The sequence below is a fragment of the Colossoma macropomum genome, unplaced genomic scaffold (assembly GCF_904425465.1).
Source record: "Colossoma macropomum unplaced genomic scaffold, Colossoma_macropomum, whole genome shotgun sequence".
NCBI lineage: Eukaryota > Metazoa > Chordata > Actinopteri > Characiformes > Serrasalmidae > Colossoma > Colossoma macropomum.
The window spans coordinates 1,512,798-1,656,976 of NW_023494796.1; the positions used below are offsets into that span (position 1 = coordinate 1,512,798).

The following is a 144,179-nucleotide window of genomic DNA, read 5'->3' on the forward strand; positions in this document are numbered from 1 at the left end:
ACAGTTGTCATCCTGGAATGTGGGAATGACAACACTGTGTTCAGCTCTGACATGAAGCACAAAGTTAGTTTAAGACTGGGCCAAAATGGAAAGGAACTCAAGGCAATTTGATGCTTAACCAAGACTTGGAGAAGAAACCTAGATCCAAGTTTGAGAGTCCATTTTTTCCATTTTGATTGGGGGAAAATGAATCAAGAACGTGTCAAAAATGTTCGGACGTTTTTTTCTTTCTGTTAAAAAGCACATTCACTTTTCATCACTTTGCTTTCAGCACAATTTCTCTGCTTGTTTCCATGAGCTACGAATCAACAATTGAACAAGATGTAAGAACAAGCATTTCAAGGTGTGGGGGGGGGCTAGCTAGGAGGGCTAACTGTATTTGTTGACATGTTGTTTATAGGCCTCAGAAGCTGCGCTGGCCCAGTTTCCAGAGTTCCCATAGGCCGAGTGTGACATCGTCTCTGCTACAGGTGGGCTGCCAGTCTGTCCTGCAAATGAACCTGCTGCAGAAATTCAGCCTGCTGACGCTCACGGCACTGCTGGAGAAACATACACCCACCAACAAACACGGCTTCAGCTGGTGAGTCTGACACAAACACACCCACCTACAAACACAACTTAAGTTGATAAGTTCCAGCACTGGTCAGTGATAGATCCAGGGCATCTTCTCAAACTGTCGCCGATGCAACATCACCAGACAGCTCAACACGCTTGGAGTAGAACACTAACTGCCAATACTGTTACATCAGCTAACAGATGCCTGCAATGGCTTGCATCACACTAAGTGATGGGGGGGAGACCATCCTGCCCACCAAGTGATAGCAAGGTCAGTTATGATCTTTCACAATCCTGGCCATGGATGGCATCGCCAGGGATTGAACTGGACACTGCAAGGTTGATCCAAAATTAGCCCGTCAAAAGCTCTGTGGTCAGAAACGGACCATTGTTGAAGGGCATGTGTAAGACTCCAGTCCTTGCAGGCCCCAGCACTGCAGACTTCAGTGTTCTGCCTCATTGAACACACCTGATTCTCATCAGCTAATTAGCAAGGCTTTCATGAATGTAATTCAGAGCATTAGATGAGGGAACTGGATGTTCAATCCTGGTCCTGGAGATCTACTATCTTATAGAGTTCAGATCCAAGGGTTGAAGCTAAACTCTGCAGGGGGGTCTCTAGAACCAGGATTGGGCACCACTGGGCTACAGGTTGGCTAACACAAACTGTGCATGAACAAATCGGTGTATCTCCACACAGTAGATGGAGTTCAATTCCAACCCCGGGCAACCATGCCGCACCAATAAGAGTCCTTGGACAAGACTCCTAACCCTATATTCGCCTATTTCTGAAACATAATTTAAACTGTAAGTCGCTTTAGATAAGAGTGTGGGCCAAATGCCATGAACTTAAATGCAAACAGATGGTCTACATTCTTTACAGAGACTCTACAGAGTTACAAGGGAGGGGTTTCTAACAAAGCAGCCAAGAAATGTATACTAACCCCAACAAGAGACCACAAAAATGAACAGTATGCTTGGATTCACATTGTGAAAGGCAATCAGCTTAGTATTTTGAAAGCTTTCTTGTGTTTTCATGAAAGAACTGTACATCCTTGTGGTGGCAAAGCTCATACTGATCCACACATTAATGAGTTGAGTTACGAAACCATTACACACCACACTGGGCAGCGGGCTAATGCCTGTTTAGCAAACACCAGCAACAAGTCTAACAGTCTGAGAGACAAACAGCCGGAGTGCGGAAGTTCAAGGCTGTGTGTGTGCGAGTTTGGATCCATTGTCTAATCTCTTTCTGTTTATCCTCTTTCTGAGGGAGGTGGAAACAGATTTCAGCTGCCCTCAGCCTCGAGAAGTTTCCTTTACACGCAGACATAGATACGCACAAGTTTGTTTTTATTAGACGTCAGAACATATGCATGCCTGGTATGTGTTACAGATTAGTGGTGTCAAAGTTAATGTGTTAATAATGTGATAATGTGATAACGTTTGAACCATCCACAGTTTCAGGCTGAAGCCCAGCCGCAGTGCGCAGTTCTGCCACTGTAGCCCTCTTGCTCAAATACAGCATTTTCCATTGATGCCTCTCTTGATAAAAATGATTTATCTTGTGTGACTTGTGGGAAAACTAATAGATAAATCAACAAATGAGCAATCAACAAACAAAACCGACAAAAAAAGTATTATATGCAATAATAATATGTCCCACATGTATTATACGTATGTAAATAACTATGTGCTGGTTTCTCAGATATGGATTTAACCTGGTGTGGGACTAAATTCTGGTGTCAATGGAGAATTACCATTGGGAATTCTTTTCAGTGTAGTCTTAGGCTCAATCTGGGAATCTGGCCCTATATGTGATATGTATTATATATATATATGTATATGTAATTAACTTATGTGCCAGTTTCCAAGACATGGATTAAGCCTATTCTTGGACTAAATTTTTTGTGTAGTAGTGAATTACCATTGGAAATTCGTTTTAGTCTAGCCTCAAGCTTAGTCTGGGTCTGGGAAACTGGCCTTAAATGTAATAATAATATATTCTATATGTGTTATATATACATAAGCATCTACATGTAGTATCAATATGTGCTTTCCGTCAAAATGTCAGGAGCATTTTGCTGGCTCTGTAGGTTAGAACTGTTTTTCTTGGACTGTCCTTCAGTGAGAACATTTTTGTCCTTAAAATGTATTAAAAACCACATACCAGCCTCCTGTAAGCACTCGCACATTCCATTATGAGTCTACATATTTGGCTGCAGCTGTGTTTTTTCATAGCCTTAAATAAGAAAAATGAGCTAAGCACATTGGATATGATTGAGTTATTCAGTAGATTTTGGGCTTCATGTGCTGAAAGCAGTAAATCTCTTCGTATTCATGTTCTTATGACGTCACTCGTTTATTAGTGGACTGTAGTTGAGATCCAGTGCAGAAAACTCAGTGGCCCCACTTGCATAACAGTTAAAGAACGTCACTGGCCTGTGTGCGTGACAGAAAGTCTGTAGGGTCAAATGTAACTCAGAGTCAGTCTCGGTTTTTAACCGATTCTGTATATATAGTGTGTTTTAATATCCATTTCATTCAAAATACTGGTCAGTTTCTGGACATCAGACTACTGGCAGATGGATGTTTTTGGTGTTTGTTTGTCACTTGGGTTACTACAGCAATGGCCTAGCAACGACTTCTGGTATGACACAGAAATGGCCTAGCAACACGTTAGCAGCCACCTGGGATACCATAGCAATGGCCTAGCAACACGTTAACAACCACCTGGGATATAGTAGCAGTGGCCGAGCAACATCTTAGCAACCAGCTGGGACACCATAGCAGCAGCCTAGCAACCACCTGGGATAGCATAGCAGTGGCCCAGCAACATCTTAGCAACCACCTGAGATACCATAGCAATGGCCTAGCAACATCTTAGCAACCATCTGGGATACCATAGCAGCAGCCTAGCAACTACATGGGATAGTATAGCAGTGGCCTAGCAACATCTTAGCAACCACCTGAGATACCATAGCAATGGCCTAGCAACATCTTAGCAACCATCTGGGATACCTTAGCAATGGCCTAGCAACATCTTAGCAACCACCTGAGATACCATAGCAATGGCCTAGCAACATCTTAGCATCCACCTGAGATACCATAGCTGTGGCCTAACAACATCTTAGCAACCACCTGGGATACTTTAGCAATGGCCTAGCAACACCTTAGCAACCACCTGACATACTATAGCAATGATCTAGCAACATCTTAGCATCCACCTGAGATACCATAGCAATTGCCTGGCAACATCTTAGCAACCATCTGAGATACCATAGCAGTGGCCCAGCAACATCTTAGCAACCATCTGAGATACCATAGCAGTGGCCCAGCAACATCTTAGCAACCACCTGATATACCGTAGCAGTGGCCCAACATCTTAGCAACCATTTGCGATACCATAGTAGTGGCCTAGCAACATCTTAGCAACCACCAAGGATACCATAGCAGCAGCCTAGCAACATCTTAGCAACCACCTGGGATATTAGCAACACCGTAGCAACTGGCCTTTGTCAAGCCAACTTAAAGTTCATTCACGTTTTTTTTTTCCCTTCTAGTTTCATGTTTGTGTTTAAGGAATGTCAGGTTATGAACTAAAAAGCTCATTTCAAGTGAATGTAGTGCACTTTTAAAACTCATTTAAGGTACCCAGCTGGACTTTAAGACCATTGTTGACCTTTTACATTGTTTGCGTCTTGCTAAACAAAAATGTACCTTTACAGTACCTTTTTTTCTGACGTTGTAGAATGAGTGTATTATATATGGTCTAGTTTTTAACCAGGGTCCGTTTGCGTGCTTGTGTTTTTTCAGGGCCGTGCCGAAGTTTATGAAGCGGACGAAGGTGCGGGACTTCAAGGACCGGAGTGTATTTGGCGTCCCACTGCAGGTGAACGTTCAGAGGAGTGGTCAGCCCCTCCCACAGGGCATCCAGCAGGCCATGCGCTACCTCCGCAACCACTGCCTGGACCAGGTGCGTGGACATTGTTCACTTTCAAAATGACAGTTTGTGTGAGCGGGACGGGTCATACTGTGGAAAGAACAGTTTATAAATTGCGTAATGCTCATATTTTTAGCTTTTTTGTTTAGTATACAATGCAGGGTTATATAAGTCCACACGCGGAGTTCTCACTGAGTGGTTTAAGTCTCTCTTTCCTGTGTTTGGATTTTCTAAATCCCACAGACCGATCCATCAGCTGGCTGTCAGCACTGAGAGAAGGAAAGAACACTGGTTCATTTTTAGCACTTGAACTCTTTAGTGCGGCTTATAAATTTGAATATTACTCATTATTATTATTATTATTATTATTATATGCAACTTCCAAAATAGGTTCAATTTTCAATAAACATAAAATCAACCAGGAGGAAGGTTTGACTGGAAGTCTTTCAACTTTACATGCAAAAAAGTTGCTTTACTTGAGAAGAGAAAATGCGTTCTTAACTTTTAATGTCCAGTTGTATGCAAAAGGTGCCTCTGGTCAAATGATAGAAGTTAACAGCAGTGGTTCCCAAAACTGGTCCTGGAGGACCCCCTTCCCTGCACATTCTTGGATTTTCCTGCCAAAACACACCCACTTTAATTCAGGAAGGGCCCGTTAAATTAGCGGATTCGTTGGTCAGGTGTGTTGGGAGCACAGTAAACACTAAAATGTGCAGGGCAGGGGGTCCTCCAGGTCCAGACCACTGATCTATAGAAAACACACTCCACATTTTAATGCACAATGATTTTTTTATTTTATTTTATTTTATTTTAACATATTAGAAAAAAAAAATAAAACATAAAATGTTGCTTGTGCGAAGGTTATGGCACTTTTTTTTTGTATTTTTTTTTCTGTATATATAACTCAACAAATAATTCAAAATTGCGCACAAAATTTTGCATAAAAATGCCATATTTTAAGAAAATTTTACTGGGGTGTTCAAACGTTTGTATACAACTGTACGCACATTTTTCACACACTGAGAAATAAGAGTAAAAATCCGAACAAAATATGAACTACATAACTTAAAAATGCTTATAAAGTTCTATACATTGTAAATAAAGATAAAAGTCACAGTGTCAAAAAAAATATGTCTATTTTTTACTGTCAGAGCTTTTCAATTCTAAGATGTTGCCAGCAGCATAAAACATCTTAAATATTTAATATTTAAGTTAAATGCTTAATAGATATATTTAAAGCTATAAACAAATGTTATTTATTTAATTATCATATGTTAATGTAACAAACATTTTGGAGCATCTCTATTGGTCCATTCACTGTGAAATTTTAACACTATGTAAAGAGCAAAGCTGTTGTTTTCCCTGCAACAACTAGATAACAATCAACAATCAATAATAATAATGAATGAAATACTGGAAAATATTGAATAGCAATCATTATGCCTTCTTAATTGCTGCTAATTGCTCATTAAAAAGTTATTTAGTGGATTTTGTGCTCTTGGTAATGCATTTCAGCCAGTCAGGTGTGGTGTTGGTAAGTGGGATCTAAATAGCTCTATTTAGCAGAATGCCAGTGTTTCTATTGAGAGCACTTCCGTCTGTGATGTTACATAGTTTAACTGATTAATTACCATCGTTCCTCTGTAATTTTCCCTCTATCTCCCCGTACAGGTGGGACTTTTCAGGAAATCGGGAGTTAAATCACGGATCCAGGCACTGCGGCAGATGAACGAGTCATGCGGGACAGATGGGTGTGGGGTCAGTTACGAAGGCCAGTCGGCCTATGACGTAGCAGACATGCTAAAGCAGTACTTCAGAGACCTGCCGGAGCCTCTGTTCACCAGCAAGCTCACTGATACATTCCTGCAGATTTATCAATGTAAGAAAATACACACACGCTCATATATATATATATATATATATATATATTATATATATATATCATTTATTTAATTTCCAGTCAAAATGGTTATTAAATATGAGATATTTATTTTTCGGGAGACATTTATGAGGAGTTTAAAGATAAAATAACCCATGTACACAGAAGTTTAAGCTAAAAAAAAATGATACAAAAAAGAGGAAGAGAAAATGGGAATTCCTAACAACCACCTGGAAGACCTGGTAGACACCAAAACTGTCCCCATCAGATAAACAGCACTTAAAGCTTTCATCTCTGAGAGAGAGGAGAAAATCAAGCTGCTTCAGATCTGAAAACATCCACAGGTGTTTCTGTCCATCCTTCCACATTTACATTTATGGCATTTGGCAATCGCTTTTATCCAGAGCGACTTAAAGTTTCATCATTTTACAGGCGAAGGTAGTGTTAGGAGTCTAGCCCAAGGTCTCTTAGTGGTATAGTGTAGGGTGCTTACCCAGGCAGGGGACTGTACCCCAGTCTACAGCGTAGAAAGCAGGGGTGTTACCTACTACTGCATACCAACCACTGAGGAGATAAAAAAGGGGAATGTCTGTTTTGACTGGAAATGAATCAAAGTGCTTTGAATTTTACTGGTATCACACTGCTAAAGTCACCATTCTGTTATTGGAGTAGGGATTCGCGCTACTCTACTCACTTCTGGCTATTTTGTTTGGCACCTAAAACACTAGATGTTTCATAAATGGCACTGACATTCACACACCCACATACTTAAGGTTGTAGACATCAGTAAATGTCCTTGGTATGAACAGTTGTGCAAGAGCGCGAAAGCAAAACAAGCAGACGTATGAGAGGAAATAGCTGTTGGATGACACGTTGGCAGCTACGAATTACTGTCCTACTCACCAATAACCTAGTGTGTGAGCTCACCACACATACATACGCACACACAAACAGTCACTCATACGAGCCAGGGTGTCTCCACTGCGCAGCGACAGCTGTACATCAGCCGCTTAGTCACTAGTGGTTAGATGTTTGTGCATTTCTTCCATATTCACCAGCCATTTCAAGTGGCATGTGGTACATAGAGAAATACATGAGCGAACACAGGTTCCTATTGAAGTTTGATGTTTTGTACTCAGCGGTTAGATCATTCTGTGAGTTTCAAAGGTCACGTCATTCAGAAATGACCAAACCTCCGAGGCTGACAACATGGAAAACAGCTTTTTAACAACAAGCCTTTTCTGTCCAGCTCAAAGACTGTTTCCAAGTGGAGTTCTACTAAAGCCGGCCAACTCCATGTTCATTCCAATATACCAAAGAACATGGCAAAGTCTAAAGGGCGCACACGAGCCTTCAGTGAATACAGCTAAACAGCGAAGAATGCTAATGTGCTAAATATTTGTCTGATCATTCACTCAGGAACTTTCTCTCATTTCGGGAAAGTTGAAGGATATGTTACTTAAAATAATGTATTAAAATGTACTAGTCTCTTTCTGTTCTTCTTCAGTAAATAGGCTTTTGCAAGCAGCATGCTAGCTTCTTAGCTACTTAGTGCTAATTGGTTGGCAAGCTGATTTAGCTCATTGGCTTGGTAAAGCAGTTTACGCTTACTGACATCATCAACATTAGCGCTGTTCTCAGAAGAAAACCTCGTATCTCCAAAATGGTAACTTTACAGGAGAGGGAAAAAACACACTTTACTCTTAATGGAAGTCAATGGAACCAGACTTCTTTTCCAAGTCATTTCGCACCATTTCTTTTAGTCCTTTCTTCATGAAATTTGCGTCCAATGTAAAGGGCAGCAGGCATTTCAAAATTATGTCAAAAACTGAAAAATGACAAAAACGGAGATGCGAGGTTTTCATCTGACAACAGCGATAAACAAGGCAGTATATCAAAAACACGACTGGAGGACGTGTGAGGGAGCCCTTGGAGACTGGAGCTAAAATGCTAATATGCTAAATACGTTTCTAGCCGTTCATTCAGGAGCTTCCTTTCATTTTTAGAAAGCAAATGAATGTACATTAAGGACAATGAAAATTCACTGGTGTCTACATTTTTCGACAGCAAAAAGCTTGGGGCAGTACCATGCTAGCGTTATTGCTACTTTGTGCTAATTAGCATGCTAATTCAGCTCATTTGCTTTGTAAAGCAGGTTACGCTCATTGACATCAATATAAATAATTCAGTTTGCCGAAAACACGACCGCAAAAAGCAAAAAGATACACAGGAGAGCCCTGAGAAATGGCTGTGAATGGAGCTAAACAGCTGTATGCTAACATACAGAGCCTGTATATATTTCTCCTCGTTCACTGGAGTGAAAGGATGTAATTACGTAAAACTTACTCAAAATTTTCTGATATCTTTCCACTTTTCTGCAGCGAATAGGTTTTGGGCAGTTATACTCCATTAGCTAGGCTAGATTTGAGCCATTAGCATTACTGTTGCTACAATAGTGAGCTCTGAATGAATGAAAGGTAGTGAACCTAGTCAGTTAAATAGGCTAATATGCTAAATATGTTTTTAGTCATTGACTCAGGAACTTTTATTATGAGAAAGCAGACAGATGTATTGCATAAAAGTAAACAAAAACTCACTAATATCTACTTTTCTACAGAGAATAGGTTTTGAGTACTAGCACACTAGCAGCTGGCTAGCACTGAGCAGCTAGCATTATTGTTTCTGGGAGCTAATTGGTGCCAAGCAGCTCATGGACTGGACAATATATCATCACCAATATCATCAATATAAACAAAGCACTGTTACAAAGGCCTGTAAGTGATGCTTAAAAATACAACAGGATTTCATGCTATTCCATTGCTGTGAAGCTCCATAGAGCTCCATTCATTTTGGACTCTCTTGAGAGCACTAAGTATTCTCAGCCCATGACAAATCAATACTCCCTAACTAGAACTTCTGTGGTGGTACTAAAGTCGAGATTTATGGGGAAAACAACCCTCTGAAAACATTCTTTCTCAGAATCAGGCGTGTGTATGTATAGCCGACCTCAACGACTGGGGAGGTCTCCGCATTCCTCTTACACAAGGGGGCTTTATGTGTTTGTGTGCACTTGTGGTGCTGTGTCTTTCATTCCCGTAGCCCAACATAACAGACGTCGTATTATTCTTACATAACTGACATTTAGCATTCGCTAGCGTTCTCTTCATAGTTCTTGAGGGCTCCCTTAGGCACGACACCCAGAATGCCATGGGGGACAAGGACCCTTCCAAAATAAGCCTGGACACTGGAGTCTATTCACAAAAACTGACCCCTAAACTGGCCCCAAACATGCTGATATGACTCCTGGCTCAATGAAGTGGGTATGGAAAGAGTGGCACAGTTTTGTAGTGCTAACAATCGGTATAGTTAAAGTGATAGTTTGGTGCAAAATTCCCCACCAGTGTTATCAATTAGCTAGGAGGCTAAATTGTGCTTCTTTAGTTTTGCACTGGAGCTATAAGGCTAATATTGCTAACAAATAATGGATGCTTGTACCTGTATGATCCATGTTTATGGATAGCAGTGCATCGGAAACCGCATAAATGAGTCTATTAGAGAGAACATCTCAATACTGGTGCACTGAACATCTCAACACTGGTGCAGTTAGCATCATGCTAAGTGGTGGCATATAAGCTTCCATTACTCATTTGCTACAATGCAAAACTAAAGAAGCAAACTTCAGACACCAAACTTGTCTTGGGTGATCAACTACATTTGAGGTAGAGGGGTAAATTTCATTTTTTACTAGACTCTTATTGCTGCCCAAACCTAGCATTGTGGGGTCAGACGTGGTCTTAAAACGAGAATGCGTGTTTGGGGACAACTTGTTAAACTTTTGGTGCTGGATTTACAGCAGAATCCACTGCTAACAAGAGTTTGTCCTCTCTAAAACCTTCCTTCAAATACTTCTGGTCCATTGTCTTTTATCGTCTCAAATACAATTGAAACACTATTATTAGCTAATAACATCGATACCACAAAAGCACTAAAGTACTTACTAATTCAGGAGAACAGAGATTTCTTAGCTTATTCCCCAACAGAACGTGGCCAAAGATCAGTTTTCCAAGCCTGGCCAGCTACTTACAACAATGTTTACAACACAAAAATCGATGGTTTTTACTGCATGTGACGTGTTTGGGCTAAATGTGGGTAGGAATGTAGACTTATTAGACTAATTGGAACTTTTAATGCCAACTTACATTACATCCATGAGCCAACGATGACATCCCCTGCTGTGAGCTAAAGTGTGAGACTGGTTTAGGAATTGCGGTCCCACTTTACGTTAAGTGTCTCTAATAACTGTGTAGTTACACATGAATAACATATGCAACAACAATGTAACTACTGATGATTTAGTCAGTGTTACAGATGGATTACAGAACTACAGCCTATGCAATTACACATGTGCATCAACTTATTTTGCCTCATGTAATTAAACAAGTGTATGTTATACACAGGATATTTCCTGTAGCGTAGTGTTAAAGTTACACTTTAAAATAAGTGGACAGTTACTGTGTAGTTGCCATGTAGGTACTGTGTAATAATGGAGTTGTAATATAGCCATTGCGTTGAGGGTAATGTAACACATTTAATTAATGTTACAAAAGTTATGTTTTAAGATAAGGGGACACTTTCTGTTAAAGTATGATTACAAATGTAATCACATTTATGTTATTACCCGTGTGTAATTACAAGAGAGAGAATAAGCTGTTACAACTATCAAGATACACTTGTGTAATTACACGAGGCAAAACTGAAATTGATACACGTGTAATTACATAGGCTGTAGTTCTGCAATCCCTCTGTAACAGTGACTAAATCATCAGTAGTTTCAATGTTGTTGCATATGTTATTCACAAGTAACTACACAGTTATTAAAGACACTTAATATAAAGTGGGACTGGAATTGCACATTTTGTTTGTTTCCACCATAATAAGTCTACGTTCCCACCAACACTAAGCCCAAATTTGTGATGTTCTGATTACGGGATCACGTCTGATGCCACAATACTAGCCAAAGCTATTAAAGGATTTAATGCTCAGTACAAATAGTGATTATAGTGTAATATATAACGTCATTTTTTCACTTTCTGCCTCTCAGACATGCCTGAAGATCAGCGTCTGCAGGCAGTTCGTGCTGCGGTGTTGTTATTACCTGACGAAAACCGTGAGACGCTGCAGACTCTGCTGTGCTTCCTCAGTGACGTCACGGCGAACGTGAGAGAGAACCAGATGACCTGTAGGAACCTGGCGGTGTGCCTTGCTCCCTCACTCTTTCACCTCAACACGGTCAAGAGAGACGATTCCTCCCCCAGGTGTGTGCTGATGAATGCATGTGTTCATGGTTTTATGAATCTGCACCTAAACTTGCCTCAGATCAGAACTTTTTTCCTCTTTAACCATTACGAATCCAGAGTTATTGTTGTTTTGCTATGCTATTGCATAGTTATGTCATGAATTATGGTTACATTTGGTTTGCATGCTGTATTGACAAGTCTTTGCTTGCAATGACTGTGACTTCTAAATGTTTAAAACCGTGTCATTGTATAGACATTTGAGGTAAAGTCGTATATGTCTGTGTTTCAGAGTAATGAGCAGGAAGAATGCGCTGGGTAAGCCTGACCAAAGAGACCTGAACGAAAACTTAGCAGCAACAGGCGGCCTGGAACACATGATTCAGGAGTGCAGGACGCTGTTCCAGGTACATAAAAACCACAGACATACACATGCGCAATAAACACTAACACTATACCTGTGTCGTACCGGTGACAGTTAACCGAGGCACAGCTGTTGAGTTGCACTGGTTGAACACACAGTAGCACCGATATTATACCTGTACAAAAAGCTCCTTGTGTAATTACGTACAGTTTAGAACGTCCTCGGATCACAGCGTCAGGTTTCAGACAGAAAAAACTTACTTTGGGTCTCAGGATTGTGCATAAGACAAAATGGCCTTGGACAAAAAAGCATCTGGTGAAACTGCCTCAGACACAAATGCATCAGGTAAAATAGCCTCGGACAAAAAGATATCAGGTAGAATGGCTATAGTCAAAAAGGCATCAGGTCAAACAGACTTGGACAAAAAGGCATCAGGAGAAACTGCCTCAAAAAGACATCAGGCCAAATTACTTCCACAGCTTCTTACAAGGAAGCATCAGGCGAGATGGCCTCAGACAAAAAAGCATCAGGCACACGGCCTCAGACTAAAGGGCATCAGGTGAAACTGCCTAAGACAAAAAGGCATCAGGCAGAACTGTCTCAAACAAAAAGGCATCAGGCAAAATTACCTCAGACTGAAAGGCATCAGGTGAAACTGCCTCTACAAAGGCATCAGGTGAAACTGCCTCTGACAAAGCCATCAGGTGAAACCACTTCAGACAAAAAGGCATCAGGCAAACAGCCTCAGACTAGAAGGCATCAGGTGAAAGTGCTTCTACAAAGGCATCAGGTAAAACTGCCTCTGACAAAGCCATCAGGTGAAACTGCCTCTGTTAAAGGCATCAGGTGAAACTGCCTCAAACAAAATGGCATCAGGCAAAACTGCCTCACACAAAAAGGCATCAGGCAAAACAAAAAACCTGACAAAAGCATCAGGTGAAACTGTCTCAGACAAAAAAGCCAACAGGCATTACTGCCTCTGAAAAAGGCATCAGGTAAAAGTGCCTCAGACACACAGGCATCAGACAAAGCTGCCTCTGATGAAGGCATCAGGTGAAACTTCCTCCAACCAAGGCATTAGGTGAAACTGCCTCTGACAAAGGCATCAGGTGAAACTGCCTCAGACAAACAGGAGGAAAATATGTAAATGCTTTAATAAAAAGGTTGTAAACAAAAAACAACTAATTTATTGAAGGACAGAATAGCAAAACCAAGTATTGGACAAACAATACCGGTCTTCCTCAAGGAGAGGTTTGGATATGGTTCAGTGAAAACAGTGCCGTATTAAATCACTACTTATTGTATTTATCCTAATATTATTGTTTTTATGAGCAAATAAACATTTACTGTCCAGAGGAGAAGCTTTTTAAGTGTAAATTCTCAGGACTTTTGCGTTGTACTGTACATACCCACCCTTTCCACAAAGCACAGCGAACCTTTTTGCTATCCACATATGAATGTTATTATGTAGAGACACAGTCACTGTGGGCCAAAGCAAACCAACAAAGGCATTTCCAAAATGTTCTTAGGGGCTTCAGATGTTTAAAACCAAGTTTGGAAAGCTGTCCATCTGATCTTTTATTCTTATGTAATGGACACACATTCATACACACCCACACACAGAAAACCAATTGGTTCCCCCTGCTTTAACCTTTAGTCCTCAGTGGCGTAAACCCACCGTAGCCAGGCAGGAATATTTTATCCACGGTTACGTAAGGTCGCAACCTTGTCTGAGGATACAGCAGAGACCTTGGAAGCCTGTTCTCGCGCACACACACACACTCACACACACACACACACACACACACACACACACACACACTCACAGTTACTTCAACATACCTCTCCTGCCTTTAGAATGTAAGTGCTTCATTGGATAAGTGCAAAATAATGAAAGTCAGCAGAAGTCAAACAACATCTTAAATCAAATTTGGGAGCCGACTCAAATCAAGGCTGACAACGCACCATTATGTTTTAATACAAAGACACACACATGCATTTGTTTTTATCCACTGTCAGGACGTGGGGTCTATTATATCTGTATTATATATCTGTAAGTACATGTAAGCAATAACGATATGCCTCCTATGTGCCGTTCACAAGTTAGATTAGCTCTGTTTTTCGATTTCCCTACAATTAGCACATTTTTATCCAGGAAATACATGAAAACAAACACATAAACACACTGATTATACTCATTATATGCCTCCTTTTCCTCTGTAGACTCTAATGGACTCCATCATTGGGTTAAGCCGAGCCACTCCAGTCCCACGCTGAGAAAATAATTTCATATTTTCCGGCGATTTCCGTGGCGAAGGGCTAATTATAGTCGGCCAGCAGCTCCAAAATAAGTTACTGCATGGTAGCATCTTTAATCTGACCCCTGTACCGGTCATTAGGGGACGTAGGAGGGCTGATGTTTTTGCCGAGCGGAGATAACAGATTTATCTGTGCTAATGCATGAGAAGGAGAATGGTGGGGAAACAAGAGTGAACAGGAAAGGGCTCTAAAGAATGACAGGACACACACACATGCACACACACACAAACACACCAGCGCACGCAACGAGGAAATGAACAGGATACACACACACACAATCACACACTCGCACTTCCACACAAACAGGATGAGCTCCAGCTGCTCCTTACTGAATCTCCACCACTCAACTGAGTTTAGAACTGTTTAGCACTTAATTCTATAGCTGTAACAGGCTCCGCCCACAAAGAAGTTTGCAGTAATTCCTTTTAACCAGAGACATTATAAAGGAGGAGACTGGTCACTGGTTAAAATATGAAAGGGACGCTTGTAATGCAAAACGTGTTTGCAGAGAAAGTCCTGCCCTTCAAGAAAAGAACCAGCTTGCTGGTGCAACGATCTGTGCGGAGAACTGTTGACAATATTGTGGTGTGTGCAGCGAAAATCGCAAGGAGATCTGCACAAAAAAATCACATTTTTGTGCGTAATTAAGACAAACGCTACAAAATATTAATGACGTTTTTGTCAGATTTTACTGGTGATTTCAAATAAATATTTTAAATGGTAATTTGACCTTCAGTTTTGAGTATTTTGGTCTCTCCCCATCCAAAAAAGAAGAGTCTGGTCTTGTATGGCTCTGAATAACTGCCCAGTGGTGCTGCAAAGATGGCCACCAAGTGAGCAGACATTCGTGAAAAGACTATGTTTCAACCTAATGAGAAACTGTAGAACAGACTGAGTTTATATCACAATACCTACATTTAGAGTCAGTTATTCATTCAGCGTAATGAGAAACTGTAGAACAGACTCGGTGTATATCACAATACCTACATTTAGAGTCAGTTATTCATTCAACCTAATGAGAAACTGTAGAACAGACTCGGTTTATATCACAATACCTACATTTAGAGTCAGTTATTCATTCAGCCTAATGAGGAACTGTAGAACAGACTCAGTTTATATCACAATACCTACATTTACAACTAGTCACAGACAATTTTAGTTGTAATTATTATTAATAATAATATCTTTATCTCTCTTTCGCTCCCAGGTACCGGAGGAGATGTCCTGTTGCAGGAACTCATACGTGGACCAGGCTCTGAGTCCAGTGCGGATGGACGAGCTGCTGGACGGCTACAGAAGCTTCATTAAGGAGAGCATGGAGGCGCTGCTGAAAGAAGCCAAGGACAGGTTCCGAGGATACGACAGCTGCGGCACTCCTGAACACGCTGAACTGGCCTGCAGAAAGGTACACCAATAAGTTGGTTCCTTATTTGTGGTTCTTTCTTAACCCTTAGAAGTCAACGATAACAAAAGCAGGTGATGCCACAGACATCCGTAACCAGGGGTCCAAGAGAATATAACTGCCCTCACTCTTTCCGGGTGGGTAGGATGGTCCTCCCTCTCCCCTATCATTCAGCATGAGGCTAGCCAAGGTGGGCGTCTGTTAGCTGAGGCAACAAGATTAGCAGTTAGTGTTCTCCTCCAAGCGTGTTGAGCTGTCCAGTGACATTGCGTTAGCAGCAGTTTGAAAAGCGTCCTGCATCTCGGAGGAAGCTCTTGCTAGCCCTTACCCTCCCAGCATAGTGGCACCATGCAATATGACTAGTACTAAGTAAACTTAATATAACCTATTAAAAGAAATGCAAGTGCATACATATTAGGCTGTACTGAATCTGTTGATGGTGTTGTTCCTCACAGGTAAACGATGGCCGGACTCTGCGGCAGTGGAAGGTGTGCGTGGAGGTGGCGGCGCCGCCGGAGGACGTCTTGCAGCGGATCCTCCGCGAGCAGGGCCGCTGGGATGAGGACCTGTTAGAGAGCAGGGTGGTGGAGACCCTCGACAGTTCCTCTGAGGTTTACCAATATGTCCGAAATAACATGGCTCCACACCCACCCACAGACTACGTGGTGCTCAGGTGAGACGAACCGACAGTAAGGTGGTCTTATTAGCCATCGTATGCAGGATGTGACAACATGGTCTTTGAGGAAGACTTTAAACGCATGACACTCTTTAGATGTCTAGTTCCTATCACCAACACTGTGAACAATGTTGGATTGAGTCTCTTCTTAAGATTTTTACAGATTACAGATTTAAGATTTTTTGTATAGTCATGACAGTTGTTTAATACAGTCATTACAGCTATAGAGCCATCTAGTGGTGGCTGGTGATAATGCAACATAGATTTAATGTAATATGTAATATACATGTGCATACACTGGGGTCATGACAGTTGTCTGGTACAATTATTACAGCTACACTGCCATCTAGTGGTGGCTAAAGGTAACATACAGTCATGTGCAAAAGTATGGGTGTCCCTTGTCAGGTGAGAATAAGACAACACATTCTCTACAAAGAAGAGACGTCTGCAAATTTTAGTACACAACTACTGTTTATCTGCTGAACATGCTTTACTGGGAACAAAATAAAACGTGTAAAATTTATGGCCCCTTTTTTTTATGTTTTACTCTACAAATAAAAAGAAAAAGGTACAGCAAAATTTGCAAAAAATACCAACAGAGTGTTCGCTGTTGAGGATGTGTTAACTTATTTTCAATTAGAAAATCAAACATGTGATTTGACTGGAGGTGTTCCAACTTTTGGTCTTTAGCCATTCTTGTTTAATGTTTTATATTAAATCACAGTGCTGGCTAAAATAGGTATTTTTGATTATTCATTTTTTAATTCCAGAAATATTTGCCGTTGAAGTCACTTAGCCAAAATTTGCCATGGCCTTCTTCACAGCCTTTGTTGATATCAGTTTTTTACATTGAGTGGGTTTTAACCCTTTCCACACTCCTTATGTACCACACCTGAGTTGATGAATCTGAATGGGGGGAATCGGGTGGTTCTGGTTAGAGCTACAACATGCTTTTGTTGTAGTCAACAATACCTGTGAGTTCTTAGGGTTAACGGTGTGTGTGTTGTAGGTCGTGGGTGACGGACCTTTCTAAAGGTGCGTGTGCACTGGTGGGTGTGTCAGTGGATCACGAGGCTGCAGCGGTGCTGGGTGTGCGTGCCAACCTGCTAACATCACGCTACTACATTGAACCCTGTGGGACCAATAAGAGCCGCCTCACATACATCTCCAGAGCGGACTGCAGGTAATACCCAATAAAAAACATAATAAAATAAATACACATTCATTCCAAACTTGATGGCTGCAACACGTTCAAAAAACTCCGTAACCATACGGGGTCTTTATTGTCATAGCTCACAATTAACTTGTTTTCAAGAGTAGACTGGTTTGGATTGCACGCAGGTCACTCGCTGATTATGCAGCCATGCTGTTGCAATGTAGGCACGATGTGGCTTGGTGCTGCCATGTTAAAATAAGTATGAAAGCCTCTGAAAAAGACGGCATATAAAAGGCAGCACATGTTGCTCCAAAATTTGTTCAGTGTTAATGGTGCCTTCACAGATGTGCAGGTTACTCACTAACACAACTCCCATACCATGACAGACAATGGCTTTTGAACTATATACTGGTAACAATCTGGATAGACCTTTTCTTCTTCGGCCCAGAGAACACAACGTCCATTATTTCCATTAATGACCTGAATGGTTGACTCACCACTATACACATTCTCAGATAAGCTTGAGCCCAGAGAAGTCGGCGGCGTTTCTAGATGTTGTTGACAATGGCCGTCTTGTCTTGCAGTTGTGGACACAAACAATGTTTATTGAGAGCGGTTTGTCAAAGTTTGTCAAAGTATCCCTGAGCCCATCACAGAAGCAGGCCAATTTTAATGCAGTGCTGCCTTTATTTGCATTTTATATGCTGTCCCAATGTTTTGCAGTTGAGATTTGAATGCACACAAAATAATACTTATTTCTTCCTCTTTCTCCTTCCTCCAGGGGGCGCTGCCCAGAGTGGTACAACAAGCTGTATGGCCATCTGTGCGTCTCTGAACTGGTGCGAATACGAGACTCTTTCACATGCCCACTGGACAAATGAACACACGCACACTTGGAACGTCATGTTTTTCCTTTTGGAGGACTCTAATGTGGGGAGGGAGAGGAAGATGATGAAGATAAAGCAGACAGTGACTGCACGCTGATTCAGCAAAAGCTAGAAAAGGACACGCCTGCTAATATGACATCATAATCAATGTTGTCATGGACCAGTGACCTTACTTACAATGGTGTCACAGAGAGGGACTTGAACTTGGGGGTGCTACTGCTTCTGAGAAGCAAGAAGATATGAGTGTGTGTTTGTGTGTGTGTTTGTGTGTGTGTGTGTGTGTGTGAGAGAGAGGGAATAAGAAAAAGAGAGAGAGAGAGATACGGTGGGGTCCAGAAGTCTAAAATCACTAGTCAAAATACTCCTATTTTGCAATCTTCTCAAAGTTAATAAGGTTTTCATTTCAAATTATATTACCATCAAAATATATATCATTAGAATATCAATAGAATACTATCAGGAATTTCGGAATTTCTTGGTATTTTCTTTGTACTGCTTTTGTTTTAATGTTAGCTTGTACTCTAGCTGGCATTCCCGCTGCATGGCATTACTTCTGTGCCAAAGACTGCGCTTGAGAGTCTGCGCTTGAAAGGCCTTAACATTATCAAATTCACGAAGTTGCTTAAATTTGTATAATGATCTAATATATAATCTGATTTTGGCACAAATAGTGCCAAACCTTGAATACCCTTTCTTAATTAACAAAGTCCCCGGCTCGTGGCCTAGTCAAATTCCACTTCTGCGGTGAAAAGTGTCCCGACTTGGGGCCTAGTCAAATTCTAGTACCCCGATGAAAGGTGTCCTGGCTCACAGCGTAGTCTATCTCATTTAAATGCATCTTGGCTCGTGGCCTGGTTAATTTACACTATTGCAGTGAAAAGTGTCCCAACTCACAGCCTAGTCAAATTCTAGTGTCCTGGCTCAAGGCCCAGTCAGACTCGCTTACCGCAATAAAATATGTCCCGGTTTGTGGCCCAGTCAAACTCCTCTATGACGGCGAACAGTGTCCTGGTTCATAGCCGACAGAAAGCAACTGGGCTTGTGGCCAGGTTAAACTCCGCTACAGAGGGCGAAAACTGTTCTGGCTAATGGCCCAGTCAAATTTCGCTACCGCAGTAAAAAGTGTTCTGGCTAGTGGGCTAGTTTCCCCGGCAAGTTGGAAAAATTTAAAATGAAAGAAAAATTACAGACAGTCAACGATACAAAAACAAGCAAACTCAGGGAGAAAAAAAAAAAACTTTTAATTCAAATTGTTATCCTGGTAATAAAATTTGTAATGAAAAACTTTGTATTAAATTATAAAAGAATGCAAAGGATAGCATTTTTACTGGTCTCAGACTTTTTGGACCCCACTGTATATATATATATATACACAAGTTGTCTGGATATTGTGGACAAATGTGATGTATTCCATGCACTGGCACCCTACTGCAAAATAGTATGTACGCTTATACCAATGTGTTTGTGTGAGAGAGAAAGAGTGAGACTGTTGAGTTTGAATGTGTGTATTGTCATTAGCCAGTCATGTCTGTGTCTGCATGGTTATTTACAGCTCTTTCACCATATCTGCTCACGAACGGATGGAAGGATGGATGAATAGGTGTATGGAGGTTTCTAGATAAATGCACAGAAGAAAGAAACAGGTGTAAGAAATGGAAGGCGGTGGCTGGAACACCTTGAGTGAGGAATACGAGCGGGAAAAGAAGGAAGATTAGTGTTTGTAGGCCACGAGCAAAAAGTAGGCTACAGCAGTTGCCTAGAACGGAGACCAACGTAGTTATGGACCAAAACGTGCCCAAAAGGACACAAACGCAGAGCTTTCAGATGGTTCTGACCACATCTCTTTAACAATAAACTACGTGGAGGGGAGGAGTAAATGACCGAGGAACTAAGAGGGAACAGGTTAAAGTCTGAGAGAAAACAGAAAGGGCCCTTTTTTGCTGTCCTAATGTAACCGACGGGAGAGGATGTTCGAGTTCAAAGGAATATTTAGCTGAAAATTTAACAAAGTTTTCACTCTTACCCCAAAAGTAGTCGATCAGCTGAAGTATGTTAGGTGTTATAACTTTGCATAACGCTAATGTAGCTAACAAGTAAATCATAAAGCTAAAAATAGTAGCAGCAGTCATCTTGACATCTGAGTTTTGATCGAGATTGAGATTTTCTGGTTTAATGATGAGAAAACCCACCTTCAGATCATGTATCTTGAAGGTGGGATGGACCTTTGGGAAAGCTAACTGGGCTAATTCAGAAGAATAGCTAATAGTGCTGTTAAGGAGCCAAATGTCAAGTCTGCATTATTTGCCTCTACATCAGTGCACTCCTTTATTGCCATTGGGGGGATGCCGAGTCATCGTGTAACCTTCTAGTACAGTGCATGCTGGGCATTGTATTGAAAGAAAATTGGTGGACGATAAAAGGACAAGCCTGTCAAACTCAGGAGGCTAAGAAATCCAGTGTTGCACTGAGTAACACAACAAATAACTGCTAATTGATAGTGTATTTGCTTCCATCACTTGTTAGCTACCTTAGCATTATATCTGCAGTGCAAAACCAAAGACTTCAGACACAAATTCTGGGGTAAGAGAAGATTTTTTGCTCATGTATTCCTTCATGGGATGGAAACTGATTTGTTTTTCCCTGTTTGACAGTGTTAACCAGAAATGAAGTAAAACTCTAAAATGATAACTTTTAAAAAAAAACGCTTTCCTTCATGCTCATACACTGACCTCAGAGTAAGAGCGCTGACGTCGTTCAAAGCTGGTCCCGAATCAGCGCTCCTGCTTTCGAACGCTTTCCAAACGCAGCATACTTCGCAGTAAAAAACGTCCAGCTAACATAGTCCTGTGCCGTAAATGCGTGTGTGTACATTAAGATAACGCATGACAATGAAAGTTAATTTAAAGCTTTGTGTATTTAAAGCACAGATATATTGTTCCTTTTTTATCTATCTTATTTTATTGTAAATGTTACCCCTTTTAAGTTACAGAAATGAGAAGAATGTTTTATCTTTTTTATTATTAATATTATTTCTGTACAGATTAATCACAAAGTGCACTATTAAATGTATTAAAAATAAATAAATACATGAATGAATTCATGTTTTTTTTTATTATTATTTATTTTTATTCTGTTTCAGTGAGGCTTAAATTCTGTGGTGAGTACATTCATGTCCTCCCACGAATCTCTAGTCTTTTGCAGTGCTTCCCAAACTGGTCGTTAGGGTCCACCAGATGATTGAAGTACACTGAACTCGTTGTCATACACCTGGAACCATTTTGAGATGACTTGTGCTTTGTGACAAGACATATCACATGGTCAGCAACAATACACTGGTAGTCTGTCACGTTTTGCTGATGACTGTCCAGGTCTAGTGGATTTATCAGACCAGGTGACATTCTCCAAATCTTCTTCCGCCCAGTTTGGGTAAGCTTCTGCTCACTGTAGCCCCAGGAATGGAACCCAGTGTGGTCTTCTGCTGTTGTAGCCCATCCACCTCAAAGTTTGACATGTTCAGACATGATCACTACTGTTGTAAAGAGTGGATATTTGAGCTACTGTAGTCTTCTCATCAGCTTGAATAAGTCCTTTTCCACCGACTTCTCTCATAAACAAGGCACTTCAGCCCACAGAACTGTCACTCCGTAAACTCCGGAGACTGTTGAGCATGAAAATCCCAGATCATCAGTATATGAAATACCCAAACCACCCAGTCTGGCCCCAAAAACCATGTCTTGGTTGAAGCCATTTTTCCCCCATTCTGATGCTTGATGAGAACATGAACTGAAGCTCTGGACCCATGTCTGCATGACCTTATGCACTGTGCTGCTGCCATATGTTTGGCTGATTGGACCACTGCTCTCGTTAATTCGTACACTTCTACTAAAACAGTGGTTCTCAAACTGGTCCTCAGGCTCCCCCAGACAGTCCACATTTTTGCTCTTTCCTTGGAGAGTTGGATTTAGTGTTAAAGAGCTGGGTTGGAGCAAAAATGTGGACCATCAAGGAGGCCTTGAGGATGGGTTTGAGAATTGCCACCCTAGAAATAGAAGGAAAAGAAACTCTTATTTGAAAAAGATTTTTTTTACTTTTTATTTTTTTCTACATAATACATTACTTTGTTTGAGGTGTTCCCAGAGGTAAGACGTTCTCTAAATAAGATGTCAATCTGATTAACTGCTTATGAGCATAACTAAGTCATATCTAAAACCAGGGTCAGCCTTTCTGAAAATTCAGTTTGTGAGAAAAAAACCCTTGGACTTTTCTCACTTTTATGAAAATATCAGCTCTATTAGATAAACAACCACTATCTCATAGATGGCTTAACTATTTTGTGTCAGACTCTTCTCACCCCAGGTCACATTATTTTTATAGATGCTTTTCTTATTTATCTCAAGAAGCTTGGTGCTTCTTTTCCACTGCAAAATGTATCAGAACCTTTGGCACCAGAAAACTGGACATGTGCTTTTTCAATTTCCCTTTGAACAGTCCGGCATCTTAAAGGATACAGCACGCTGCCGTTGGGGGCAGGAAAAATATTAATAAACCATTTATCTCCCCTTTGAAGCCTTGATGAGTGAAAGTTGAAACCAGCTAGAGGTCGGGAATGACATCATAATCCATTGTCCACTCTATATCCACCAGGCACATGTTCATGTGCTCTGGCTCAGTTGGCAAAACCCATTGAGAACACTGGCTGAATCTCAAATAGCTCCCTATTCCCTACATGGTGCACTGTGTAAGTCATGAAATGATGACTTCTACACCCTACATAGTGCACTAAATATTAGACAGGCAGTTGTTTAACTTAGCTGAAAATAAATGGCTATTCACTAGACACACAATGTACCATTTGGGTGTAGAATCCTTTGTATCCTATGTAGTGCACTACATAGGGAGCAGGGAGCCATTTGAGATTCAGACACTGGCTCTCATTTATCAAAGCTGGGAGCAGACTGGAGCGCTGATTCATCAGAATAAGGGAGGACAATGCACCCTAATTTATGCAAGAGTGAGCAAATCAAAGGAAAGCGTTCAGCAGATTCATGAGCGATGTTTGCATCATCATGATTAAATTATGCAGAAAATTTGAAAAAATTGGTGGAAATCCCCTTTCAGATGGTTCTGGTTGATAGTTGGCTAGAGGAAGTAAAAAATATTGCTTTGTGAGAGAGGTGGTGGATCAAAACAACAAGACTTTGTGCACATTAACAAACTTTTAGGAGCAACTTTTACGATTAGGTTAAACTCAAACAGCTGAGATGAACAAACTGGAGGAAAAACATCACCAGAAAACTTAAAAAGACACCCAAACAGTCCTAGATGAGAAAGAACACTGCAGACAGGATAAATATGAACAAACTGTTTATCTTACCTTTGAAGCATTGATTTGTAAAGGATTATACCAGCTGGAGCTCTAGAGCACAGTGTGCAGGGGGTAATATTGATAATTCAGTATTGATTCGTGCATCTTAGTCATCTGTTCTGTCAGGTCCCGCTTCACTGCAATAAAATTAAAGCAAAGCTTTTTTTTGTTTGTTTTGTTTTGTTTTTTGCATCTCAGCTTTACCTAAAAGCAGTTTTTACCAGTCCATTTTCAGTAAAAGAGCACTGGACACACCAAACGCTGACATGTGTGGGAATGACACCATAATCAACGGGCTACACAATCCAAAGAAAACACTGGCTACGTATCTTATTAATGGCCCTCAAAATGTAGGACATCAAAGGAACCGACAAAATGAAAGCATTCCGCACAAGCAAAAAAAAATCTACATGGTATTTTTAAGTCAACAAAATAGTCTGAATTCATTTTTCATTTTTTTCAACTTCTCTTTATCCCTTAAAATTACACAGGCTGTTTTTGTTACAGTGCCTTTAAGACTGAGATATGTAAATGAAGTAGGATCAATAATGATAATCAATAAAACACTTCAATTAAAAATCTTTATTCTTTATTCGTTACTCATTGCAAAGCAAATTAACCATGCGTGATACTATGGCAACTACCTAGCAACCACCTGGAATACCATTGTAACCACCTAGCAACACACTAACAATCAACCTGGAATACCATAGCCACCACTTAGCAACCAACGGAGAGAGCAAGCACTTGGATACCATAGCAACCATTTAGCAACCACTGAGGATATCATGGCAACCATCTAGCAACAAACGAACAACTATTAGAGATATCATAGCAACCAGCCAACACCCTAGTGACCACATGAGATATCATAGCAACCACTTAGCAACACTCTAGCAACCACATGAGATACCAAAGCAACCACTTAACAACACAATATGAGCCACCTGGAATACCATGGTAACTGAACAGCAACATCCTAGCAACCACCTGGGATGCTAATGCAACCACCTGAACAACCACCTAGGATTCCACATAATGGCACCCTAGAAACCACATGGAATACCATAGCAAACTGATTATCAAAACCCTACCAATCACCTGTGATAATATGGCAATACCCTTGCAGCCATTTGGGATACCATAGCAACCACTTAGCAACATTACAGTAACCATGTTGGATACCATTGTGAACACCTAGCAAGATCCAGACAATTACCTGGGACACCACAGCAGCCACATAGTAACACCCTAGCAACCACATGGAATTCCAAAGCAACTGATTAGCAACACCCTAGCAACCAGCTGGGATACAATAGCAACCACTAAGCAACACTTTAGGAACTATTTGGTATACCATAGCAACCACCTAGCAACATCCCAGGAACCACCTGGAGTACCTTAGTAACCTCATAGTAACACCTTAGGGGTCATTTGGAATACCATAGCGACTTAGTAGCAACACCCAAGCAACCACCCGGGATACCATGACAACCACCTAGCAACACCCTAGCAACCACTTGCAACACCACAGCAACCTTCTGGGAAGGTAATTATGCTGCACAGTAAATCTGCATTTCCTTTCAAAAATTCAGTCTTCTAGTTACAAATGTTATTTTTTATTTATTGAAAGTAAATGAATTGAAAGTCCATATTTTGCCCATTTCCCCATCAGGCCAATTACAAGCCCATTTCCAAAAAAGTTGGGACGCTGTGCAAAATGTAAATAAAAACAAAACGCAATGATGTGCAAATCATTTAAACCCTATATTCCATTGAAAGTAGTACAAAGACAACAAATCGTGTTGAAACTACTGAAACTAAACTGAATTTTGTACTGTAAACTTGCCGTTAAGCTACACTTCTTTAGAAAAACTCTCTTGCTTCCTGTCTGTGAGTGGAAGTTGCTCTTTTCTGTTGATCTATAAGCAGCTCTAATGTAGCAGGACGCTGGTCACCTAGTGCCTTGGTGATTAAGGCTACTTCCTAAAGTCCTGTAAAAAGGTCAGCTGCTAATCTGCTCTTAGATCAGTGGGAAAGCGCTGCTGCTTCTTCACAAGCACACGTGGACAAATCTGTCCACTAGAGGGAGCTCTGTTACTGTAGATGATTTGGGAGTTCATTGAGAAGCAGCAGCTGTTTCAGTGCATAATCAAAGTGTTTGAATATAAATTGGATATTTCACAGCTGTTCCCCTGCTGTTAAAGAGAGTTCCACTGATTGATCCCACAAAATTTCTCCATGATTCAGTGGTTAAGATATATCATCCAGAGCGATTTGATGTGAAATAATTACTTGTAGAGAAACGTATCAACGCAGATTTTCTGTACAGTGGTGGTGATGAGAACCAAGGGGCACCATGTCTACAACACAAATATAGGCATTTTATTTACTATCCAGAACCACCAGTGAATCTACTGAGTCTTCTGAGTTTATACGGAATACTGATGATGGTAAAATGGTGGGAAATCTGAACTAACAAGTTTTCTTTGGGGACTATTTTGCCTCTCAACACCCTGCATGTATCCCTCCACCATGAATGGGTGTTAAAAATATGGTGAACGGTAGAACAGAACATTTCACATTAAACCAATATTAATATTAAATATGCAGAAATGTTTTAAAAAGTTGGTATCCCATTTAACATATTGGGAAAAAAGTAAACATAAACAGCAGCCACACAGTAACACCCTAGCAATCACACGGAATACCAACTGATTAGCAAAACCCTAGCAACCAGCTGGGATACCACAGCAACCACCAAGCAACACTCTAGCAACTATTTGGAATACCATAGCAACAACCTATCAAAACACTGGCAACCACCTAACAACACCCCAGGAGCCACCTGGAGTACCATAGTAACCTCATAGTAACACCTTAGCAGCCATTTGGAATACTATAGCAACTGATTAGCAACACCCAAGCAACCAGCTGGGATACCATAGCAACTTATTAGCAACACCCAAGCAACCACCCGAGATACCATAACAACCACCTAGCAACACTCTAGCAAACACCTGAGATGCCATTGCAAACATCTAGCAACACCCTAGCAACCACTTTCTATGCTTTCTATGTAGTTACTAGCTAACACACTAAGCGCTCTTGACAAATAACACAAATAAGCCTTTTAAAAAAATGTCTTTTAAATTAAGTGACCCTTATTAATCCCACATCAAGGAAATTTCACCTCCCCATTTAACCCATCCGTGCAGTGAAACACCACATACACACTAGTGAACACACACACCAGGGGGCAGTGAGCAGCCCTATCCACAGCTCCTGGGGAGCAGTTGGGGGTTCGGTGTTCAAGGGCACTTCAGTCACGCATTGTTGACTGAGAGAACCAAACCGGCAACCTTCCGGTCACAAGGGTGGCTCCCTAACCTCCGGCCCATGACTGCCCCCTTACTGTTATTAAGTAACATTTTGAGTTAAAACAGGTGTTAATCAAGTAAATGACATATAGCAACTAAAGGTGTGATACTGTAATAATGATCAAACGTGTTGTTTTAAAGCTACACTCTGTCTCACCACCGGAGGGGGCACTGGAGAGACAGCAGTGATTTTACACTGTTCTGTGCATCATTTTCTCATTCTTATACACAAATACAAGCAGACCAATGACAAGAACCAAAATCAGGCTGATTTTATTAAAAAATAAAGATGTGGTAAAAGTTTCTTCAAAACAGATACACAGAAAACAAAAAAATACAGAAAATATGGAAACAATTCTGCATGTCAGCTCGAGACTGTGCTCATAATAACGGAAACAATACACAAAAGTTGAACTAAAACATTCCGTATAATTAAGTGATTACATTTATAAAGAGACAAAGAAACGAAAAAGGTTATATCACACTATCGTCAAACATTCACACTGTAGAAATCTGTTCTCATTCTGAGTGACTGTTTTAAAGACATGTTACACAAATTCTGAGATTTCAAAGCTCCAAAAGGTGCAATGTTCTTCACTCCTTAACTCTGTCACTACGAACCTAATTCCTGTTCTGCTCCTCCTCTTCCTTCTGCTCCAGGTCTGTGAGCAGCTCCTCTCCAGCTCCTCTCTCTACATTCTGCTGCTCCTCAGCTCTGGACTGCAGGGAGACCAGCTTTATGTTCTCATACTGAACTGCAGCTGCTGCTGCCCCCTGCTGACCTGTAGACACCAGCGTACCACAATAATGACTTTTAATCTGTAATTTATAATCTCTGAACTGGGGTGCTACATCATTGCACAGGTTAGTGAAACAAATCTGTATGATTCAGCATAAATAGACCTTCTGAAATATTAATCAGTGTTGACTAGGGAAGGTAGTCATTCACCTGATGTGTTTCTAATGAAGAAATGACCCCACTTCTTGAAGATCAGGAAGATAGACAAGCAGGTCATCAGCATCAGAAATGGCACCAGCAGCATTCTGGTGATGAATGCAGGCAAAGGAGATTCTAAAACATGGATAAATGTTGGTCAAATAAGGTCAAAACTATGATATGTTTATTAATTTTTGGCAATATGTGGTCTACAAAGCTGAATAGTGTACACAACACTATTTCCAAAAAAGTTGGAACGCTGTAAAGAATGTAAATAAAAATACAATGCAATAATATGCAACTGATGATAACAAGCTGAGTGGTCTTTAGCCCGGAGGACACAGTGTCCATGATTTCCAAAAAGAATTTCAAATGTTGATTCGTCAGACCACAGGACACTTTTCCACTTCCCCTCAGTCCTTTTTAAATGAGCTCAGGCCCAGAGAAGGTGGCAGCATTTCTGGATCCTGTTTATATATGGTTTCTTCTTTGCATTTTAGAGTTTTAACTTGTGGATGCAGTGATGAACTGTGTTCACAGACAGTGGTTTTCAGAAGTGTTCCTGAGCCCATGCAGTGATTTCCACTACAGAACCATGTCTGTTTTTAATGCAGTGCCGCCTGAGGGCCCAAAGATCACGGCCAGCAAATACTGGGTTTTGGCCTTGTCTATTGCATACAGAGATTTCTCCAGATTCTCTGAATCTTTTAATGTTATTATGTACCACAGATGATGAGAGCAAAAGTTCTTTGCTATTTTACGTTGACAAACATAATTCTTGAATTTTTTGCACTATTTGATCGTGCAGTCTTTCACAGAGTGGTGAACCCCTCCTCATCTTTACTTCTGAAAGATGCTTTTTTATACCCAATCATGTTACTGACCTGTTGCCAATCAACCACCAGGTGTTTTTTTAGCATCACACATATTTACTAGCCTTTTGTTGCCCCCGGCCCAACTTTTTTTGGAATGCGTTGTCGGCATCAAGTTAAAAATGGGCAAATATTTTTCAATAAACAATAAAATTTCTCAGTTTCAACATTTGATATGTTGTCTTATGTTGTCGAAATATAGGGTTTAAATGATCCGCACGATATTGCATTGTCTTGTTATTTACCTTTTGCACAACGTCCCAACTTTTTTGGAAATGGAGTTGTAAGAATTCAGTTATCTACAAACTGCTTTTAAGTCTGCAACAGGAAAAACATCCTTGGGCACTAAAAACCATGAAACTTAACATAAACCCACAATTTTAAAAAGCAAGTTACCTGTGATGATGAGGGACAGAGGCTCGCTCTCAGAGGAGAAATTATAGATGAAAGGACCAGGAGACCACTCATCGTAACCCTCAACTTTAAACTTTTCATTCTGAAAGATCACTTGGTTCTCATAGACACAGCTGTACTTCCCCTGGTGGGAATCATCTGCAGCAGGAAAGAGGAAGGAGGCTGAGTGATTGACAGCTGTCTGGGTTTGGCTTCTATTGTTCCAGGGCAGTTTGAGGTGGAAGGAGCCTCCTGGGTACTGTGGCTGAGTGGAGCAGGTGATGGTGAAGCTGTAGCCCTGGAACACCTCTGGACCCTGGTGACCCCTGGACACTCTTGTGGGAAATGAGAAAGAGATACTGGGCTGCACCAGGAGACCTGTAAATATGAAAATGCAGGAAAAAAAAGAGATTTTTGAGATTCCAATCACACTCTTGCCGAGAGGTCTGGAGCAATATCTCGTTTGCATGCACTGAATTACCTGAACAGATCACTCCAGCAGAGAACCCAACTGAGGAACCACTGTGTATTGAACATTTTCTCAGCTCAAACTCAAACCCTTCACAATCAACCACAGAATTCAATTCAGTCCCATTTCTCTTAGACTCTCTCCGTGTAGCTGCAACAGCAGAGCCACAGTCCAGCTGCCTGCACACCACAGCAGCCTCTCTCATGGACCATCTATCTGCTCCCACCTTCTTCCATTCCCTGCTATAAAGCATCACTGTCCCAGCACAGTGACTGCTTTCATCCACCAGACTCACATAGTGAGGCCCTGTGGAGAAAAGAAAGAAAGACTTCAGTCCCATATTTCCCCCAGCTCAGTTGTGGACAGAGTTCAGTGAAATCTGTAACAAATATGTTGTGTAACTCCTACCTGAACAGGTGAGTCCCACAGCTTTGTCATGTGTGCAGGTGTGCTCCTCACTGTCTGACATGCCACAGGTGAGGAGACGGTTCTCTGTGCCATTACATTGAAACTTTTTGGCTCCAAATGGGAGTTTACCTTCTCCAAAGAGCGCCCCCTGTAGAGTTAGTGGAGTCCCACAGTCCAGCTCTCTACAGACTACCTCTGCATCCAGCCAGTCAAAGTCAGCCTCACATACTGTGGTCCAGGACTGATGGGACTTCACCTCCACTCTCCCAGAGCAGAGTCCAGCTCCACCCACAAGCCTCACAGAGTCTGAGGGCACATATATAAATATATCTGGACTAAAACAGGACACAATGTATTGCGTTGTAAAATATCATGTTGGACTTTATAGATTAAATCCAGGCCAGTCTATACAGAATTAAATTAAGACGAATGGTCTGCAGTGCTGTGGCCCATGATGAATAGAGTTGGGCATGTTTTAAAGGAACTATATCAATAACAGTATGAGAAAGCAGATACTAAAATGTGAAGAAAAAGCGGTAACACTTTCTATGAATGTCACCTTTGTAAGCATCTATAAACACATTCATAACATGTTATAATGCATTCATAAGACATTAGGGCACATATTATATGCATAATAATCATAATGCATAATAAACATAGCTATAAATATTTATAAAAATGCATTACACGTTATAGCCATGCTTATTATGCATTATGAATTGTTAACATAATGCATTATAAGTACTGATCATAACAAATTATAAGAGGTCATAAGTCGTATTTGTCCGCTCTAAGTAAAGTGAAGCGTACTGTACTAAAGCCTCCTCCAGTGTTAAGAGTGAGGCTTCAAGTTGAAGTATTTACTGAAGGATTTACTGAAACACTAAAACATTCACAGTAAAGCACATTACAGGCTTCAAATGTCAGAGTTTAAACTAGTGCTGCCATCAGTGTTTTACCCAATGTGGGAAAGGTAATGTACACCACCGTTAGCTTGGTATTTGTCTTTACTTTATGCTCTCCAAGCTGGGACTGACTTCTTTGGCACTGACATTATAACACGTTATTAACACTATTTATAATGCATTATATTAACAATTCATAATGTATAATAAACATGGCTATAAAATGTAATTCAGTGTAATTCTTTTCATAAATATTTATAACCATGTTTATAATGCCTTATGAATACATTATAACATGTTATAAATGTGTTTATAGATGCTTACAAAGGTGACATTCATAGAAAGTGTTACCGAAAAAGCTTTAAAATGAAAGGTATTTTTAATCTGTTTACAAATAGTACCTGCTGTCCATCTTCTTGGGTCAAAAGTCCTCTTACTTACATTATGTGTCTATTAGATTGTACATTTGCTGTATCGCCAGATACGGTAACACTTTCTATGAATGTCACCTTTGTAAGCATCTTTAAACACATTTATAACATGGTATAATGCATTCATACACTTTATAGCCATGTTTATTATACATTATGAATTGTTAATATAATGCATTATAAGTAGTGTTGATAACATGTTATACTGTCAGTGTAAAAGAAGTCAGTCTAAGCGTGGAGAGCATAAAGACAAATACCAAGCTAACGGTGGTGTACATAAACATAAACATAAACCTGGCTATAATGTGTAATGCATTTTAATAAATATTTATAGCCATGTTTATAATGCCTTATGAATGCATTATAACATGTTATGATTGTGTTTATAGATGCTTACAAAGGTAACATTCATAGAAAGTTTTACCCCAGATACTTTAGTAATCTCTAATTTGCTAAATTACCTGAACATGCAACTGTTGCATAGACGTTGCTTTGAAAATCATTCCAAATTAAGCACTCCCTCGCTGCATGCTCAGATAATTGGCACTGAATTTCAACACTCCATTCAGTCTCATCTCTCTCAGATTCTCTCCCTGTAGCTGTAACAACAGAGCCACAGTCCAGCTGTCTGCACACCACAGTAGCCTGTCTCATGTCCCAGTAAACTTTTTTCACTCTTCTCCACTCTCCACCGTGAAATATCTCCACTGTTCCAGCACAGCGACTGCCCCCATCCACCAGTCTCACATCATTAGGTTCTGTATAGAGAGGAAAGAAAGACAGATCCTGCATTAAGTATGATTCACAGAGAAAATACAAACCAAATCAAACTTATATAAGAGCCTTTTTCATTGTAACAAGTGACTAGACTAGGCCTTGTATTTTCCCATCATTCTGTTTTAAGTTTCTTGTTAGCTGTTTGTTAGCCTAGCTTAGCTATTCCTTCCTCACTAATACAAATGCTAATGCCAATACTAATACTAATGCTATCTCAAAGAACTGTGAATCAACACACTGAAAAAAAGAATGCTGACTTTAGTTCATTCAAATGTGTACATTAGTTCCAAATTAATTAAATGTTTTACATCCACACAATTCTTGCCACAAATGAGTAAACTGGGATGAAAAATTGAGTTGATGTAATATATGTTATTCAATTGAAACCAAAGAACACAGTTGAATACAATTGATACAATTGAAGAGTTTAAGGGCGAGACAAGAGTGTGGCCACAAGATAAGAACAAAAATGCAAAGCATTGCACTAAGAGCCTGTGAAAAAGTGAAGGACATAACAGACTGGAACCAAGTGAGGTAACAAGCCACAGTTGTTAATGTTCAGGAGAGGGGGAGTGCTAGATGTGCTCTGGCAGGGATAGATCTGTGACAGGAAGTGGTGGGTCTAGGGGTTCAGTAGGATACTTGGTGAATGTAGGATGCAGGGTGCAGAGGATGAAAGGGGGGTGAGATTTGGAATTGAGGGGAAGTTGAAGTCAATTTGTCAACCCGTTGACACACTTTAAGATCTTGGAAGGTCCAACGAATCATGGACTGAATTTCTTGCAATGTAGGGGTTGATGTCACATGTGGACAGCCATACTCTCTCTCCTGGCCTGTATTCAGGGTGACTCCCTGCATTAGTCATTGACCTTTGCTTTCTGTGTCCCACCTCAGTAGACCAAATATCATCTGGAGAGCAGTGCAATGACCTGGAAGTTGGATGAGACAGTGGGCTTTAGAAAACTGGTCTATCATTTCCAGTAAAGGTGGGAAGACTTGTGTGTTTCTATTGATGTATGTGTTCACCACTGCAATGTCCAAGAGTTATATTCTACCTTGCTGCATATAAGAATTGTTTTTATGCATTCTGGTCAAACAGAATCACACAAAAGATCACAACACAGCAAAGGTACCAAAGGGAGTTCAGAAAAGGGTCCAGGTAACCAAAAAAATCCAACAGTCATGAAGAAAACAAGGCTTGGTACACAGATGAACTGACAATGCTTCACAGAGATCCAGCATCAGTGAAGGTCCTTATAAAGGGAGGCTAATGAGTTGCAGGTGAGAAAGGTTGAGTGTTTCCTAGGAAGCAAGTCAGTCCTCAGGTGAGGCTGTCCTCTAGTGATGAAGGCAGGTATTACGCCTGACAACCTGTATGTAATTGTGGGATTGTTGTGTTTGATCAGATTGGCTATGTTGAGTGGTCAGTGTAAGGGTACATTTAAGAGAATCTGTATGGCAGAGAGATGATGTGGTATATCAGTATGTTAGTTTCTGAACATGCAGCAAGCCAAACAGCACCCAACTGCTCCCAAACTGAGTCTTATTAGATGACATTTTACACTGCTGATGGACGATACCCTAAAGCACACAGCAAAAGCAACTCAACACTTGTTTTAAAGCAAGTGAAATGTTCTTCAATGGCTAAGTTAATCATTTGACCCCCAATTCAGTTGAGTCAGCATTTCACTTACTGAAGGCAAAACTAAAGGTAAAAGACCCCAAGACCAAGCAGGAACTGAAGAGGCCTGTAAAGCTTGCCTGAGTATTCAACTTCAGGAAGGTTTAGCTGACAAATGAGTGGTGATGGACCATCTTACTGTGCACACTGTAAAAATGGTTTGACAGTTCAACCTGAAAAAAAATATGTGGTAACAAGCAAGTGAACTAGTTTTATTCAACTTTCAAAAAATACTTTGATCCAAAGACTTGTTCGTTCAAGGTATTCACTTAAATTGAATAAAATTAAATCAAATCAATTGCTTGTTAACACATTAAGTATTTTTTTAGTTTGAACTGACAAGCCCACAAACATAATCTACATGGACGAGTCATCAGAAGGAAACATTACCTGTGACCTCATCTGAAAAGTCAACATCTAAAGTAAGCAAGACAACATCTAGATAAGCCAGAGGTATTTTGGAAACAAGTGCTGTGGACTCATGAAGTAAAAATCACTAAAGAAAAAAAGGAACAGCATTTGATGAAAGGAACACCTTGTCAACTGTTCAGAATGATCTGTTACACTTTGGGGTTGTGTGGCTGCCAGTGGCACAGGGAACATTGCATGGATAGAAGAACAGATTCCAGAAGGGAAAGAATGGATATCTCAAATTCTGGAAGCTAATTTGACACAGCCAGTAAAGAAACTGAGGGTGAAAAACAAGCATATAAAGAGCTGGCAAAAAATCAGTGTTTGCAAGCTGTAATATCTGGTTACTAATTACCAACTAGTAGGGTGTCCATACTTTTGCTACCTTATTTTTTTCTCATTTTTAATTTAAATTATGTGGACTAACATTTGCAGAAAATTAAAATTCAGTATGTTGCTTAATTCTTACCTGAACATGTGAGTCCCACAGCACTGCCCCATGGACAGGTGTACCCCTCACTGTCTGAGGTGCTACAGGTAAGGAGACGGTTCTCTGTGCCTTTACACTGAAATTCTTTGGTCCCAAATAAGTGTTTCCCTTCTCCAAAGAGCGCCCCCTGTAGAGTTAGTGGACGTCCACAGCCCAGCTCTCTACAGACTACCTCTGCATCCTGCCAGTCAAAGCCAGTCTCACATACTGTGGTCCAGGACTGATGCAACTTCACCTCCACTCTCCCAGAGCAGAGTCCAGCTCCGTCCACAAGCCTCACAGAGTCTGAGAACATACAGGTCGGTACAGAGTGAAGAAGAATAAAATATTTATAAATGCTACAAAACTGGCACATCAGCTGAAAGTTTAAACTCTCACCTGAGCAGATGACGTCTGTACTGAGGTTAAATTTATTCCATATATTCTTTTGATCACACTGTGAAGCGGCTGGCTCTTTGCCTGTACATGTGATCATAATGACAGTTTCATTCTCCTCCCAGTTTCTAAAATCACCTCTAAAAGTAACGTTGACCGCATTCCCACAGTCGAGCTCTCTGCACACCACCTTTGCATTTCTGTAGTTAAAAGTTCTACTGTCCACTCTCCTCCATTCTCCCTCATAAAGGACCTCTGGTGTCCCAGAGCACTCGTGATTACCATCCACCAGCCTGACCCCAGCCATCTCTAAACAGACAAGAGGAGACATGGAGGAAGACAGAGTTCAGTCTCAGAGTTCTGATACAAACTGTACTATCTTAACTACAAATAATGGTAAAAAAAAAAAGTCTTAGTGATTTTCAGCTGACTCTTTCTAATTTATACTGTACAGTTGATTTTTACAGATGGTCATTTCAGCGTGTTCATGTACTTAGAATAAAACAGAAAATCTGCTCACTCCAAACTTACAAAAATACATTGTTAAGCAGTTCTTGGCATCTGTGAATAATCTTTTTAACAATAATAGCAAGCATGTTTTATACAGTGCTGATGAAGTCTTTAGATATTTGTATATTAAGTTGGAAATCTTAATTTGTTCATATAGAGATGAAACTACTCTTCCAGGGGGAAGAATCTGTGATAAAATCAAAGCCAGTTTAAAGTTCCTATTCAGCTCATTACTGCAAAGAAGTTAGTATGCCAGTGAGGTTATACAGAACCTCTTTTTCATTTCGGAAGATGTTTTACATCAATTTCATGTCAGTTCATTCCATTTTAGTGTTATCAACATTACATTGCTGGTGGGGACCCTAGAGGGGTTTAGGTTTTAGCACTGGCACTAAAACTCTAATTATGGGCCTATTCTTATATATAATTAGGTTTCCAGTTCATAAATCACTTCCAGATTCTGCAAAATGTGCATATGCAAGTACTTTGTGTGCCTAGGTAGGCTTAACATCAGTGCTGTTTTAACCTACCCTTAATCAAAACACTACTGATCTTCAGTTGGTCACTCAAAATGTGTCCACTATGCTCATCAGAGGGCTGTAGTGGATTATTTGGGGTTAGCCATTTGAATAGGAACCACGAGAGAATGAAAAAGTTTGCTGAGTTAGGTTAATTGGCAACAGGCCAGTTATATGATTGGTTATAAAAAGAGCATCCCAGAGAGACTCTTCCCACTCTCCCAGAGAGTCTTTCAGAGGTGAAGATGGGGAGGGGTTCATCCCTGCATGGGCAAATAGTGCAACAATAAAAAATAACATTTCTCAATTTTAACAGGACAGAACTTGTGGATTTCACCACCTATAATACATGATATCATTGGAAGATTCAGAGAATCTGGAGAAATCTCTGTATGTAAAGGACAAGGCCAAAAACCAGTATTTGATGGCTGTGATCTTTGGGCCCTCAGGCAGCACTGCATTAAAAACAGACATGATTCTGTAGAGGAAATCACTGCACGGGCTCAGGAAGTTAAAATTCTACCATGTAAAGAAGAAATCATATATATAAACAGGATCCAGAAACACCGCTGACTTCTCTGGGCCTGAGCTCATTTAAGATGTACTGAGGAGAAGAGGAAAAGTGTTCTGTGGTCTGATGAATCAAAACTTGAAATTCTTTTTGGAAATCATGGATACCACGTCCGCTGGGCTAAATAGGAGAGGGACCATTGAGCTTGTTATCATCAGCAGCTCAAAAGCCAGCATCCGTTATAGGACTTGCACATCTGTGAAGGTCCGTGTATCTTTCGGTCATTCGATTTTTGTTTCAGAACCAATATTGAAAAACGAGAAAATGGGTCAATTCTCGTTTTTGGCTTTGTAATTGTCAGTGGAAAAATCAAGAAACAGCTTTGTCTAACAGTTTTACAAACTAAGCACAAAATTAAATAACAAACAAACAACAATGCAATAAAGGATTGTATTTTACTTATACAAGTAAAAAAAATTCTATCACCCCTGTTTTTTGGGGTTGTGCAGAATCCTGACTCCCCTTCGCGTGCAAGTTCAGTTTTATGCTGGATGCTGGTGCAGCACTCAAATGGCTTACAGAAGTAATGATGAGTGTCTCAGGAGAGGCTACAGAATAACACAATAACGCATACATACATTTTAGACCAACAGAACAACAACATTCATGACATTAAATCCGGAGCCAGTGGTAACTGCCACAGTATTATAAGAACAATATGAACACAGGACAGAGAGGAGCTCGCAGTTTTAACTCTTAAGTCTGGAGCTGTAACGCAGCTGCTATAATAAGTTCACATCTAACAACATAACATTCCAGTGTTAAATTTTCTCATGATTATTGGGCAGCTTGACTTTCTTTCCTCTTTGATTTCACCATTAAATGGTGGGAGTCCTGTATAAGTCTCTTCCTCGTATTGCTTAAGTTTTTTGCTGATAAAATAGCTACATCAGATATACAAACCTATAAAAACATCATATCGTCTCCCAAAACGCCAGGACTAGGCCTGTCAACTTTCATGCCTGATCTTTCCTGTCTTTATCACTTTTTTACTGCCTGATTTCTGAGCTTATCTGACCATACATGTCTTCTGCATTTTTATTTCTGGTTCAAGTGACATTTTAAATTTGGATAAACAAAATATGACCCTTTATTCTTCCTAACAATAAATGATGTGTACAGGTTTCAGAGCAGCATATGCTGCCATCCAGATGACATCTTTTTCAGGGAAGGCCTTGCTTTTGTCAGCAAGACGATGCCAAACCTCATTCTGCATGTATTACAACATGGCTCTGTAGTAAAAGAGTCTGGGTGCCAAACTGGCCTGCCTGCAGTCCAGACGCATCACCCACTGAAAACATTTGGGACATTATGAGATGAAAGATTATGAACTGATGAGCAGCTGAAATCTTATATTAAGCCAGAATATGAAAACATTTCACCTTCAAAGCTACAACAATTGGTCTCCTCGGGTCTCAAATGCTTACAGAATGTTGGTAAAAGAAGAGGTGATGCAACACAGTGGTAAACATGCCCCCTCCCATCTTTTTTGAAATGTGTTCCTGTCATTGAATTCAAAATGAGTATATATTTTTATTTCCGGTTTGTGAGAAAGCAGCATTTCAGTTCTTTCAGTCTCTGGCCATATTAAAGCAGGAGTTACAGTAAAGCAGCTGCTTATAGATCTGCAGAAAAGAACTCCATTCCAGACTAGTTAGACTTCTTCACAGTGGTGGTGATAGGAACCAGACGTCCACCTCTGAAAGCTCCCCCACAGAAAGTTACTACATGAAATAGTTATAAATATGCTACCTAGTGACACATTGTTTAAGGATAGCTTTGAGATGATTTGCACCTAAACCATATCTAGTCATGGTGGAGGGAAACATGCAAGGCATCATGGGGCAAAACAGTTCCTAAAGAAAATCATTTTTTTTTTTCAGATTTTCAACTATTTTACCATCATCAACGTTCCATATAAAACTCAGAAGACACATGTAGGTTCAGTCATAGTAAATGAAATGTCTATATTTGTGTTGTAGACACAGCAACCCCTTCTTCCTATTAGCACCATTGTAATGGAATGCAATTTGCTTAACTTCCTCTACGATAAACATTGAATAAATGCTAGAATTAAGCATGAAATGTGAAAAATTGGTGGCATTCCCCCTCAAGACATTTAAAACACACCAAAGTTAACAAATCAGGCTGATTTTGATCTGAAACAACCCTAAAAGCAGTTCAACTCAGCAACTCGGGCATCATTTGTGATGAAGCTTCAGCTGCTTTTCAAGTGCATCAACCTCCAGAGCTGCTGGACAGCAGATCACCTCCATCTGAAGTGAACACTCCCACCTGAGCGGTCAGTCAGTGTGTGTGTGAGTGAGCTACGGCAGTGAGAGCCTCTACTGTAAGTTAAAGCACTGCTGTCTGAGTCCTACCTGCAGCGGATGAGTAGATGACCGTCAGTATCACAGCAGTTAGCACGGCTGCTGGAGGCTGGAGCTCCATCATCTACAATCCAGCGTCTCTGTATGTCTGTATGAGACGAGTGTGTCTGCTTGACTGCGTGAGAGTGATTGATTGCGTGTGTGAGTGCGTGAACATGCTTGCGTGTGCGTTTCTTCAGAACGTGTGAAGATCTTATCTGACTTTTGCTCCCTTCTACGCAGGTGTGAAAGTGTATTGCGCCATAGTGGAATATCACTGCTGATGATGCATGTAAACACACAGCACACATGCTGACTTCAGTACGATAAAGATACATTTCACATAGTCATTAATCACTACACTTAATGACTACAGAGCACAGTCACACTGCACAGACCTCAACGCTTCTGAAAAACATTGTTAGCCTCTTAAACTTCACAGGACCACCGGTGGTCCAAAAACGCACTTCGTCATATTCTTCATAACTTTCATATTTCATAAGCTACATTCAAAAGGTGGGTGTCGTATGAGAGCTGTAACTGTCTTCTTTCCAGTCAAATAGATGGGTAGCTGAAATGCTACTGAAGATGCTACTAAGTCGACCCATTTTTCCACAAATCTGGACTATAAACTATAAACAGTTGGCGTCTCTTCAGTGATAAACTCTGTAAAAAGTATTTTTATAAAATAATACAAAGAGCGTCTAAGTTTTTTGGCTTTCAGCTGTAAATTGTAAGCATATAACAATATGTGTGATCATAAAACACATGTTCTGTTCATTTGAGGGGAGCTTTTCCAAAATAAATAAATAAATAAAATAAACATTTATTTCGTGCAGTTACTGAATAATTCGCCTACGATTTGGTCATGTAAACTCAGATGGACAAACCAAAATATACCCTGGAGAATAAGTTAATGTTCTCCTGTTTCCTCTTCAGAGGTGTGTTTGCAAGCAGTCCTGTGCCGATGACGGTGCTGCAGTTCCTCTCTCTACCAGCGGAGGCAGTGATGCATCATGCTTTATGCCTGGATTTCCTTTCTCACCTTTTTACTGGCATAATCTGCCAGGGCAGTTTATTCTGCATGCTTAGTTTGTTTCAGGGTTGGTTAAATTCTGGATTATATGATATGGACCACTCAGGTCCCAGCACTAGTGGAAGTGGACCCACTCCACCTCCCCACCCCACCCCCAGGTTACATTTTTTGCAGATTGCTGTCATCAGCTATTAATTTGTTGGTAACACTTTCTTTGAAGGGTGTCTACATGACACATTCATATCACCTTACATAAACACTTCATAACATGTTCATGAATGCTTAAATCAACATTCATAAATACATGTTTTACATGATATTAATATGGACTACTATGTCATTTTACCGAAAGATGTTTTTCAAAGTAAAAGTCCTCATTTTATTTATTATTTTCAGTGAAACTCCTCGTTTCTGGACTGTCAGCATAAAATGACCTGGCTTTATCCCTTTGGACAGAAAGTGTTTTGACACTTTCTGCCTAGACCTTCAACTCTCAAGCATTTGTATTTTGCAATACGTCATGTTATCCTCACTAAAGTTACATGAATGGATGGATCTTGAATGGAATGGATAAGTATTATGGACCTGTCCCACCACCACACAGAGTTTGAGACTTTAAGTTGATTGACTGTTCATAGCATATTTATGAGTAATTCACTGTCCATATAGTAAAGTGACATGCCAAGCAGCATTCATAAGTGATTCACAGCATTTTTAAGAGATGTTTACAGACCATGTGTATAAATAGTGATAGTGATTTACAATAAAATATCTACAATTATTTTCCTTACCTTTGCAGCAAGACCCAATGACTGTGAAAAGGAGTCAGTAAACACCACAAGTAGGAAGGTCCTTTTTTTTTATTGGCAAGACCAGAACAGGCACTTAAACATGCTGCTCAAACTCAAATCAGGAACCTACAAACTCTTCTGAACATGGAACTGCAAAATACAGATGTGTTCAATAAAATCTTCAACTCTTTTCTAAAACAAAAAATAAAACACACCACCTCATGTGGCCGTTACTTAAGGGGTCCTGCCTTCACTTTGCTCCTTTTCTTCTTAGACTGAAATTATTTTAAATTCTCTGAAAAACAAAACAAAAATATGAAGAAAATAAACAAAACGACACAAGTCACTGCAAGAGTCTGAAGATATCATGATACTGGCACTGCTGCTGGCTGTCTGTCCTCTTCTGGCTATACAAAGATCAAACAGGAGCAGTCAGATGTGTGGAACTCTACACGTACAGGATGAGCCTATTTATACTGGAAGCACATGAACGTTATGTTAGTGGGCTAGACAGACTGTCATAGCAGAGGTATGATATATAACTAGCAGTACAGCAGTAAAATTAGCTACTTTACTTATGATCAGTAACTGTAGCCAAGAAACTTTACCTACCTACCTTACATTAGCTATTAAAATGCATCAGGCTAATGTTAACGTCACCTAATTAGCTAAGTTACATGATTCAGTTAAGCCCCAAAGATTAACAGACCTTATGCGGCTCTTGATAACAACATTCTTTTTTTTTAATTTAAATAACTGATACTGATTTAACTTAGCTTGCTGTTTTGTAACTGTGCCAGTCAAGTTGAAGTAGTTAGTGGGCCTAAATGAGCATTACTTATAATGCACAGCAGTGCGATGCGGAGTGATACGTTAAACAAGCTAGTCCCAAATGCAAGGTGCACTTAAAACACTTGCTAACGTTTGGCTAGTGACGTGGTCTATACCAGGGGTCGGCGAAGTGTCAACAAACATCATTTTACTATCCTGGCTGTAATGTGTCTCAGTGTGTGCTGATGTGGTAGTATAGGCTGAAAGTATATAAACGAAAGACTTACTTTGCTCTGTTTTAACCTTTAGCTCAGCTATAGCTTTAGTTTAGCTTCAGTTATGGCCGCATGTCTCGCATCTCCACCACGAAACTTTGCCGAAAAGTAAAATAATCTTGTAAAAAAGTAAAGTAATTCTTGGAAAAAGTCTCTCAAAGTTTGTTTTTTATGAGGCTGAAGTCGCCTCTCGTTCGCCAGCTTCTTGTTTGAATTTACCCGTTCCACCTTAAATGGCGCCTGAGGTGCCAGAATGTAACTGCTGCAGCATTTAAGGTGGAACGGATAAATTCGAAAAACAAGCTGGCGAACGAGAAGCTGATTTCAGCCTCGCGACTTTTCAGTATTTGATAGTTTCTCGTTACAGATTAAATATATCGGGAAACCAACTGGAGTGATAATGAATTCATATAAGTCCATTCGTATCCAAATTACCGATGTTTGTCTTAAATCTTTCCCTTCGCTTTTTTGTTAGCTAACTTACTAGTTAGCTGGGCAAGACTGTTGACTGTCCTGCTGTGATCAGAAGCCTGCAGGCCTGCAGGGTTAAAGGGTAAATTAGCAGATATAGGCTATATTAACTCCAGTGTTTAAGACCGTTTATAGTTGAAACTGTGTTGAACGATCAGCAGAGCTTTATTTTACTGTAAAGGAGGATTATTTTATTTTTGCCTATTTTGCAGTTCCATGTTCAGAAGAGTTTGTAGGTTCCTGATTTGAGTTTGAGCAGCATGTTTAAGTGCCTGTTCTGGTCTTGCCAATAAAAAAAGGGACCTTCCTACTTGTGGTGTTTACTGACTCCTTTTCACAGTCATTGGGTCTTGCTACAAAGGTAGGGAAAATAATTGTAGATATTTTATTGTAAATCACTATCACTATTTATACACATGGTCTGTAAACATCTCTTAAAAATGCTGTGAATCACTTATGAATGTTGCTTTGCATGTCACTTTACTATATGGACAGTGAATTACTCATAAATATGCTATGAACAGTCAATCAACTTAAAGTCTCAAACTCTGTGTGGTGGTGGGACAGGCCCATAATACTTATCCATTCCATTCAAGATCCATCCATTCATGTAACAGGCACTTTAGTGAGGATAACGTGGCTTCCATCACTTTTATGGTGAAGGCAAAGCAAGGCAAATTTATAAAGGACGTTTCTTACAAAATTATCAGCACCCTGAGTGAGGAAAGTCAAAGAGCCACCACTCGATTGTACTTTGAAGTAATGCCAAAAAAGGAATCATTCCTTGTGATAACAGTGCTTGTCACATTTAACCTCAGTTACACAGGATAACTAATGCACAGTTATACTTGTGCCTTCTCCAAAACCATAAGTGAGGAAGAACATCACTAAAAATAAAACCTCCAAAGTAATTGGGATAACAGTGTTAGCATTTACCTAAAGAAAGTTAAGCTTAGTTTAAGTAACATTTTCCACAATTACCTATAGAGTGTTGAATGAACAGTACATTTTATATATGAATAATTAGTGTAAAAAGTAGAAAGAATAGCGTATTGCAAAGTACAAATGCTTGAGAAAAAAAAAAAAAAAAGTTGAAAGTCTAGGCAAAAAGTGTGGACACCCTTCAAAGAAAGTGTTACCTATATATATATATATATATATATATATATATATATATATATATATATATATATATCTCACAATTCAATTCGATTACGATTTAGAGGCTGCAATGCAATTATAAAACATCTTATTATAAAAAGCAAAGTATTTGTAATGATCCATAATGAATTTACTTCCAATAACCAAGCCAGAACATGAAATGTCACTTTTAATGACTACTGTAGTCTCAGAATTATTCAACTGAATAGAATCCACAACCAGAGCTATTTTATTTGCATCACATGGATACCTGGACTGGCTAGGAATTTATTATCTTTAGTACTTAGTAGAGCACCCTTTTGCTGTTATGACCCGCTACAGATCACTCATCACTCCATTGGCTGCCTGTTAAATTCCGTATTGATTACAAAATTCTTTTATTGACGTATAAAGCCCTACATGGGCTCGCTCCTGAGTACCTACAAGACCTCATTTCCCATTACGAGCCACCACGATTACTCAGATCACAGAGTGCTGGCTTTTTAAAAGTTCCCAGAATTCAGAAGGTTTCATCTGGGGGAAGAGCATTTTCTTATAAAGCCCCCAAACTCTGGAATGATCTTCCAGAAAATGTTTGGGACTCAGACTCAGTCGCAATCTTCAAATCTAGGCTGAAAACTCACTTGTTTAGTTTAGCTTTTGGTAGTTAATGTTCCCCCTTAGATAAAGGCAGCAGATCCAGGGGTCCATGGATGCAGGGAATTATAGTAAACTGAGACGCTGCTGCTGTCGTCCCGCCGCTCACACGCGAACCCTCAGGTTTGTGGACGGTGGAGCGGAGGGATGCCAAATTGTCTCAGGGTGCTCCCGTGTCTGTGTGCCCTTTTGGTTCTCTCCTTTTAGTTAAGCTGTTGTAGTCCATCTCCCTACCTTTCTTCCGAGAAAACGACTGCCCACCTGTCCGGCCGGACACTGCTGGATGATTGTCTGTAGAGCTCTCCAGCTACCCGCTTCAGACCAGTTGCCCACACCCCAGTCACCGCCACCTGCCTTGGACTGGCTGCCCACTCTACACTGAAGTGGACTCCTAACTATTACTACTACTACTACTATTAAAATTAGTAGTATAATAATTTTGTAGGTAATTTGACCCCAGCTCTGAGGGAGTTTTTCCTGGCTCGCTCACCTGGAGGATTTACATTTCATGTTGAAACTTTGTCCTAAATGGATTTCTGTGAAGCTGCTTTGTGACAACATCAGTTGTAAAAAGCGCTATACAAATAAATTTGACTTGACTTGACTTGACTACAGACCTGATGCATAGCCAGACACCAGGTTCTGGCAGCATTCCTGAGGAATCTTAGTCCATTCCTCATGGGCAATGGCCTGCCGTTGACTAATATTCTTGGGTTTGCATGCTGCAACCGCCCTCTGCAAATCCCACCACATTTTCTTCGAGGTTTGGATCTTCTGTTCTTCTCTTTGTTGGAAGATCCAATGATGCCCAAGTTTGAGCTTCCTCACAGAAGGTATTACATCTTCTCCTAAGATTTCCTGAATCCATCTTGCTCTCCACGTGCTGCAGGTTTCCAGGGCCAGAGGAAGCAAAGCAGGGCCCAAAAAGTTCCAGTTTTGTTTTATCGCTCCACAAAACAGAATCCCAAAACATCTGTGGCTTATTTATATGGTTTTCAGCATATTGCAGCTGACTTTTCTTGCACTTTTGGATCAGTAGAGGTGTACGTATATACGTGTGTAGTGTGCACCTTACTGTGCAAGCTGAAACGTCAGTGCCTGCTGCCACCAAATCTTGATGCAAGTCTTTTGCTGTAAGACTTGAGGGTTTTTGATCACCTGCTTTCTCAGGAATCTGGTGGCAGCCAGTGATGGCTTCCCCTTTCTGCCACATCCAGATAGTGTAGCCAGTGTTCTATGCTCCCAACTGTATCTCTAGGATCATTCAGTGCCTTTGCTCTCTTTTTGTATCCTTTTTCTTGTTTGTGCAAGGCACTGATTTCATCTCTTAATTTTCTGGACACTCTATTGACCTAGCCATATTTCTGACAACTTCACACACATTTTGCAAATGTGTGCTCCTATGTGGATTCTGTTCAGGGGGTTGAATAATTCTGAGACTGCAACAGTCATTAAAAGTGAAGAAACCACTTGTCATATTAGTTGTGTTAAGGTACTGAAATTGTTCTTGTTTGGTTAACTGCAAATAGCTAAAACTTTGTATTGGGGGTTGGGGGCCATACTTTAAATGTACACATTATTATCATTATTATTATTATTAGTAGTAGTAGTAGTGGTGGTAGTAGTATTTCTACAATTAATATGATCATTATAATTATGTTTTACAACAATATATATTAGAACAGCTTTGGTCTTTCGTCAAATGTTGTCATACAAGAACAGATCTGTGTGTAGTGGAACAATTCTACAAAACAAAAACACTCCAGTACTTTGCAGCCCTCTTGCACATAGTCCACTTCATCTGATGGTTCGTTTCCAATAGATGAAATGGAATTTAATGCATTTACTCAACATCTGTGTGATCTGTGTATTTTCAGACTCTGTGAGACTTGTAGATGGAGCTGGACTCTGCTCTGGGAGACTGGAGGTGAAGCCCCATCAGTCCTGGACCACAGTATGTGAGACTGGCTTTGACTGGCAGGATGCAGAGGTAGTCTGTAGGGAGCTGGACTGTGGGCCTCCACTAACTCTACAGGGGGCGCTCTTCGGAGAAGGGAAATACCCCTTTGGAAAGAAAAAGTTCCAGTGTAAAGGAGAACCAGAGAACCGTCTCCTTACCTGTTACACTTCGGAAAGAGAGGAGCAGAACTGCACACATGGCAAAGCTATAGGAAGTACACAATGTATGAGAGAATAATAATAATAATAATAATAATAATAATAATAATTTCACTAGGATTTGTGCTGCTACAACTTGTAAGGGATGTATTATTTTCTTGGGAAGCGCATAAAATAGTAAATGCATTGTAACCGGAGCTGCTGGTATGAATGAGCTAGTAGGTCTAAGCTCTCTCTGTCTTTTAAAGAGAAAAGGCGTCACAATCACGTTTCATTTTCAGCATCCACATCGTTTTGCTTGCTGTTAATAAATGAGTAGAAACTGAGTATTTTGGACTTCTGTTCACCCAAGAACTACAGCACCACCAGAAGTTCTTAACAAATACGGGATGACTATGACGGAGCTGATTTACACTAAAACCTGTGCTTCTGTCTCTGATACTTCGATACACAGAGTGAAACACCTTCTAGAGAATTATACATTTCCAGAGCGGGATAAAGCCCACATTGGTCACTGTTAAAATCTGTTGTGTTCTTGGTGGGTCCAGTAAATTTTCATTGATATTTGATGAGCATTTTAACAGTCACACATTAACATGAGCGCACATGATGCGCTAAATAGACCAACATTAATGTTTTATTCCTTAAACTAAGTGTAACCTCACAAAACCCTGGATTCGTTTTGAAAATGTTTTTAAAGAGCAAAGTAGTCATTTCTAATCATCATTTTAGTTCAGCTCTTGATTTCTACTCAGTGCAGTGATGAAGCTGAATAATTAAAGCTGAAAAAGCCAGATGACTCTGTAGTGATCAGGGACAGCCGCTGCCCAGGAGGCAAAAAGGCCTTTCTCAGATCTTCACTGTCACCTAGTGTTAATCCTGTGGTAATGATGTCATCTGTAGTGACAAAACCTGCTTATACAACAACTTAAGGATTAAAAGAGCACAACGTTTCTTTAAATGGCACAAACCAGCACAAACCAGCACAAACGAATGAGACCATTTTGGTGCGATTTGGATGCTGATGGGGGGCTGAGTGACGTCCCTCGTCCAACCTTTATGGCTTTATAACTGGAGAATTAAAACAGTACAAATGTTTATTTTTTAACGGCACAAACCAGCACAAACGAATAGTAGAATTTTTATTCCATTTCTGACCACATGGGGGCGGCCAGCTTCACAGAGGTTTTTACATGTTCACAAAACATGTGTCATCATTTTGTATAATATATGAAACAAAATGAGGTGGGTTCATTTACAATTTCAATTTACAATGCTTAAAGTATTGCAGATAATCATTTCAGCTACTCTTAACTGCGCAGCTTGGCTTCAGCACAAGTGCTGTACGCAACAAGGCCACCAGATGGCGCTCGGGAAGCACAGAGCAAAAAAAAGCAAAAAAAAAAAAACGACATTAGTACAACTTAAAATGCACTGTGACCGTATAGCACCTTAACTAACACATTAGAACCAGACAGATCTCAAAATACTTCATTCAAATCCATTTACAAACACACAAGGCATGGACATACCTTTTAAATACATTCTGTGTCTCTAAGCTTTACATTATACAGACATTTTAGGAGGACAGCTGTTAAGTAGGTCTTACCCGTACAAGCACCACTGTGCTTCTAACAAACCGTGTAACACCAGAGAACTTCTAGAGTGGAGAATTACCACTCTACAATGTCTTCCGGTTTTCTCAAACGCTAGAGGGCGCTCCCGAGTGAGAACAAAATGAATGGGCTAAGATGGAGCATTTGAGCAAAATCATAGTTTATAAATACTTAAACATTTTTAATGTAAAAGAACACAATCATTTCCAACAGCATAAAACATTTTAACACTGCTGTTACATTTTTAAGAGCTTTTCAACTCGAGTTATAGGAGTTTAAAACGGCACCTCATGTACGTTCATGACGTCAGTGAGCGCGAACAGCCAATGAGCTGTTCCGCTCGCCAACCAATCATCACTCTCTAGCAGTAAAGCCCGCCTCCTGCTGCCCAAAACCTGTTTGCTGTAGAAAAAAGGAAATATATAAGTGATTTTTCTTTGCTTTTTTAGTGCAATACATCCTTCTACTTTCTAAAAGTTTTGTGGGCGAGAGATTAGAAACTATTTTAACTTTCCGTTTTTAGCCGTTGAGCTCCATTCACTCCCATTCATTGAGGACTCACTCGTGGGCGCCCTCTGCTGTTTAGCAGTCCTGTTTTTGATATAATGGGGGGAATAGGAAGTGGCCAGACTCCTCATAAACCGGCTCTGGTAAAACCGCTGCGTGTGCTGTGCTTACTCTGGGTGTCACAGTAATTGAGGCCCCAGCTACAACACATGGGAGGAACCAAAAACTGCAAGAAACTGCAAAATATATAAATGTTTTATATATATATATTTATATATATATATATATATATATATATATATATATATATATAACATTTCTAGTCTCAGACTTTTCAGTGTATCATATTCACTCTGTTAAACGAGTAGCTTTAAACACATTATTGTGAGACTCTGTGAAACAGACTGAACTGAAACAGGGGCTGTATTACAGAAACATCCGAACTCTGAAATTCTGTCTGTCTAGTCACCATGAGCACTTCAAGTAGGACTGAATTTAGGACAGTAGCTTTTACAGAATAACTGCATAACCTCATCCTGACTACCTTCTGTTTGAACCTTCCATTTCTACCATTAACTGTTCTGTTGAGAATGTTCTCATCTTTCAGCAACTGTGACAGACAGCATAACAAGTTTACTATAATTAGCATAACAACAGTATATTCATTTATATAGCAAAACAGCAGCGTGGTGTGAGAGTGATGTTTCAACATTTCTTTTCAAAGGTCCCAGACACTGCACACATGATCTCCCACCTCCCACCACTCAGCATGTTAATGTTCATGAAAACATTAAATCGAATATTGCAGCGATGGAGGTGAATATTAAGAGGGCAGAACTGAACATATGGCTGTTCATTATGAGGAATAATGTTAGTAGTGCAGGTCATATGCTGACTAATGCCTTGGGAAATGGAAACTGAAGAGCAGTGACACAATGTTATTCATTTTCTCAAACTTACAGGTGATCACACTTTAGTTTTGTTTTGGCTAGTTTTGTTTTGGCTTGCTTCTAAATTAAGGACTAACTCAATCTACTTGTGCTTTTTTATTTGGATTTTGCCTGCAGTTCTGCACACCTTTTACCAATTTGACTGAAAAAAATCTGCATGTTTCAGGCACAAAAACATATAATCATAAAATAATAATAGTAATAATAAAAACAATATTAGACGTAAGAGTGGAAACTCTTGGATTTCTATAAGCCGTCCACGAAACGATTTGGAGATCAATTGCCAGTGTGCTGGATGTTAGAGGAGAATACCATTTGTTGTGAGTCGATGATTGCTAAAGATACTTAGCAAGTTATCTAAGTAGACTTAACAGATAGTAGTTGGCAGATACAGCCAAGCTGCCCAACACCAGGGTTGCATTAAGCTGTTTTAAAAGGTCTATTGATGTTAAATGTGGGGATAAAACATAATCCTTTATACACTCTATTCAAATTAATGTACCAAACCCACAGCTGGACAGCTGCATCAGTGAAGCAGCTATTTTCTGATAGTCCATGGTTTGGTTATGCTTACATTTTGTCTTGATGTGCACATTTGACATTTTTGCAAGGTATTCATCCTGAAGGCTTTGTGACACAGTGTGATACTATATTTGAACATGTACTTGCTGTTAGGACACAGTGAAGACTAGACAAAAACCTTCCACATGGGATCCTGTGATTGAGTGTGTAGGTTCTGCCTCTGCACTGAGGGATTGCAGTATTCTCCATATTATATTTAGCATGATCTGCTTATGTAAGTCAGGGCTATGGGGAAATTATTATGAGCTATTAGACAAAGTGCAAATAACACTTTTTTACTTTTTTATGCATATTCACAGGAATCCTGGTGAGGCCCAACATCTCTTTCTCTGCTACCATAAGAGAGTCCAGGGGTCTCCAGGGGTCAGAGGTGTTCCAGGGCTACAGCTTCACCATCACCTGCTCCACTCAGCTGCAGTACCCAGGAGGCTCCTTCCACCTCAAACTGCCCTGCAACAACAGAAGCCACACCCAGACAGCTGTCAATCACTCAGCCTCCTTCATCTTTCATGCTGCAGATGTTTCCCACCAGGGGAACTACAGCTGTATCTATGAGAACCCAGAGATCTTTCAGGCTAATAAAGTTCCATGTCAAGCTTGCATGGATCTATAATGATTGGTCTCCTGGTCATTTCATCCATAGTTTCTCCAGTGAAAGTGAGCCTCTGTCCCTCATCATCACAGGTAACCTGGCTTTATGTTCAGTTCATGTGTTTTGTGCGTGTGGATGTTTGTTCTGTTGGTGACAAATGCATATTTTGGATATTTGAATTTTTGTTTTCATTCTTGTGCTATAGCCCAGAACATTTTTTTATTAGTCCAGAATCTTTGTCTCCGATTAAAAAAAAAAATCTTGATCCTCATATGGATACATAAATGACATTTAATCGCTTGAACAAACAAATTACAGCAATTTGTAAAATAAACAAATATTTCTAGGGTTAACATTAACATCCAAGCTTTGGATGGTTCAACAAAGTGTAGGTTTGAACAGTTCAGCCATATTTCATGTATAGTGGTAACAGACTCACCTTTTAGTAAACATAGAAAACAAATGTTTTTTATGGAGTTCATTTTGTGATTAAAAAAAATCATAAAAAATGAAATCTGCAAGCAGAATATTAAAATAAAAATATATATAAATAATACAGAAACAACATGACAGACTTAGTCAGACGCTCATGGTTAAAAGGTGAAAAAGAGTCTTTACTTGTTTGTTCCACAGTCCAAAATCGTAGTCAAAAAACAGGTGAAGTTTAGAACCAGTATGAGAAAACACTATACAAACATCAGTCCAAGCAACTGAATCCCAAAAAGTGAACAGGTGAAAGACAAATTTGAAAAGTACGAACAAACGGTCAGATACGCAAGAAATCAGAACAAGCAGCTCTATATAAAAGGCAAAAGCTCGCAACTAACTAAGCCTAAAGCCTGGGCTTACAAGCTGACTGGCTGTGGTCATATGATCAAAACACAGGTGAAAAGCATCAGTAATCAGGAGAAGCTGATCTCTCATAGGTGGAACCGGGTGGCCTAGACATCACGTGATCACCCAGGGGGTTCTGGGAATTAGAGTCTTGAGAGTCATGGCTGGAGGGATGCGTAACAGCCAATTATAAAATTATAATTAAAATAATTTTTAGCTCAAAAATGTATTATATAAATAACATAAATGGAATATGGGAAGCTTTGCTTGAAAACCACATATTCTGCCATGTTGGGGGAGTTTCCAAGGTTTGTGGAATGGGCATGGCTGATGACTGATAAACATTTCAAAATGAGTACTAAAGGGACTAAAAATGGCTTTGATCCAACGTTCATTATTTGCACTGGCAGTATGATTTTACATTTTGACATAATATTTTGTTTGTGAATTGTATCATTTTGTTTAAAACCTTTGGCACAAACTTAACTCCATAGTTTTCAGTTATGGTCTTTGGTTATGGTGTCTGTGTGCTAATTGTGGGGTACACTGCACAAATCCAGAATTTACATTTTGACAAAATTGCACAAAACTGAATTTCTGCCACAAAGCTGATCAGCTCATCTAACCTCAAAGTAGCTGCAAGAACATAAAACCCACCAGATAATATCTGTTCTAGGCAAATTCTTTAAATATGATTTTGATCTACAAACTTCAGTTTGGGATAGTGTGTGCCAATAAAAACAGAAAGCAGTGATGAGTTCATTCTCTTTGACCTGTATTAAATCAAAAGCAGTATTTGATGTTATACCTTATGAACTTGGGGCAGGAGCATGTTTACCACTGTGGTACATCACCTTTAAAAGCAGTTTATACATGTTTGGAAGCTGAAGACACAGATTTTCTTTTTGTCATTCTTCACTTATACAAGTGCAGCTCTGTTGGATTATTAGCTGATGGAATTAGTTTTTTTCAAGCCTTGATCTATCCTTGCTCATGAAGGACTTGGCCTCACCTGTTCAAGATGTGTTTTGAACATTTCAGAACATTTCTAGTCTTAAATTGCCTCATCTCAAACTTTGATGGAACATGTTGCAGTCATCAATTTTAAAATGAGTTATCCCCAGGCTAGTTTTACAGTGACATTAATTTTGCTTTTTCGTTTCATTATTAATGTCACGATTGATCATTTATTCATAGTCACACAGATATAAGGTGATGTGGTACCACAACCACCCAACCTCCTCCACCCACAGTCACTCCCTCCGAAACCACACACCCCCGCCCACCCATCCCACCGCTTTATGTGAAAGGAAAGAGAGATAGCTGAGAGACAAGGCATAAGGGACATTCCAACGGTAGATAAACTGGACAAGACAGGACAGGCAAACAAACAAGAACATTTACCAAAACAATAAACAGATTAATAATGCCTCCTTCCCTTTTTTTGGACCTCAGATATAAAAGAAAGATATAATCTCAACTGTCAAAACATAGTTAAGGATATCTTCTCTATGACCAGCAACTGAAAACTCCAGTTAATTCAATATAAAACCCTTCACTGGACCTCTAAACTACACCGTATGGGATTTAGTCACAGCAATGCATGCCAACACTGTCCAGCTTTAACAGACAATTACTATCATGCTTTCTGAATTTGTCCCCCTACCCACGTCAAATTCTAGCATGAAAAAAACCCTAAAGTTGATCTAATATTTAGTCCACATTAAAATAAGAAAACTAAAGAAAAAAATATAATAAATATAAGAAAAAATAGATGATCTACAGATGCTTAAATCGTTCTCATGTCTCAACGACATTATGGTTAGGGTTAGGTTTAGGAGTAGGTTTAGGTTTGGGGTTAGGGTTAGGTTTAGGAGTAGGTTTAGGTTTGGGGTTGGGGTTAGGTTTAGGAGTAGGTTTGGGTTTGGGGTTAGGTTTAGGAGTAGGTTTGGGGTTGGGGTTAGGTTTAGGAGTAGGTTTAGGTTTGGGGTTAGGGTTAGGTTTAGGAGTAGGTTTAGGTTTGGGGTTAGGGTTAGGTTTAGGAGTAGGTTTGGGGTTGGGGTTAGGTTTAGGAGTAGGTTTGGGTTTGGGGTTAGGTTTAGGAGTAGGTTTGGGGTTGGGGTTAGGTTTAGGAGTAGGTTTAGGTTTGGGGTTAGGGTTAGGTTTAGGAGTAGGTTTAGGTTTGGGGTTAGGGTTAGGTTTAGGAGTAGGTTTGGGGTTGGGGTTAGGTTTAGGAGTAGGTTTGGGGTTGGGGTTAGGTTTAGGAGTAGGTTTGGGGTTGGGGTTAGGTTTAGGAGTAGGTTTAGGTTTGGGGTTAGGGTTAGGTTTAGGAGTAGGTTTAGGTTTGGGGTTAGGGTTAGGTTTAGGAGTAGGTTTAGGTTTGGGGTTAGGGTTAGGTTTAGGAGTAGGTTTGGGGTTGGGGTTAGGTTTAGGAGTAGGTTTAGGTTTGGGGTTGGGGTTAGGTTTAGGAGTAGGTTTAGGTTTGGGGTTAGGGTTAGGTTTAGGAGTAGGTTTAGGTTTGGGGTTAGGGTTAGGTTTAGGAGTAGGTTTAGGTTTGGGGTTGGGGTTAGGTTTGGGCATGGACATCAAGGAGTATGTCAAGAATTGTGGACAGTGCATTGCATGTAAAATACCCCCTCACAGAACAGCTCCTCTGAATAAGATGCTGAATAAGATCAAAGTTAGGATCCATTACATCTAGTGTGCATCGTTTTTTGTCTCTAGCGCCAGACAGCCAAGGATTCTGAAACATATTTGTAGTGACTGATCACTTCACTCATTATGCTCAGGCTTTCCAGACAAAGGATCAAAAAGCTTCAACTGTTGCCAAGATTCTGTTCAAGAAATACTTTGTGCACTGTGGGCTTCCTGCTTGTATACATTCAGATCAGGGGCGTGATTTCGAGTCCAAGTTGATTGGTGATCTCCTGCAGATGTCCCAAGGGGACCCACATCCAGAGAGGTTCAGTAGGACTCTGCTCTCCCTGCTGGGCACACTGGATCCAAAGCAAAAGCAGAAATGGAGCCAGATTATTGTAGCTGCATGCCTATACTTGCATGCATAATGATGCCACTGGTTACCCCCATCTACTGATGTTTGGCAGGGAGGCTCGTCTGCCAGTTGATCTCTGTTTTGGTGTGTCCACTGAGGGTGAAGAGGAAGTTAGTTACCAACACTACATTGCTCAACTCAGATCAGAACTCCAAAGGGCATATCAGTTGGCAACAGAAGCAGCTGGAAAGAACCATGAACGGAACAAAAAAGCATACGATCGACTAGTCAAGGAGCAGGTTTTGGATGAAGGAGATCATGTTCTGCTCAGGAATTTCAATGTCACAGGCAAACACAAGCTACAGAATCAGTGGAAAACCATGCTTTACATTGTTGTCCAAAAGATGGAAATTCTTCCTGTTTACCAAGTTAAACCAGAAAGTGGGGCTGGAGTGGTAAAAACTGTCCATCGCCATAATCCTCTGCCTGTTGAATGTCTGGTGAGGATACCACTGGACACTTGCTTACCAGGTCCATACCAGAGACAAGTGACAAGGGTACAGCAGCAAATAATTGAAGGCCAGCCAGTTAATGAGCATAAGACTGGATGTGGGATCCAGAATGGGGAGGCTGAATTGACCTCAGTCAAATCAGAGGATTCTGATTTTGAAGTTTTCCAGCCTGTGAGCCTTAGTGGAGGCCAGAGTTGAGGAGACATGTTGCAGGGTTTCGATTCATCTGCTATGCACCAGAAGTCTAGTGCTGACCACAGTCAAAACCCCCCTCGGCAAGCTGCACCAAGCAAGTTGAAGGGCCAAGAAATTATGCCATTCATCGAATGATGCCAGAGGTTACAGCTGCAGAGGTACTTCCATCCCTAGATTTGGTTCCTGAAATACATGTAAAAGGGGGAGCAGCAGCCGAAGGTGTGCAAGATGGAGTTAGAGGAAATATGTCCATTGAAATACCAAAGAGAGAAACGAGACCAGTGGTATGAGTCAGATATGACGAGCCGGTAGAACATTCAAATCATACCCTGAATACCTTGAGCATGGATTATTGGTGGGGTATGGTGCTTACGGACATGTTAAGAGCTGCTCAAGTCATACTATCTGGTGCCGTCCCATGGCATTGTGCTCTGGTTGTGCAAAATAAAAAATGCTGATGGCTGACGTATAACTGTATAAGCTTACAAGCCATGTTGCACCCTCAGTTTTAATTGAGACATCAAAATTCTAGAAGGGGTAGCCCAGGGCACAAACTAATGCGTAAGTACTATACTATTTAAATTATTACATTTAGGCACTGTCACTTTAAGAACTGTTAGTTAGAAAGACTTGCGAAATTGTGTATAAAAAACAACCTACCCTTTTAGAATGACTGGGATAGTTAAAACAACTGATTGAGTATTCAGGATGTCAATCACAGTTTTCCCCAGTTTTGATGGGTTGGGGGATGGTGAGGAAAGGGAACAGGAGAGAGAGGGAGATGGTGGGAAAAAGGAGAGGATAGGGCAGCAAGAAAAACGAGAAAAAACAGAGCTTAGCTAAGCAATAGCATTCTTCATACTCTTTTGTATAAGAGGTCTAGAGGAAAACTGCAGGCGATATAATTCTCACTGAAGAGTTTAAGTTGTTTTTAAGCACTAAGCGAGTCAGAACTAACTAACTGTTTTGTTCACTTTTAGAGCAGAGTTACTTTGAATCATTTCGAGTTATAAACAGAGCTAATGAGGCTTTAGTCCAAAGCCAAAAATTGATATTTGGGGTGTTTTCTTTTTGTGTATTTTATTTGATTTTTGTAGTTTTATCCTCAAACCCCTGCTTATTCGGTTTTTATTTAAGTTCCTGTACTTTTGGAACACTAATTTCACTCCATTAATATGTCTTGTTTAGTTATTTCTCATAATATACACCAGAGGTCACTGTCAGGTCGCAGTCTGAGTCTGGACCCAGACGCTGTCGTATCCAGACCTGGACCTATAACCGATAAACTATAGAGAATTATTTAATTTCAACAGGGTTTTACTATTTTAATCGCCATAGCTTTTCTAGCATTTATAGTATAAGACATTGATACAACCACTAGGCTACTTCAGTAAACAGTATATGGCACTGAATCATGATGCAAGTTAGACATTATGATGTTCTGGGCCTTCGCTTGAGGAAATTACCTAACTGGATCATACTGAATTTTAATTAAATACCCTGACATACACTAATCAATCAGAATGAGTATTTTCATTTTGGTGTTAAATGATCCTCATATCTTTCTGCTAAAGCTATGAACCCATAGCCTCGTCTTCTAAACTTTAAGCCCCTTTTGGTGCTTAGAAGATAAGAGCGCTACATGTGTAACAATCTTTCCACTGACATCACTCAGACTCAAATTTCGTTCAGACTTTTTTTTATTCTCTTGCTTTTAGTAGCTCCTAAACTACATTGGTGTGGATTTTAGTATTTTTCTGTGTTTATTACTTTTTGTTCTAGAAAGTGCTATATAGATAAACATTTACTTATTTAATATAGATGCAAATGCATCAAGACAAAAGCACTGCAGAGCAGCTTTGTCCCTTTCAACTTATTATGGCCACTAAAGGACTGTTACACTTACTTAGCAAATTACATCATCTACTATTTAATGACTGCAGTGGTGCAGAAATGTCAGTAAATCTGCCTGTAATACAAAGAAAGTGACACAATATAAAGCATAGGATCAAACTGTGACAGTGTAGTGGATGATCTGCTCATCTCTGATAACACTACAACTTGTTTGACTAAATACAGTGGCAGTATTTCAAAGGGTCCATAATAACAATATTACATGTAATGATTTAATTTAAAATTTCAGCACTTGAAAAAAAGCCATTACAACAATTTACTTACATCTTTCCTATTATAGGTTATCTAACATGTTTATCACAGGTTATTGCCAAGCCTTTGACAGCATCATAAAGCATTTGTCTTGACATTTATTGTAATATCTGCTGACTACAGCACAACTTACCATGTGTTTCACTTTATAATACTGTTCCTGATCATCATTAACTCCTAGTTCATTAATGATGTGTTACCATGTGTCACTTTATACTATTCCTGATCATAATTAACTTCTAGTTCATTAATAATGAGTTACCATGTGTTTCACTTTATAATACTGTTCCAGATTATCATTAACACCTAGTACATTAATGATGAGTTACCATGTGTTTCACTTTATCTTGTGCCATATCATCTTTAACTCCTAACTTTATTAGTAATGAGTTACTGTGTGTTTCAATTTATACTATTCCTGATCATCAATAACTCCTAGTTCATTAATAATAAGTTACCATTGTTTCATTTTATATTGTTCCTGATCATCATTAGCTCTTGATGAAGAACAGCAACACCTCAATCATTATCTAACAGACAAGAATTACATAATCACTTAGTAATGTTTAGAACCAAGTGAATTTGAAAGCAGGACACATACACAGTCAGATATCTCTTCAACTGACCCTGCCCTCAAGAGGACTTTAAAGGAAAACTACTGTTCAGAAGAAACAACACTGGCACATGTGCTCCTGCAGAAAAGAAAAGGTGTTTTCTTTTCTAAAGTTGAGAGGTAAGCAGACTGGTCTACTGAATACTGTAGTATTTTAGCAGTTGTCCCATTTGTAGGCTGATGTGCAAACTGGTTCACACTGCCAAATATGAAGATGTGCATTAGCCTTTTAAGGTTTCTGATCAAAACAAACACATGAGGGACACCGGTCAGTACAGTGGGGTGTGATGCTGCCAGCCTTCACTGAGGATACATGTTTCTATGAATAGAAATGGAGGATATAATTCATTTTGACTGCACAATGTGTAGTATATTTCACTACTGTTAGAAGTGTTGGAATACATTACATGAGTTAGAAGTTCACCAGAAACTTTGTAAGACCCAGTTATTGAGCAATTAATGTTAAATTGATTGGTAATTTATGAGTAATTATTCTAAAAACCATAGTTACTAAGTAGTTCTCTATGTAACTCAGTAGTTATTGTTTAGTTAATAGTGAACTACCCTAATCATTAGTTCACTATTACCTACTGAGTATTTAACTAGTTGTCCTTGGTAGTTAAGTGTTAATACAGCACTACTCATTCGTTCCTGCTTAGTTCCTGATTAGTTACTTATTAACTACAAAACAGTATTGTTAATTGTTACCCACTAACGAAAAAATGGTTTAGCTGACTAGAATCATCCATTTCTCAGGACTTTAACAGCTTATTACAAATTTGCCATTTTATTAGCATTCATGTTAATAGGCTAAACTGGTGAACCTGAACACAAAATACCATCCGAGTCAGAATAACACAAGCTGCAAAATGCATTCAAATTTATCATTTGGCATGAAAGTATGTTCTGATACAAAATCATGTTGTAAAGAGAATTATATTTATAAATTAGAACAATAAACCAACAAAACTGCTAAGAATGCTGGGAAGCATTTTGGGCATTCAGTCTGTAGGGCTTAACCAAAAATTTAAGTTTAGGTTTACAGTGTATATCTTATAAAATCTTATTTCAATTTAGAAAATCCTAAACTGATCGACTTATTTTGATAATCATTTGTTATGTCTGTTACCAAGCAACCGACAATATGTCCACAGCCGAAATGTGAGCAAGTAAAGTTAGCCAGACCGCCACTGATTAAAAAAATGTCAAAAGACAACCAATGAACTGTAAGTCTGAAAAAGTTAGTAATATTGTGGGCGTCTCTGCTCCTCAGTTTCCATTTCCCATTAGCCAGAGTGTTCATAATAAACAGCCATATGTTCAATTCTGTCTCCCCATTATTCACCGCTATTGCTGCAGTATTTTCATGTACAAGAACATGCTAAGAGGTCATGTCTGCAGTGTCCAGGATCTCTGAACAGCAGAGTCAAGAAATCACTCTTGCACAGCTGTTTTATATAAATAAATGTGCAGTTATTATACTAGTTATAGTGAACGTTTTATGCTGTGTCACAGTTACTGAAAAATGATAACACTCTCTTTTTTTCATCAAAATGTCTAACCGTAGAAATGGAAGGTTCAGCCAGAAGTTGGGACACTGTTAGGGTTCATCCTAAAATGAGCACAGTATGTAGGAAATGTTGGTAAGTTAGATTGTTTCTGTAATGCTTTTATCTGCAGTTAGAATAAGATTATGAAATTAGGAATTGATATTCTGTATACCTTGTTATGACCCTATGGGGTCATAGTTTTTTTGGAGTGTGTCTTTCTGTATTTATTGCAGAGCTGAGGGAAGATACACTGAGCCACCACCAGGGGGAGCCGCCAATAAAAGAGAGACTCCCAGGAGGAAGTGGGGGTGCTTTTTTTTTGTTGTTGTCTTTTTCTCTTGGTTTGCTTTAGTTAGGAAGTTAGGTTAGAAATTGTATTTGATTTTCTTTTTGTTTGTTAGGTAAGTTATATTTTATATTATATTTTATATATATTATATTAGCTGTGTTTTTGTTTGTTATTTTACCCTTCCCTCCCCGTAACATTTCATAATTGTCTAAAACCTTGAACTCTTGAAAATAAAGCCAAATTGTTATTGTCGCAAACATTGGTTGTCTGTGTGACTTGGGGAACCAGGAGGGCACGGAGGTCTCTTTATATGTCGCGGCCCGACCTAGACCGGGTCGTAACATACCTATTGTCCTGAATTCAGTCCTAACTGCAGTTGTAGTGGTGAATAAACAAATAAGAGTTTGGATATGTCTGTGTTATGGCCCAGTCTCAGTTCAGTCTGTTTCACAGAGTCTCACAATAATGTTTTTAAAGAAAATCCACATGACAGCTGAACATGATACACTCTAAAGTCTGAGGCCAATAGCGTAACAGATCAATTCGATGTACCATCAATGATCTTTAACAGTTTCAAAATCAGCTCATCCAAACCTTCATAGTATAAAGACACTCGCCTAGACAAAAAAACAAACAGCTAGATTCACTTTTAATGACTGAAATTTAAATGAAATTCATTCATTATTGAGAAAGCTGATCTAAAATATTCTGTTTGCAAACAGTCTTTTTAAGTTAATTACACTCTTGAATTAATAGCACAACAGTCCTGTTAGAAATGAAACTCGGACATTTTTCAATTTGGTGATTTACCTGAACACATAGATGCTGCATAAGAGTCGAATCCAGAATATTTCTGAACGCTGCATTCACTCAGGGCAGGCTCAGATTCGTCACAGTAAACGAAAACACCGTGTTCACCCCCATCTCTCTCAGACTCTCTCTGTGTAGCTGCAACAGCAGATGCACAGTCCAGCTGTCTGCACACCACAGCATCCTCTCTCCTGGTCCATCCATCTCCACTCACTCTCCTCCAGTCTCCATCATTAAGCACCTCCACTGTTCCATCACAGCGACTGCTCCCATTCACCAGTCTCACATGATTAGGTTCTGGCAGATTGGAGAAGAAGATACTCACAGCATGAGGTACCATTTACAGAAGAAAAAAACAGATCAAATTAGCCACATTCTTTCTGTTCTAAAGCATCATTACATGGATGTTATGTTGTTCCATCACACTGACCATTCACCTCTTTAGGACAGAAAGAGGATAACAAGTCAGCAATGAGGTCATCATGAGTTTGTTTAAACCTTTAAATAAGACTTTCCATCTAGAATTCTGTCATATTCAAAGAGTACCTTGTCATTTTAGTCTCACTTTTTTTAAACAATCAAACAAATAGTATTTAGTTTTTAAACAATTTAAGGAGTAATTGCCATCTAATCAGTTTACTAAAGACATTCCAATCTGTTTTTCATTCTAACAATAGCACTGTGATACCGTTGGTCTGTGGTGTGACTCACCTGAGACTTGAGTGCTGATTAATATAAACCATCCATTCCAAAGTCAAGACTCCATGCCACAAATATGTAAATTACAAAACTGCTAATTTGTCTGATTAGTGGAGTAGTTAACTTTGAACTTTGTTTCTAAACTGCTTCGTGTAACTGTCAAGTTGCACTGAAATTATATTGCAGGCAACTCACAACATCAACATGTTCCACGAAAACGTCTAGGGTTGGGCCCAAATATTCAACTATTTGGATATTTATTTATCAGGTAGGCATTTTTAAATTCATCCAGATAGCCAACATATGTCAGTCCGCTGGCTTGATAAGGTCGGTACCACGCTGACTGCCACTGCTGGTCCCCCCTCAGACCACCCAGATTACTGTCCTGCACACAAGCTCTATCTAGTTGTAATCTCCTGAAATAGATTTTAAATTAAAATAGTCTTTTATTTTAGAAAATAAACTTGGACCCATATTACAACAGAGAGAACAAAAATACTGACTGGGATTGATGTCAAATGATTTTATAGAAAGTGTTGTTGCTGACACTGTGTTAGATTAAAATTATTTACTAAACTAACTTACAAAGTATAACTAAAGAAAAGAAGGAAGGAAAAAGAAGTACATTGGACTGTGAGTGGAAAATGAGCGATGATAAATAGAATTTCGCTGATTGATAAATAGATTGTGCTTAAACACTGGTGGGCCGCACGGAAAACCCTGAGCAAAACGCCAGTGGACTGTCAGCTCTGCCAGTAGCGGGCCAACAGTGGTCCACTATCCTATGGCTATCTGGGTAGAATTCGGATTTTTTATTCGGTTATTTTTTTTGGCTAAATGTAGACTATCAATAAAGATGAACTGTAGTATTTGGGGTTCTTGGGAGAAGCTAAGGTGACTCAAGGTTACGGTCCAGTTTTCTTTTTAATTTGCTGAAAACAGTGGCAAACATGATGAGAAGAATCACAGCCTCTCCAGCGCTAACAGCTAAAAACACAGCCTTCAGCTCTTCTCCAGGAAACCCATCACTCCACCCTATTTCAGGCTCCTTAAATGAAAGTTCTTCTACGAATGAACCTCAAACAGCCCAACATAAATACATCTTTTCTTTTAAAAAGCTTTTAAACTTCTGAATCATCTCTATGAAGTCCTGAAGATTACCCTGTGCATGCACCGTGCTATTCTCCCCTCGCCTGCTGCAAAGAGAAACTGGCAGGACTAGTGGACGGAGCGTAGCCACGCTGAGAGCACCACAGCACTCTGCGAGGAAAGCAGCTAGCCTGGCTCTGAACCACCTCAACCCCAACGTGCAGAATCACTCCATTCACACTCAATCGCCTCATTAATTCATTAAACACCCCTTCTCATGGGTTTTCCTCTCCGCACTTGGGTCTGCCTCCCTGCCGTCCCGTAACAGATTCCTGCTAGCAATGTTACGTAAACATTCTTTTTTTTCCATTTGCTGAATTACCTGAACACATAGATATTGCATAAATGTCGAATCCAGAATATCTTCGAATGCTGCATTGACTCAGCGTAGACTCAGCTTCGTCACAGTCAACAGAAACGCCCTGTTCACCCTCATCTCTCTTAGACTCTCTCCATGTAGATGCAATAGCAGAGCCACAGTCCAGCTCTCTGTACACCACAAAAGTCCCTTCCCAGGTCCATCCATCTCCCCTCACCTCCTCCAGTTTCCACTATGAAACACCTCCACTGTTCCAGCACAGCGACTGCTCCCACCCACCAGTCTCACCTCTTCGGGACAGAGAGAGGATAAAAAGTGAAACAGCAATCAGGTCATCATGTGTTTATTTAAACCTTTAAAATAGCATTTTCTATATTTTTTCCTACAATACTGCCATACATGTACAGTACGTAATCAGTTTAGTCCCACTTTAAACATTCTTATTTACATAAAATATTGAAAAAAAGTATCTATGAATGATCTGAGACTCAATGCTGATTAATAAAAACCCTTGATTCTGGGCTCATTTATCTTTGTGCAGTATTCAGTTACACATTTGGACCTTAAACCCACCAGTGTAGCAAAAACAAACAAGAGATCCCATATCATCACTGTTATGAAAGAACTGTATTGGCTACTTGTATCTTTTAGGGTAGGATTAGTCAGGATTTCTAGGTTATGTGAATTATTTCTAAAGCTTTTAATGTCCTAGCACTGTACACTGTTATTGATTCTATGCTACTGCATTTATGAGAAGCACTCTTTAAACAAAGTATTATTCTCTCACATATATTTTCTTACTCCTACCTGAACAGGTGAGTTCCACAGCTTTGCCGTCTGTGCAGGTGTTCTCCTCTCTGGCTGAGGTGCTACAGTTCAGGAGACGGTTCTCTGTGCCTTTACACTGGAACTCTTTGGTCCCAAACGGGTGTTTTCCTTCTCCAAAGAGCGCCCCCTGTAGAGTTAATGGAGGTCCACAGTCCAGCTCTCTACAGACTACCTCTGCATCCAGCCAGTCAAAGCCAGTCTCACATACTGAGGACCAGGACTGATGGGACTTCACCTCCACTCTCCCAGAGCAGAGTCCAGCTCCATCTACAAGCCTCACAGAGTCTGACAACATACAGGTCAGTACAGAGTGAGTGATAAAAGCAGGGGAAATGAAGGAGTGGCTTGATAATGTTTTCCTTTCATGACTGTGACAGATTTGTTTTATCTACTGAAGTACTCAGACACAGAATAAGTGGTGTTGATCAAATGTTTTCATGTTTATTTTCAAATAGTTACTTCTGTCTGTTTGTCTCTTTGGCTTAAAATACAATTTCTTGCTAGAAATGTTACTCAAAGGTTCTTTTCTTATTTGCTGAGTTACTTGAGCACACAGACGCTGCATAAGAGGAGAATGTGGAATCTTCCCCGAATTCTGCATTCACTCAGTGCAGGCTCAGATCCTTTACAGTCAACAGAAACACCCTGTTCACTCCAGCCTCTCTCAGAATCCCTCTCTGTAGCTGCAACACCAGAACCGCAGTCCAGCTGTCTGCACACCACAGCAGCCTCGCTCCTGGTCCATCGATCTCCCCTCACTCTCCTCCAGTCTCCATTACGGAACACCTCCACTGCTCCATCACAGCGACTGCTCCCGTCCACCAGTCTCACATTATCGGGTTCTGCACAGACTTTGAAAAAAAAACATACTGCACGAGGAACCATTCACAGAGGAAAATGCATCAAATCAGACTGCCGCATTATTTGTTCTAAAACATCACAATGTGAGCGTTAACTTGGGTTAAACATTGTAAGGGGTCATTTTAAGAGTGCGGGGTAAAATATGAGCAGAGTTTTTATATCATCAAAGTGTTTTATTACATTTTTTTTTCAGGATCTTAAAGTTACAATAAATCTGAAATCAGATTTGTGAAATGGAGTCATGATTTAACTTAATATTGGGGGAGGGACCACGCCCAAACTCTTCCTACTTATCCTCCCCTGGCTCTCCTGGTCTGACTTTCGCTTCCTCAAACACAACAGAAGCCACCCAGAAGTCCTGCCTAAGCTCCTCATGAGTTCCCCTCCTCTGTCTCCAGCTCAGTTTGGGGTGTGGTCCATACTAGTAAATCTGCATGCACTGTAATAAAAGGTTTATGAGTACAGTCTTCAGATTACAACTAGCAATATTAATTTACATCTTTAAAATGTTCGTATCATAAAGAATGCAACATTTGCTTACAAGGCTATGCAATTTGCACAAGTGCACAAGAGAGGTATAGCTTGCTGCACAAGCTTGGTGTCCCTCACAGGGTTTCTAGCATATCATCGCTGTCCAATGAAAATCAAGTATCTCCAAAATATTAACTTTACAGGAGAAGGCAAAAACACTCTTACTTTTCAATGTAAGTCAATGTAAAGAGGTTTTGTTCCAAGTAATTTTCTAGCATTTCTATTGGTCCTTTCATCATGAAATGTTTAGACAATGTAAAAGGACAACTGGTGTGTTGAGATGATTAGAAAACTAAAAATCAACAAATATGGAGATACATGGTTTTCATTGGACAGTGACGATATGCACTTCCATTCTGTTTCTAAGCTCTCCAGACAGAAATGTGGATGTGAACAATGATATTCTATCATTAAACTATCTACTCCACTGCAGGGTGGGTGTTCCACGTGTTTTCTGGAAAAGATCCTCCACTCGTTCCACCCAGCATCCCAGCATCCAATGTTTCATATTACCACCCAAACTTTTTCCTTTGGCCTTTAGATGCTGGAATCTAGCCAGAGTGAACCTAGATGCTTGTAGCCACATACTGCTAATGCCAGTTTCCTCGTCCTGTGATTTTTAACTTGGTGCATGAGTGTTTGTGCTGCAAGTTACTAGCTAGCCAGGCTAATTAGCTAATGCTAATGTGCGACAGAGGTGGCAGAAGTAAAAGTGCTCAAGTAGGAGTATAGAAGTACATACTCCTAAACATACTTAAAGTAAAACACTAAAAGCAAGTCTTTTAAAAGTTATTTCTAAATCAATTTTTAACAGGATGTCTTTTTTTCAGGGTTGGATGACCAAATCTACTAAATTGAGTGTAAGTTATGTAATGGATTATACTAGAAGTGCAGGCATCATCCACAAAAATCCACTTGTCTAGAGCACCCAAATACTTTTCAGGAAGATGGACATTGTTGGAATCTCTCATTGTTGGACCACTGTTCAGAACTTTTTTTGTGAGCAATTGTTTTATTGTCTTTTAAATTACATGTTGGCATACGTATAATCATAAGAACACATAACATCCCCTTTCCCTCCCCATCTCCCCCTCCAGGATGTGCATTTAAAAGCGTACATACATATATGTGTGGGTTAAATAACAGGACTTCTGCTAAAATACAAAACAAATAGACAACTCTAGCAAGGGCCCTAGTAAACATTCCACTGATTGGAGCGCCTCCTTCCAAGCATTAATAGTTCTTGACTGAGCATCATGTACACGAGCAACTGAAAGCTCCATAGAAATAATATCAAGCACAGACAAAATCCATTGCCATCTTGAGATGGAGTGAGGAGGACTCCATCCATTGACCAACAGTTTCTTTGCAGCTGTCAAAGTACAGAGCAACAGTCGTTTCTGCTGAACTGAAATATTAAGAGAAGAAAAATCATTAAAAAAAAATCGATGCTGAGCATGAAACATCATGGTCTAGCAGGACTGTAAGATCGGTGGCAACCTGATGCCAGATATTAAGGACCTTAGAACAAAACCAGAAGTAATGCAGAAAAGTGCCCGGCTCCCCTGAGGAACACAAATTACAGATTGGAGACTGAGCAAGATGCATATGAAATTGCCTTACTGGTGTTGGGTAAAATCTGTGCAAGAATTTCCAATGTATTATTTGGTGATTTGGGTTTTTTGAAGATAAATAGATGGTTTCCCAAGCACAGTCTGTAAAACACTCTTGATCCTCCAATTTAAGATCTTTAGACCAGACTGGGCCTTCTCCAAGGGGTGTGTAAGAAGCCCTAAGTAGAATATATAAATAATGGAAGCCAAACCAGCCTTTTTACTAGGATTAACCACTCTAAGCATTGGATGTAGCTGTAATTTAGGGTAATGCTCCATAAGACCGCAGGGCAGATTTGAGCTGCAAATACCTAAAGAAAGAGGTGCTCTGTAAATTAAATTGCTCTCTAATATCCTGAAAGGATCTTAATCTGTTTTCATTAAAAATACCACCTAAAATGTGAACTCCTCGGTTCCCATTGGGTGCAGTACAATGGAGAATTCTCTACCAGTACATTATGATTTTGAAAAAGTTGTGAGTGATAATACCATTTTATATTCGAGTCAGATTGCTTAATGGCTGTACGCCATGAAAATATGAGGTGAGATATTATAGGTCCAAAGTACCGTCTACAGTGCCTAATAGAAACATTACAAAATATAAGATCTTGTAACCTATAAGGAGTTATAAGAGCTTCTTCCACTGAACGCCAAGAGGTTGAAATATTTGGATTTAACCAAACTGACAAGGGTCGCAGAATGAAAGCATATATTTTAAAATTTGGAAACGCAAGACCACCGTCAGACTTGCATCTCTGCAAGGTAGATCATTTTATCTGGGGTCATTTGCCATCCCAAATACACAACTTGAGAAAGTGTCTCCCAATATTTTACGGGAGGAGGTAAAAGGAATCATACAACAAAAAAAAATTAATTCGAGGTAAAATATTCATTTTCACCATCGCGATTCTGGCCTGTAAAGAGGTAAGTAATCGTGACCAATTATGGGTGTCAATTTTTATTTGCTTCAGTATACTATTGAAGTTTTTATTGATTATATTGTTCGAAAAATTTGTATATCTCCACCCCCAAATACTTTAAATGATCAACCAATGGGATAGGTGCTGAGAGCAATCTTGGGTCTGATTCAAAATTTAAAGGCAGTAACGCTGATTTATCCCAATTATCTTATAACCGGAAAATTTACAGAAATCATCAAATTACCTAAGCAGGTATGGAACGGAATCTGTTGGATTATCTAAAAACAGTAGAATATTGTCTGCATATAAGGAAATATAATGTTGGGTCTCCTTTATTTTAATAGGCGAAATAAGCGTCAATTTGCGAACAGCTTGGGCAAGGGGCTCTAAGGATATAGCAAACAGGAAAGCGGATAGTGGACATGCTTTGCGCATGCCTTGACTCAACGCAAAGGGTGCTGAACGTTTATTATGAGAGAACCACTGCGGATGGGTTTGCGTATAACATTTTTATCATGGCAATAAATCCAGGCGCCAAAACCAAAATGTTCTAAAGTGGACCACAAGTAGTGCCACTCAAGTCGATCGAAGGCTTTCATAGTGTCCAGTGGGAGTATGGCCCAATGGGACTCAGAGGTATCAGCTGAGTGAATAATATGTAAAAGACGTCTAATGTTGTCAGCTGCTGATCGTGATTTTATAAAGCTGGTTTGGTCACAATGAATGATTGCTGGCATGATCACTTCTAGACTTTGGGCTAATACCTTTGCAAATACTTTAATATCTGCATTGATAAGTGAAACTGGGCGGTAATTACCACAGGAAGACGGGTCCTTCTCTTTTTTAAGCAATAATGATATTATCGCCGTGTTCACATCCTGATGAAATTTCTCTTAGAAGTTTAAGCTCAATCTTAACCAATTCTATCTCTTCCACCTGTTGATTAGATCTCTCTAGTATAACGAGTTTCGCTTCCAAATCCGAGATTCTCTGACGTCGTAGCTTCTGCAGCCAGGAGGCATATGCAATAGAATTATCCCTAATGAATCCTTTTACAACTCCCCTTAACCCCCATACGGCTCCTCAGGTCTTTCCACCAACCCCTGATTAAAAAGGAGAAATTCTGCTAACTTACTGAATTGTGAACAAAATCCTTCATCTTGTAGTAAGTTTGTATTGAACCGCCACCAGGGTGCACGGCTATGACCTATAGAAAATCAGAATTTGGCAAAAACACTATGATGTTCTGAGAGTGACATTGGCCAAATACTTATTGTGTCTATCACAGAAAAAGGAGCACTGGACGTAAACAAAAAATCTATTCTGGAATAAGATTTATGCATCATTGAAAAAAAAAGTGTACTCTCTTGTATCTGGATTAAAATGTTGCCATCAGTCTACCAAAGATAATGCGGTCAGACATTGCTTGAGCTCTAGGCTAGCCGCCAACTGACAAGAAGAACCATCACCCCCAGATGGATCTAACTCGTGATCTAAGACAGTATTCATATCTGCTCCCACTACCAATTCACAATCTGAAAAATTAATCAAATATTTTGATAAAGATGGAAAAAAACTAGGCTCTCTCGGAGTAGGGGCGTAGACTGAGATAAAAGCTACTTTCTTATTTCCTATCAGTGTTGCAATGTGTGCTATTCTTCCCTCTTCATCACCTCCTTGGTCCAAAATCTCTATCTGTAAGTTTCTCTTTACCAATACAAGCATGTTGCATAAGCCGCGACCTTAAAAAACAGGATACAGAAGGAAGGACAGAAACACCTACTTTTCTCATTGATTTCCTCACTGCGTTAAAAGCACTGTGCTTCTTGGCAGTCGTCAAAGAAAAATCCGGGAAGAAACGTCATTCCACTTCAATGCCCGGCGCGCCTGCATTCCTTGATGATGAGATCCCGGCAGGGTTGGAATAGGTACTGAATAATTTGTAGTTAGCTACTTTGTAGCTACTTTCCCAAACTACCTACAATTTAGCTACTTTTCTGGAAAAAGTAGTGACTACTTTTTAGCTACTTTCAAAGCGTGACTGTCAGAATGTTTGAGAATCTCCATCTGACACACCAAACAAGCCCAACTGACAGTGTGAACAAGACACTGCATTTAATCCTGTGCCAGAAAGAAACAACTGAAAAGCTGCAAACATACAAAAAGGTCACCAAAAACTAAGTTTAAGTGTAACCAACAATCAAACTTACACAACCAAAGGTGTGATATCCAGCAAACATTTAGACTAAGGGCAAAGTCAATCATTCCAGGTTTTTCCTAAAAAAATCAACAAAAATAACCGAATATAAACCAAACAATTTTGTGCAAAACATTGTCAACTGTTAAAAATAAAACTGCTCCAATTTAAACATTTCAGCAAGGTATTTACAAACATGGCATTCAGAGTCCTTTGTTAAACTTCAGCAACACTTCAGTTCACTTCTATGAGTAGGTAGCACAATATAACTTTAATTTCACATCTAATCTCTAATATTGCCGACTATGGAGCCTGTAGCCTAAACTGAGCAGCTACTGGAGCTGGACTAAAGCATGCTGATTTGGCTAGCAACATTACGGGCAGTCCAAGCAAAAAAAATAAATATAGTAGTTTCATCGCTTTTTGAATCTCATAAAACCCTGAGATACTTCTGAGGAGCTCGGAGTCCTAGCGCTAGTTAGGAACGTCGCAGACGCTGAATACTGAAGTAATTGCGGACAGCAACAATTAATAAGCGGTGATTGGAGGGTTGAGAAAATAACGCAGAGCTTGGCAGATTTTGATTGGCCAAAATTCAGTGACAGCTCTCACAGAGAACAAATCAAATTTCATATAAAAAATGAGGCATAATATTCTGTGATAACCAAGATGGTAAACCGGATATGAAATGCTTCGGTTGCTGACCCCGAGCTAAGCCTGTAAGGGGTGATCAGCGCGTGGGGGCAGCGCATGCCCGTTTGCTCAAGATGCCCGCGGCTCAGTCAGGATTACACAATCCTGCCGTAGTCTGCGGAGGCTCTGGAATAAACGCAATGAGCATGCTCTATTTCCAGTTCTCGGTTGTACAGCTCTGGAAACCATATCGGGAGCTGCCTCCTGATGAAACTGATAGGGTCCTCTTTCTCCGTGCCCTCCGGCAGACTGAGAACGCAGTAGTAGCGTTAGTTACTACATCTGCTTCGGTCCTGTAGTTCCACTACCTTCTGTTCGAGGGTTTCCGAGCGACGTGAATGCTCTGAGAGAAGTTTCTTCTGCTCTCTTTGCTCGCCCATAAGGTAGCCAAGCTTCGAACCCATGCTTTGAATCGTAGACATGTGGGTTGCGAATTGCCCCCTCATTGCAGAAAGCTCAGTCATTATCGTCTGCTCTAGACGCACAAGAGGGATCCGCCAAGTTGATCTGAGGAAGAGGTGAATTGGTTTTCACCTTGTTCTTTGTAGGAGACGCATTTGGAGTAAGGTTCAGCTGCTTCTTACTTGAAGACATGAATAGTGGTCTTATCAGTTAGTTAGTAACAACAAAGTGGGACCAAAACAAGAAAAAGGAAATGTCGTGTCAAGAGCTCAGCTGGCCACAACCGAGCCCATGTACGGCGTCACATGACTCCTGTTCAGGACTTTTTTAATGTCTGCTTGATGTCTTTGGGTCAGGACATTGGGCTCATTGCCTAAAACACTTTGCTATTGTAAACTTGGACCTGAGCTCGCTGATAGCCTAAGATCCTGTTACTTGGAGAAAAGAAACTTTTTTTCTCCTCTCCTCATAGCCACCGATAACATTTTTATTTTTTTTCTCACAATCGACTTGAGGCCTGTTTTTCCTCATTGACTGAAATTCGTGCTTGAGAAGTGGATTTGGCAGACTTGAACCGCTGTTGCTGGAAAGGGGTGGAAACAGTGCTGACAGACTGCTTATCTGAAACTGGGTGTGTTCATAAACTGCCTTTGGAACTTTATCAGTTTGCAGCGGTACAGTATCCTTCAGTGACTCCCACAAGAATGAACTAATTAAGAGTATTTTGTTTTCATAACCATTGCTGCTTTATCACTGAATTTTCATGTGTCTATGTAATTTAAGGTTTTAAAATGTTTTTTAAACGTCTCAAGACATTTTTGCTTTTTGATGCCTACTAAAGCCGTGTTCCTGATCCTATTCGTGTATTTGATACTGTTTACCTTATACTACATAACAGCATTTAGCTGTGACAAAGTGGCTGACAGTGACGATGACTGTGAACCACGTGACATTATACCTGAACCACATGCTAGTAGTAAGTGCACTTATCAAAGGAAGAAAGGAGCAGTGGAAACAAGACCCTAAGCCCCATTCTCAACACCATTTTGTTACATGGTCTGTCCCGTTGAGCACATCCACACCCATGTTAGCTGCACACAATTTGACTAACTCTAGTGTGTGTCCACCTAATAAAGGGCAGCCATTGGCTCAGGCAAGCACTTGTACACCTGACGTCCATGGCAGTGCCCGTCATTCCAGCCCAGACTGAGGATCTCAGACAGTGCAAGTCTACAGTTGGCCATAGAAATCTGCTGATGCCAGTCATTTAGAATGTGGCTTGATTCACATAAAGTTTGCAAAAGAACTTAAGGAGTAAAAAGTATATTTATCTTGCATATTTAATTGTGTAACAGTACCAGCATGCAATTTTTAAAAAATGTATCTAAAGTACAAATTTTCCAAAATAATATGTTGGTATATTAAAGGGGAACTCCACCGATTTAGCAAAACTACTTAATTATTCAATGGTTTAGATGTAAACAAAATCATTCAGAGTGCCGAGTTTATTTTATTAAGTCTATAGAAGTCATGGTGCTTTACCTTAGCATGGGTACATTTACAGCATTTGGCAGACGCTTTTATCCAGAGCGACTTACAATTTGATCATTTTTACACAGGTAGGCGAAGGTAGTGTTAGGAGTCTTGCCCAAGGCTCTTATTGGTAAAGCGTAGGGTGTTTGCCCAGGCAGGGATTGAACCCCAGCCTACAGCGTGGAAGGCAGAGATGTTACCCACTACGCTATACCAACCACGGATACATGTTGAGTTACACACTGGGAAAGTAATAATCATAAAATATTAACTGGAAGTAGAGATGGTGCAAGCTAGACTTAAGAAATGACTAAAGCTAGGCTAAAAAAAAGCATAAAAACAGAGTAAATACACTAAAAGCTCCTATAGAGCATCATTCACCCCAGCAACTAGATAAACGATCAACGCCAGCAACCAACACAAGTCGCCGACCAACATGTAAGCAACCCTACATTAGTCTGTGAGTGTAGCAAACAGTTTCTACTACAAGTTAAAGCGATGCTGCCTCAGTCCTACCTGCAGTGGAGCAGATGATTATCAGTATCACAGCAGTTAACGCAGCTGCTGGAGGCTGGAGCTCCATCGATTACCATCCAGCGTCTCTGCACGTCTGTATGAGACGGGTGAATCCACTCGACTCAGTGGTTGTTTGAGCATGTTGCACCTCTTTGTGGTTTTTTTGGTTCACTTTCTCCGCTGTCTGCCATAACACCCTCCCAGTGGTGGTGTTAGTTTAAATTGAGAGATCTTAGAAGAAATGAGGTCAGTGGAATGTGGAGCTCGCGCTCGATTGCTACATTCAAGTGATGAAATGCATTCAGTGGGGAAATACCAAGGTCCAATCCCATTTGTTATTTTTACCCTTATCCTTTCTGTCAATTTGTCCATTGGAACTGAGTTATAAAGGGTAGTGGTGCAAGTCTTTCTCTACGAAAAGGGGACATAAAATTATAAGTCATCAACTATTGAGATTATGAATCACCAGATAACACAAATGTAGTTATCAGCTTGTAAATTTAGTTTGTGGTTGTTTTATGCATTTGCTAACTAACCATGAAGACAACGATGAATGAATTTATTTAAACATTAACTGTTTTAATTAACTTTCTTGCTAATGCAAAAGAGAGACAAAACAACATCTTTTTCCTGTCAGTATTTAAAATCAAGGATGTGCAAAGTAGCAGTAATAAAATGTAAAAAAAAACAAATCGGTTTTCCCTTAATCACACCAACAGTTTCTCTGTTCTTCACCAACCACAGAGCCTCTACACACAAACATCACACAAACATGAGTGTGGATCGCTGCATTCCTTCCATTACATAATCCTATCCCACTGTCTGAGTGAAGTATTCTTGATCTAGTATGATGTTGGACAGCATCTTTTTTAAACTGCCGCTCTGTAATGATACTGAATGCAGTCCAGAAGCGTTCTTGACTGGCCAAAACAGTGGCCCAGCATGGCGGTGCCGTGGACGTGCCTGGCTGGATACACCTATGCATGTATATCTATGAGCAACATCTCCAGCCATAAATGTGATTTGCGTTCAAATTCAGCAAGCAGTGGTCAATGTTTGTGGCAAACTTGATCAGTTAAATTTGGCTTTCTGTGAACATTCCATTCCTTTGTCCAGCTCCCCTGCATGTTCCTGGACAGCTACCTCGTGAAACTGTGAGTGGAGGCAAACGTTAGTGGAGAACTCAATGTAAACAGAAAACTCATTTGCAACTGTTTACAAATATTCTCCTATGAGAATGCACCTGTAGCCTCGTCATTAAAATGGTAACACTTTCTTTGAAGGGTGTCTACATAACACATTCATATCACCTTAAATAAACACTTCATAACATGTTCATGAATGCTTAAATCAACATTCATAAACTATACATGTTTTACATGATATTAATATGGACTACTATGTCATTTTACCGAAAGATGTTTTTCAAAATAAAAGTCCTCATTTTATTCATTATTTTCAGTGAAACTCCTCGTTTCTGGACTGTCAGCATAAAAGGACCTGGCTTTATCCCTTTGGACAGAAAGTGTTTTGACACTTTTTGCCTAGACTTTCAACTTTTTTTTAAAAAGTTTTCTCAAGCATTTGTATTTTGCAATATGCTATTCTTTCTGCTTTTTACGCTAATTATTCATATATAAAATGTACTGTTCATTCAACACTCTATACATAATTGTGGAAAATATTCCTTAAACTAAGTTTAACTTTCCTGGGGTAAATGCTAACACTGTTATCCCAATTACTTTGGAGGTTTTATTTTTAGTGATGTTCTTCCTCACTTACGGTTTTGGAGAAGGCACAAGTATAACTGCATTAGTTATCCTGTGTAACTGAGGTTAAATGTGACAAGCACTGTTATCACAAGGAATGATTCCTTTTTTGGCATTACTTCAAACTACAATCGAGTGGTGGCTCTTTGACTTTCCTCACTCAGGGTGCTGATAATTTTGTAAGAAACGTCCTTTATAAATTTGCCTTGCTTTGCCTTCACCATAAAAGTGATGGAAGCCACGTTATCCTCACTAAAGTGCATGTTACATGAATGGATGGATCTTGAATGGAATGGATAAGTATTATGGACCTGTCCCACCACCACACAGAGTTTGAGACTTTAAGTTGATTGACTGTTCATAGCATATTTATGAGTAATTCACTGTCCATATAGTAAAGTGACATACAAGACAACATTCATAAGTGATTCATAGCATTTTTAAGAGATGTTTACAGACCATGTGTATAAATAGTGATAGTGGTTTACAATTAAATATCTACAATTATGTTCCCTACCTTTGCAGCAAGACCCAATGACTGTGAAAAGGAGTCAGTAAACACCACAAGTAGGAAGGTCCCTTTTTTTATTGGCAAGACCAGAACAGGCACTTAAACATGCTGCTCAAACTCAAATCAGGAACCTACAAACTCTTCTGAACATGGAACTGCAAAATAGGCAAAAATAAAATAATCCTCCTTTACAGTAAAATAAAGCTCTGCTGATCGTTCAACACAGTTTCAACTATAAATGGTCTTAAACACTGGAGTTAATATAGCCTATATCTGCTAATTTACCCTTTAACCCTGCAGGCCTGCAGACTTCTGATCACATCAGGACAGTCAACAGTCTTGCCCAGCTAGCTAGTAAGTTAGCTAACAAAAAAGCGAAGGGAAAGATTTAAGACAAACATCGGTAATTTGGATACGAATGGACTTATATGAATTCATTATCACTCCAGTTGGTTTCCCGATATATTTAATCTGTAACGAGAAACTATCAAATACTGAAAAGTCGCGAGGCTGAAATCAGCTTCTTGTTCGCCAGCTTGTTTTTCGAATTTACTCGTTCCACCTTAAATGCTGCAGCAGTTACATTCTGGCACCTCAGGCGCCATTTAAGGTGGAACGGGTAAATTCGAACAAGAAGCTGGCGAACGAGAAGCGACTTCAGCCTTGTAAAAAACAAACTTTGAGAGACATTTTCCAAGAATTACTTTACTTTTTTACAAGATTATTTTACTTTTCGGCAAAGTTTCGTGGTGGAGATGCGAGACATGCGGCCATAACTGAAGCTAAACTAAAGCTATAGCTGAGCTAAAGGTTAAAGCAGAGCAAAGTAAGTCTTTCGTTTATATACTTTCAGCCTATACTACCACATCAGCACATACTGAGACACATTACAGCCAGGATAGTAAAATGATGTTTGTTGACACTTCGCCGACCCCTGGTATAGACCAGGTCACTAGCCAAACGTTAGCGAGTGTTTTAAGTGGACCTTGCATTTGGGACTAGCTTGTTTAACGTATCACTCCGCATCGCACAGCTGTGCGTCATAAGTAATGCTCATTTAGGGCCACTAACTACTTCAGCTCGACTGGCACAGTTACAAAACAGCAAGCTAAGTTAAATCAGTATCAGTTATTTAAGTTCGAAAAAAAAAAAAACAACGTTGTTAACAAGAGCCGCATAAAGTCTATTAATCTTTGGGGCTTAACTGAATCATGTAATTTAGCTAATTAGGTGAGGTTAACATTAGCTTGTACATTTTAATAGCTAATGTAAGGTAGCGTTAGCCTGCTAGCTAGTTAGCAAAGTTTCTTGGCTACAGTTGCTGATCATAAGCAAAGTAGCTAATTTTACTGCTGTACTGCTAGTTATATATCATACCTCTGCTATGACAGTCTGTCTAGCCCACTAACATAACGTTCATGCGCTTCCAGTATAAATAGGCTGATCCTGTACGTGTAGAGTTCCACACATCTGACTGCTCCTGTTTGATCTTTGTATAGCCAGAAGAGGACAGACAGCCAGCAGCAGTGCCAGTATCATGATATCTTCAGACTCTTGCAGTGACTTGTGTCGTTTTGTTTATTTTCTTCATATTTTTGTTTTGTTTTTCAGAGAATTTAAAATAATTTCAGTCTAAGAAGAAAAGGAGCAAAGTGAAGGCAGGACCCCTTAAGTAACGGCCACATGAGGTGGTGTGTTTTATTTTTTGTTTTAGAAAAGAGTTGAAGATTTTATTGAACACATCTGTATTTTGCAGTTCCATGTTCAGAAGAGTTTGTAGTTTCCTGATTTGAGTTTGAGCAGCATGTTTAAGTGCCTGTTCTGGTCTTGCCAATAAAAAAAAAGGACCTTCCTACTTGTGGTGTTTATTGACTCCTTTTCACAGTCATTGGGTCTTGCTGCAAAGGTAGGGAAAATAATTGTAGATATTTAATTGTAAATCACTATCACTATTTATACACATGGTCTGTAAAAATGCTATGGATCACTTATGAATGTTGCTTTGCATGTCACTTTACTATATGGTACATTAACAGCTCCTTAAAATGCTATGAATCACTTATGAATGTTGTAACTAGTGAGGGTGTCACCAAAGGCTCACCCACCAAAGGCTAAGTAGGTCATGTTTGTGCCAAACTTAATGAAAGAATTGTCAGACATTTCAATAAGAACATTTCGCAACTCAATAAAGAATTTAGGCCTTTCACCGTCTACCTTACATAATATTGTGAAACGATTCAGAGAATCCAGAGAAATCTCAGTCCATGGTTATTTCAGCAAGACAGTGCCAAGCCTCATTCCGCATGTGCTACAACTGTACGGCTTTGTAAACACAGAGTGCCTGTGCTTGTCTGGCCTGCCTGCAGTCCAGATCTGTCTCCTATTGAAAATGTATGGAGCATCATGAGGAGGGGAACCAGACAATGAAGACCACAGACTGTTGAGCAGCTGAAGTCTGGTGTCAAGCAAGAATGGGCAAGAATTCCACTGTAAAGTATAACTAAAAGGAGAGGTGATGAGTGTTTTGCAAGCATCAAATTCTATGTTTGTTTATATTTACAAAATACAATTAAGTTGGTCACTGAAAACACTGGGAATCTTTTCTTTGTAATTTGTCAGTTAAATTATGCAAAAACCTGAAAAAAAAATGAATTTCCCTTCAAGATCTAAATACTATTCTGTGTCCTTCAAAGCCAGTTCTGTCAAGTTACAATTACACTTAGTGATGCAAATATATGGAAACACTTTTCTGTAAATGTACCTAATAGGCTTTGCTTCCTATGCAGTCATTCCTGAGTAATATAGTAATATCTAATATGCCCTTTTCATGAAGTGAAAAATGACTATATTACTGTTAAAATATTAGAATAAGGATAAAAACATGATTTTTTGGTCAACTAAGCTAAAAAACACACCCTTTTTCTTACAGCTTTAATCCTTATCTTGATTTTAACTCCAGACATGAAGCTGATATTCACAGTTCAGTGAGACTCAGCAGTTGCTGAAACTCTAAACTAAACTGTGGCTGATGTTTTGTCTAATAGCCAGTAACCCAGCACGGAAAAGGTTGATACTGGATATTCTGCAGATGTTCGCGTTTCACCTTTGCTCTTGTTTTTAAACAATATCCTAAAAAGTGTGAAATTACATTTTCTAAGTCGAACGGAAACAGAGAAGAAACTAAAAGCATTATATTTCATCAAAGTACCCGATCTTTCCATTTCACCAAGTACATTTGATCAAAATAGTGGGAATCAATGCAGCAGGCACTGAAAAGTGTAAGGGACCGTCTCTAAAGTGCGGGTACTGTTTAAAAACATAAAACATTCACAGAGACAGGAAGCATGCCGGTGTTACTTATAAAGACTTGAAACCTCCTGAAGTGCAGACATGGTGTGAAAATTAATAACTAACCTTAATAAGTTCCTGAGTTTTAACAGAGGGATATTTTTTAGCAGTTTCGGGATTCTAAACGTGCATGTAGTGGACCTGCAGATCGCATTCTCCCAACCCTATAACACATTCTAGTTGTGAAAAATGTTACCAGCCTAACTTGGTGGAACTGTATCATGCTTTGCTGAGCCTTGATTAAAAGTTGTGTGGAAAAATACAGACATACAGTGGAGAAAAACCAAAACCTGCTATAACTGCCATAACTAGCACATCAACATTGTGATTTTATGTATGCCAGTATGCCATTTCCAAACCTCTCTTTGTGGAGGCCCAGTATTATTAGTAGTTTTGAAAAGCTCTATGCATGGGAACCAAACTTTGTTGTACTAACCAGCTCCCAATATCTCAATTACATTTTAAAATACATTCAATTGTACTTACATTTTACTTAATGTATTTATTCTAAAGTAATGAGCAAAGTCAAGCAAATTCACATCATATGGGATTGTCACAGTAGGTATTTCTTTTCATAAAATCATCACAAATCATTAAAATTCTAAAGAAATTCTAAGACAGGGTTACATCTTACCAACCTAAAGTTTGTAGTATGTTTGTCAGACAAGCCACACAGCTCTAAAATGGCTACAAGTGATTTTAGGTCTGTATGTCAGAGTAGATATTTATAACTAAAAGAAAATGATTAAAATTCAACCAAGGCATATCTTGCCAAACTAAAGGTTGTAGTAGGGCTGCAAGAAATATCGTTTCAGCATCATCATCTCGATGTGCGGATGCGCAGTAGTCACACCACAGGACGTGCGATGTCTAGGAAGGCAAATGAAATCAAACATGTTGTGCTACTGTTGGGAATGTAAAGGGTTAAGGTTCTGAATGCATTGCATTGTGATAATTGTAGTGTGTTTACCTGTAGTTTGCATGGTGCTGTAGCCGCAGCTGTAGCGTGAAATGCCCTCTCACTCACTTGCACTTTTCTTTTCATGTTGGCCACTCCTGTATGAAGAATCACCACTCACCATGTGTGGAGGATGTTATGTGCTCCATTGTGTGAGAACTTTGTGACCTGTGAATGTTTATGTTCTGGGCAGAGCACCAACATTCTTCTTAAAGGCCTCCTTACTGAACTGCTTGCAATAAACTCCTCCTTTGTCAGTGAAAATGTGCCAAAGTTGTGGGTGTTACCCCAAAACTTAAAGTCGCTCTGGCTCTGGAGCTTGTAATGGCTGTTCAGACCACGGTCCGCTCCAGAGGCAAAAGTCAGGAAAGGTAAAACTACAGCTTCTTTGCTGCTTGATAAAAAGGAAAACTCACACAGTTCTCATTTTCCATGACTAATCTACAAGTTTTAAGGGATTTTGGATACACCAGGTTAATTCAGAGCTGGCTCTGTTTATCAGTGCATCACTGCTCCCCAGTTAAGGCTGGGCGATTAGTCGTAAAGTAATCGAAAACGACATGCAGAACCTCTAATCGTCGGTTATTTAGTTTTTTTTTTTTTATTATGTTAATCATTTCTGTGTAGTCATGTGACTCCGTCACGTCCACTCTGCGACATGGAAGCTAAGGCTATGTTCACACAGCATGTAAAAGTGGCCCAAATCTGATTTTCTCACCAAATCCGATGTTTTTGTTTGGCTGTTCACAATATCCTTTAAATGTGATCTGTATGCAACATCAGTCTGAACAGATCAGCTCCTAGACTGACAAACACCATTTTGCAAGAAAAATAAATGCAACATCATTAAGCTAATACTGAGCTATGCTGCCCATCACAGCTACCTAAAAATAATAGAAATGGATGGTTAAACAAAAGTTAGGACACTGTTGGGGTTAATCCTAAAGTTAGGATAGTATTTAGGAGACTTAGTCTAGTTTAGGATGTTTGTGTAATACTGTTTTCTTATCTGGAGTTAATGAAGAAGTTAGAAAGTGTTATTCTGTAATCGCTGCTGTCCTAAATTCAGCCTTAACTTAAGTTGTCATGGCGACTAAACAGATGAGATTTTCAGAGTTAGGATGTTTCTGTACTATGTCCCCAGGTTCCCTTCTAGACACTCCCCTTCTTCATTCACAGATATGAGCCCCTTATTTTAGGGCAAACAACATGCATCATTAATATCATTACATGTTAGATCATGTGTGACGTTCCAGTCCCTGTGGGCCAAACACTGCAGACTTCAGCACACTGCCTCATTAAACACACCTGATTCAGCTCTTCAACTAGCAAGACCTTCAATAACTGGATTCAGGGTGTCAGATGAGGGTAAATGTTAATCTCCGCAGCACTTTGGCCTGGAAGGTCCCCAGTTTGACATGCCTATGTTAGATCACCAACTGTATAGCAATTACTGTATTAACTGTATTAAAGATAGATCTGTTTCTTGTATGAATGTATTATAGTAGCATTTTTTTTTATTTATTTCTTTATTTATTTTTCACATTTGTCCAAGTTACAATAGTACAGTAGTAAAGTAGTACAGTAGTAAAGGTTGCAGTAGGTTTGTGTGGTGTCTTAGTAAAGTTATAGCAGGTTTTGAAAGTCTTTCTCCACTGTATGTCTGTATTTTTTCACACAACTTTCACAAGTTCACACACTGGGAAACAATTTTTTTTTATATGCACAATGAAGGTGATATACAACTTTACGCTGTGGAATTGTTTGTGAACATTTTTTTTACGAGCCAAATTTTAATTATTTTGCCTCCATATGTGTCCTACCTGCTGTGGAGCAGATGAGCATCAGTATCACGGCAGTTAGCATGGCTGCTGGAGGCTGGAGCTCCATCATCCACAATCCAGCTTCTCTGCACATCTATATGAGACGAGTGTGTCCGCTTGACTGTGCGAGAGTTTTTACATTTTACATATACATTTACAGCATTTAGCAGACGCTCTTATCCAGAGCGACTTACAAAAAGTGCTTTGTCTATCCAGAGAAAGTATCTTTGCTAGTTACCAATAGGTTAGAGAGAAAGTCAGTCCTGAGCTCAGATACTGCTAGAATCAGAAAGCTATATAGGCACTTAGAGAAAAAGGAACAGAGTTAAACACAGAGCAGTGCAATACAATACAATACAATACATAAGTGCAGTACAATACTTTACAATCAATAGTGAATTCAGTGCTCATTTAAGTGCTGTATAAACAGATGTGTCTTCAGTCTGCGTTTGAAGACAGCGAGAGACTCTGCTGTTCGGACAGCCAGTGGGAGTTCGTTCCACCACCTGGGTGCCAGCACAGAGAGCAGTCTTGATGCTTGCCTTCCGCGCGCCTTGAAGGATGGCGGGTCAAGTCGAGCTGTGCGCGAAGCTCGAAGAGCTCATGGTACAGTTCGAAATTTGACCATAGCCATCAAGTAGGGAGGGGCTGGTCCATTTTTGGCTTTGTAAGCAAGCATAAGGGTTTTAAATCTGATGCGTGCAGCTACAGGAAGCAGTGGGGTGACGTGGCTGAACTTGGGGAGATTGAAGACAAGCCGTGCAGCTGCATTCTGGCTTTGAGTTTTTGATTGCATTGCAAGTCTGCTTTTCCTTTTTTGGGTTCTCTTTCTCTGCTATCTGCTGTAGTCCCCTCCCAGTGGTGGGCTCAGTTGTACTTGAGTGACCTTAGAAGGAATGTGGTCAGTGGAAGGATGGAACTCCTGGTCAAACAATACAAGTCCACTTGTACTTTTTCCAGACCTTTTTCCTGACCTTTCAGCTTGCTGCTGGTGGGCATTTCTGTGCTGTTATGGAAATGAAGAAACTACTGAACACATCCTCTGGATTATCTGACACACTGTTTGCTGTTGCATAGAAGCTTACAATGAGACTACAATACAGACTTAAGCTTTTTATTCTTTTAGTTGTCAGAATGCATCACTCATTCACACAAGCTGGAAAGTTAGCTCGCTTCATCTCACTAGAAAACAAGCTAGCTATCTTAGCAAGTAACCAATGAGCGCCATATGGTTTTACTTTTGCCTTCCTGCTTGTTGTTATTTTGGTTTGGTCTCCTCCCTGGTCCTCGCCCTCATAATTGTGTTCATCTGTCTGTAGTCTCTAACTCCACCCTCTTGTTTTTCCCATGTGTTCCTTGTTTTCCCTCTGTGTATTTACACCCCAGTGTTTGGTTCAGTCTTTGTCTTGCATTTTCTGTCTGCTCCTTAGTTTCTGTTCCCTGGTTTCTGTTTTTGTTACTTTATGGATTTGTTGCTTTTGTGGACCTTCGTTATTGTTTTTTGGACTTTAAGTTTTGTTTTTGTAATAATAGCAACTCACACATGCATATAGTCGCTATGCCTCCTTTGTGACAGAATGCAAGACCTAAATAAGGATGCACCAAGTTTGCTGGGACGAATTGAAGAAGTTCAGACCTCCCTGCCATTGAGGAGGTCACTGCAAGCCCCCCCGCTGCCGAGAACGTCACTGCAGCACCCCCTGCCGCTGAGGCCATCGATACAGGACCCTCCTGCCACTGAGGATGTCAATACAGGCCATCCTGCTACCTGAGATGTTGCAGCAGGCCCGCCCGTCTCCATGGGCATCACTGCAGACTTGCCTGCTACCATGGATGTTGCAGCAGACCGGCCTGTCTCTGTGGATGTCGCAGCAGGTTCATCTGTCTCCTTCTCTGTTCTCGCTGCCCCATCTTCTAACTGGTTCCCTGACTTGTTGACTTCTGTGTTCCCTGATCTGCTGGCTTCCACGATCCCTGACCTGCCAGCTTCTGTGTTCCCCGACATGCCAACTTCTATGTTCCCTGAACTACTGGTTTTTGAATTTCCCGATCAGCCGATCTCTGAGTTTTCTGACCTTCCTGTGGTCTAAGTGACTCTAGAATTTCCTATGTTATCCTAAGTATTTTCTGATTTGTATGTAGTTTTTGTAGTTTTTTTCCAGGTCCATGTTTGTTTTCTCTGTCTGGTTTCCTGTCAGTCCCCTTTTAGTTTCATGTCCAGTTCTCACATCTGCTCACTTTTGGTGTTTCTTTCCAAGCCTCAGCAGCTGCACGTTAGAGGGGGGCTTCTGTAACATCTTGCGAAAGCACAAAAGCAGTACATTGTCCATTGAGCAGACACTGATGCTGAACTATCACTATTTCTTATGTACAATAAAGAAAATTTACATACATACACCATATATATAAGTTTACTTCATGATTGACACATTCATTCATGTCCTGCACTGTAGACAGACACGCCCCTCAAGCGATGATCCCTCGGATGATCCCATGACTCTGACTTCACTATACACAACCTCTCCATGATCAGCCTCAAGAGACAACTGATTAATCTCACCTGTTCTGTTTATCACGTGATCTGTTTAGTTAGCGTTTTAAGCCCAGGCTGTAGTTTAGGCAAATCGCAAGGTCCTGCTTCTGACACATGAGCTACTCAGCGTTTCAGTCTACATTCTAGTTTGTTTTCCTGTTTTTTGACCTTTTGCCTGTTTATTTCGACTCTGCCTTTCTGTCTGATCCCTTGGATCTTGATGTGACTATGATGTTCTGGTTTTGGATTGTTTCGGTCTTGACCTTGACCTGTTTTGTAACAAATTCAGAACTCCTTCAAACTAGTAAAGCCTCTTCAGTTTTTACAGTCCACACACATCTGACTCGTTCTGACCTGTTACATAAGGAATGACTGAATTATCATAAATCACACAGTTACTATATCATCACTGTCCAAAGAAAATTATGTATCTCTATTTTTGTTGGTTTTTATTTTTCTACATCATTTCAACACACCAGCTGTCCTTTATGGTGTGTGGAAATTTCATGATGATTGGACAAATAGAAACACTCTGTACATTAACTTACATTAAAATGTAAGAGGGTTTTTGCCCTCTCCTGTAAACTTAATATTTTGGAGGTGCTTGTTTTTCTTTGGACAGCAACAGTTTAATTAAGGTATTCAGCATTTCATTCTTTGAAGCTATACTGTTTGCTAATTTACTTGCTGGCTAACTGAACAGTTATCAACATAAAGCAAGTTTTTCCTTTAGAAATTAAGCAAGTGAAGAAAAAAAGATGCCAAAAAAGAAAACTGAGGACAGGCAGGGAGAAGATTTTATCTCTGGAAAGCGTTCATATGTTTGACAACTTACACTCTCCCCCTTTTCTGAAACATTGATTCAAAGCCTAGCTCCCAAGAAACCTTGCCAGAGAAAGTGTTGATCAAAGATATGCTCCAGCCATTAACCACCCTTCCAGTTGCTTTACTACATTGGAACAACAGACTGCTAAAAATGCAGTTTCAATAACACATGTCTCTAAAATGGTGGACTTTGAATGTAAAAAGTTAAAATCTCTAGGAAAGAGATTGAGTACTGTTGTTTATTAAGTAGCAATGATGTGAAGATGCTGAAGAAGTCTTCGCTGACACCACATTACTTGCATAAGTAATGTTAAAGAATCTTGTGAGTGTGAAAGTTGAAAGTATAGGCAAACTGTGCCTAAGTGTCAAAGTGCTTAATGACCAAAAAAGTAAAACAAGGTCATTTGTATAATGGCTTTCCAGACATGAGCTGTTTTACTCAAAATATTACAGTTTTTTTATTCTAAAAAATATTCTCAGTAAAATGATGTAGTAGTCCATAATAATATGATGTACAAACTTTTATGCTTTATAAATGTTGATTTAAACATTCATGAACATGGTTTAAAACATTTCCGTTAGATGTTATGAATGTGTTTCGTAGACACCTTTCAAGTAAAGTGTTACCACAAAAATAATAATCTTGCATCAGATACTAGTTGATTTTATCATGTTAATGAACTCAACATGTGGTTTAACATCCTCGACAACAATATGTTTCTTTTCCCATGTGTCCCACCATTCAGCTGTTGTTGCTCTTTTTCTAAACAAACTCAAAGGTGACAAATTGGATTCTGTCAGTTCAGAGGAAGGCAGGTGGATTGTTATTGTCATCACATTCAATAATTCGGTCCCACTTTATATTAAGTGTCTTTAATAACTGTGTAGTTACATGTGAACAACATATGTAACAACAATGTAGCTACTAATGATTTAGTCACTGTTACAGATGTATTACAGAAGTACACCATATGTAATTACATGTGTGTATCAACTTCAGTTTTGCCTTATGTAATTACACAAGTGTATCTTAATAGTTGTAACAGCCTATTCTCTCTCATGTAATTACACAAGGGTAATAACACAAATGTAATTACATTTGTAACCAGACTGGAATAGTACATAGTAACTACATAGCAACTACACAGGAACTGTCCACTTATTTTAAAGTGTAACTTTAACACTACACTACAGGAAAGTTCCTGCATAGAAGATACACTTGTGTAATTACATGAGGCAAAACTGAAGTGTAATTACATAGGCTATACTTCTGTTATCCACCTGTAACACTGACTAAATCATCAGTATTTATAGTGTTGTTGCATATGTTTTTCATGTGTAACTACACGGTTATTAGAGACAATTAATATAAAGTGGGATCGATAATTCATTCTTTTTTGCCACATGCTTCCAAAGCAGCCTTTTTGATAATTGGAGGGGATTTTAATGATGTTCCAGACAAAGCACTAAAATGCCTCCTGTTGAGACGAGTCAGTTAGACTAAATTCAAACCCATTTTGTTTAGACATGATCAGTTATCCTTAATTGAAATTTGGATAATTAGATTTTTAAAACAAAAACAAAAAAAATCTTCTGCTATTCAGATTAGTAAAACATCTAAACAGAATCGTCTGTATAAGGAAAAATTAATTATAGCTTTAATTATTTAATTATACAATATAATATTAATTATAACTTCATTTTAAGGATGTGATTATCTTGACAAAGTTAAAAGTTGAAATAGATCAGACCTACGTAAATATGGTGAAAGGTGCTTTGGTCCGTTCAAGATCTAAGTGGTTAGAAGATGCAAAAAAACTGTTTTTTTGTTCCGAAAAAATGAATCATAAATAGCAAAATGTTTTCTTTCCTTAAAATAAATGATATGTTTGCTGAAAAGATAAATATGTTAATTTTATGACAAACTGTATAAATCTGTGTTTCAAATATATTTTGAATATATTGGGTCTGCAGTCCCGCTATATCAAACCAGTTCAAACAAGTATGTCATTTGATGGTGCATCATTTATGGCATTCGGCCGACACTTTTATCTGGAGTGACTTAGTTTTACATTTTTACACAGGTAGGTGAAGGTAGTGTTAGGAGTCTTGCCCAAGGACTCTTATTGGTATAGTGTAGAGTGCTTACCCAAGCATGGGTTTGATCCCCAGTCTATAGTGCAGAAGGCAGAGGGGTTATCCATTACACTATACCAACCACTAAAAATGTTGTTGTCATTCACATAGATTAAAAACAGTAAAGGTCCCAGTATTGACCCTTGAGGAACTCTGTTTAAGAAGCTGTGGATCAGAGATAGATTTTGACCATGAGACACACTAATTTCTATGTAATAAGTAACTTCTGAACCAATCTAACCAACCAGTTTCATTAACAGTTTCATTGAAAGCTGAGAATGCTTTATGAAATTTGGGACCATGATACATTTGAGACCAACCACATGTATGTGAAGATGAGCTCATAAGAAGTGACATATCAGCTGCAGTTCACATGAAAATGTAAATATCAAGTCAGAGACGCCTCTCAGTAGTATTTTATCTTTTTTCGAGACATCCTTGAAAAGCCATTATTACAGATGAAGACAATAAGCAAAGACAAAGAAATGTGTGCTTCTATGAAACAGGGAATTATAACGTTACTACCTAAACCTAACAGAGATCATCTATTATTAGATAATTGACGTCCCATCCAGACTTTTATTTAATGTGGATTATAAGATTGTATCTCTTATGTATGCCAATTGTTAAAAAAAAGTCCTTAGATTATAATGGATTTCAGGCAGGATTAATGGCCAATGTACACCAATCTGACCACCTCCTTGTTTCTACGCTCATTGTCCAGTTTTATCAGCTCCACTTACTATATAGGTGCACTTTGTAGTTCTACAGTTACAGACTGTAGTCCATCTGTTTCTCTGATACTTTGTTAGCCCCCTTTTACCCTGTTCTTCAGTGGTCAGGACCCTCATGGACCCTCACAGAGCAGGTACTATTTGGGTGCTGGATCATTCTCAGCACTGCAGTAATGCTGACGTGGTGGTGGTGTGTTAGTGTGTGTTGTGCTGGTCTGAGTGGATCAGACACAGCAGTGCTGCTGGAGTTTTTAAACACCTCAGTGTCACTGCTGGACTGAGAATAGTCCACCAACCAAAAATATCCAGCCAACAGCGTCCTGTGGGCAGCGTCCTGCGACCACTGATGAAGGACTAGAGGATGACCAACACAAACTGTGCAGCAGCAGATGAGCTATCGTCTCTGACTTTACATCTACAAGGTGGACTGACAAGGTAGGAGTGTCTAATAGAGTGGACAGTGAGTGGACACAGTGTTTAAAAACTCCAGCAGCACTGCTGTGTCTGATCCACTCGTACCAGCACAGCACACACTAACACACCACCACCCCGTCAGTGTTACTGCAGTGCTGAGAATGATCCACCACCTGTAAGCTGTAATATTCGATCAAAATGAGGTACTAATTATTTATTTTGATTTCTATAAAGCCTTTGATATGATTGAACATCAGTTTCTTTTCAATGCTTTGAGAATATTTGCATATCCATTATTAAAATGTTTCATAAGTGTGGCAAGTTAAAATAGTGGGACTTACGTAACATAGAGCAATACTTTAGTTGTACATTTTGTTGCCCAGTTGCTTATACATAGAAAAAATTCATTGGTGGTAAACTCATAACTCTGGAGCCATTTGAGATTTCACGTGTAAAAAGTAGGAAAATCATGGTTAATCCATGATCAAGAGTATTGAAAGACGTAAAGCTTAGCTGTTCTTTAAAATAGGAAATCTACCAGTAGTCCTTACTATGGTGATCTGCCATAGTACGGGCTTTTCCTCATTTAAGATAAAGCCATCTATGAGGAAACTGCACTTGTGTTTCATCCGTGTTCTCTTACTCCCTCTATTTAGGTAGGAATCCAAGAAAATACAGGTCCATATAGTCAAAATTGTTATAGTAAAGACATCTTAAGCTAAAAATAGTTATGTTGTTTGTAAAAAAAAAAAAAGCTAATGTAGTAATGGTGTTAATCGTTTCTAGAAAAGTCTAGTGAGGATATTAGGATAGCTAACTCAAATGGAAAAACCAGAGCTTATGGAGTTCCATGACCACTCAGAAATTGCCGTCAACTATGAAAGATTTATGTTTCCGTTATATGCATTTATTCTAATAGGTTGTAAGTTCTCTAGTAGTTTGAATGATGGAAATCGTTAGTTAAGGAGGTCAGCGGCGCCATTTCACTGTATTACTATGTGCATGGCAGACTAGATTAACGATAATGGCAGATTGATATAGTCCATGAAACTAATTTCTTTCAAGAGCTGTTCATTTACTGATGTAGTTAGAAAATCTTCAGCATATTTTTGTATATTTTAGTAATGTTATCAGAGTTACAAAATATGCGAGATGTAATCGACAGGCTTTATTCTGCACGTTATAAGGCTTTTTTGTTTAAAAAGAAAGTGTGGATTATGCAACGGAGAGATTGAACAGTATGTAGAAGCGTGTAAACAAGTCTTGTTTTATGTTATACATCATTATTCATTCAAGATAAAGCCTCTACGAGGAAACTGCACTTGTGTTTCATCCGCGGTCTCTAAGTCCCTCTATTTAGGGTGGTGACATAAGCACATTAGTTCTGTTATTCTGTACCCCAGCACTTCCAAAAGATTTCTGATCATCAAGGATGGTCTTTTTCTCCAGTTTTGTTTCTTATTATAGTGGAATTGCTTTCTTTACATATGTAAGTTGTCCAGATATTCAAGATATATCTATTTTTAATTAATGAATAACAATTTCTTCGGGAGTATCTGTAACGTTGGGTAAGCAGGAGATGAAGCAGGATGCAAGTGTGAGTTGGTTTTATTAGAGTCCGTGGCAAAAACAGGAGAAATATACAGGAAAACAAACTAGAAATGATTCGGAACTAAAGGAGCGAAACTACGACAATAACACTGCATCAAAGCTACAACTGACGTAGAAACAATCCACAACATACACACATTTAATGGCAAGCAAAGACGAGACTGGAACAAGGAGTATATATACACAAACACTCAGGACAAGAGACAGCTGAGGACAATGACGGGTGGAGCTAAGAACAAGAAACAGTGTGGGCTGAAGACGTGGCAGAACAGGGGAGGAGCTAAAACAACAACAACAAAAGCACATGGACTAGAAAACAAAAGCACATGGACTAGAAAACAAAAGCACATGGCAGATGAAAACAAGGAAACAAAGAAAGAGAGGGACAAGGCACAACAGTTTCAGTATCTTTGATAAGTTTTCTGAGGCGTCTGGGTTAAAATGAATTTGTCAAAATATGAAATGTTATGTCTCTATGAATGTCATGAAACCTTATTATTTAATATACCTGTTAAGGAGAGAGTGAAGTATCTTGGCATTAATATTTACAAAAAAATTTCAGAGAGAGAGAGAGAGAGAGAGAGAGAGAGAGAGACTTTTTTTCCAAGGTTAAGTAAAACTAAAACGATTTCCAATAATTTGCTTCCAAGAGATTTGGCAATATTAGGAAGGGTCCTTTTAAGTAAAGTTGTGTCTCTAGATTTTTATCCTGTTTTATGGTCAAGATTTTACCTGTATGCTCATTAATAACGTATTTGATTAAGATTAAGTGACCCTTATTAGTCCCACAACGGGGAAATTTCACCTCTGCATTCAACCCATCCGTGCAGTGAAACACCACATACACACTAGTGAACACACACACTAGGGGGCAGTGAGCACACTTGCCCAGAGCAGTGGGCAGCCCTATCCACGGCACCCGGGGAGCAGTTGGGGGTTAGGTGTCTTGCTCCAGGGCACTTCAGTCACGCACTGTCGGTGCAGGGAATCGAACCGGCAACCTTCCGGTCACATGGCTGGTTCCCTAACCTTCAGCTCATGACTGCCCCATGTACGGTTTGTATGGTTTATTTGGAAAAATACACAACACCAGCTAAAAAAAGGAAACTACTTGTGTGCTACTAGGCCGTGACTGTTACCAGTTGGTTCATATATATATAAATATTTATAGATAGATATATGTGTGTGGACAGATAGATAGATAGATAGATAGATAGATAGATAGATAGATATGTATATATGCATATATATATATACACACACACATATATATACACATATACACATATATATATATATATATATATATATATATATACATATATATATATATATATATATATATATACACATATAAAACCTTGTTTCCCCTTATTTTAAGCTGAATAAAATACTATTGTGACTTAAAAAAATTCCCACAGCTGCTAAAACTGTTCTTATGCTGGCTTCTTTTCACCTCAGTTCCCCCTGCTTTTATTTGTTTTATGTATGCAGTCACAATGGCAGTACTGCTTTATGTATATCTCAAAAAAATCCCAAGAATGCTCATCAGAAACAGTCCTCTAACTGCCTGCAGCTGTCATCTTATGCTGCATTGAGATGTACTCCGTTCCCGTGCTTGTTCGTAAATACATAATCCCTTTACGCGAAAAAAAAAGTGTGGAGATCTGGAAAAGATCCTGCGTTTTCTTTCCTGAGCTAAAAAGCACACAGACCTAATAGAAGCACATCAGTTATATACTTTTAATGTTCACTGCCAGATTTTCACTCTGCATAAACTTGTGTATCATCTAGAACCCAGTTTAAATCCAGTTGTAAATACGATTCGGGGCCCAATCCCATTTTACCCCCCCCCCTGCCCCTAGCTCTTAGCCCTTACTCCTCCATTCAGCTCATTCACGTTTAGGGGTAGGGTGTCCTGTTTTTTGTTGAGATAGAGGGGTAGGGGTCCTTTTCTTCATAACAAGCTTCAAAATCGCTAGTAGTATGCTAATGTCTCGTTCCATCTTAAATTATCCGTTCCACCTTAAATGGTGCAGCAGTTACACTCTGCCGCCTCAGGCATCTGCTGCTCTATTTAAGGAGGAATGCGAAAAATTTGAACAAGAAGCTGGTGAATATCTGACTTCAGCTTCTTATCACCAAAGAATGAGGGGTGGGTGATAATAAATAATTGCCCCCCTCTTTGAAAGCATATGATGCCCTAAAATGAACTGAAGCCCAGCAGTGAGGAGCTGAACTTTACCCTCCTCTGCTGTCACTGCAGACTGGCAGGGTCACCTACAGAGCAGCGCTAGTAGCTGTTAATGAGGCAAGGTGATACACGAAAACAAGGGGTAGGGGTAATAAATCAGAAATGGGACTGGGCCTTGGTATATCCCAGTTTTCAACACCACTCAAAGGCAGCGTTAGAGCTGGAGCTCCACCTTCCACTGCCCTCATTTCTTCTAGGTTCTCTCATGTCGAACTAACGCCACCACTGGGAGGGCTCTATAGCAGACAGCAGAGAAACAGAACAAAAAAAAAAACAGACAAAGAGGGGCGATGCAAACACTCACTCAGTCAAGCGGACCCACCCATCTCATACAGACGGGCAGAGACGCTGGATCATAGACGATGGAGCTCCAGTCTCCAGCAGCCGCGCTAACTGCTGTGATACTGATAATCATCTGCTCCACTGCAGGTAGGACTCAGACAGCAGTGGTGGACTGACTGGCTTTAACTTACAGTAGAAACTTCTGCTGTGATCACAGACTGATGTAGGCTTGCTTATGGTGGTTGGCTACTTGTGTTGATATAAGCAGGTATTGATCATCTATCTAGCTGTGGTAAATGGTGCTCTATAAGAGCTTTTGGCAGGATATTGGATGGCACTTCATGGATCGAAACCTCCTCATGTTAGCTGCTGACTTTGACAGGACTGAAGTTGAATCACGAAAAGTGAGCAGTAGATGTAATTCTTGACTTTTCTGTCATCGTTGCAGCTGAATTTATTAGTGTGGAGTTTCTCACAGCGAAATGATCTTACAGAAAATGGGTTAGCCCCCCGTTACCAGGTCGACAAACCTCAAAAGGGAAATAAAGCAAAGAGGCCAAAGAAGAACAGGTGAACAAAGTCATTCACTATTTCTTTAGGGTAGCATTATGTTTATGTCTGTCAGATGACATTGCTAACATTGTTAAATGTTGATATTTTTAACTATTTGAAGTAAAAATGTGTCAGAAAAGTACAATTCTCTTATTAAAGTGCATCGTGATCCTGTAGAGTCCTGTACACTTTCAGGAAATAAGGGTCCTAAACTGTCACTGGGTCAGTGCCCCTCTTGTCCCTGGGGTGGGACCCTCAAGGGTCCATCTCAGTACCTTTAGTCAGGGAACATAACTGTACCATAATCCACTGAAATGATATGTTCTAAGCTGTACTGACTCCACACACCCCGTCTCGTCTCCAGGACTTTTATTTTATTGTTCTGTTTTAAATCATTCGGTTATAAAAAGATACAAATATGAACTTTTCACATGGAAAAACATATTTAAGGTGCACAATCAGACCTTAAAACCACTTTTCCCCCTTTTTGTACCTTGATGAACGAAAAATGTACCTGCACAGATCCTTTATTTCTAACAGTGTAACAGCTCCCCTTAACTCACCACACCTCCACCCAAGAGTTTATAAAGAAGAGTTCCAGCAGATTGTCTTAGTTACAGACAATCTGACACATATTAACATTTAGCACCCATCATTTAAAAAGTACTGAAGAACGATATTCCAAAAATTAAACTGACTTTACTGCTTATGAGACCTTCTACGTTTCAGAACTGTTAGGTAATGTTTAGTTTACTTTAGTATTAAAATCTTTCAGGTTAATTTTCATAAGTTAGATCCATAACATCTCACACTGTAGAATAAATAGAAATGAGAATAAAATAATTCACTTCCAGATCAGCTCAGATCAGTTTTGCCACTGTAGAATTTGGAGTTATGTACATTCTGGGTAAAGCGACTGATTCAAATACTGCATATTTCTGTCCTGCAAATTAAAATGACCTACTTACTAAAAATTCTATATATTGGCTGAATAAACCCATATGGAAAAAATATTCTCCAGATGTATTTATCATATATCAGTATATGAGAATGGCCAAAAAATGTATTTCTTCAGTATATATTTAAAGTGCATTTATTTGTGTTATGTTGTTATATTTTTCAATTGTATGTAATTTTGAGATTAAAGATATAACTAAATATACGTGAACTGAATGAATGGGACTGACTTCTGTGTTCTGCATTGTACTGTGTGCATATGTGGTAAAACAGTGCTGAGTCAAACTGTAATAAATAAAAAAAAATGAAAAAGCTCTCATCAAATCATCAAACTGCATTCACAGTGTATCAGAAATACATGATTTTGCCACTGTAAAGGTTCATTTAATAATAATAATAATAATTAAAATTAAGATCGAAATAATCAAAATTAAGATACTGGAATACAAATTCATTTTGAAAGGAATCCAAACAGTAAAGTGCATCAGACAAAGTGTTTGGGCTATTTTCATACATTTTCAAATGTATTTCACAAATACATTTACGTATATTTTTGATAGATTTCTGTATGTAATACCTCCCCATACATTTTAAAATATATTCAGTTAATCTGGCAATATACACTGAAATACACTGTAGTGTTTGGAACATGTTTTGCCATGGATGGCAATGTATTTGAAGTGTAATTCAAATATATAAAAATATATGTCCTTATATTTTTTCTATATGGGAAATGTTGCTGGAGAGGGAGTTTCTTCAGAAGTGTATCCTGGTAGCAAGTCCCCCCAACCAATGAGTAGTGTAGGTAATACTATTATACTATTAGTATCACAGCACACAGTACACAATACTATTACAGTACTGTATTATCTTGTTTATTACCTTTTCAACAGGGTGACTGTGGGTTTCTGGACATCTCAAGGGTCACTTCCTTACTACCACACAGTTTACACCAGAGCATGTGAGAGGAGTGGAGCAGCAGACATTTCCGCTCTGGAAATCAATCCACTGGGTTTTTCTGTTTCCTGCTCACTTCCTTCTCTCTCACACTATAAAGAAAAGTTTTGTTTTCTAGTCAAGATTCCAACAAATGTCCATCTTCTTGTAAAGGAAATCAAATTGTGCACTTCGGCCACCTCTGTCAGGCATTAGCGTTAGCCTGGCTGGCTAGCAGCTTCTAGCGCAAACAGCAGTCTGACATGGAAAAACAAACACTAAGAATAACAGAATGATGAAACTAGCATTAGCAGTCCGTGGCTGACTTTGGCTAGATACCAGCCTCCAGAGGCCCAGGGAAAAAGGTTTGGGTGTAGTAGTTTGTAACATGGGATGCAGAGTGGAACAAGCAGAAAACTAAAGACAGTACTTATCACTGTCTCCAGAAGACATGTGGGACACCCAGCATGCAGTGGAGTAGATAGTTTAAAGACAGAATATCGTTGTTCACATCTACATTCCTGTCTGGAGAGCTTAGAAACAGAATGGAAGTGCATATGCTAGAAAAATTAAAAAAAAAGTTTTTTAAAAGTTAATTAAGATTGCTAGTTGTAATCTGAAGACTGTACATACAAAGTTTTATCATAGCACATGCAGATTTGCCAGTTTGGAACACACCCCAAACTCAGCTGGAGACAGAGGAGGGGAAACTCTGAGAAGCTTTGGCAGGAGTTCTGGGTGGCTTTCGTTGTGTTTGAGGAAGCGAAAGCCCCCCTCCCCACTTCAGCACTCAGTAACAGAGCAATCGTGGAAGAGTGGGAGGAGATCCGGGGGAGGGCGTTTTGGGGGACCCAAACAGTGTTATTGTCACAAGAAACTGAAGAGAGAGGAGAGAATTTATCAGGTAGAGTGAGTAAGAAGAGTTTCGGGCGTGGTCCTTCCCCCAATATTAAGTTAATTCATAACTCCATCTTACAAATCTTATTTCAGATTTGCTGTGGAACTTTCAGTTGACACCCTGAAAACACCAAACATAATAACAAAACATTTTAATGATGAAATCAAAGTTTAAAAAACTCATGTATTCATCCTCCGTCTTAAAAGGACCCCTTACAATGTTTCCCCCAAGTGAGCCCCCAGGCGACAATTTACAACAGAAACAATGTGGCGGTCTGATTTGATGTGTTTTTCTCTGTGAGTGGTTCCTCATGCAGTGAGTATCTTTCTCTCCTCTCTGTGCAGAACCTGATGTGAGACTGGTGGGTGGGAGCGGTCGCTGTGATGGAGCAGTGGAGTTGCTTAGTAATGGATACTGGAGGAAAATATATGGAGATGGATGGACCAGGACAGAAGCTGCTGTCGTGTGCAGACAGCTGGACTGCGGCTCTGCTGTTACAGCTACAGAGAGAGAGCCTAAGACAGAGGAATATGGTTTTTTTGCTCACTGTAAAGGATCTGAGTCTGTGCTGAATAAATGCAGATTTACTGGAGTTTATGGATCCTTCCCTTATGCAGTATCGGTGTGTTCAGGTAAATCTGTCTAATTATTTGTTAATGTATTTTTAGTTTTATTTTAAATTGTATTGCACCATTTTAAACATGGTTTAACAAATATGTAATTAAAGCCTTAGGTTGGCTTTACACAGGGAAATTTTATTGCTGTCCCGAATATCTTTTATTGGGACTCTGTAGTTTTTGCACTCATCAACAGATAACATTCAAACCATAACCTTAAACCATCTTAAAGTTTCTCCCGAGAATCCTGAACCGTCTACATTTAGCCAAAAAACATTCTGAAATTAAAAATTCTTACACATCGACTGAATATGCGAATAGTGGAATATTTGGGTCCAACCCCAGAAATTTTCATGGAACAGGTTCACGCTGTGAGTCACCTGCAACATATTTTCAGTGCAACTTGACAGCTACATGAAACAGTTTAAAAACAAAGTCAGACAAATTAGACAGCTATGTAGTTTACATCAAAGAGTTATGTCATTTTATCATCTTTCTATGTTTTTCCAGCTGTCATTGCCATCAGCTATCTGTCTGTGGTTCATTCCTATATAGTAAATGATAACAGCAGCTAAAAAAGAGTACATGGTGGCACAATCTGCTGCTTAAACGGCTGTTAGCATTGGCTGGTAAGTTAATGAAGTTGGTTATATAAACATTAGCGTTGAGAAATGTTTGTTGTTCTGGTTTAAAAAACTGGCAAATTGAAAAACTACAAACCTTAAGTTAGTGGAGAGGGTGGTCTCCTATTCAGCTGGCCTATAAAGCATCTTCTGTTTTATTTTTGTGTTCGCTGATCTGGAGAAGTCAATGGTTCAATGTTGTTTGAAGTGATCACATGATGCATTAGCTGTTTTCATTTGTTGTTCCATGAAACTTGTTCTGGGATGCTTGCAACTGTTTTAGCCAAGTTTCAAGTGAATTGCAGGACAGGTAAAGCTGACCTTAATCTGCAGTCATCTACACCATCTGGGAGTGAGCATTTGAATACTTTGCATCATACTTTGTTAGCCCCCTTTCACTCTTGTGGTCGTTCTGACCATTGAAGAACAAACACCCAAATAATACTTGCTCTGTGGTGGTCCCGTAGGGGTCCTGACCATTGGATAACAGGGTGAAAGAGAGCTAACAAAGTACGTAGAGAAACAGATGAACTACAGTCAGTAACTGTAGAAATAAAAGTGCACAAATATGCAATTTGGTAAGTAGAGCTGATAAACTGGTAAAATGGATAAAGAGTGTAGAAATAAGGGAGGTTTACTCAGTATTGATCTGTATGTTCTCAGACTCTGTGAGGCTTGTAGATGGAGCTGGACGCTGCTCTGGGAGACTGGAGGTGAAGACCCATCAGTCCTGGACCACAGTATGTGAGGCTGACTTTGACTGGCTGGATGCAGAGGTAGTCTGTAGAGAGCTGGACTGTGGGACTCCACTAACTCTACAGGGGGCGCTCTTTGGAGAAGGGAAACTCCCATTTGGGAAGAAAGAATCCCAGTGTAACGGCACAGAGAACCATCTCCTCAACTGCAGCACCTCAGACAGAGAGGAGAACATCTGCACACATGGCAAAGCTGTGGGACTCACCTGTTCAGGTAGGAATTACACAATACATGTAATAATACTAATAATAATAATAATAATAATAATAATAATAATGTAAGTGTTTTGGAGTTCTGTGCACCCAAGAAAAACAGCACCAAAAAAAGGTCATAAGAAAAATAAGAAGTGGCTAAGGCAGGGCTGATTTACACTTAGCCCAAAATTTGGATTCACTCAGACAATCTTTTATTCCATGTCAATAGCTTTATGGAGTATTACACAGAGTGAAACGCCCCCTAGAGTTGTGATCCATCGTGGATAATTTTTTAAGCCCACAACGTCCAACTCCCATAGTCTGCAGTTGGTGCTTGTTGGGCCAGGTAGTTCAGTTCTAAAATCTGATTGGCTGAGCCATGTTTGAAGACACTGTAAAGTATGCTGTTTACATGGACATATACTGTCAAATTTTTAGTATTTTAATACATGGCAGTGTTTAATGCAGAAATGTTTTAAAATACTTCATAAGAAGCCTTTTTATCTGCTTTTTACACCACTGCAGTAATGCTAGTTCTATTAGCACCCTTGCGGGATTCACAGTATTATGCTAGCAGTTGTACATGGACATTTGGAACTGCTTATAAAAGACATTCAAGTTTGGCATTTTCTTTTTTACATTCTGTGTTGCTGTTTTACAGAATTCTACAGTAATGATTTTGATATGCTGCTCATTTGTTAAAAAGTGCAGTACTCCTGTGAAATACAGTGTAATTGACCTGTTAGCTCGCTACAGCTGTTATGTCATAATAAGCATCAGAAAGATTAAATACATTCAAAAGTCTACTGAAGCCAACTCCGAAACGCTGAGAAGCATTTCCCCCACTGTGAAACAGCTGTTGGAAGTTCACCACCAAGAAGAAAAGCTTGCTCGCATGGAAGGAGAGGCAGAGAAAGCCTAAAGGTTGCACAGCTGATTTACAGCAATATGGCAGAAGATAGGCTTAAAGCTACACAGTGCAAAAGAGATGGATAGTGAGAATGTCAGAGTGCTGGTGATGGACAACCTTGCAAAAGTGGCTACAAAGGTGACATGAATGCAGGGCCCTTCGTAACTCTTTCAATAAGGGGCAGTCACGGGCTGGAGGTTAGGGAACCAGCCCTGTGACCGGAGGGTCGCCGGCTCGCTCCCCAAAGCTCAAAGGTACCTTAGTCACATTCTGTCGGCTCTGAGGAGCGAGCCGGCAACCCCCAACCGCTCCCCAGGTGCTGCGGACAGGGCTGCTCACCACCCTGGGCAAGTGTGCTCACTGCTCCCTAGTGTGTGTGTTCACTAGTGTGTATGTGGTGTTTCGCTGCATGGATGGGTTAAATGCAGAGGTGAAATTTCTCCATTGTGGGACTAATAAGGGTCGCTTAATTTTAATCTAATCTTGTAAGGATGGACACATGGCATTTCTTCCATCCCAATATGAGACATTTTCCATGGTTTAATAGTAGTTGGATCTGTAATCAAGAATTGATTTTTATCTTTATCTCAACTTCTGTTTTACATTTTGTTAAAGAGGCGTTTCACAATCATTCTTCTTTATCTGATCAGAAACTGATAGCTGTATGTTTTAATGGGGTAAATTATGCTCCGGGAATTTGAGCTTACTGGAAATGTAACAAATCTCTGCTGAAAGAAACCATATTTAACAGTGATTTTAAAGATATAGATAAAGCTATATTTAATACTGCCAACCCAGGTTACTGGCCGAGTCAACTGTAAGGAAGTACATATAAAGACTGAGTAAGGCTGGAACTGAGCATGACTCTTAAATAGACCATGCCACAGGTGTGGTGGATCTCCCTTGATTAGGAGTAGTCCCACATTGCCCTCTGGTGGCCAGTGCAGGTATTGAATACCACCCTGTACTCAGCACACGTCCAGGAGCTGTCAAGGCATGTAGGCAGGAGACTCCTCAATGAGATGAGGGACTGAAGGGGCCAGGGTTGGGGCAGAGATGCTACAGAGCACAGGCATCGGGCATGAAATGTGAGGCTAATGCACATGGAACGCAGAAGGAGCAGCCAGTATGAAGCATCTGAAATGGGTCCATGCAGTGGGAGGTCTTTGGCAGAGAGCCAGAACCTCTTTCCTGGCCTAAATGTGAGTCCTGGCCGCCACCTCCGGTGAACTGCATATTTCTGGACCACAGGGGCAGCCTAAAGGGCTCTCTGGGCTCTCTGCCACACTCTGCAGCAGCGTTGTACAAAACAGACTGGTGAACTGAGGACCTCAGTCAGACATTATGCCCAGTGGTAACCCGTGGATCTAAACTCCATGGTGGAGGCAGGGTACTGCAATAAGTTTTCAGGCCTGGGAGAACTGGTTGACCACCACCTTGATCATAGAGTTGCCTTGGAATGCAGACAACCCCATGATAACTCCCACTGGCAAGAAAGGGCATCAAGCTTGGCATTTTTTCATTTTTCGCAATCGAAATTGAACCGGATGAAGAAGAGAGCCCATCTGGTCTGACGGGGAGTCCTGCTGGATGTAAGCCAAGATGCCTCAGGGAGAACTAGTTCCAGGTAGGAGACCAATGGCCCAATCAAACGGTTGGTGAGCTTGGATGGAGGGCTATAGACACATCCCCTGGCATCGGGTCCTCGGGCTGCCACAGACCGAGAAAGCCAGTTGATACAGGGTGTTGTGATGGCGCAGCCAGAGGAAACCCAGCACTACCTGCAGTTCGGGAGTGCTTATAAGGGACAAAGAAACTTGTTCAGAGTGCTGCCTGACTCAAAGCGTGATGCGCTAGAGACAAAGAAGTTTCTCTAGGAGCCAGCTCTTCATTGAGCTCCTCACTCAGGCCTTAATGGTAGGCAGCCATGAGTGTGACTGAATTCCAATTACTCTCAGCTGCTAGAGTGTAGATCTCAATGGCGTAGTCCACCACTGACCTCCTCCCCTAGCATGTGCAAAGGAGGTGGGGACTAAACCTCCTATGCAGACCGGGTGGTCGAAGGTACAGTGCCACGCCACCATATATGACTCAACAGAGGCACAGACATTAGTTTGGTTCTCCCACACAGGTATTGGAAAACTAGAATTCCCACCAAATTCACTAAGGCAAGATGGAGAACAAAGGACTGCCAGGGAAGCTGGCTAGCACAGGGCAATAAACAACAGAAAATGCCAAACAATCCTTCCCAAAGCAAATAGAAACACAAGGTGAAAGAAGACTGACCACTAATAATACTAATACCAGCTGGAAGTTCTTTAGTTAATATTTTTATTAATGTCACATCAAACAAATATTATTTCCTGTAGATTCTTCACACAGTTGTCGTATCTTCTTTCCTTTTGAGCTGATCACAGGGCAGCAACTTGAGAGAGAATAGGTCTCAAGAGGCTTAAGAGTGAAAAAAGAGACACATGCGATGAATCCTTTTGCCTCTACCGAGATTACTGGCAGAGGCATTTGTAAGGAAATTCATACAAAGACTGAGCGAGGCTGAAACTCAGCCTGGCTCTTAATCAGAATGTGCCACCAGTGTAGTGGATCTCCCTTGATTAGGAGTAGTCCTCCTCTAGTGGCCAGTGCAGGTAGAGCTCTGGACCAGGCCCTTACAAGGGGGCAAGTATATGGAAATTCTTTAAATATAAGGTCAGAAATTGGGCGATTGAACGAAATAAATTTAAATAAACTGTCTATATTTAACACAGTCTATTGCTGGAGGAAGAAGGAGACATGAAAAATAGTCACTCAAATATTCACTAAAAACATATAAATACTTCTTGGTGCTCTATAAATATGAACCTCCCCTGTTTTTTCCCCTCTTTTTCGTCTCTTTCTTTATACCCATACTAATAATGCATTTTGTTTTGCTGCTTATACCTGTGATTATTTCCTGCTGCCACTATATTAATACCAGATATAATGTCTTATTGAATAGTTTCTATTAAACTGAGCCACATCTGTTATCATATGCTTTTCATGTTTAAACTATGATTATAAGCCATCTCTGCTGTTTTTTATCCTCTATATGAACATTGTACTTACAATTCCTGTGTTTGTAAATGTTCTTATTGTTGCATTAAAAAAAAACAAACTAAAAATTGATTATCTACTGCTGTTGTGAAGGATCTCTCAAATGTGATGCTAAGGTATCTGAGCTGAGAATGCAACATTTGTAACATTATTTAAATGATGTATGAAACAGAGAACAGATCATAAACTTAACATCATTTCTCCCCAGTCAGTTTTGCTCGGTTTAGTACCAAGTATCACTATCATGGTTTTGTTCTGATTAAGCTGCAAACAGTTTTGTGACACCCACTGAAAGATACATGACACAACTTTAATTTGTTAGCCTGTTGACAGAGTCTTGACTTTGGAATAGGCGGTTTATATTAATCAGCACTGAAACTCAGTTTATTCACAATGCAGACCAACGCTATCACAATAATAAGTTAGAATGAAACAGATTGGAATGTCTTTAGTAAACTGTTTAGATGCCAGATGCTCATTGAATTGTTCTTCCACTGACTTTAAAAAAGTGAGACTAAAATGACGAGGTGCTCTTCGAGTATAGCAGTATTCTAGATGGAAATTCAACTTTGAAGGTTTAAATGAACACATGATGATGACCTGATTGCTCTTACTGATTGACCTTTTATCCTCTCTCTGTCCTGAAGAGGTGAGACTGGTTAATGGGAGCAGCAGCTGTGCTGGAACAGTGGAGGTGTTTCATTATGGAGACTGGAGGACAGTAAGAGAAGCTGGATGGAGCAGGAGAAAGTCCGCTGTGGTGTGCAGACAGCTGGACTGTGGCTCTGCTGTTGCTGCTGAACAGAGAGAGCCTGAGGGAGATGAGGATAAACAGGGTGTTATCACTTTCTGTGGCGGATCTGAGTCGGCAGTGAGTGAATGCAGGATTTCAAACTATTCTGGAAACTCCTCTGACGTGGTGTCCGTGTGTTCAGGTAATTCAGCACATAGAATAAAGAATGTGCGAGTAACGTTTCTAGCAGGACTCTGTTGTGCTGTTAATTCAAAAGTGTAATTAACGTAAAAGGACAAACAGAAACAGACTGAACTGAAAATGGGGCCGTATTACAGAAACATCCTGAATCTGAAATCTAATCTGTTTAGTCGTCATGACCACAGTAGGTAAGACTGAATTCAGAATAACTATTCCTAACTTTATAATCTCCAGATAAGAATAAAAGCATCTCAGAAACAACATAACTTACCCACATTTGGTAAACACTGTCCTCGTTTTAGGATGAACCCCAACAGTGTCCTAACTTCTGCCTGAACCTTCCATTTCTACCTAGCCGTCGTGAAGAAAACAATGTTGTCATGAGAATGTTATCATTTTTCGGTAACTCCATCAGTGGAGCAGCTATTTTCTGATAGCTCCATGGTTTGTTTATGTTTATGTTTTAACTTTTTGAACATTTTAACTCTTGACATTTCCAGAGCAAACATCCTGAAGGCTTTGCATTGCATTGTAGTACTACATCTGAATGCTCTCTTGATGTTAGAACACAGTGTCAGTCCTTCTTCAAATGCTGTCGTACAAGTCTTGGATTATGTTTAGTGGAACACTGGACAAAACACTCTAGTTTTTCTGTGAATCAGTCCAAACCTTGTCAATTCTGTTATAATTTTGATAATGGAAATAGAATTGTTTAATTAAGAAATGTTTTATTACTCACTCTGTACTGACCTGTATGTTCTTAGACTCTGTGAGGCTTGTAGATGGAGCTGGACGCTGCTCTGGGAGACTGGAGGTGAAGTCCCATCAGTCCTGGACCACAGTATGTGAGACTGGCTTTGACTGGCAGGATGCAGAGGTAGTCTGTAGGGAGCTGGACTGTGGGACTCCACTAACTCTACAGGGGGCGCTCTTTGGAGAAGGGAAACTCCCATTTGGGACCAAAGAGTTCCAGTGTAAAGGCACAGAGAACCGTCTCCTCACCTGTAGAACCTCAAACAGAGAGGAGAACACCTGCACAGGCGGCAAAGCTGTGGGACTCACCTGTTCAGGTAACAGAGTATAATGAATCCGAGGGAAAGTGGTATTAAAACTGTAATAAACATGTCTGATTTGTGAATGGCAGCTAATGCAGTGAGCATCTTCTCTTTCTCTGTCCAGGACCTGATGATGTGAGACTGGTGGAGGAGGACAGTCGCTGTGCTGGAACAGTGGAGATGTTTTATAGTGGAGAGTGGAGGAAAGTAAATGGATATAAATGGTCCATGCGTGAAACTGATGTTGTGTGCAGACAGCTGGGCTGTGGCTCTGCTGTTGCAGCCACACACAGAGAGCCTGAGAAAAACCTGCCCAAATGGGATCCTATGATTGAGTGTGTAGGTTTTGAAACTGCACTGAGGGAATGCAGCTTTGGAGTTATTTTTCATTCCCAGGACAGAGTTAGCGTGATCTGTTCAGGTAAGTCAGGGCTATGGGGGAAAGAGTTATTGGACCACGTGCAATTTTTTTTATTTTTTTGCATATTTACAGGAATCCTGGTGCAGCCCAACATCTCTGTCTCTGCTACCATAATAATGTCCAGGGGTCTCCAGGGGTCAGAGGCGTTCAGGGGCCACAGCTTCACCATCACCTGCTCCACTCAGCCGCAGTACCCAGGAGGCTCCTTCTACCTCAACCTGCCCTGGAGCAGCAGAAGCCACACCCAGACAGCTGTCAATCACTCAGCCTCCTTCCTCTTTCCTGCTGCAGATGATTCCCACCAGGGGAACTACAGCTGTGTCTATGAGAACCAAGTGATCTTTCAGAATAAGTTTAAAGTTCAAAGACGTTACGATGAGTGGTCTCCTGGTCCTTTCATCCATAACTTCTCCTCTGAGAGTGAGCCTCTGTCCCTCATCATCACAGGTAACCTGCTCTTTAAGACTGTGTCTCTATGTTCAGTTCATGTTTTTTGTGCATAATGATGTTTTTCTTGCCAACTTTTTGAATTTTGATATTTGAATTTTTACAATATGACTGGGTCTGGACTATTGTGCTTTAGCCCAGAACATTTTTAATAGTCCAGAATCTGTTCTGGAATTGAAAAAGTAATCCTGAACCATGGCGTGTGTTCATGAATGATGTTAAATCACACAAACAAATGAAGTACAGCAAAATGAAGGAAACAATCTAGTCAGTTTCTATTCTCTATCTACTAGACTTGAGGTGCATTTACATACTTACTCTGTGTATTTATTTAAGATATTCTGTGAGTATAATTAAGTTACTGCATAGATAACGTGGTTAATACAGTGCTGAAGTTAATCTCATCTGAACAATCTGCACAACACCACCTCAATATTAACATCAAAGTGCTGGATGGTTCAGTAAGTCTAAGTTTGAGCAGTTCAGAGAATATTGTAGTTAATCTAGCTTATATTAGCAACTAACAATAAACAGCAAATGAAAAGACTCACCATTCAGCAAACATGAGAAACAGGTGTCCTTAACTGAGCTCATTTTGGGCCAAAAGCATGAAATAAAACAATAAAATCCACAAGAAAAATATTAATGTAAAAATACATATAAAAATACAAATAATGAAAAAATCTTTAACACTTATCTTACAAATGAACTATATTCATAACCTAAATGGGATATGGGAACAGACATTCTGTAACGAGTCAGCAGAATCCAGACGCTTGTGGATTAAACGGATAAGATTGGTTTTTATCATCACAAGGCAAAAACATGGTCAAAGAACAGGCATGGGTCAATACCAAAAAAAACAGAAGGATCACAATGGTGATCATAACACCAGGCCAACAAAAACAAAAGGGCAAGGCAAAAGACGTAGTCGAAAAGGCAGGCAAAATGGTTCCAAAACACAGATCAGAATCTGTCAGCCACAGTTAGAACCGTCGTATACCCTTGTGATTCGGGTAAGAATGTGACAAAGTCGATGGCGATGTGGGACCAGGGCCTGTTAGGTACGGGCAAGGGCATTAATTTCCCTGCTGGTAACGTCTTCGGTGTCTTAAACTGGGAGCAAATCGAGCAGGAGGACACAAAGGAATGGATATCCTTAATCATAGATCCCCCCCGTTATGGCGTTGTGTTTGTTAAATACTTCCTTTAAATCTAAGTACTCAGGAGGAATGACAAAGGTGGCATCAACACTGGGGCTTTCTATCGAGGTGGACAATATAGACATAGATGGAGTTGTCAGGCAGGATTGAACACAATAATCTGACCACTTTGTCATGGTATGTTCAGAGCATCAAATGGTAGGGTTGTGTTTTTCTAATCAGGGAAGTCCTGGGATTGATTCAAATTCGGATTGTTTGAGAACTATGAAGGACAAGGTTTTTTATGGAGTGCACTGGTCTGCAATTCTAAAGGTGTCGTGACTCTGGAAATGGTGCCCACTCCTACTGGTCCTCCATCCAACATGGCCACTTTAAGCACAGTTTGGAGAGTCTTCACAGGAATTTGCAGGAATTTGAAGTTTACTTCCGCACCGGAATCGATCAAAGCGGAAAGGACAAGAGAATGGGGATGACAGTAAATAGTCACAGGTAACAGGACAGATTTCGAAACCAACCCCTTTGTGGGCACACTCACCATATTAGCACGTGCTGTCCAGGGGTCGGCGCCTTGCTTTGTTGTGGTCTGGCTCGACACTCGCGTACTTGATGTCCCGCCTTTCCACAATATAGACAGAGATGGTTGTTTAAGTGGTGCAACCTCTCCTCCTGGGACAGCCACGAAGAGTCACATTGCATTGGCTCTGTGGGTTCCGAGGTCTCATGAGTGATTCGCACTCGAGGGAGTGTTCTTCAGAGGTTTCTTTTGCCCTTAGCTTTATTACAGTGATGCAGAAGATGGTCTAACTTTATAGCTAGTGTGATTAATTGATCTAGTGTTAAGTCATTGTCCTTACTAGCTAGTTCACTCAACATATCTGCATTCAGTCCTTGGCTGAAGATAACTAGAAGAGCCGCCTCATTCCATCCAATGCTCGCTGCTAGGGTTCGGAACTCCAACGAATAGTCCACCACAGAACAATTTCCCTGACGTAACTTAGACAATAACTCCCCACTAACCTTGCCCTCATAGGGATGATCAAACACTTTCTTTAAGGAACTGTGCATAGGATAGGCGGTGTATCTAAAACCAGCTTGCGGTGGCCCATTCTAGAGCTTTATCAGCTAATCTTGAAACAATGAAAGATCTCTTGGCCTGGTCAGAACTAGCAGGGGAATTGTCAAAATAAACCGAACATTAAAGCAAGAAACCATGACATTTATCAGGGTCTCCTCCGAATTTATCGGGCTTACTAACCGGGAAGACTGTCATGGAGGTTTCGTCTGTCGTGTTTGAGAGTCAAGTCAAGTCAAGTCAAATTTATTTATATAGCGGCTTTTACAACAGATGTTGTCACAAAGCAGCTTTACAAAGAATCCGGGTCCACGCCCCGGGGGGGATAAGAGGGACATAGTTAGGAAAACAAATTAACCAAAGGCTCGACTAAACAGGTAAGTTTTTAGCCTAGACTTAAAGATGGAGGCTGTGTCTGAGTCCCAAACACAGACTGGTAGGCTATTCCAAAGCTGGGGGGCTTTGTATGAAAAGGCTCCTCCCCCTGACGTAACTTTATTAATTCTAGGTACTAATAATGAGCAGCACCTTGTGATCTAAGTGGGCGTGTCGTTTGATAATAGGAAATAAGGTTACTGAGGAGCAAGGCCATTCAGAGCTTTATACGTCAGCAGAAGAATCTTGTACTCAATGCGGAATTTAACTGGCAACCAATGTAAGGTACACAAAATTGGGCTAATGTGGTCGAATGTCCAGGTTTTGCTGAGAACTCTGGCTGCAGCGTTCTGGACTAACTGAAGCTTGTTAAGGTTTTGGCTGGAACAGCCAGAAAGCAGAGCGTTACAGTAATCTAACCTGGACGTGATGAAGGCGTGAACTAGCGTTTCTGCATCCTGTAGCGACAGTGCATTTCTTAATTTAGCGATGTTACGCAGGTGGAGGAAAGCTATTCTGGTAATATTGGTAATATGCTCATCGAAGGCCAGACTGGGATCGATCGTGACACCAAGGCTTTTTACGGATGTGCCTGGTGCAATTGAGAAACTATCGAGATTAAGAGTAAACGTAGGCAGATTATCCCTAGCAGCTTTTGGACCAAGAAGAAGGACTTCGGTTTTGTCCGAATTTAGAAAGAGGAAGTTACTTGACATCCATTCTTTAATGTCTGAGAGCACTGTGCTTGTTGCAGGTTCCGTGAAGCACATAGTCTATATTTGTCCCGTCAGTCCCTTCACACTGGCGACCAGTTGGGCCAACTGAGCTTGTTGTTCTGCCTGTTGGTGAACGAGGGACTCGAGGGAATGAGTCACTCTGGAGAGGACCTGCTGGTGTCGACCAAGGAGTTGCCCTTGTTCGGTCAGAGCCTCCTGAAAGGCTTCCCGATCCGCCGTCTGCATGTTAGACGAGGTATTCTGAATCGGGTCAGCAGAATACAGATTAAACTTGCAGATTAAATGGATAAGATTGGTTTTATTATCACAAGGCAAAAACGTGGTCAAAGAACAGGCATGGGTCAATACCAATAAACAGAGAAGGATCACAATGGTGATCATAACACCAGGCCAACAAAAACAAAAGGGCAAGGCAACAGACATAGTCGAAAAAACAGGCAAAATGGTTCCAAAACACAGATCAGATATCCAGGGCAAAAGTACAAAAGGGTCAAGCAAAAGGCAGAGTAGGAAACAAGGCAATGGTCAAAAATCAGGAAAATAAATGCTCAGTAAGTTCTCTAAGAAGCAATACCTCACACTGAAGCTGACTAAAGCCTGGGCTTGTTTACTAAGCTCTTCTAATCATATGACAATGATACACAGGTGAAACCACTCAGTAGTCAGAAGTCATGTGATCCCCCATTGTACTGTGGGCAATGGAGTCCATCTTGGATTCCGAGTCAGAAGGAAGTTGCGCTTTCACATGATCTCCCAGAGGAGTCTGGGAAATGAAGTCCGTCTCAGTCTGAGAGTTTGTCAAACACATGACACATACATTGACATGTTGGGGAAGTTTCCAAGGTTTCTGGGATGGGCGTGGCTAATGGACTGACAAATTGTTAGCTAAAATAAGTAGTAAAGGGACGGAACAACTTTGGTAATTTTACGGTGACTGAATTTTCATTATTTGTATTTCTAGTATGATATCATTCCATTAAAAGTTTTTGGCCCAAACTTAACTCCATATTCATTGTTTATGGCGTCTGTGTGCGAACAGTGAGGTCTACCACACAAATCCAAAATTTATACTTTGATAAAATTGATCAGTTGATCAGTTCATCAAACCCACCTCTGCTTCACAGGATAATATCTGTTCTAGGTGCATTCTGTAAACATGCTTTTGGTATACAAACCTCAGTAGGACAAATATTTGGACAGTATATAAAATGCTAATAAAAACACAGAGTAATGATCAGTACATTCTCTCTGACCTGTATTAAATTGAAGACAGTACTAAAATGATATTTGATGTTTTACGTTATGAACTCGACTGTTTTTTGTAAATATTCACTCATTCCCATTTGATGCCTACAACACGTTCCAAAAAGCTGGGACCGGAGCAACGTTTACCATTCTGTTACATCGGCTTTCCTTTTAACAGCTTTTAATAAACATTTGGGACAGATTTTTATGCCATTCTTCAGTTATTTAAGTCTTCAGATGTGCAACATTACAGGGCCTTCAGTGTTATATTTTGTGCATCAAAATGTGCCAGATGTGTTTAATAGGAGACAGGTAGGCCATTCGAGCACATAATTATGCAGACATGTTGTTGTAATGTTGCTTATATATATGTTTCTGTGTTAATCTACAAGATCAAAGGTCACAGGCATTCAGTTGTGGTTTATGCACAGAGATTTCTCTGGATTCCCTGAATCTTATGATGTTATTATACTCCATAGAGGATGAAAGGACTAAAATCCTTGCAATCCTTCATTGAGGAACGTTGTTCTTAAACTTTTGGATTATTAGATGATGAGTAATTTTGGTCGAGCCGCCACCCACCCTCGCTCATAAAACACTCTGCCTTTTATAACAAAGCATGATTGCATCACTTGTTGAAGATGTGTTTTGAACATTTCACAAAGTTCTGAGTCTTATTTTTTTATGGAATGCACTGCAGGCATTAATTTGAGAAAGAGTGAAAAAAACAATGAAGCTGATTAAAACCCTTGTTTTTGTACTGTTGTCATGTTATGATTTAGTTCCATTGACAGCACATAAGAGACTGTACTGTTTCCAGCTGTTTTCAGTGTTTTCGCTCACTGTTTTGCACAAAAGACGACACTGACCAAGAAACTTTTAGGATGCTAAAATTAGCTTTGCTACATGAAAGATGCACTATGAAAAACAGCTGTACGTTATTACATACTGTTAATCCCCTCATCCACCCACCCTCACTTCACCTTCCCCTCCTTTCTGGAAAATGATGTTGGTAAATACATTACAGCTCTATTTCTCTGAAATCCTCTAATCCTGTGTGTGTTTCAGATTCTCTATCATCTACAATCATCAACATAAAGCTGCTGGTGGTCTTTGTGATGCTGTTTCTGATGCTGATAACCTGCTTGACTATCTTCCTGATCTTCAAGACGAGGGGTTACTTCTTCATTAGAAACACATCAGGTGAGTGACTTCATTACCCAGAGAGAACAGCAGTCAACACTGTTTACAGTGTAGAGACTTTGAAATAAAAATCACAGTTTTTAAACAGACGGACTCCAGTAACTATTTATTTGTAGATCTGTAGAGACATTCTTGGTGTAACATCAATGTTTGTACAACAGCATCAGAAAATGAATTATAGTTCCAGTATTACATTTGGAGATTCCTCAACTAAGCTCACTGCTGGTGTTGACGTAGCACAGTGAGTGGAGTTAAAAGAACAGCCCATATAACAAGCGAAAGTCAAAGAACAGATACATATACCGACTACAACCTGATAACAATCTGTCATTGGAAAGTGGAGACTACTTTTCAATCTTCATGTAGAAGTATGAGTACAATAAAAAGGTGTAGAAATGCACTGATAATTCATTGTGCAGAGGGCTTAGAGGGTATATTTCTAATTATAGATCCACCACATAAACCACAGGGAAAACATGCTAACATTTTACTTAGATCCAATTCCTACAAGTTTCCGCAAAGACATTTTCCCAAACATAACCAAGCCTCTTCTATCAATAATAAACTATTAGCTTTTGATTGTACACCAAAAACTCTTAGACTAGCAGTAATTAGATTCTGATTAAGAAACCTAATCCTGATCCCTTTAAACTATCAAAGTATAGACCAATCTCAAATCTTCCCTAACAGGAATAGCTCGTTCCTGGTTCAGATCTTACCTGACGGATCATTTCAGTTTGTAAATGTAACTTGTAAATCATGTGTTCATAAAAAAGTACAGTATGGTGTTCCACAAGTCTCTGTTTTAGGACCTCTACTATTGCATTATATGCGCTACCTCTGGGTACTGTTACCAGTAAACATGGTACACATTTCTACAGCTACGCTGATGGTATACAGCATCCTCCTCTCCGACACTGCCATCAGTGTGTCCAGCTCCACACCCACAACATCACTGGCCTTGCGGATCAGTTTGTTGAGTCTGTTGGCCAGGGTTCAAGTGAAATGATCCCAAAACCGCTAATCTGTGTAATGCTATAAGACTCCAGTAGAGTGTAAATCATGGATTAATAGTGTTCTGTTCTTTACTGGGGTCCATTGCTGTCTATAGGTGCAGTCCAGAGCTGAAGAGCAGCAGAATGTGGAGAGAGGAGCTGGAGAGAAGCTGCCCATAGACTTGGAGCAGGAGGCAGGAGGGGAATTAGATTCATAGTCAGAGAGTTACTGAGAGTGTAATGTGCAAATGGGAAAATCTGCTTCTATTTCAGCTTGAAAATACCAGAGCAAGAACACTGGAGACTTTAGAGCTTTGAAAACTTCACTTGGAATTTGCACATGGCACAAGTGACATATAGTTCTTATATCTACATTACACAGTATTTAGACCATATTGATTAAAATAAGTTCTGCAGCACCAAACATTCTTTCATCAAGTTAGTTTTTCAAATGTTTGGCCACCACTGACCACAAATTACATATTTATGTGAAAAGAAATAAATACAACTTGTGTAGCAAACTATTAAAACATAACCTTTTTCTGCAAATGTTAATGCACAGTTTCTTTACTTGATTAATTTAAAAAGTAAAAAAAAATAGCAATTGCTGCATGTGCAGTTTGGACACTTCTAGTTATAACATCTCAGACTTCAATAGATTTGTTAGGCTCAGGATCAAGAATGGGCATTAAGAGTTGTCAGCTGATGACAATTCTAGAGTGTACTGCTTTCATTGTTCGTAGAAGAGTCTTTTAAAGGTAACCTTACCGGCAACATTATAAGACTCAACATCTAAAATGAGAAAAAACATTTAGGTAAGCCATACGTGTTTGGAAACAAGTGCTTTGGACTGATAATGTAAAAATTGAATGCTGTGGTGTAAAAAAAAGCAAAAGGTAAAAAAAAAAATTACGCATTTGATGGAAAGAACGCCTTGACTGTTAATCCTGACCATTAAAACTGTCTAGTATGGATGTATTATGGGTACCTGTTATGCTTTAGGGTTGCGTGGAAGCCATTGGCACAGGGAACATTACTTGGGCAGATGGAAGAATGGATTCCACAAAATATCAGCAAATGTGACACAGTCAGGAAACTAAAGCTCAAAAGAGTCTGGCTTCTGCAACAGGACAATGATCCAAAACATACATCAAAAATCCGTCATGAACTACTTATTTAAAAATGCAGCTTTTGGAATGACACTCACACTCCACTAAGTTCAACACTGCCAAAAATCTGTGAGTACATCTTAAACATGCTATGCATGCAAGACTGTCCAAGAAAATATGAAGAGTGGTTGAAAATTCCTAAAACAATAATAGAAAGACTTCTAGCTGGCTACAAAAACTAGGTACTGACTTAGTAGGCTGTCCAAATTTTGGCACATGCCACAGTTACTTTTTTTGTTTGTTTAAGTTAATCAAATAAAGTAATTGCACATTAACATTTGCAGACTTTTTAAATAGTTTGCTGCAGTGGTTATATTCACTTCTTTTCACACAGTTTGTTCACACAATGTACAATAAACAACTTTTGTATTGAACTGTACCTGTTGACTAGTTACTTAATATTTAGGTTGAATTTGGTAAATGTTCCTCAGTTTTCTCTTTGTTCTGTTTTTTAATCAACACTTTATTATTAGCTAAGCTGTGGATGCTGTTGAATTGCTGCATAAACAACTTATTTTACTAGTTTTGTTTTCCCATGTATTGTTTCTTGGTATGGTTAGTAACGTGGTTCATATTTGATCCACAATGACAAGAGCTTTAGACGTAAACTATGTAGGACGGAAAAAGTAATTGCTGTTTAGTTAGAGAATTACAATACAACGCAAGTAAAGTTTCTTGGTGGTGTGACATAATTCCTGTAACACATTGTTTCTTTTAAAAGTTAATTACTTAATATTTGTCACTTGTCTGAGTACCTACACAGTTGCTGTATGTACCAAAACTGCAAGAACAAGCCACACCATCCTCTATCTCCACCACCTCCACACCCCATCTGAACCTCCTACCAATTATGGAGAAGCTGGTTTCAGCTGGGGTGAGACTATTGCTGTCTCTGTCAGCCAAGCCTCAGGTTCAGTGAAAAACTAGCCCAGTTTCTCCCCCAACTACTGCCTCAGGGACTCAACAACTCTCCTCCCCATCACAATCACCAGTCATAGAGTTAGTTAAAGTTGCCACACTGAAGCTCAGCCAAATTGATGAACTATTAAACAGACCTCCCCCAGCAACTGTAGCACCTCAAGGAAAGAGACAAGCTCCCCAAACAACAGACAGGCAGCTTCACTCTCTTCCTCACTGTCAGCAGGAGCTTCACTCACTCTCCGTCACGGAAAGTGAAGAGGTCACATCATTTTCAAGTAATCTGGCAAATTGATATTTTTTTACCTGGTTCTGAAAGGGAAACAAAAAATATTACTAGTAATTGTCTTACAGGCCTCTGAAGTACAATGATAATTTTATTATAGAGTTTTATTATAGACTATAGAGTTCTATATATCACCTACTGTTAAGGATATCACTTTGTCAGATCATTACTGTGTTTTCTTTGAAATGTGGACATCACTAAACATCAAGACCAGACATATGTGCTTTAAGAAAAGGATTATAAATCCTAAATACTGACTTTCCATTTCCATTTGCCATTAAATAGCTGTCTAGACAAATTTCATTCAGATTTTTACCTAATCATAGTACTGAGATGGCTCTAATTGAGGTTATTAATTACGTTAATTTCAATACAGACTCTGGAAAGACATCTGTTTTTCATCTACTACTGCTTGATCTCTGAGCTGCCCTTGATGTCATTTACCATAAAATTCTTATAGATTGACTTGAGAACTGGGTTGGGCTCTCAGGACCTTTTCTGAAGTGGTTCAGATCATACCTGCCAGAAAGGGACTACTTTGTGGAAACAGAAAATAATGTTTCTGAGAGAATGCCAGTGACCTGTGGTGTCCACCAGGGCTCAGTTCTTGGGCCAGTCTTATTTCATTTATACATGCTGACTCTTGACTAAATTCTACAAGACTATGGGATATCTGACCACAGATGCAGATGATACTCATAACTATGGTCCCCTTCACTCACTTTGTAAGTGCCTTGAGCACATCACTAACTGCCTTCATTTCTATCAGGATTGATTACTGTACATTGGTGGGTGAAAAATCAGAAGACCCATTGCAATTCAGAGAGATACAGGTGTGAAGCTTCAGCTTATAGCGTTCAAGCAAGGGGAGTGTCCAAGTCTCTGTCACCTTTGGTCCACAATGCTGATTAGTTCTCTTTCTGGATGGGAGCTGTTTGCTGTGGTATTTCAGTCTCACCTCTACCACTAGCCTTTCCTGTGAAAAGTTCATATCATGCCCAATCTATGTGACCGGTATGTCATAGGACTTTGAAAATTGTTCCAATGTTTTAGGTATTTTTTGTTCACTGAATCCTGTGCAGTTATTAGTTTGGACCTTAGTAGGTCAAGAGAAAGGTCACATACCTTTGAGGAAAGTGTCAGACTGAAAAGTTCAGTCAAGGTTCAGAGGTTTTATGGAGATTATTATTCATAATTTCTCCTCTAAGAGTGAGCTTCTCTCCCTCACTGTCTCAGGTAACCTGCTCTGTAAGAGCAGTTCACTTCACTTGTTTTGTTCATGTGGATCTTCTTTCTTTTGGAGACTTCAAGACATTTTAATTGAACTTACTGCATCACTCCATAAACAAATTACACATCAATTATTATATAACATCGTTTCTTTCATCAGCATAAAATCCTTCGTATTCGTGCATCTATGTCGTTCAGGTTCTCCAAGAAAAGTTTAGATTCAGGTGAGGAACTACATTACCCAGAGAAAACAGATTATCACAGTCTCTGAAAGCCTGGGTTCAACAGAAGAGGTGCAGCAATGCACTGATAAATCAATGCATTGAGAGTTCAGAGAGTAAATTATATATCCAGCACACAGAATAAAGCTCATCACTAAATAGATCTGATAAATCAGGCTTATTAGAACAATGAAAACACTAACCTGTGCAATGCCGTAACACCCCAGTACAGAGAGTGTAAATCACTGAGTCGTCTGGTCATTGCTGTGGTGCAAATGATTATGGTGTCTACAAGTCAGCAGGGGGCAGCAACAGCTGTAGCCCAGAATGAGAACACAGAGCTGGTCTCCCTGCAGTCCAGAGTTAAAGAACAGGAGAATGTGCAGTGAGGAGCTGGAGAGGAGGAAGAGGAGGATCAGGACAGGAATTTTGTTCATAGTGAGAGACTTAGTGAAAGTATGGTGAGGAAAAGAGGCTGTTTGCTGCTCTTTCAGGCAGTTTTAGGCAAGAAAGATGAGCATTAGCACTTGTGTAATACAGAAGAATCAGTCAGACAACAGATTCGGCTTAAAGTTCTTGTTAAACGAGTCACTTATTCGTTTAAAAATGCCTTTTTATACCATTTTTCTTTTCTTTCTCCTCATATTACATTTATTAAACCTGCAATAAAACAATCTCTTCTAGCATAACTGAAAGATTGTTTCCTGGTTCACTATGTATTGTGGGATGCAGGGCAGAACGAGAGGAAAACAAGCACTTTTCTCTCTATCATCTCCATCATCAATAGAATATGAATAAGCCTATTTCTAGTCAAGCTACACTCAAGACCACAGTGGTGGGTAATCAACTGACAGATAGTAAGAAACGTTAAGGCACCATGATAAATCGTGTCTAATATGCGTAAGCAATGCAAAGGTACATGCATGTGTAAGTAAATGACATCTCTGTAATCAATTACTGCAAATAAAATAAACAAATCCCTTTTTTCTTCAAATGATAAACATTTCCTATTCCTAAAATAAAATTTCATCTTTTCCAAATGCAAAATGTGAGGCCATATAAAGTGCTGACAGGCGTAGTTTGCGATGCAGAAAGCAGATAAAAAATCTGTACATGCACAAAGACCAGACCTCTCAAATGAACAGTGAACGATGATGGAGTTCCAGCCTTCAGCAGCCGTGCTAACTGTTGTGATACTGATGGTCATCTGCTCCACTGCAGGTAGGACTCAGGCAGCAGTGCTGGACTGACTGGCTTTAACTTACAGTATAGGGATGCTTAACATGTCGGTTGGCTGCTTGTGTTGAAATAAGCTGGTATTGAACATCTAGCTGCTGTAGTTTATGGTGCTCTATAAGCACTTTGACTGTATATACTCTATACTTTAATGCTTTTCTCATAAATCTGGCAGGAGTTTGGATGACGCACCACAGGTCAAACCTCTTCAAGTCCGAACTTTTGTAATTCAGATTAAAATTAGCTGTTAACTTTGAACTTGAGTTATAATCATGAAATTGAGCAGTAGACAGTGATTCTTGTCTTTAATACCACTGTTGTAGATTCATTTATGAGTGTGAAGTTTCCTACAGAGGAAATGATCTTAAAACAGGAAATGTGTTAGCAACGTGCTGTCAGGATGACAAATCTCACATGAGAGATAAAGCAAAGAGGCCTTTGGTGAAAAAAGTTATTAACTTTTAAATTATTTTTTTTAAGGTAGCATTAAGTTTATGTCTGTCGAAAGTTGCAAAATGTTGATTTTTGAACTATTTGAAGGATGAAGGTGTCAGAAAAGTACAGTTCTCATATTAAAGTGCATCATGACCAATAGTCCTGTAGTCTGTAGCACTGCAGAGTGCACTCTGATAAATATATTGCACTCCAGCATATGCCTCAGTGAGGTCGAGGTGGCTGTTGTTGTCCATTTATATGATAGTAGAGCTAGTGATACAATATTAATAGCCGTTTTTTTGACTGACAGTTAATGTAAAGTGAAGATAAACCCAGAATTGTGAGAACTACTGTAACCAGGGATGGGAGGAGTAGCATGCTACTTTCTGTAGTCAGCTACAAATTTTTGTAGCTAGTACCTGTAGCCGCTATAGTTTGATGAAATGTAGCTAATAGCTGTAGTGCCCACAAATTTCTGTGTAGCTATAGCGAAATTTTTTTCTACAATTTCGCTACAGGCTTCAGGCGATCCACGCAAAATCTGAACTGGGCTGGTGGCGACTGTGCAATCCTGACTAAGCTGCGGACAGTTCGAGCAAACGGGCACGCGCTGATCACCCCTTACTAGTAGGCTTAACTCAGAGGTCGCAACCAAAGTGTTAAGGAGAGCCATTTTGTCCTTTCAACAAAAATGAAACCACCTTTGGGAGCCACAACATTTAATGTCTGTTTTACCATCTTGGCTGTAAGTATGTCTCAGTATGTGCTGATAGTTTCAGGCTAAAAATATAAATGCAAACACAGACTTACTCTGCTCTGCTTTAACCTTTAGCTCAGCTGTAGCCGCTTTTCTCGCATCTCAGGAAACTTCTGCATGAGTTTCTTGTAAAATGTCTCTCAATGTTTCGACTTTTTATGAGGCTGAAGTCGCTTTTCATTCTCCTGCTTCTCGTTCAAATTGTCCCGTTCCACCTTAACTGTATTGTATTGTACATTGTACTGCTGCGCCATCTGAGGTGGAACGGGAAAATTCGAAAGAGAAGCAGGAGAATGAGAAGCTGATTTCAGCTTCGTGAGTTGCTGCAGATTAAATGTATCTGGAAACCAGATGAGTGATTATAAATGTAAATAAGTCCATCTCCAAATTATCGATGTTCGTCGTAAATCTTTCTCTTTTTCATTTCGTTATCTGCGTTTCTGTGTGTCCAGCAGTCTGTGAGTCAGTCTTCAGCGTTAAAGGTCAGTGAATTAGCAGTCCTACATCCAGGGTTTAAGACCATTTATTGTGAAAAGTGTGTTAGAACTGTGTGTTATAATGATTTTACAGCAAAGGAGGACTATGTTAGTCTACCTAAAAATCTAGTTCTGCTGTGGAGCTGCAGCAGTTCTGCAGCAGTGGAGAGATAGATAGATTCAGGCCTGATTCCCAAACAGAGCCAGAGTCACTGATGAGGATTTTGAGGCTAAAGTGTTGCTGAAGTTTAATAAAGACTCTGAATGTCATGTCTGTACACCAATCAGGCATAACATTATGACCACCTCCTTGTTTCTACACTCATTGTCCATTTTATCAGCTCCACTTACTATATAGGTGCACTTTGTAGTTCTACAGTTACAGACTGTAGTCCATCTGTTTCTCTGCCCCCTTTTACCCTGTTCTTCAGTGGTCAGGACCCCCAGGACCCCTGCTTTGTTGTGGTTTACATAGATAAAATCCTGATCTACTTTCTGAACTTGGAATAGCACATCCATCACATAAGGGCAATATTGACATGATTATGCGACAGAGATTGTGTGCTCAGTTCTACCTAACCACTGTCTCTGTCCCAGGATATATTCTGGGTCCAGACAGTATATGAATGAAAGGTGCACAAGGTCAAGGCTAAGCTGGAGTGACCGGGCCTCAGAAACATTCGGGAAGCTGAGGTTTTCTCATTTCTAACAGGGGAACATTAGTAATACCGGTTAACTCAGAAAAGACTGTAATAGACGCAATTGTAATAGCATTTGGGGACATTTGTAACAAAAGAAAAAAGTTACATTAACCAATTATGTTGCAAACACAAACACATCTCAATGTAATCTCACTACTGTTGTAGTATTTAGTAATCTCATATTACTGAAAGTAGCTGCCTAATTGTGATTTTTGAAATGTCAGGAATGACAAGCATTCCTGGGCCTGAACTGAAGACAAAAGGAACAACACAGCTGAGTTTCCTGATCACCTCATGAAATGAGCTTAAAAGAAAACTGATGGTAACATCTGACAATGTTTTTGCAGTAATTTAAACATAACTATTCATACTATTGTAAAATGAATGTCTAATATTTCCTGAACACAAAATAATGATTGCAAAAAGGATGTCATTTATTGTTAGGGACCTAGACTTTAACCATACATTAAGTAATAGTACCATGTAACAATTTAAGGAAATAAGTTTAATTTAAGGAAGAAATATTATTTTCTAACAAAGTAGATTAGAGATTTGCTATAAACAAAAATGCTAACAAAAACATAATCATCCTTAATTGTTCCAGAACTGAAATATATTTATTTGAAATCTAGATTATTATATAATCTATTATTTAACCTCCAAATGGTTTTTGGGTCAACTTTTTCAAAGTTTTGTGGTTTCAATATATCATTTAACTGAGCATCACTGTTATCTATGATGTTACAGCTTTAGTTCATGGACGAAAACAATTAGGTAAGTTAGGCTTTCTACAACATAAAGCCTCATTATGTTAATGTATGCATTAGACAGGTTTCCAGGCCTGTTTGTTGGTGTGCTTCACTCATAAGAATAAGTAAAACACAGACTAACTAGCTAACCCAGGGTAGAAATAATCATATGACTATCTAGCTCATTTTGTAGTCAAACATAAAATACAGTAATGGGACACATCATATTTGAAATGAACAGACAGGTATGTGCAATTTTTTTTGCTTTACTTTACAGCTCATATTCAAAAACCATAGCAATCTAAATGCCAGGAAAAGTATTTACCATTCTGTCAGTTTGTTCTAACCACTAGTTTCTCTTGAAGTGAAATAATCAAAGACAAAGTGTTATTATTCACCTAATATGAGGAGGCGCTGAAGAGACAGCAGTGATTTTACTTGTGTGCTGGGTGTCATTTTCTCTTTTTTTTTTTTTACATAAGACACATACAGGAAAATAACAAGAACCAAAGTTACCTTAATCAGTTTCATTAAAACTTTAATATGCAATACAATTTACTTAAAAATACAGAAACTATAGAAACAGAAGCTTTGATACTGCAATCATAATAAGAAAAACAAAGAGAAATGAAAGTAAAACTTAGGTATTTCGGGAAGCATATTTAATTAATGAAGTTTGTAAAGTTAAAGATGAAAGCTGTGTGTGGTTATGTCACATTGTATACATTGTTCACAATAGAATGTAGACAAAAGACTCCTTTCTGTAATTCTACCAATACCAAACTTACATTTAAGCAAAAAGTGAATATGTATCATCATCATTCATTGGCTAAAAAAAGGATCTTTAGTGCTGAAGGATTTATGGTTAAATATGCTCTGTAACGTAGAAGTAAGAAGTATAAGCCGTTTGTGCCATCTTCAAATTCTGAGGGACTGTTTTAAAGACATACTGCATATTATAATTCTGTGGCATTTTCAGAGATCCCATGTTCTTCTTCTGGTATTTCAGGGCTGAAGTGAAAGTCTTCCTCCTGCTCCAAGTCTGTGAACATGTCAGAGCAGATATCATATGCTGTCATGAGTTGTCATGTAGCAAAATATATATATATATATATATATATGTATATATATATATATATATATATACATACATACATAACAATAATATATGACTGTTACCGGTACTTGTCAGGACAGATACCATAATGTGTGATGTCATGACATTGTGTTTTGCCACACTGCATTTCCGTGACTCAAACACGTACATTGGTTGGACACAAATATGTTACATCAGCTTAAAGCATGTTAATCACTTACACATGGTAATGCTGATGTACCATTTGAATCAATGTGCACATTCGAATTATGTAAACATAAAGCATTGTTTTTTCTGTGTATTGTAAAGTTTTATGCTACTGAAGAACACACTGCAGTTCCACATAAACTGTTGGGTTATATTTAAGGCCGCCTTTTGCTCCAGCCTTGCCTCATATTTTGCTAAAAATTTACTCTGAGCCAAGCTGCATCTAGCTTGCTTGGCTATCAGCAATGGACTAATGCTGCTCTTCCTGAACTAATCATAAACAGTAAAAATGAAAGGCTCGTTCCACCTTTACTATAAGAGTCCTTCTAGAAGTAAACCCAGAAAATAATGCTGAGGGAAATTAACCCAAGCAAACGTGTAGCCCATTTTCTGAACTCACTACAGTGTTTAGCATTTGTTTTATCATGGTTGTTATGATGGGGCAGTTAATAAAAATTGACATGTGACATAAAACATGACATCAAATATTATGACATCTGCCATGACAACTACAATGTGACACTGTGATATTAATGAACATAATCTGTCAGGACCATAAATGGCAGCGTATGACATCTGTTTATGACAAGGTTATGTCAGTGTCATATAGCAAGGTTAAAGCCTGTGGCCTGTGTATGTTTCTGTTGTGTGACTTTTGCTTGTTATAAAGGCTGTTCTTTTAACTCCACCCAGTGTGCTACTGCAATGCCAGCAGTAAGATAAGTTGAGAAAGCTCCAAATGCAGTACTAGAACTATATTTCATAGTTTGATACTGTTGTACAAACATTGATTTGAGATCAGTGCAGATCTACAGATATATAGTGGAGACTGTTTTAAGAATTGTTCGTTTCTTAAACAACACAACTCTGAATTACAGTCATTACACTTTAAAGAGTGTTGACTGCTGTTCTCTGTGGGTGATGTCATCACTCACCTGATGTGTTTCTAATGAAGAAATGACCCCACTTCTTGTAGATCAGGAAGATAGACAAGCAGGTTATCAGCATCAGAAATGGCACCAGCAGCATTCTGGTGATGAAGGCAGGCAATGGAGAGTCTGAAACACACACATATACACAGGATTAAAAGATAAAGAAATAGTGCTGTAATGTATTTACCAACAACAGTCTCCAGCAAGAAGAGGGAGCTGGGGCTGGGGTGGGGCTGTATATTAACATATACAGAATGTGGTGAGGAGTGTGCCCACTTTGTACCTTGGAGATATTTTCAACCTTAACATCTGTCCAGACTGAGACAGTGAAAGACTGGTGGTTGGCTGAGAGAGTCTGTGCACATGTGGGCTCAGTTCAAAACTCTGTCTCTACACTCTTTTCTTACCGAAGACTAGGAAGCGGAGGCCAAGAGGAGGATACAAGAAAGAAGACAAGGGATACAAGAAAGCATTAGAGATTTCACCCAATCAGTACAGAATACTATGTTTTAGATGGAAAACGACTATGACAGTAAAAGAAATCCTACAAGCCATGCTCACTGATTCATTCTCTCATAAGGGAATCTTGGTGTAAAAACTGAAAATCCTCCACTGAAATGTGGCAACCCTGCAAAGGATGTACATTCATGCTGACAAATGGATGTTCAATGTGCCTTACGTAAAACTGAGTGGCAGTGCCTTTGTACATTTTGTCTGATTCTGATTTGGCTTTTCCCATGATTATAGAACTAGACTTTCTCTCAGAAATGAGGTGGTTGTTGATTTTAGTAAGTCATCCTACAGACTACTGAAGTTGGATGGGGGTAGACAGGATTTCCCCCAGTCTGTTCCTGTACCTGAGAGCCAAACATGCCTGCATGTGTTGCTCAACCCATTCCATTGGTGACTGAAGAAACAATTTCACACGTTCACAGAGTTGTGGCAGGAGCTGAGGCACGAATGCAAGAAATATTGGAATCATTGCATGGAGCTTCAATATTCAGTACACTTGACCTGAGAAGCGGATACTGGCAGGTGAGCGTGGATCCATCAAGCATCCACAAACAGCATTTGTCACTCAGAGGTCGTTTTGAGTTTCTCCGTTTACCTTTCGGCCTACGTGAACTCCACCACCACTTTTGAACATTTACTGGACTGTGTCCTTAAAGACTGCAAAGCCAGGAACTGTTTTGTGTACATAGATGACATTGTTGAATACTCCCATGATGGACAGCAACACCTCAAAGACCTCCATGAGCTGTTACAGTTTTTAAATAATACAGGACTGACACTAAACCTGAAAAAATGCAACTTGATGCCACAGTCACTGATTTTTCTTGCCATGTAATAACAGGGGATGGCATTAAGGAATGATCCCAGGAAAGTGAAAGCACTACGTGACATGCCAGTTCCAAAAAATGTCAGAGGTTCAGAGACTCCTTGACCTAGCAGAAGGGTATCACCATTAATTCCCAAATTTTCCCATAAGGGTGGCACCTTTGCATGCCTTGAAGCAGAAGGAGGTAAGGTGAAACTCTACAGAGGATTGTCAAAGAGCCTTTGAGGACACAAAAAGGGCACTGTTGGCTGCACATGTACTAAAACTACCAAACTTCCAAAGACTGTTTCGAGTACAGATGTATGCCAGTGAAACAGGCATAGGAGCAGTTCTGACCCAGGTGGAAGATGGGGAAGGACATGTAGCAGCCAATCCTTCAAGATTGTCCAGTGGAGCAGAGAAATCCTATGCAGTATCAGAAAAGGAATATCTTGCCATGGTGTGGGCTGTGGAGAAATGGAGATCATACCTGGAAGGGACTCACTTTGAAATACTGACTGACCATGCTGTACTTACATGGGCCTTTAACCACCCGAATACCTCTTCCTGGCTCACCAGATGGGTTATTTGCTTCCAAGGGTACGAAGTCATGTACAGAAAAGGGCAATGTAATATAGTGCCAGATGCATTTTCTTGCAGCAGAACACCTCTTTCTTCCCCACATATAATTGCAGTATTTCAAGCTACCTTCCCAAATGCTGACGTACCAGTGGATTGGGCAAGCTCTACTGAAGAAAAAAACACTGGATGCTGTTACAAGTCGGGTTTATTATATGATAAGAAGTGTTTTAATTTATTTTTTTGTGCTATATATAACCAAGCCTGACCATGGACCAAGTCTATGATGGCGGCGCCCTGTTCGGCTGCGGCTGCTATGGCTCACGATAGTATCAGAGATTTAATGGCTTATAACTCTGAGAATTCTCACAGTTTCACAGCGAATCTACAGCGCATACATTTCAAATCAGTATACGACCGTCAAGAGATACTGGATTTAAGAGGATCGAGTACTTTGGGTCCGCCAGCGGAGGATAATTTTTACAGAAACATGGCTTAATCCATCCGTTTCGGATGACGCCGTTAGCATGGAGGGGCTAACAATATTCCGGTTAGACAGGAGCAGCGCTCTTACTGGTAAAACCCGGGGTGGTGGTGTTTGCATATTCACCAACAACAACTGGTGTAACAACGCAGTGAAAGTCTCGAGTCACTGCTCTTCTGATGTGGAGCTACTGACTGTTTCTACAGACCTTTTTATCTGCCCAGGGAATTCACTGTCATCATCATTATAGCGGTGTATAACAGCACAAACACCAGAGAAGCCCTAAATGTTCTCTACCATTCCATCAGTGAACTGCAATCTACATATCCAGAGGGAGTTTTCATTGTGGCAGGGGCTTTAATCAGGCCAATATGAAAACTGTGCTTCCTCACTTCCATCAGTATTTGAATTTTGCAACCAGAGGAAAGTACACATTAGATCTGGCTTACAGCAACATCAAAGAGGCTGAAAGCACGAAATACCGCTTTTAAATCCAGCAATGTGGTGGCACTCAGAACAGCTAGAGCAAACCTGAGCTGTGCCGTAAGAGTCGCAAAGTGTATGCACTACGCTTTGCACTACACTGCACTTTGCACTACATTGTATCACTTATTATTATTATTTTTTTCTCCCCGATCTACTCTGAGCCAATGCAACGTCATTTTGTTCTAATGCGCACTGCACAATGTAAATTTGAATAATTTCAATAAAATTCTGTCTAAGTCTAAGTTACACCCTCCAGTTATACATACCTTCCAACCTGAGGGAAACATTTTTTAAGTTAAGCTAAGTGTTAAGTGACCCTTATCAATCCCACAATGGGGAAGTTTTACCCATCCGTGCAGTGAAACACCACATACACATCAGTGAACACACACACACTAGGGGGCAGTGAGCACACTTGGTGGGCAGCCCTATCCACGGTGCCCAGGGAGCAGTTGGGGGTTAGGTGAATTGCTCAAGGGCACTTCAGTCATGTATTGTCAGCTCAGGGGATCGAACCGACGACCTTCCGGCCACAAGGCCAGCCCACGACACCACCCTTAGTGGACATTTGGGTAGGATGAAGATTCTCATTCGGTTCTTATTGTACTGTGTAAATGTACCTGCCTAGTTTCAGAAAAGATGTATGGAAATATTATAAGGAAGCCCAGAATATCAAAACAAAGAAAACGCAAAAGTTTCCAAGTAAGTGAGCTGGTGTGGGTTAGGTGAAATTTGGTACTATGGTATCCTATGGTATCCTTTCAACTGGGGGAGGGGGTATGTAATCATCATCTTTCCGGTCACATTATAGATTTGCCTGCAATACTTATTCCAGACACTGGAGTTCAGTAGGGAGTAAGCTAAACAGGGAAGAGGAACTCCCAGATAGGCAGCATGGAAGATGATTGGTTTCTTCATGCTCAGTCTTGTTGGGAAAACACTGTTTTGAAACTAAATTCAAGCTCTTTGTAGCACAGCCTATTCCACCCCGGCCTCAGGAAGGACGCTGGAGGCAGGAGAAACGTCTGCAGCAGCCATATTCTTTATTTTTACACCAAACACAAATAAAATGTCACCAAACCAAAGCTCGTCACTTTTCAGTGGCTTCAAAGCCAGACTTTTTTCAGTCCTTTTCTCCAAAATCAAGCTTTTCAGCCCTCTCTTTCTCTCTCTCTCTCTTTCCCCTCTCTTCTCTTTTTAAAGGTGCTGCTGAGCTGAGAGGGACAGAGCTCATTGCTCTTCCTCCTCCGCAGCTTGGCCACCGGGGTCGAACACACGATGTAGTCTAGCGGCCTTGCTGCAGAACAGGATGTGGGGCCTGGGCGGCAGAGTTCAGGACACATGTCCTGATTTCATGTCTCTCATGGCTGTTCAGCAGACACCCCTTCCCTGGGGAAAGACCAAGCACAGGGCAGGAGGGTGGGAGAACAAAGCTGTGGTCTGGGTAGGGGCTCAGTCATCAGCAAGGCAGGATAGCCATTCATGAGGCATGGAGGACAGTATGTCAGGGGAGACTGACTGACATCTTTGTGAGCAGACAGGGCCTCATCTACTTTTTGCCACTGCAGTTTTGGTATCAAAAGCATCCATACAAAATGAACATGGAACAGACCCAGACAGCAAGCACAAATTGGTGCACTGGCTTTATAAGGTCGGCACCCTGCTGGCTGTTGGCCACTGCTGGTCCACCCTCAGACCACCCAGTTTATTGTCCTGCGTATAAGGTCTAACAGTTTTCAATTTCCTCAAACAGATCTTGCTCACAGCCTTTTATTTTGGAAAATAAACTAAGACAAATATTACAAACAACTGAGAAAAAAAAATAATGACTAGCCCTAATATAAAATGATTTAGTTGAAAATGTTATCGCTGAAAATGTGTTAGATTAAAACTATTTACTAAACTAATTTACAAAGGATAACAAAGAAAGAAATCAGGGAAAAATCAGTAAATTAGAGTGTGAGTGGAATGAGTGATGAAAAGTGGCATTTTGTCTCACACTGTGCTTACTGACCAGTTGGCTACCAGGAAAGCAAAAAAGCCAGTGGACCACCAGCTTTGCCATCAGTGGGCTTGCAGAAGTACTTAGAGGACAGACAAGCTGATCAACGTACAACAAAATGTAAGTTTTGGATTTGTGTGGTAGACCTCACTGTTAGCACACAGACACCATAACTAATGACTATTGGGAAGTTCAGGAATTTTCCTAGTGGGCTGGTCTTGTGAGGGCCGGTCTTTTTTTTCCCAACCATGGCATCATATAGCCCATATTTGTATAGGTCATCTTAGCAGGAGCAACACAGTTGGTACATCACAACTAAAAGTATTGTGGCCTTAGCAAAGAAAATGATGTGGAAAACAGTGCTTTCAGCCAATGCTCTTTTATTGAACAGCAGCAGCGCTGGCTGGAATGAGGGAGAGCAGGCAGACAAGCAAGCCAACACACTAACTACCAGCCCAGCACAGAATGGCACAAATACCATTACCACACATGTAACGTCCACAACAACAACACTTATTCACAGTTAAAGTCTCTCGCTTACTGGGAGCGGAGACTGTGCACATGGCCGCTACATGGATGCTACAGTATTGTGGCATCAGTCAGGCCTGTTTTGTGTAATTTAGTTTAAAAATGATATTGGAATAGGTTGTTAAAAAGTCCACCCCTGTGGAAGACTATGGAGTTAAGCTTGTGTCAAAAGTTTTAAAGAAAATGCTACACAGCACAAGTAAAATTTTAATGTCAAAATGTAAAATTACATTGCACACACAAATATTCAGTCCTTTTAATACTCATTTTAACTAACATTTTGTCAGTCCCTTAGCCACACCCATTCCACAAACCTTGGAAACTACCTCCAACACGTCAGAATGCATGTCTGATTTTAAAGCAGTTTCCCATATCCCATTTAGATTATGAATATAGTACATGTTTGAGATTAAGAATTAAGTTTATGTTTTTATTATACATAATTTTTATGTATTTGTATATTAATATTTTGCTTCAAGATTTTATTGTTCTATTTCAAGCTTTTGGCACAAAATGAATTCTATAAAGGACACTTGTTCCTATAGCTGTCATTTGTTTATTGTTAGTTGGTAAGATGAGCCAGATTGACTACATAATTACCACTGTGCATGAGAATATTCTTTGCTGAAATGCTCAAGCTTTGACTTGGCTGGACCGTTCAAAGCGTGGATGTTAAAGTTAAGGAGGTACTTTGCAGATTGTTCAGCAGAGATTAACATCAGCACTGTGTTAACTATGTTATTTAGGCAGGAACTTTATTAAATAGACCAAGTAAGTAACCAAATAGCCCCGACCAAGTCATGTTGTAAAAATTTAAATATTTAAATTGCATCTAAGTCGGCATTAGGAAAAACATCCAAATGCACAAAACACATGAACTGAACATAAAGACACAGTCTTAAAGAGCAGGTTACCTGTGATGATGAGGGACAGAGGCTCACTCTCAGAGGAGAAGTTATGGATGAAAGGACCAGGAGACCATTTATCATAATGTCCTTGACCTTCAACTTTAAACTTATTCTGAAAGATCACTTGGTTCTCATAGACACAGCTGTACTTCCCCTGGTAAGAATCATCTGCAGTTTGAGGTGGAAGAAGCCTCCTGGGTACTGCGGCTGAGTGGAGCAGGTGATGGTGAAGTTGTGGTCCCTGAACACCTCTGATCCCTGGAGATCTCTGGAAACTCGTATGGTATTAGAGAAAAAGATGTTGGGCTTCACCAGGATTCCTGTAAATATGCGTAAAAAATGAAAAAGTATTATTTGCATGGAGACCAATAACTCAGCTAAGATCACTGCAGCTCTGTCCCTGTGGAAATGCAACATTGAGAATACTACATTCCCCTCAATGCAGTATTCAGAGCCTACACACTTAATCATAGGATCCCATTTAGATGGGTTTTGTCCAGTGTTTCACTGTGTCCTAACAGCAAGTAAACATTCAGATTGTATCGTATCATGTCGCTAAGCCTTCGGGATGTCTACACTGGAACCATCAAGTGTGTATATCAAGACAAAATACACACATGAACAAATCATAGAGGTATCAAAAAATAGCTGCTTTACTGATGGATCCAGCTGTGGTTTTGGTACATTAATTTAATAGAGCATATAATACATTTATTTAAAAGGGCATTCAACGTAAACCGGAGTGCCCTCAACCTCGACTGGAGAGGGCATCGCATCATGTGTGGCCTCATCAAGTGGACCTGGGACAACAGGCTTGAGAAGAGAAACATGGAAACCCGAAGTGCCTAGTTGATAACCAAACCCAGTCCCCAGGGAAGAAGACAGGCATGTCACCACGATGGCAGTCTGTGTTCTTCCTGGAGAGACGAAAAAGTTTCTATACATTGATGGGTCCCCTCCCAAAACTGTTTGCTCCATCTCATCCACTCATCAACTGCAGGAAACATAGTGGTTGGTAACCTAGCATATACTGGAATGGTGTTAAACCTGTGACGGAACTAGTTAGCAAGTTCTGAGCAATTTCGGCCCAAGGTAAGTATTGTGACCAATCGTGTTGATTGTCATGACAATAAAGGCATAAACATTTACCACGTTCTAGGTTTATTCTTTCACACTGACCATTAGATTGTGGATGGTAGCCAGAAGTGAGACTAACAAAAATGCCTAGTCTTTCCATGAAAGCAAACCAGACTTAAGATTAAATTGTGAACCACAGTCAGAAGCTATATTCTCAGATACACCAAAAAAGGAAAGACATGATTAAACAAGAATCTGTCATTGATAATAAAAATAACCATGATCCCTTGAGATACTGGAAGATCACTAATAAAATCTGTTACGAAGTGAGACCATGGACAAGATGGTACAGGTAGGGGCATTCATTTTACAGGTGGTAGAGGTCTAGGTGTTTTGCATTGTAAGCAGACAGAAATCACAGAAAAACACTGTCATTTCTTCACCGAAGTGGGAATTGGACAGTTAACCACTGCATCAATCTTACAATCATCCATGACTACCCCTTCTGTGCTAACAATGTACCCTAGGAAAGGGACTGTAGACAAATGGAATTCTCACTTTTCTCCCTTAATATAGAACTGTTGCTCAAGTAAATGGGACAAAATCGGATGGACATGCTGAATGTGAGTTTCCATGTTTGGCTAGTACACAAGAATATCATCTATGTCGTTATAACAAAGCGACTGGTGCATTATGTAATCCGAATGGTATGACCAAATATTCATAGTTTTATAGGTTTATATAACTAATAGGAAATGAATATTAGGTCTAAACAGTTCAGTAATTCAGTGATGTGGATCTTGGGAGATGTCCATGATTGGTTGAGTCTGTGACATGAGTGTCCAGAGAATAATGGGAATTGAAGTGAGGGGAGTCAACAGAGGTGGAGGGGAGACCTGGCAGTGTGAAAGATATTTATATATTCATTGCCGTTTTCTTTATTATGTCCACCCCCCCAAAAAAATACATTGATAATAATAAGAATAGTGCATGTGATTATAGGTGCTACGATATTTTTTTAAGTATAATAATAATAATAATAATAATAATAATAATAAGCAAGTTTACATAGTACTTTAGCCATGGTTCCAGAAACATTCATTAAATAACAAGCATTCTTTTGTTCAAGTTGACAAAGTATTTAGCAATATGAAATTTTTGAGAAACATACCCTGGACATTAATTCATATTGTGAAAGTGCTTTAAAGATGTAGAGCCTGGGAGCATACTACAGAACTTCCTATCTCTTGTACTAGATTAAGATCTGACAAACTGATAATAAGGTAATTCACAAATTCATATTACAGGAGCAAATCTGTAGTTAGGATAAGATTCTGAATTTAAGAACTGCTATTCTGTAATAGCTACTGTCCTAAATTCAGTCCTAACTTAAATGGTCATGGTGACTAAACAGATTCGATTTCAGAGTTTGGATGTTTCTGTAATATGGCTGCTTTTTCAATTCAGTCTGTTTCACAGAGTCTCACAATAATGTGTTTAGAGCGGCTAGTTTAACAGAATAAGCATGGTACACTGAAAGGTCTGAGGCAAGGAATGCTATACATGTGAGTTTGTCAATGCTAACATGTCTGAAACCAGCTGCATTAACTAGATAGCTACAGCTAACAGCTGTTAGTGTCACCATATATTCTTCTTTAGCTGTTATTATCGTGAACTACGTAGCTACATTTTCTTCTCTCTTTACAACGACTAATTTTATACAGAACTCAGATTCTTTTGGGATCCAAACGATGAAAATTATTTCAGAAGAGGAGAGCAAGATGCACTCTGCGATTAACTTCTTAATTTTTCTAGGAGACAATCAGTGAGGGATTAAGCAGGCTTTAAATGTATTGGATGCCTAAACTTCAATTTTCAAAGATTTAACATCTGATAAATACTAAAGAACTATAGATAAATATTTTAGCAGGGGTGTGATTATGCTGTTCCCACATCACAGGCTGAGCCCATGGCCCATTTTCCACGGTCACATGGTTACACAGCCTTCTTTTAGATTCCAGAGAACCTCCACTATAGACTGTAAAAACAATTTATCAGTTCAAACTAAAAAAAAGGTCTATCTTTATTTTAAAAAGAATGAACTGCATGTATAATTACCAGGTGATTAAAAGAAAATGGTAATATTGTACAGTACTTGTCCACATATAAGCATTTATTAATACTTAACTAATGCTTTTATCACAGTCAATTAATGCATAGACTACCATTTAACACATCAGCAAATGAGTCAAATATGAAGAGCCAATATTAAAGGCAGTTGTTAATTATTAACATATTTGGTTGCATGAATTAATACTAAGGCTCAATATATTAATTAAGCTCCTTTTTATAATATATAATGTCTGTTTGGACATGATTATAGGCTAAGAAATTATTTGCATGCAGCAATATAGCATCACCGTCAAACAATTTTACACCTTTTTGGACATATAGTGTTTTGCATTGTCTTTTTCAAGCCCTTTACATTGTGTGAAAATTTCATGATTAATGGATTATTAAAAATGGTCAGAAATCTCTTTATTTTATATTATTTATGTTTTTATAAGATCTTCCAGGCAAGCAGCAAAGTACAGCCCGGTGAAAGAACGTGACGGCAGGGATGTCACATCGAAGCTTCACGGGGGGAGAAGGCTCGACGATGAAGCTGGCATGGGAAGGCCCAAGGACCAGGACGGCAGGGGTGGCAGCTCAACAGGAATACTGGTGTGGCGTGGTCAGCAAGGCAAGGTGCAGCCAGCGCTGTGGAGAGAGATGATACTGCTCCGGATGGTGCCATGAGCTTGGGCTGGCGGGGAAATGGATGGCAGCCGAGAAGTTCAGTAGTGGCTGCTGGCTGTGGGTTGAATGCAGTATGGACAGCAGACAGCTCATCACGCTCACCGTCACGGACTTGCCGATATCCCTACTGCAACCAGGTATTCTCATGCACACCGAGAGAGGCTCATCAAACGGCAACCATCGGCCAGCCCAGGTCGATCACCAGTGGTGGAGGTGGGCCCCAGCACACATGAGCAGCGGAAAAAGTGGAAAATTGCTGGGTGGAGCACTGTTGTTGCTGCCGTAACCCCAAGACACACAAGATGTGACGTGATGTGCTGTGGGAAGGACGCAGCCCCGGGAGAGGACTGGGGATGCTTGCCACAGAGGAGTGAGCGCCCCTTGATTTTCGTACTGGCTGGGACTTTGTGCACCCAGGGACTTGACTGAAAGCTGGTTATTTATGTTATTCTATGTCACAGGGGTGTGAGTGTTTGTGTTTTTACATCATGACTTAAATTTTCGAGGACACATCATCATGAAGTAACCCTCAATGTAGAGCAATTTGACGGTATATAAATATATTAGCTACAGTACTTAAATATACTAAGCTATGAAATTGAACTGTTACTGTCATTCAAAATTGCCACGCCTCCTGCCGATGATACCTCCTCCACTTTCTCCTGTTGGCTCAGCTGAGTCAACAGACTGTCTGGATGTCCCTTTTGTTTTGGTTCTCGTGCTCTCTGGTTTTGACCCTGGCCTGGTTTTGACTCTTTGTGATACTCCAAAGACCAAGTAAATTACAACCTTGTCTTTTAATCTGCAAGCCTCTGATGTTTTGACCTCCTCACAAAAATGATTGCTTACCTTAATTATTTTATGAAACGTAGAAAACTATGATTTTGTTGCATATTTAATGAACCTGAAGATAGATACTTTTCTCTTGGCTGTGCGGTTAGTCATGTGACATATTGCTTTGCCTTTAGCAGATTACATTATTGGTAAGCTAATAATGGGTATGAATGATTTTACAATTAAACAATACAAATCTCAATTAATTAACATAATACAATACCATTCATAAATGTATTTAAAACAAAAAATATATACTTTACTGAATATCCTGAGCATGTTTACCACTTTTATGACAGAAAGATATTCTGTGTTATTGTTTAAAACCTGTAATTTCAATGATGCTTAAACATGTTAAGCTATAAATTAGCAAATTTATTGTTACAGCTCACTTTTTTCCTGGCACATCATTATGGATTGAGTAAATAGACAGCACATCAAGCGATCTCTTCAAACTAAGCCCTGCCCCAAAATATTAAAAAACCTGTATTATCAAACACTCTATATTGCTGATGCAAGCCACTGAATTTACTGCAGATTCCTGTATTGGTTATTAGCCCATAATTTGTGTTGACCTACATGATCTCAAAAAAGATATTATGCGTTATAGAAAGGGTCATAATATATCAAGTCATGGTATTAATAAACAGATTGAGTTAATACTTATCGATTACCTTTATAAAAGGCTATTAAAATCTGATTCAGTTCTTTATTAAGGTATAAACTTCTTCATTTGCTGATGTGGTAAGGAATAGTTTTAATTTACTTTGATGAAAGCATTAATATATGATCATTTGTGACAGTACTGTAAGGTGTTACCAAATAAGTATATAGCTATGTATCTGTTGCTACACCCATATAATCAGAACATTAGTGTGCATATTACATTACTACATAACAAATGAATGACTAAGGAAGGAAAGTAAGAAAGGAAAATGAATATAGTAGTAAAATTACACTTAGCAAGCCTGGCTTACTAACGCCAAAACACCATGAAACTAGAGTCGGCTTCCTGTTCGCCACCTTCTCGTTAAAATTTTCTATTCCACCTTAAATGTTGCAGCTGTTACATTCCGAGCCAGAACAACAAACGAGTTTCTTGATGCTAACATTTCTGTAACAAGCTGCATTGACTAGACAGCTAACGCTAACAGCTGTTTAAATGGCTGCTTGTAAGAATGAGCAAGGCTTAACACCCAATATATAGATAGATAAAAGATGACAGTGACAGCTGGAAAAGCATACAAAGTTGATAAAAAAAATGCTGCAAATGTGTAAATTACATGACTGCCAATTTGCCTAACTAGTGGAGTAATCAACTTTGAGTGTTTTTGAACTGCTTCATGTAAAACTGTCGAGTTGCACTGAAATAATACTGCAGGTAACGTGTTGCATTAAAATGTCACTGTGTAAAAAAAATGAACTCTGAAGCTTAATTTAGCCCCTGTTGATGCAGCCCATCCTGTGAGTACAAATACACTAAATTAGACACAAGCTAAACAGATGGACTGACTTTAGATTGACACTTAAATGTATATAATTCACTGACATTGTTGAAAAAGCTGATCCAATATTATGAAGAAACAGTTAAAATGTTTTCAGGTCTGTCTAACACTTTTGATTTTGATTGGTTAAAAATACAAGAAACTCCTTGTTAGAAATGAATACAAGAATACAAGAAACTCCTTGTTAGACAATGTTTTTTCATTTGCTGAATTACCTGAACACACAGATGCTGCATAAAAGGAAGATCCCAAACTTTTTCGAATTCCGCATTCACTCACTACGGACTTGGATTCGTCACAGTAAATAGAAACACCCTGTTCCCTCCAATTTCTCTCAGACTCTTTCATTGTAGCTGCAACAGCAGAGCCACAGTCCAGCTGTCTGCAGACCACAGTAGCTTCTATCCTGGTCCATTCATCTCCCCTCACTCTCCTCCAGTCTCCATCATGAAACACTTTCACTGTTCCAGCACAGTGACTGCTCCCATTCACCAGTCTCACCTCTGCAGGACAGAGAGAGGATAAAGTCAAACAGCAGGAGCAATCGGGTCATCAAGTATAATACAGCCATGGGTGTACAGTTCTTAATCATTTTAGTCCTAAGTAAAATATTAGAGAGAAAAGTTTTTAAACAATAAAATGAGTACTTCTCATCTAACAATAATGTAATAAAGACTGTTTTTGTACTCTAATAATAGTACAGAGATAGAACTGGTCTGTCTTTTGAATGACCTGAGACTTAGGCCCAATCCCATTTCTTCTTTTTACCCCTACCCCTTGTTTTCAAGTGTCACCCTAACCCCTTTGAACTGAGTTACAAGCAGTAGTGGTTGAAATCTTGCCCTACGAAATGGGAAAACCAAAAAAATAAAATAAAATAAATAAAAACTTGCTTCATTAACAGGCTATTAATGGTGCTCTGTAGCCGACCCAGCCCGTCTTCAGTGACAGCAGAGGAGGGTAAAGTTCAGCTCCTCACTGCTGGGCTTTAGTTACATTTAGGACATCATATGCCTTCAAAGAGGGGGGCAATTATTTATTATCGCCCACCGCTAATTCTTTGGTGATATGAAGCTGAAGTCAGATATTCTCTGAAAAAGCCTCTGAAAAAGCCTCTGAAAAATCTCCGTTTGGAGGGCCATGTAGCCCTAACACTTCGCCCTACCCCTACATCTCAACAAAAATTGGGACACCCTAACACTAGACGTGAACACGCAAAACAGAGGGCTGAGGGCTAAGTGGTAGGGGCAAGGGGTGAAACGGGATTGGGCCTTAGTGTTGACTAATACAAACCATTCAAACCATTAGGCAGTTTCTTGTTACACTGGAAAATCATTCCCCTAAAAGTTTTATTATTTTCGTTGAAGTTCCACAAGGTTCCATTTTAGGACCACTGCATTTCTTGTTGTAAGCTTCATACTGCCTCTAAGCTATGCTGATGATTCTTGATACAATTCTTTTGCTCCTTTAGTGGGCGTCCAAAGAAAACAATACATGACCTACCAATTGCAGCAGCATAAGCCTCAGAATCCCTGAATGGTACATCTTTAGTACATTTAGTTAGGGAACATACTTGTACCATGATCTATTGTAATTACAGTTTTAAGTTATATTGGTTCCACACTCACTGTCTTTTCCATGGGCTTTTTACTTTATTGTTCTTTTTCAAACATTAGGCTATGGGAAGGTACAAATATGCACCTTTTTCCCCATAAAAAAAAAACTTATTTGATGTACAATTACTATATTTACATTATTTACAATGGACCTGAACAGTATCTTTTTTTCTAAAACTGTGGCAGAAATGAAAAAGAGAACAAATGACATCATTAAGAAAACCCTTCACAGTCTACTTCTATTATTTAGGACAATTTTTTTTAATTCTTTACATTTGTTTTAAATCTCTAAATTGCCTAGCACCTGTGTACCTCACTGTTATTGTGTTATTCTACTACATGTATGAAACGTATAAATAAAGCATTATTCTCTCACATATTCTCTTACCTGAACAGGTGACACTCATAGCTTTGCCACGTATGCAGGTGTGTTTCTTTGTGTCTGAGGTGCTACAGTTCAGGAGACGGATCTCTGTACCTTTACATTGGAACTCTTTGGTCCCAAAAGGGAGTTTCCCTTCTCCAAAGAGCGCCACCTGTAGAGTTAGTGGAGGTCCACAGTCCACCTCCCTACAGACTCAGACTACCTCTGCATCTTGCCAGTCAAAGTCAGCCTCACATACTGTGGTCCAGGACTGATGGAACTTCACCTCCACTCTCCCAGAGCAGAGTCCAGCTCCATCCACAAGCCTCACAGAGTCTGAGAACATACAGATCAGTACAGAGTGAATAATAAAGAACAAGAGAAATCAGGGAATGGCTTGATAATGTGATACTTTCATGACTGTGACAGAAATGTTTTATCTATTAAGGAAATCTGGCACAGAATACATGGTTGAATATCAGTGACCTTCAGAGCCAGAAATTATTAGAAGTACCTGAGATCAGTTTTATGAAAAATGTGAACCTTCTGTAATTTATTTGCAATATTTTACTTTGAGTCAGCTTCAACAGTGTACTCAGATTCTTTTTTCACTTGCTGACTTACCTGAACACACAGATACTGCATGAGTGAAGGATCCAGAATATTTCAGAATTCTGCATTCACGCAGTGCAGACTCAGATCCATTACAATCAATAGAAACACCATCTTTATCCTTATTTCTCATGGACGTTCTCCATGTAGCTGTAACAGCAGAGCCACAGTCCAGCTGTCTGCACACCACAGCAGCCTCTCTCCTGGTCCATACATCTCCCCTCACTCTCCTCCAGTCACCACTATGAAACACCTCCACTGTTCCAGCACAGCGACTGCTCCCATCCACCAGTCTCACATCATCAGGTTCTGGACGGTTTGGAGAAAAAGATACTCACTGCATGAGGTACTAGAGGAAAACACATCAAATCAGACCGCCACATTGTTTCTGTTCTAAAACATCACGTTGTATGGGCACCACCTGGGGTAAACACTGTAAGGAGGGTGGGGGTCATTTTAAGAAGTGGGGAAATATATTAAGACTTATAATTTATAACTTTCATCATTGAAACTTTTTGATATTATATTAGGGTAATTTAAGTCAGATTTGTAAAATGGAGTTATGAATGAACTTAAGTTTGGGGTAAGGACCATGCCCGAAACTCCACCTCCTCATTCTACACCCTATAAATTCTCCAATGGTGATAACATTGCATCCCTACATGCACCGTCTCTTCCCACTCTTCCATGATTGCTTTATTTTAGAGTGATGGTGGTGGAGGGGTGTGTGTCTTCTGCGTAAACTTCTCATTGTTTCTGTCCTTTATCTCCAGCTGAGTTTGGGGTGTGGTCCTGCATGTGCTGGAGGCAAATTTTTGTCAGTACAGTCTTCAGTGAGCCTGTTCTGTCAGCTCAGTTTACAATATCCTGGTGCAGTGATGAGGTGTTGTACAGTGCGATTGCTACTGGTACAAACAATCTCCTGTACTGTTCCATGCTACAGTGGAGCTGAATGAGTCTGTTGCTGAAGGTGCTCCACTGTCTGGCCAGTAGGTCATGGAGGGGGTGTGATGTATTGTTCAGGACAGCAGTGAGTTTATTAAGTGACCTCCTTTCCACCACCATTCTGTGAGTAGCCCAAGACTGAGCCAGTCTTCTTGATGAGTTTGTTGAGCTTTTTTGCGTCTATCAGTATAATGCTGCTCCCCAGCAGACTGGTGCAAAGGATACAGCAACCGCAACAACAGACTGGTAGAAGATCGCCACCATCTTGGTGCACACAGCAAAGAGCCTTCTCAGAAAGTAGATTCTGCTCATCCCCCTTCGGTACACAGCCTCTGGGTGGGCCCTCCAGTCCAGTTTGTTGTCAAGCAGGACACCCAGATATTTGTAGGTGTAATGTAGGAGGCGTTGAGGCAGGATGCAAGTGCAAGTTGCTTTTATTTAAACGAGATTCACAGTCCAAAAACACAGTGGCAGAGGTGACAAAACTAGACAGAACTAAACAAGAAACAAAACCAACAACCAGAGAAACAGGCAACAGCAACAGGGTATATGAACAATGCAAGACCAAACAAGGATGCAGCGAGTCTTACTCTCCACTCTCCAATCTGGGGAATCTCTTCTCCTTCCTTCGTGGATGGCTAACCCTAGTGAGTATGATGGTGAAGATGGCAGTTGTGAGGGTTTTATCATGCAGGGCAGATTTTACCTTCAGTCTGGTGGGGTAGGACATTGTAAAAGTTTTGTTCTTATGGACATTTCTCAGAGGCAAGGCCCTAGAGTGGGCCAATAATGTGGTTGAGAAAAGGGATAAAGAGGCAAGGACTGTGGAGGGATTTTTAAGTTGCTGCAAGCAAGATTTTCTCTGTTATCATGCAGGACACTTCTTCTTGAGGCCTCTGCTAAGCTGGCAGGCTCTTCTGCCGCTGAGGATGTCTCAGCAGGCCCTCCTGCCTCCGAGGACATCGCAGCAGGCCTGCCTGCCTCCGAGGACATCAGTGTGGTCCATCCCGTACCCCAGAGCATCAATGCAGGCCTGCCTGCACCCAGAGATGTCAGCGTAGCAGTTCCCCACTCAGCTTATCACCCAGCAACCATTGCAGTTCCCTGCCAGACCACACTTGCAGTTCTCTGCCCAGTCTGACCTCAATTCTGTGTTTCCTCCTGTGTCTGTCCAATCTCCACTCCATGTTTTTTTTTTTTAATCCCTGTTACTGTGTATCTGTCCATACCTATCACAATCACTGTTCCTGTTTCTGTCTCTGGTCTTTTTGTACCTGTCCCTGCCAATGTCTCCATGCTGCTGTTTTGGCTCAAGGCCAACTATTGGGCTCTCACGCACAACAACTATTGCACCCCACTAATACCCTCGATGAATTGCTCCATGTAGTTCGTAACCTTCAGGTTCCAGCCCCCCTGTTCTGCTCAAGCCTCCAGTACAGCTTTCCCCATCTCCCTCTGACACTTCACCCTTCTGTCAAGCTAGCCCTTCCTGATAAATAAGTTGAGTCCACTGGTCTGTGTAAGGGATTTTTAATGCAATGCTTGATTTATTTTTCTAGTGCCCCTGCAGCCTTTCCCACAGATTCATCCAAGATAGCTTTTGTCATGTCCCTGCTCACTGGTAAAGCTCTCTCCTGGGCTATGGCTATGTGGCAAGCTCAAGTGCCTGATTCCTCCACATATGCAAACTTTGAATGTGTGTTCTGGGAGGTTTTTGATCACCCAGTTAGCGGTAAAGATCCTGGAAAGCTTTTACTATCACCCCTGAAGAACGGCTAAGATGCATGCGCGAGGGTCTTTGCTTTTACTGTGGCCAGCAAGGACACTTCAAAGGTGACTGCCCCATTCTCAAGAACCCCAAATGTAAGAGACTATATGACCGTTAAAGGGCTGGATGGGAAACCTCTTGGGTCGGGTCAGATTGTAGCTGCCAGTCCTCTTTTAACCATCATCACAGGACTCTTGCACTCAGAGAGCACTCACTACTAGCCATTCCCTCTCCTGAAAATCCCATTGTTCTTGGGTTCCTCTGACTATCCACTCACAACCCCACAATATCCTAGTCCAACGGAGAATTAGAGAAATGGACTCCAATCCGTCTGGAGAGTCTTCCTTACAGAATACTTCGCAGAGAGCCAGTGTTAGTGAAGGTCCTTATAAAAGGGGTTAAATGAGCTGCAGGTGAGAGAGGTCTGGGTGTACCTAGGAAGCAAGTCAGTACTCAGGTGAGGCTGAACTCTGGTGGCGGAGGCGGGTATTACACCTGACAGTAGGCATCCACCAGCTCGAACTTCTCACCCATCATGGTAACGGGACTGATCGTTGTCCTCTTCCTCCTGAAGTCCACCACCATCTCCTTGGTTTTTGTCACACTGTGGAGCAGACAGTTCCTTGTACACCAACAAAGGTTTCCACAAGGTTTCTGTGTTCTCCTTTCTGCCTATCGCTAATGCACCCAACCACCACAGTCATCAGAAAATTTCTGAAGGTGGCAGAGGTCCAACCTAAACTGGAAGTCAGTGGTGTACAGGGTGAAGAGGAAGGGGAGAGAGCACAGTTCCCTGAGGTGCTCCAATGCTACTGACCAGATGATCTGACAGGCAGATTTCCATCCGCATATACTGAGATCTTACAGACAGGTAATTCCAAGATGCAGGCAACCATGGACTTTTCCACATGAATTTTATCCATCTTCTCCCCCAGCATGAGCAGTTGGATGGTAGTGAATGCACTTGAGAAGTCAAAGAAGGTGGTTCTCACTATGGTGTCATTCTGGTCCAAATAAGAATGTGCCTTCTACAGTAGGTAAATAACAGCGTCATCCACACCAACCTGCTGTTGATAAGCAAACTGAGGGGGTCCAGAAAAGGGCTAAGCTGAGGTCTGAGATGTAACAACACTAGTCTCTCCAGGACCTTCATGACATGGGATGTAGGGGCCGCTGGTCTGTAGTCATTTCAAGAGCAGGTTGATGATTTCTTCAGAACAGGAACCAGACAGGATGCTTTCCACAGCACTGACACACACCTTTGTTTAAGGCTCTCACAGAGCAGGTACTATTTGGGTGGTGGATCATTCTCAGCACTGCAGTAACACTGACCTGGTGGTGGTGTGTTAGTGTGTGTTGTGCTGGTATGAGTGGATCAGACACAGCAGTGCTGCTGGAGTTTTTAAACACTGTGTCCACTCACTGTCCACTCTATTAGACACTCCTACCTTGTCAGTCCACCTTGTAGATGTAAAGTCAGAGACGACAGCTCATCTGCTGCTGCACAGTTTGTGTTGGTCATCCTCTAGTCCTTCATCAGTGGTCACAGGACGCTGTTGGCTGGATATTTTTGGTTAGTGGACTATTCTCAGTCCAGCAGTGACACTGAGGTGTTTAAAACTCCTGCAGCACTGCTGTGTCTGATCCACTCAGACCAGCACAACACACACTAACACACCACCACCAAGTCAGTGTTACTGTAGAGCTGAGAATGATCCACCACCGAAAGAGTACCTGCTCTGTGAGGGTCCATGGGGGTCCTGACCACTGAAGAACAGGAATGTATGAAAAGCACAAATAAAGCATTATTCTCTCACATATTCTCTCTTACCGGAACAGGTGAGTCCCACAGCTTTGCTATATGTGCAGGTGTTTTCCTCTCTGTCTGAGGTGCTACAGGTGAGGAGACGGTTCTCTGTACCTTCACACTGGAACTCTTTGGTCCCAAATGGGAGTTTTCCTTCTCCAAAGAGCGCCACCTGTAGAGTTAGTGGAGCCCCACAGCCCAGCTCCCTACAGACTACCTCTGCATCCTGCCAGTCAAAGTCAGCCTCACATACTGAAGTCCAGGGCTGATGGGACTTCACCTCCACTCTCCCAGAGCAGAGTCCAGCTCCACCCACAAGCCTCACAGAGTCTGAGAACATACAGGTCAGTACATAATTAAGTAATAAAGAACGAGAGAAATGAGGGAGTGGCTTGATAATGTTTTGCTTTCATGACTGTGACAGAAATGTTTTATCTATTAAAAAACTCTGGCACAGAATAAGTGATCTTAAAAAAACATTTTGATTTTACTGTTGACCATCAATGACATTTACAGCTAGAAATTTTCTGTAAGTTATGTGCAAGATTTTGCTTTAAATCAGCTTCAAAAGTTTACTCAGATTCTTTTTTCACTTGCTGAATTACCTGAACACACAGATACTGCATAAGAGAAAGATCCAGAGTTTTTCAGAATTGTGCATTCACCCAGTGCAGACTCAGATCCTTTACAGTGAACAAAAACACCATCTTTATACTTAATTCTCTCAGACTTCCTGAGTGTAGCTGTAAAAGCAGGACCACAGTCCAGCTGTCTGCACACCACAGCAGCCTCTGTCCTGGTCCATACATCACTCACTCTCCTCCAGTCTCCATTATAAAACACCTCCACTGTTCCAGCACAGCGACTGCTCCCATTCACCAGTCTCAAATCATGAGGTTCTGGACAGATTAGAGAAAAAGATACTCACTGCATGAGGAACAATTCACAGAGGAAAACATCAAATCAGACTGCCACATTTATTTGTTCTAAAACTTCACACTGCATGGGCACCAACTAGGGTTAAACACTTTGAGGAGGGTGCAGGTCATTTTAAGAAGTGGGGTGATATATTAAGTTTTAATACTTTTAATTTATTACTTTCATAATTAAAACATTTTGATATTATATTAGGTTAATTAACACTTCTAGAGTAAATGTGAAATGGAGTTATGAATTAACTTATGTTTGGGGGAAGGACCACACTCAAAACTCCTCCTCCTCATTCTACACCCTATAAAATCTCCCAAGATGATAACATTGCATCCTGTGAGTTCTGTGAGTTGCATCTATAAAACAGTCAAAACAAAGTGGTAATCTGTGAACCAGGCTTGTGTCTCCAAAGATTTCAAGGTAGCCTTCAATTTTGGAGCATGCATATCAACAGGGGGCTTTAAATATATAAATGGCTTTCTCAGTATCTGTATGAACCTCACCATTTCTCTTGTAGATATAAAGATTCAATAATGCAACTTTGAGCTTAATAATTTTGCAATAATTTTGCAGCATTGCATCCTACCATCCCCGTCTCCTTCCGCTTTTCCACGATTGCTTTTTGTTAGAGTTACACTTTGCAAGTGTTTTCATAAAATGCATTGTTTTTCCGTAACACTTTACAATACAGTTCTTTAGTAACGTAGTAACTATACACAAACAAATCCTTAACAAATAAAGCTTTTATAACTCTCTGTAATGAAAAATGAATCATACTGTGTTACTAATGAGTGAACATGAGAAACAATTTGTAATTCCAGAAGTAGTTAATATTGGATAAAAGACAGAATTAACAGACAGATTAACCTGGGGCATCAGCTGGGCATGTAAAAACCCAGAACTCCACCTAGTTCACCGTGGAAATGTTTTATGATAAATGCTATGTGATATTTGAGAGCTGAAGAAACAATATTTTAATATATGTTAAATGTTACAGATCATGCTAAAACAAAGCCCTCTCTCTGAGTAATTTTGTGTCCTGATGATTTTATGTACATTGTAAAAACGATTTTGGAGTTTTAACTTTAAAAACTAAACTAACTGCCTAATTTTTTTTAATTATTGTACTTTAAACAATGAGTTGACAGAATGTAACACACCTTGTTCTGTTAAGTGGCTATTACATGTTCAGTGAACATGAAATATTCAAACACATTTATAAGTTACCACAACTTTGCTTAAATATTCAAATTTCCAATGATTAAATTATTAATTATTTTAAAAATTCAAAAGTGGGACTGTTTTTCTTTTTTCATTAGTCCTGAACCAATAGCAACACATGAAAGCTGCACACTACCTGTGTAATTACAGCCCACCTCTGCCATCAAGATGACGGTAGTGACAGGGTTCTGAACTGACTACAGGACAAGAGTCAAGCCCAACAGGGTCTTCCTTTCCTGACAATTCTTCTGAGCCCCTCACCTTGGCAGTGGATTTGCTCGTTTGTGAGGACAGATTTATTGTATCACTAATTAGATGATGCGGCATGTGCAGGTGTGAGGACCCTCTGAGAAAACTTATCTGCCAAGGTAACTCAGTATGGATCATTCTGGTTACAGAACAAATGATACTTGGGATTTAGTAAGATAACAGAAAGAAAACGTGCTGTAGATGGTTCTTCGTTTTCGAATAGCTTTTATATAGATCTACCTACAGCACATTATTCTTCAATCTGAAGAACTTTCATGATGCAAAGAA

The 144,179-nt window shown here is 39.9% G+C and overlaps 2 protein-coding genes and 2 pseudogenes across 3 annotated transcripts in view; 2 read left to right on the forward strand and 2 right to left on the reverse strand.

Moving 5' to 3' along the window:
• Positions 1-21,571, forward strand: part of dlc1 (DLC1 Rho GTPase activating protein) — a 163,177-nt gene extending 141,606 nt beyond the window's left edge. For both annotated transcript variants that reach the window (XM_036583570.1, XM_036583571.1), the window contains 9 exons: positions 401-580; positions 4,372-4,531; positions 6,170-6,377; positions 11,479-11,692; positions 11,964-12,078; positions 15,562-15,759; positions 16,212-16,429; positions 17,442-17,615; positions 18,370-21,571. In XM_036583570.1, the coding sequence (XP_036439463.1) occupies positions 401-580; positions 4,372-4,531; positions 6,170-6,377; positions 11,479-11,692; positions 11,964-12,078; positions 15,562-15,759; positions 16,212-16,429; positions 17,442-17,615; positions 18,370-18,469 (1,567 nt within the window). In that variant the 3' untranslated portion in view covers positions 18,470-21,571. The remainder of the gene's footprint in view (positions 1-400; positions 581-4,371; positions 4,532-6,169; positions 6,378-11,478; positions 11,693-11,963; positions 12,079-15,561; positions 15,760-16,211; positions 16,430-17,441; positions 17,616-18,369) is intronic.
• A 6,270-nt stretch (positions 21,572-27,841) lies between these two features.
• LOC118817120 lies at positions 27,842-83,482 on the reverse strand (annotated as a pseudogene).
• Positions 83,483-92,283: 8,801 nt separating this feature from the next.
• Positions 92,284-112,744, forward strand: LOC118816965 (scavenger receptor cysteine-rich type 1 protein M130-like). The gene is made up of 9 exons (XM_036583585.1): positions 92,284-92,413; positions 95,954-96,241; positions 97,513-97,818; positions 102,447-102,734; positions 103,498-103,803; positions 103,913-104,209; positions 104,282-104,656; positions 110,317-110,451; positions 111,563-112,744. Exons 1-9 carry the CDS (start codon positions 92,347-92,349, stop codon positions 111,577-111,579), a joined length of 2,079 nt encoding a protein of 692 aa, XP_036439478.1. The 5' UTR covers positions 92,284-92,346; the 3' UTR covers positions 111,580-112,744.
• A 7,836-nt stretch (positions 112,745-120,580) lies between these two features.
• Positions 120,581-144,179, reverse strand: part of LOC118817122 — a 26,642-nt pseudogene continuing 3,043 nt past the window's right edge.

What these genes read in the sequence shown, in the direction of transcription:
- LOC118816965 (XM_036583585.1), top strand. Translation starts at nt 92,347, where the DNA reads ATGGAGCTCCAGTCTCCAGCAGCCGCGCTAACTGCTGTGATACTGATA. An exon ending in TGCAGTATCGGTGTGTTCAG is followed by an intron (nt 96,242 to 97,512) that starts GTAAATCTGTCT and finishes GTATGTTCTCAG; the next exon opens with ACTCTGTGAGGCTTGTAGAT. An exon ending in TGTGGGACTCACCTGTTCAG is followed by an intron (nt 97,819 to 102,446) that starts GTAGGAATTACA and finishes TCTGTCCTGAAG; the next exon opens with AGGTGAGACTGGTTAATGGG.